The sequence below is a fragment of the Perca fluviatilis genome, chromosome 18 (assembly GCF_010015445.1).
Source record: "Perca fluviatilis chromosome 18, GENO_Pfluv_1.0, whole genome shotgun sequence".
NCBI classification, from domain to species: domain Eukaryota; kingdom Metazoa; phylum Chordata; class Actinopteri; order Perciformes; family Percidae; genus Perca; species Perca fluviatilis.
In genome coordinates, this window is record NC_053129.1 from 21,370,221 (window position 1) to 21,508,785 (window position 138,565).

General features: G+C 40.9%; 5 protein-coding genes across 7 annotated transcripts; 2 read left to right on the forward strand and 3 right to left on the reverse strand.

Annotated features, from left to right (window-relative positions):
• Window positions 1–286: 286 nt before the first annotated feature.
• foxo3b (forkhead box O3b) lies at window positions 287–53,330 on the reverse strand. The gene is made up of 4 exons (XM_039782668.1): window positions 53,031–53,330; window positions 51,962–52,680; window positions 4,678–6,153; window positions 287–3,706 (listed from the first exon to the last, which is right to left on the reverse strand). Exons 2-3 carry the CDS (start codon window positions 52,508–52,510, stop codon window positions 4,705–4,707), a joined length of 1,998 nt encoding a protein of 665 aa, XP_039638602.1. The 5' UTR covers window positions 52,511–52,680; window positions 53,031–53,330; the 3' UTR covers window positions 287–3,706; window positions 4,678–4,704.
• Window positions 53,331–57,178: 3,848 nt separating this feature from the next.
• On the reverse strand, window positions 57,179–87,022 carry afg1lb (AFG1 like ATPase b). Its single transcript, XM_039782669.1, has 13 exons — window positions 86,539–87,022; window positions 86,003–86,319; window positions 81,746–81,800; window positions 81,524–81,625; window positions 81,146–81,273; window positions 77,265–77,364; window positions 72,870–72,928; window positions 62,832–62,914; window positions 61,913–61,983; window positions 60,972–61,072; window positions 59,662–59,802; window positions 58,725–58,832; window positions 57,179–58,037 (listed from the first exon to the last, which is right to left on the reverse strand). The coding sequence occupies exons 1-13, from the start codon at window positions 86,651–86,653 to the stop codon at window positions 57,891–57,893; spliced, it is 1,527 nt and encodes a 508-aa protein (XP_039638603.1). The 5' UTR covers window positions 86,654–87,022; the 3' UTR covers window positions 57,179–57,890.
• A 318-nt stretch (window positions 87,023–87,340) lies between these two features.
• snx3 (sorting nexin 3) lies at window positions 87,341–103,802 on the forward strand. The gene is made up of 4 exons (XM_039782671.1): window positions 87,341–87,541; window positions 98,537–98,632; window positions 99,032–99,156; window positions 102,922–103,802. Exons 1-4 carry the CDS (start codon window positions 87,380–87,382, stop codon window positions 103,025–103,027), a joined length of 489 nt encoding a protein of 162 aa, XP_039638605.1. The 5' UTR covers window positions 87,341–87,379; the 3' UTR covers window positions 103,028–103,802.
• A 1,678-nt stretch (window positions 103,803–105,480) lies between these two features.
• On the reverse strand, window positions 105,481–113,702 carry nr2e1 (nuclear receptor subfamily 2, group E, member 1). Of its 2 annotated transcripts, none has more exons than XM_039780894.1 (9): window positions 113,095–113,702; window positions 110,191–110,336; window positions 109,306–109,393; window positions 108,704–108,939; window positions 108,041–108,187; window positions 107,606–107,702; window positions 107,329–107,478; window positions 107,001–107,106; window positions 105,481–106,516 (listed from the first exon to the last, which is right to left on the reverse strand). In XM_039780894.1, exons 1-9 carry the CDS (start codon window positions 113,153–113,155, stop codon window positions 106,354–106,356), a joined length of 1,194 nt encoding a protein of 397 aa, XP_039636828.1. In that variant the 5' UTR covers window positions 113,156–113,702; the 3' UTR covers window positions 105,481–106,353. The 2 variants fall into 2 exon arrangements, with proteins under 2 accessions (XP_039636828.1, XP_039636829.1); XM_039780895.1 differs by lacking the exon at window positions 113,095–113,702 and adding an exon at window positions 110,519–110,607.
• Window positions 113,703–131,530: 17,828 nt separating this feature from the next.
• Window positions 131,531–136,604, forward strand: ostm1 (osteoclastogenesis associated transmembrane protein 1). 2 transcript variants are annotated; one of them, XM_039782681.1, is made up of 7 exons: window positions 131,531–132,032; window positions 132,293–132,407; window positions 133,142–133,236; window positions 133,321–133,431; window positions 133,992–134,157; window positions 135,562–135,628; window positions 135,764–136,604. In XM_039782681.1, the coding sequence occupies exons 1-6, from the start codon at window positions 131,634–131,636 to the stop codon at window positions 135,615–135,617; spliced, it is 942 nt and encodes a 313-aa protein (XP_039638615.1). In that variant the 5' UTR covers window positions 131,531–131,633; the 3' UTR covers window positions 135,618–135,628; window positions 135,764–136,604. The 2 variants fall into 2 exon arrangements, with proteins under 2 accessions (XP_039638615.1, XP_039638614.1); XM_039782680.1 differs by having other exon boundaries at window positions 131,532–132,032; window positions 135,562–136,604.
• The last annotated feature ends 1,961 nt before the right edge of the window (window positions 136,605–138,565 follow it).

Below are 138,565 nucleotides of genomic sequence, written 5' to 3' on the forward strand. Positions count from 1 at the left end.
GACATGAGAAAGAGATTTATCCCCTGGAGGGAGTCCAAGGTTTAATTTGTTCATGCACAAGCACTCACACACACAGGGTTTTGGAAAACCTTGGCAGGATAACTTGTGAATTAACATCACATGTAAGGCACGCGAGAGCTGTAACATTTTCCCCGCTGGGCTAAAAATTCCTCTCATGGCTATATGAGCTGTTAACAGCAGCCCTGTGCTGCCACAGCACTCGTGAAATGTATGTACCTCTAATACTTTCATACTTTTACAGCAATAAAACCATTTAAGACAAGGACATGGAAAGGGTGTAGAGCCTCACCAAGCTTTATTTACATGCGCACCATTTCTTATACAAACTAGATTACAATTCAAAATGGAATACACAGGAAAATACCCACTAACATCAAGACGAGAAGAAGCAAGATTAATAAAGGGCAAAATTCAAAGGGCAAAGTTCAGAGGGAGTTTGGATGGGAGCTGGCCTGGGCCTCTAAACAAGGATGGAAAGGGTCCAAGAAAAGATAATGAAAAGGAAACGCCCAAGAGATGATTAAGGTATCTAGTGGTATGTTTCTTCTATTTTTTGCTTTTCTTAGCTTTAAAGTTGCACGTGTTGTGCTGCAGGTGTGTGTGTGTGTGTGTTGGGCACAAGAGGAGATAATCTGTGCCTGAAAGAAGCAGTAGCACTGAGTGGTTGTGTGGAAGGCCTGCTCCACTACGACAAAGTGTAAACTATCTCCCCAAAGAGCCAAAACATTTTACACTGAACAAAACTGTACAAAATGTAAGGAACACCTTCCTGCGATTGAGATTTGCAGTTGATCAAGGATCAATAACCCCTCTTTAAATAAAAAAGGATTACAGGGTTCCCTGGATTTACCTTGTCAGTCTTCTTCACAGGAGGAGTAAAGCGCTCCTAATACTTAGTACGGTCAGTGTAGATGAATTCAAATGCTTAGCAATTCAGGTGATGGCTCAGGATTCCCCCTGCCAAAAGACATGTGAAAATGCTCTGGACATTTTTAGACAAGTGTGTAGGAAATTCCAGCTTGTTGTCAGTTGACCAAAACAATGACTTTAACCACATCAAAGTTGTGACCAAACGCTCACTGAGAGCACCAGGACGTGAACCTGCTGTACTCCACATGGAATAAAACAAGTGTGAAGCTGAGAAACGTCCGTTAAAGAGGCTTTCCCTGTGTCTGCCACAATGTGTACACACACTCCTAATAATTAACCCATTAATGCGGGAGGATGGTGCAAGTTCTGCTCTGTAAAGCCCTGATTTTAAAAATAGAAAGTGTGTGTGTGTTTGAGTGCTGAAGACACAGGGTTTCTCTCTGTATTACAATTTCTGTCGCAGGACGGCACCATTGGAAGGGTCTAAGGGTACAGCTAGGTCATGCACTAAACCTTAGATAGCACAGTAGATCATTCTAGCCAACCATGCACATATTCCATATTCTTCTGCCTTGGCCTCAAAGTGATATACACACATCTGTACACTATTATACACAGCAGGGCATACACTTCATATCGCTACCCCAGACAGAGAAGAGATACCAGGGTGTCCAGATGCTACAACAATGGTGCTTTCCACCATTTTCCAAATCTGGTTCAACAATTAATTAGCTGGTAACAGTGTTCCCTCCCACCGGGCGTGTAACGTTGTTCATTATTTCTTCAACTTTACCTTCAGAGGTATCACAAAATCCAAGGGTCAAGGGTCAAGTACTACATGAGTATATAAGTACAAACAGTGAGTATATATGCATTTCACACAATTCATAATGCATAAATACAAACATGCATACAGTCTGCTGTGCTGTATGCACCATGATGGGTTAGTGAGGGATTACACGTTCCCGTGAGATTAATTCAACAGAAATAAACTCCACAGATAAGCACGCACGCACGCACACACACACACATTAACACGTACTCAGGAGATACAGGAAGTCACCTGCAGGAGCACGAGGCGTGTCCATGAGGGGATGTGTATGTGTTTCACAAGTCCGACAAGAGAAAGAAAACAACAAAACAATGACAGCAAAAAAAGAAAATAACAGACGTCTTAATCCTGAAATTCATCTTCCTTCTTCATCTTGACGGCCAAAAGTTCACAGGTTACAAGTTCACAAACACAAAGCATTACTGTTTTTTATCAAGAAATGTTAAAATACCATTAGAATGTGACTTGATGTTACTTAAAAGGGAAGCCTCCCTTTTCCCCCCTGAGTGATTCTATATATGCATAAGAAGCCCCACAAGCTCATGACAAGAAAACAGCAGAGCTTAACACAAATCCCTGGTATTATTTCTTCGATCTATGTGTGTGCATGTGTGTGTATGTGCTGTGATTTGGCTGCCAGCATATCCTACTATTTGTTTCAAGTAATTTGGCAATATACAGAGATAGCTTATTGTTTTTATTCGAGAAACAAATGGCTTCTAGAGGAATGAGCTTAAAACCCTGCTCCTCTCACCCCCCGCCGCCGCTGCCGTCTACAGGTTCAAACCCGCTGTGCTACAAGTGGCTGCAGCTTTGGGTTTCTGCAGGTCGTGGGTAAAAACGGAAACAATACGAACAAACAAAATGCACAGCTTGCTCTCAGGGCAGGATTCAACACTGTTTTCATAGCACCTGTAATGGTGTGGACATGTTCACAACCCTAGGACACAGGTATCCATTTTGGCTACATATATGCAGTGATAAACGACCTCAACAGAAGTCACCAGAAGTTAAGAAATCTAAGAAAAGACAGACAAGATCTTACCTCCTCCTCTGGAACTTTACACTGCCCTGCACTGTACAAATATCCGTAACAGAGATGTACTTCCTCTAGTCTTTTTTCATATTTTTGATTATAGTTAGATACACACACAAGATAGCAAATATTGTTGTAATATTCAGCTAATTGTAATATAACCCTTTTAATTGATTTCAAGCAATTCGTATGAATAAAACTGGAAGTGCATTGCGTTAAATTGAGAATATTTAATTTCTAAGGGTTCGGAGGTCTTGCAAACTGGGGCAAAGGATAGGTTTGTGTGTTTGCATGTACTGTATGCGTGGCCACTCAGCCAGTAAGATACTCCATTTCCATCTTTTCATTTCATCAATACAACAATTCTTTTTGTAAAGACATGTATGATGCAGAAATTATTGTGATAAAACAGGAAATCCAAAAAAACAAACACTGAACATTTAAAATCACTAAGTGAGAACAGAGGGAAATTCTTTTTTTAACATAACATCCCATGAAACCCCTGAATCAGATTTACAACACATCTTGATTTTTTCACTTTAGTCTTTTTCTTTTGTCGTCAATGGGAACAACTGCATCGTGCACTCCTTCAATCTTTGCGTGATATTTAGTCGTTGTATTCCACCTGAAACCCCTTCTGATAAACCAGTGTCTCTTTGATATCAACAGACTGGGTGTCAAAGGAAAATTGCATAATTCTAAGATTTGTGAGTTTGACATAGCTTTCTTTTTTGTTGTTGTTGATAGGATGCTTTGAGGGCTGATGTGCAGTATCTCTACAGTCTGTCAGATTGTTCATGGTTCACCAGTGTGGGAGCGAAGGTAAAGCTCTCGAGAGGAAGTCTTCTTCTGTAAACACAGGGTTCGTATTTTACGTTGTGCTGATGGCAGGTTTGGCAAAAAGGATGTTGTGTGTCTGATCTTCTCTTGCACTACACAGTTCAGACCTGGAGAGATAAAGGACAAGATGATTATGTCTCAGTGCTGTACTAAAAGCAAGGAAAAATCTCTTCTGTTCTGAAGTCAAATGCTTCTATTATGGATACACCGAGCAGATCGGGTATCATTTACCAATCCACCTTTTGTTGTTCCATGCTCATTTGCAGCAGTGGACTGCTTAAAGTTTACACTGGTACTTCCTGTATTTGCTTCACACTAAATGCATTTTAATGTGAAGGCAGAGGTAGACCTTTGCTGTGAAACCAGAAGTGTTGACAGTAACCTTTGCGGTTAGCTAACGTTCCAAAGATTTACTCCATAAACAGGGAAAATAAAGACGTTTTTGCACTTTTTGTGGGGACATCATTTTGAAACTTTGCATGGATATAATACATTTTAATACATGTTGAAAAATCTTGTTAAATAAGAACAGTCCAGAAAATGAGGACTGATATTTGATCAAAAACAAACTAAAAACTAGTGGAGAGCAGTTGTAGTGGGTCAGTGTAAAGATGCAGAGGCATGCAATTTCAGTGAGAGAACTTTTCCGTGGGATTTACGGGACAACGAGTGCAGCATGGACTCTAGTTATTATAACAGCTCAGTGCTTTTTCTTCATGTCTGTATCTGTTAACATCAGTCATTCTACAGCAAGATAAACCTTAAAAACAATATAGATAATAATGATGATATAGATGATTTTTACAAGCCTAGAAAGCATCTTGGTGTTTGAATGTTTACACTTATAGTACACTGTCATGTTAACTTACAGCGATCTTAATCGGTTCTGGACAGAGACCTTTACAGATTTTACATTTTGGAAAAAAAGAGCACTAGTATCGGATCTGTTCTTGGCAATTGGCTGTACCCTGAGTTCAGGTGTCGGAATCGGGAGAGAAAAGGCTGGATCAGTTCATCCTTATTTCCTTCATCTAAATATGAATTTACACCCATGTATAAAACACTCAAACATACACACCTGCTCTGCTCCTCTCTCCTGACCCTCTCATCCGGGTACCCAGCTCTGAGAGTTCTGCTTGGTGCTCTTGAAGTTGCCGACCCCGTTCATGTTGGCCAGAGAGTCAAAGTTAAAGTCCAGGCCATCTGCGTCCATCAGCTCATTCCTGATGATGGAGTCCATATCACACTCCAGGCTGCTGTTGAACATGTCCAGGTCCAGATCTGTAGGAAAACGGTCCTGGCAGATCCCTCCGTTGCCGCTAACTGTTCCGTTTAGGAAGATCGAGGTGTCAATCTGCATGGAAGAGGAACCATTTCCTCCCAAAGGTGAGAGTAGGAGCTGCTGCTTGGCATTAGCCAGAGCGTTAGCCTCGTTGGCTAGGTTCAGGCCTCCGTTTAAAGGCCTTAGGGAACTCTGGTTGTGGTTGTTACTTTGCAGTATCTCCCCTTGGCTGCCCTGAAGTCCTCCAGCGGTCCCAAAGGTCATTACGGGATCATTACGGAGCATGAGTCCACGGCGAGAGTTCTTGGAAATGACGGCTGCGGCGCTGGCCTGTGACATCAGTGGGTCAGACTGGGTCATCATGACATCACTGTGGCTGTGGCTGTCAGAGTTGAGCAGGTCTTGTAGTGTCTGACTGCCAAAGCGAGACAGACTGATAGTGGAGAAAGAGGTCTGCTTGTTCTCCTGGATAGTCTGCATGGGGGATGGACGCAGAGAGGAGACCGTCGTGTGGGGGCCAAAGATGGAGTTACTGTAACCATTAACTCCACCGTTAGAAGAAGAGTTAGTGGAGGGAGAGGAGGTGGAGGAAGGTGAGCATAGCCCGTTGGGTTTGGACCCAAAATTGAACCCTAAGGAACCATTTGGAGCGGCGGGTACTGAGACGGTTGGCACCAGGTTGATGTTATCCAGCAACTCATCCATCAGGTCATCTGTGAGTCCGTCATTCAGGTTCATTGTACCTGCCAGGTCTGCCAAGCGGGGCAGCTCAGGCGGCACAGCCTTCCCGTTGGTTGTTGCGTTGCTGGGAGATAGCGCTCTGCCAGGGCTGGAGTAGAGCATAGGCGAGAGAGGAGGCTCGTCATCGGGCACCTCGTCCAGCTCAGGGTTGGCCAGAATGGGTGAGAGGCGACCGCTCAGTGTGCTGGCGTTGGAATTAGTACGGGAGCGGAAGTCTGTCCAGGCGTCCAGCTCCTCGCTGCTGCGTGACGTTGGGCTTCCAGGCCACTTGGAAAGACCTGAAGGACTGTCTCCGCCGCCTTCTCCACCTGCAGCGGCTGCTGCCTGCAGAGCTGCCTTCTTCTTGGCAGCACGGCCACGGGCTGACTTAGTGTACTTGTTACTGTTGTCCATGGAGACTGCACGGCGGCGAGGAGCCTTGCCACCCTTCCCTCCCTCTGGGTTGATCATCCACCAGGAACTCTTCCCTGTTCCCTCGTTCTGGACACGGATAAAGCGGCTGTGGAGGGAAAGATTGTGCCGGATGGAGTTCTGTAACACAAAGGAAAGAAAGAGAAGAGACTGTGTTGAGTGATGTGTGTAAAATCCCTTTGAAATAATTACTCAAACAATGACTGGCATCAATATTGAGTTGTTGTATTCTTTCTTTGCTTTTACCAATACAACATTTAATGAATACCTCTCTTTAAGTCCAACAACACTGATCCATAAACCACCCACTACTACTGATTCTGCAGCAATGTAAACAGTTGCTCTGGTTACTAGACACACAACAAAGCAAAAATTATATTGTTTCAATTGTTCATCCACTAAATATAGACACGAATTAGCACATTACCGTGCAGCAGCACTTAGCGCTGATGTCTGCATTGTTCCCCTGTAGCTTTTGTGTTGTGGGTATAAAAGACAAAACAGAGACAGTGGTCTATAATCAAGCGTCTCCTCATTTATGAATGACACACACTGTGTTGCTGAAGGAGCTTATTTTATGTCAGATCATGTGTGTTTGTGCGTGCCTGTGTGTGAGTCTTGTCTGGGTTATATTGATCAACTTGAGCCCTAAAGGCTCATTGTGATGGAACTGGTGCACATGACGGCCCCTGCTAATGATCAAGAGTTTTATTCACAACAGAGATGTATGTACACATCAAAAGGCCCAAACTGCATTATACCACCCCTGTTGAATAAAATTTTGCTTCACTGCTGGCTTTGTTTACATTATCAGGAAGATATTCTTACATTTTATATAGTTATTTTACACTGATGTTGTAGCGGTTGAACACACATTTTTAGCCTCGCTAGAAGGCATGGCTCTAGAGATGACAATGTCTGTTGGTCCGTCAACCACTTAGAACTTAACATCTATTGGATGGATTTTATACAGACAGACATTCATTGTTCCCAGGGGATGAAGCCTACTGACTTGATGATTCCCTGACTTTTCCTCTATGCTGAATTTACCATTAAGCTCAAAGCACCGCTATGTCTTAGAACAGCCTCACAGAGCTCTCAAGTCTCTTAGGGTTGATTAGTTATGATGGGCAAAATAATTTCTAAAAGGACAAATTTCCATATACAATTCTTTTTAATGTAAATATGCGTACATTGTTTACAGTTGGATCCTTCTTTAACCTTCTAGAACCTTTTGTCACATTTCAGTCCAACTAATAATTGCATTGTTAGTCCTGGGTGAAAGCAGGTACTCTCAGCCATCTGGTTACTTAAAAAAGACATAATTTCATGGTTCTTGTATGACAGCATATAATTATACACAAATGTTTAAACAAAAGTGCTCATACGTTCAGTCACATTCTCAAATATCAACTCAGAGTATCAAGACATAACTATAAACCTTTTGCATTTTAAGGAATTAGTATTTATGATAATGACCTTTTGATTTGACTTTTGTCTCAAGCATTTATTACATTTCTTCTTCCCCTTGTTCCTCCTTGTTTTGTGACCCGCAACCTACTGAATTCATTATTTTGCCTCCGTCTCCTTCTCTGTCCATACCCCCTTCCTCTTCCGCAGTTTCTGTTGTTTCACAAACACACAGTTCTTATGGGCCCTGAGAGATTCTGGGGCTATGTTATATCCTCTCATATAAACAACCCAACCGCCATCCACAACATACACATACCTCTCTGTTTTCCTCCCGTGTATATTTTTACTCCCTAAAACAGAACAGATTTCTGGGTTCCAAAAGGCAAGGGCCAAAATCTTCAAGTTTTTGTGGGAATCACAATATTGTTTTCCATGAAGCAGTCCCGTCTTTCCTGGGCAACAGTTTACAGACAATTTGGTTTGGATTGTTATTCTGGTCAAAGGCAGTTCAATCAGAGAGGAGAAAGAGAAGCTTAAGTTACCGTTCTAAATGCTACGTTGGCAGGGTAAGTTTGATCTCTGGGACCTAAACTGAACCTACGACCCTATGCAAGTGTGTGTGTGTGTGTGTGTGTGTGTGTGTGTGTGTATTTGAGCATGTATGTGTGTGTTTGTGCTAGTTGCATGGAAATGCCCGGTTTTGCATTTGCAGGCCCTTGAATGTTTTGCAATTGGAAATGCAAAAGTTCTTTCTGCAGGACTGTATGCTTTTTGTGAAGACTGCTGTGCATTAGCAAACCCATAAAAAGTGTAATCATGAATGGTGTGTGTATGTGAATGTGAAGGCCCGTTTCCCAAATGTGTGTGTGTGTGTGTGTGTATACTGTGCAATGAGGTAAGATGAGAACAGATACCAAGGAGACCAGTGTTTATCCTCTGCCAGCATCTCTCGAGGCATGACGTAATGCTTCTTTTTTTACAAAACATTTCACACACACACACACACACACACACACACACACACACACACACACACACACACACACACACACACACACACACACACACACACACACACACACACACACACACACACACACACACACACACACACACACACACACACAAAATGTTTCCAGCTGCCGAGGAGATGTAATACTAGCAGAAGATAGACTTTGTAAAGGAAAAGGAGAACATTTGGAGGGATGAAAGACAGCAGAATGAATGGAATGTGAGTTTTCTTCTGCCGCTGCTGTAAACATTTACCTGCTAGCACCTTACACTTCATCAATCCTTCTTCCTACACCAGCTTTATCCCTGCACCTCCCCACTTCCTCCACCCAACAAAGCCACTTGTTTAATGTTTCTCTTTTCCGTGCAAATGCTCGTATCCTTAAAATGTCAGGGGAGATATTTCTAACTCTGTGTGATGGAGCAGCAATAAAAGGAAACAGGGCATCTTCAACAGAAGCACGGACAGTGATAAAAAGGAAAAAAGGTGTCAAGTAAAAAATGTATGAGTGATGGCGAGAAAGAGGGAAAGAGAGAATGATTGCAAGATGAAAGAGAGAAAACTGGGCCTGCTATGTATCAGTGCTACATGTGATGTATGCGTAGTACATAGTAGTAGTAGACCCTCCCACATACTCTCCTCACAGACCCTGTACTGATTATCCCTGTTATTCTGGATCATTTCCAAGATCTCCAATATATATTTTATGCAAAGACACATTTTTAAAATGTAATTTTCCATAGCTCAAAGCACCACAAACTAAATTGTGTTCACCTCAAAAGGTATTGGGATGGAGCAGAAGCAAATCATATTATTTAACCTCCCAGGAGTTCATTAAACTACTCTTAAATCAGACCTGAGTTTGATAACAGCCTTAAACGGCAATAAACGTTACTGAACACTGGGGGCGCAGATGTGAAAAAAAAAGAGTCTCCAAAGGCTCTGTGTGTACAAAATATTAGGAAATGTTTTATAATACACACAGGGCAGTTTCTTCTTTTGTGCAATCTAAATTGCATCCCCTCCCTAACATCTGCATCTTCATAACTAAAAAGATGCAATAGCTAAAATCAATACGGCATTATCTGTAGAAGTGCTTCAAGTGTGATTAAATAAACATGACTATTTCATGTGTTGTTATTTGCAGAATGTATGCACTCCATGTTTTCAGTGTATATGTCACATCGCAGTGTGAACGGGATACTGTATACTTACTACTGTAGCTCCTCTGGGGTATTCCCAAAGCCCATTAATAATAGAAACAGCTCACTGATACAGCAGCTCTGATTCATAACTCCTATGCAGCGACAAGAGCTAAATAACACACATGCACTAACACAGCTTGCAGCAACAACCTTCCAAGAGATAATGACGCTGTTAACGCTGCCCGGCTAATTTTAGGGAATTTTGTTGATTTGTTTTTTTCTTTCTCAACCTTATTTTTCCCTCTATTTTTCAGTTTTTTTACCATTGTCCTCATTCTCTCTCAATTGAGCATTTATCTAAATGTCATGATCATCTAAATGAACACATCTGGGGCCGTTTCACAAACTTGATCTTTGATGATTGATACCACTCATATCTTTAGGTAAAATATGAAGCTACAGCCAGTAGCCGGTTATCTTAGCTTAGCATACAGACTGGAAACAGGGTTAACTGGTTGTCTGGCAACCTCAAAGTAACATCTCCAGGAAGACACTGAGAACGGCCAAGAAATATTTTTTGTACAAAATAAAACATTAATATGTAATTATTATTGATGCTGGAAGTTTGATATTTAACCTTCAGAAAGAAACAAGTTATTTGTTTCCCTCAGTTTCAAAATGTTGTGCTTCTAGCTTTGATTCTCTGCCCGAACCCAACTGGATCCCGGTTTGCACAAATCTCTCATTGTTTTTTTCTCCATTGTTTTTTAATGGCAACCTCATAGTCTGTGTAATGTCATGATTAATGTATGCGATGTGTACCGCAATCTTATGGATATCTATTCAACCAACATGCATGGATCATTTTAATTCATTTACTTATTTAAAAAAAATAAAAATTACAGTGGGAATTTGGGTTTTTAAATTGGGCTTGGGCCAGATCGTGACTCTACTTGCTGCTAGCTGTAGTCTCATATCTATCTTTTCATCCAACTCGCAAATACATGTATATCCCAAAATTTCAAACTATTCCTTTAACCACAGTAGATTTGTTTTAGCTGGTCTAAACTGGTCTACGAAACACTGTGGCAACAGATTATTATATAATATTAGTACGGTTATCTAGATTCACCAGTGTTACATTTTTGAAACAAACTGACCCAAAGATAGCCTGATGAACCTGAACTTGCTTTGTGAGACAGGCCCCAGCTGTGTGTGTGTGTGTGTGTGTGTGTGTGCGTGCGTGCGCCAGCTGCAGCCAAAGCTTAGGAACACAGAGGCCTTTTTGTCTGTCAGCAACATGTGGGAACAATTAATCACTGTCAGCAACCACGCTAGGAATCTCGCTCTCCTTTCCCTCATTATTCTGATTTTTGAAGGTGCGTAGGTGGGAACTCAAATATTTGAAATTATGTCAATGTGAATGTAGAAGGTGTGTGTACGTTACATTTTTAAGTAGGCATTTTAAGGAGATTGTATGTCTACTGTGAGGGAATTAGATCATTTTAATATCATAGATGCATGTTGTAAATGTATAGAAATGAAAACCTCAGACCCCTGAGGTTACTTGGGAAGCAGGTTCCTCTGATTGGTGCAGATGATTCTAAGAGTGCTTTCTAGTTGGTTGTAGCCATCCTAGCTTCAGCATTGGTGATTGGTGGAGTGAAATTGGCTTGCGTAGCCAGGCAGTACAGAAAAGGGAGGGTCTGCATGGTGTTGCAAGTGTATTTCATCACCCAGCTACAGCACATATCTAAACTCAAATATATATGAACTGGGACACACACACACACACACACACACACACACACACACACACACACACACACACACACACACACACACACACACACACACACACACACACACACACACACACACACACACACACACACACACACACACACACAGCTCATGTGTTGTGCTACAGCAAAGCATTGGGTCACAGGGTTACAGTGTCACGGAGCCAGGAGACAACAATGTGTCAAAGGTCAAAGTGCTTTGAGGTTATAGCTTTCGCCTCACACATGTTAGCTCCGTCCCCTTGACCCTGCTACCACTGCTGTGATTGGACCAACTCTGTGACCTGAGCCTCACACCTCTAGTGTACTTTACCACCCTCTGACACAGTGTGTATGTGTGTATGAGTCCTCGCCAAACATAACCACACTTTATCAGCCATTATGTAAACCAGCACTAATCTGAGTCTAATGTCAACAGTGACCGCTGCTGGGTCAAGCGGACAAGTTCCGCAACATAAAGACGAGGGATTGACAATAGGCTGTGGTGAAAATAACGCTCGTCTTTTCCTGAAGTGTTCTTTCTTTAGAGAATCGAAACTAGATTAACTTTGTGCAAATGGGTGACAGGTAGCATCCTAGTAAAAGAACCACAAATGCATTACGAAAATAAAATAGACGGACAAGGATAAAGGAGCTCATGTTTTTTAGAAATGAGAAAAAGCTAAAGAAAGAAAGAGAGTCTGGCTAACTACCACATTTATGTTTAGGAATTTGCACTGTCCCCCTTAAATAAGCCAATTAAACAATCAATAAATCAATAAATAAATAAAGAGACAAACAAGAGCCTAGGCCTAACATTTTTTAGCCACAAATACATGTCATATTGTAAGTGTAAGTGTAACTTGTATTTGGAAAACAGTGAACAACAAAACTGTAAAAATTCAATGAGTTTAACCTTATGTTGTTTTTCTAATTGAAAAAGTAGCCCAATTATAATTGACAAAAGTTGTGGCAACAGGTGTACTGTATATATATCAAACATACACGCATGCATTTAGAGACTATATACTCCCAAGCGGACACTTAGTAGTTCTTCTGCTATACAGTCCTTCCAGAAAAACGCGATTATGCGATAGCATAATTCAATGCATAATCAGCCAAAGTCTGCATATTCATGCTGGGGCCGCATTTTTTCAAATATGCTGCACTTTCGCCGCATAAATTGCAGATTTCGGCGCAAAATATGCGGTGCCTACATGATTTCATGATTTCATAATCATAATTCATAATAATTGCAAAAAAGTCACATATCTTAGCAGAAAGTTGAAAAAATGTTGCGTTTACTTCACACAAGAGCAGCCATTTTCCCCTGTTGCCATGCGAACGTTATGAAGTGACGTAATTACGCAACGTGAACATCATCGAAAAGCAGGCTGTTGGAGGTTGAATTTGACATGTACTTTGAGTCTCTTAAGTTGGTATCCAATAAGAAACCTATCTTAATATCTGATTTCTGTGTTTAAGTGCTCCTGCTGTCTATATTATTAACGATTTTTGAAAGTCTGTCTCTTTTGTATCTTTTATTTCCCTCTGTTTAGACTATTACTTTTATTTTTACTTTAATATTATATTATTTGTATATATTTTTGTATCTTATTTGTTTACTTATTGCAATGACTGAATATCTGTAAACTATTTTTTGGAAATTAAGTTTAAAAAAGCAGGGTGTTGGGGGAATCACTTTTTCTTCTCTTTTTCATCAAACCGCAGTTTTTGCAAGTTCCCGCAATGTTTGCAAGTTCCCGCATTTTTTGTAAGTTCCCGCAATTTCATCGCATAAAATTGCATAAATATCCTGCATATTCCATCGCATTTTTTAAGGATTTTTGCCCGCAACAATCACTAAAAAACTCCGTGTTTTTCTGGAAGGACTGGCTATATACTTTAATACTATACTACTTTCTGTCCGCTTAGGGGAAGTGTTTCAGACACACTTTCTTCTTTTTCCAAACTCCGGCCAATTGCCCTCCACATTTGATTGCCTTTACATTGTTTTTCCAGTTTACTTTTCTAGCGCATGTGCATACGCAGTAGCCTGGCTCCACCCTCCTACATACAGTACAGGCCAAAAGTTTGGACACACCTTCTCATTCAATGCTATTGAATCAAGACTATTTACATTGTAGATTCTCAGTGAAGGCATCAAAACTATGAATGAACACATATGGAATTATGTACTTAACAAAAAAGTGTGAAATAACTGAAAACATGTCTTATATTTTAGATTCCTCAAAGTAGCCACCCTTTGCTTTTTTTGACAGCGCTGCAAACCCTTGGTGTTCTCTCAATGAGCTTCATGAGGTAGTTACCTGAAATGGTTTTCACTTCACAGGTGTGCCTTGTCAGGGTTAATTAGTGGATTTTTTCCCCTTATTAATAAAAAAGCAAAGGGTGGCTACTTTGAAGAATCTAAAATATAAGACATGTTTTCAGTTATTTCACACTTTTTTGTTAAGTACATAATTCCCCGTGTTCATTCATAGTTGTGATGCCTTCAGTGAGAATCTACAATGTAAATAGTCATGAAAATAAAAAGGAAATGCATTGAATGAGAAGGTGTGTCCAAACTTTTGGCCTGTACTGTACTTCCGCTCAATTTTCATTTTCCTTCAGTACACCGTCTGGGTTTGCGGTATATTCTTGGGTTTTCTCTGGCCAAATCTTTGGCGGACCAATCAGCGAACAGAGGGAGTGGCTGAAACGATGACGTTGAGGTTGTGCGATAGTTTGAGTTGTAGTTCCGTAATGGCGGTGGAGAAAGATGCAAGCGAAGCCATTCAGTCCGTTGTGGCAACGCTGCCAAATATCCAGAAGTTAAAGCCCGAGCTAGAACAATCTTTGCTGAGTTTTGTCGGTGGCCATGATGTTGTTGCCCTCCTCCCCACGGGGTTCGGGAAAAGTTAGATTTTCCAGCTCGCTCCGTTAGTGGTGAAGGAGTTGACTAAGGCGAACGCTAGCGATGCTAAGCTGATAGTTGTTGTTGACATACGTCACGACCAAACAATAGTGATTGGTTATGGCAGATCCAGAGTGGCTCTGGGCAGATCCAATAGTTTTAAACTTCAACAGAGTACCCGCCTTCAAGGAAGTTAACACTTGTCAATGGAGAGTGGCCAGACTCTCTGTTCAAATGAAATGTACGAGAGTCTGCTAGGACCAGGCTACATACGCAGAGGTTGTAATGCGGTCACAAATTGATCCCTTGCAGACACGTGGACACAGAAACCATGAAGTGGCCTCAGGTCGCAGAGGAGAGCAGTGAAAGTGTAGCGAGGTGGTGTGAGGTAAAGGCATCGATGACATGCAGGTCTTTGACACGTATAAGGCAGTTTATAAATAAACAGCATGGCTGGTCTGCGCTAACACTGCTGGGAGAGGACGGTTATTTATACTGTGACCCTACACTAACACAGAAATGCACACTCAGAAATGCACACACAGACATGCACGCACGCACACACAGACACAGACAGACAGACACACACAGACACACACACAGACACACACACACACACACACACACACACACACACACACACACACACACACACACACACACACACACACACACACACACACACAGGCTGCAGGTTCCAGCTGCCCTGAGCTCTGGACTGCAGACAGAACATTCCATTCTCTTCAATCATATGTGCGTTTCCCAGCCAGTGGCTGGGTGTCTCTCTCAGATTGTGTGTGTTTAAGCTGTATTGATGTGTGTGCGCACACTGGACGGGGATCTGGAGCTTCCTGTTACATCTCATTCTGCTTATATATTTCTACTTTTTAAGGACACACACACACACACACACACACACACACACACACACACACACACACACACACACACACACACACACACACACACACACACAGCTTTTCAAGAGTTGTGACCTTGTTAAAATAGGAAAAAGCCTGCTCTTGTCATCCCGACTTTACTACTGCAATGTCAACCTCTCTCTCTCTTTCTATCATTCTCATCTGTCTCCCTATCTTCTATCATTCTTTGCTTGCATGCAGTGTGTCTCGTGTTGTGTAAGGCCACATGCTCAAAGAACTCCTTGTTTACTCTTACGTTTCCTCCAATCAGGTGGGAGAGTTAGCCAACCCAGCCCACCTCAAACAGCCAATCAGTGCAGGCCGGTACAAAGGCATGGTTAGTCACGTTACCAGAGTAAGGCTTCATTGGGTCAGTATTAGGGCTGCACAATATATTATCATCCCAATATCAACTTGCGCAATAAACACATTGCAAAAGGCACTCAAATAGCTGTTGTGTTAGTTGACAGAAAATATCAGCAGAAAACTGCACTCATTCCTTGTTAGTGCTGCCTGTTTATATTCAATTAAATGTTCAATTTGTTCATTAACAGAAAGTTGGAAATGAGAACACTTTAATATCTGTTTATTTATCGCAAGTAATATCGTTATTGCGATATTCAACAACGTTATTGAATATCGCATATTTTCCTCATATCGTGCAGCCCAAGTCGGTATGTTTTGATCAGTGCTGGACAGTCATCTCAGTTATTGGCATACGTTCACAGTGGAAAGTTAAGCACACACAAACTGGAAGGAAAATCAAAGATATGAAGAGCAAAAAGCAGCAGGGTAATCTATCACAAAATATTTTCATGATTTGGATACTGAAAAAACAACAAACGAATCTAATTTCTGTCATCCATGGAAAAAAAACGTATGAGCTCACAATGCATTCGGTGGTTGTTCACAAACACACTGTTCATTACAGCTCAGTATGTACATGCATGTACACTTTGCTTTGGGACAACACAGGACATCCCTGCTGGGTTTTATCAACCCAAGTTCCAGGACACGCCGTCCTTAAGCTACGAAGCATCTGTGCCTGCCAAGAATGCACACACGCACACGCACACATCTCAGCAAAGACAAAGACCACTCAAACCGAGATACAGAAGGAGAAACCAGCTCGCAAGAGAGTAAAGCAGCAGTAAGTAAAGTAACTGAATGCGTCCACATTTTATTTTATAGCCTGCATAACCCATACTTACACTGTAATAAAGGAGCCTTCTCCCACATTGATGGTACAAAGGGATAGTTACTTTGGTCTCAATCTCGGAACCCATCTGCTATCGCTCTGACAACGATTAAGCCTCAGGGGGCAACGGCCAATATTTGTGGTGTTCCGGTGTAGCCAGAGGAAATCTGGGCCAAGACTTCCTCTTCCATGCGTCATTGTTTACAGTCCAATAAGCAACCAGATCCAGGTCCAGAGGACATATCGGCTAATCTCTATAAGTTACAAAATAACACATTTAAAAAAAAAAAAAAAGATAACCGTGGGTTCCGGGCTAGCATTTCGGCAAATGCATTTTGCCTCTTTTAGTCTCCACACGAACTGTGTACCTGCATGCGACCAAAGCCCGCTCAAAAGTGATTGGTCAATACTACTAGGGCTAAAAAACGGACTACAAATGAAAACCAGAACGCTTTTGATACCAAAGATCAATACCAATATTTTTATGACATTCTGTATTCATATGAAGTTATCTGTTTATAGAGATTACTTTGGTATATACATTAATGCAACATTTCTACTGAGTAGAGTTGGGTACCGAACTCTGTACTTTTTTGGGTACCGACCAATTCACTCTAAATCAAACAGTGCCAAATTTCGGTACCTGAGAGTGAGTAAGCACGAGCTTATCTGTCTTCTCTGCATGTTGACAGAGAGCGGAACTCCGACACACACGCACGCACGAATGCACGTGCACACAGAGGTGCGGACGGAGCAAACTCCAGCAAACTATGTCGGCTCTGCAGTTTTGTTTAAGTCAAAGTGAGTCCCGGCAATGCCAGTAAAGTGGTTGCAAGTTTGGTTACACTTTTCAAAACTTCACGCAGATGGCGTTAGCTGCAATATGATATTAATGGCCTGGTGACTGACTGACAGGCTGAGGTTGCAGTGCAAGGCAACTTTATTTCTATAGCACATTTCAGCAACAAGGCAATTCAAAGTGCTTTACATAAAACATAAGAGCAATTAAAAAACGGTCATGAAAATAATACAGGCTAAAATAGAATAATATACAAATACAAGAAAAAAGTTACAGTGCAGTGTAAGAAATTAATAATTATTTGATTTAAAAGGTTGTAGGGATGGGTTTGGGAGGAGAGAGGGAGGGTTTTTATTTTTATTTTTGTTTATTTTGTCTTGAGTGTAAAATGTTCTAAATAAATAACAAAATGTTGTAGGTAAATAGGTTTTGAATTATTTTTACAGAAATCTCAATCGCTTCATGGTATTGTATATATCATCATAATTTCCTACGCATATCCTACATGAATCATAACAGGAGCTCCTTTGAAAGAAAAATGTAAATTCCATCTGTCAAACTCTTTCGATCTGATATGAAAATGACAAATACACTCTAGGCATTACTGAAGGGAACTATAAGCCATCTGCCAGTCAATAAATACAACCAGAGGGAACATGCTCTTAATATTTTTGGTAATAAAGCAGCTGGTGGATTTAAAATATTGCATTTGCTGTGTGAAATGAATGTTGTTTGGGTTTGTCTGTGGGGTTTAGTTGGCAGATCCTCTGCCCCGGCTTTATGAGGATACCGCGGTGACTCGCAGCCTGCCCTTTTTAAGAACTTGAACTATTTCAACATCTGACGTCTAAAAATATAGAGGGACCAGAGGGCATGTCTGCAAGTGATGATTATCGTATTTATCCTGGCCTATGAGCGAGCTGATGACAAACACACTCTAATACACACACTGAGACTGAAAGCACAGTGTTGTGGTGGTGCATACTGTAAAGTACATAGAGACAAGGATACAAAGACAGGGGAGGCCAATCACCAAATGATCCCACTGGTATGCATTACAGAGCTTTTCTATGTGAGCAGGTGATTAATGAGACCTTCAAACTGTGTGTGTATGTGTGTGAGGGAGAATGAGAGGCATGAGGGAGACAGAGCTAGATAAAGAGTATAGGGGGAAGACAGAGAGATAGAGAAGAAGAGGGCACCCTTAATATTAAGACTATCACGGTGTCTACATGATTAATTACATCTCTGTGTGATGCGAGCAGACCTGAGGAGTGCAGGGATAGAGGGAGAAGGGGGGAAGGGCAGAATCATTCATAATTATCAGGAAGGGGAATGTTGCTATTCCTGTGGGAAGATATGGTGCGGGTGACAAGGAAAACGTTTGGGAAATGAGCATGCCATCTACACCTCAACACACAGACCTATTTCAAGGGCAATGGAGTACAGAAGTGGGAGGATTTCTTTTTGGCATTCAGGGTTTGAAAGTAAACTCCTGTTCATTTACAATGCCAAGTGACTGGCAGTTGGAGTACTTCCTAGACTTGAATGGGCATGGAAATCTCCTGGTTAAACCACGGCGCAACTGTGGTGAAAGAACTGGCTCAATGATAAAATATGCAAAAATATAAATCTATCTAATCCACACTTGTCACATTTTTTCACGAGTATAGCTAATGTAGTTGCCTGACATCTCCATTCTTACTCCTGCCTACAAGAATGTGATTGATTGATTCTTCCTTTAACCAGTAGAAATTGCCATTAATGAGCTCAACACCAGTATGATTTACCGGTTTAATTAATTTACTTTTGGATTCTGGATCAATTTTGGATCAACAGCGTAACTATTGGGTGGCGTTTTCTGACGTGCATGCTGGCATGTTCATAATAGCAATAGCCACTGAGGCTCATGGGTACTGTAGTCTAGTTGATGTGCCACAAGTAATGGCCAAAACATAACCTGATACCACTCTCTGATAGAGCACCATTTGTAAAAAGTTTAGAAGGGAGTATCTCACAGAGTTATTAATGGTAAATAAATAGTTTACTAGTGTGACACACACGTTCTTTGTTTCTATTTGGAGGAAATTTGACAATATCTTTAAAAAGAACTTTTAAAGGCAAATTTCCCATTTCTCTACTCTATTGATGGGAAGCAAAAATGAAAAATTATTCATGGGGAGTAAGACAATTTATTTCAATTGCGAAAGAAAAATTAGGAGAAGAAGAGATGTCCAGGTCAGAAGAAAGAAGTGGAGGGACAGAGGGAGGAAGTAAGGGAGGAGAGGATGGCATGCTGTTTTTATGTGCATAGTTTGGGTGAGGGGTTGACTGAGGTTTATTGCCTGCCTTAACACCACTCTGTCCATACTAGTATTTCCACTGAGGACCAGCTTGAGTTCTACACAGAACAAAATGGTAGATTTATGGATTGCACTGGGAATATGTAATAGACTTATGGAAGAGCTGTGCTACCTGGGATTTTTCTGCGGAGATTCAGGTATCAGCCTTTGTAACCGAGAATGGAGAGTTTTCTTAGTAACCCAAATTAATTTATGGTTTTATTCATAATTTATCAATTATATTTGTCTCTCTCTCACACACACACACAACACATGGTGATCATGGGGCTCTTTGCTCTAATGGTGCTAAAAACAGACAGACACACACACACACACACACACACACACACCCCTTTGGCACTTACTTTCCCTCTGTGCATTCCAATATGTCCACATGTAATTTATCATTACACTTGTCTTGATCTACCTTTGCTCTGGTATGTGTGTGTGACCCCGAGGTGTGCTGTCCCTTTTGACCCGGTGTTTCCACAACACAGCCTGCTTAATGCCTCGTGGCTGAATCATTTTCTTCTGTTCTTCTTCTACCGGTTGACATATGCGGTTTATTGACCTCTCAAACCTTCAATTAACTCTGCTGAAGGTGAGCTATGATCTCATTGAGACAGATTATAGCTATAATAGCATTACACATAATAATGTCGGCTAACTAAACAGTAGGCTGCAAATCTAGTTTGAGATTTGCGTGTTTGGAACCAATGACGTACCGGTTGTTGTTTTGAATGTGTGCATTTGTGCGTGTTATGTGTGTGTATGTTTTGGTTTTGGTGCAGTGGTGGAGTTCACATCTGGGCCGGATTAGTGTCGGGGCCCCGCTGGTGTTCATGGGGCTCTTCGCTCTAATGGTGCTAAAAACAGATACAGTACACACACACACAATTTCTGAGATGTCAGACATGGCAGGAAACAAAATTTTTTTTAACAAACCTCCAAGTTAACCAAACTTATTTTGACCACAAACTGTCCACTGTAAACATCATCACCATCTCCAGACAGAATTTGACACACCACACCCACTTTAGTTTGTGCGCACCCTTTCTGTACATCTAAATTAATGTAGTTTAGGTAATCTAGATTAGATAAGATTAAATTGCAATAAACCAGAAATGTTCCTTTTAGTTGTAAACTAAAACGGAAGTTGCTGGTCTTTAGTCTTTGAGTTTTATTTTCAAGATTTATACCAGTTTGACTGTTAAACCCACTGGTTTAATACTGAGCTATAAGAGCAAGTGAGAGCACTTATGAAGAAAATTGGACTTTGTTTTCTTTCAATCTATCTCTCAGGCTCAGAATCTTTAGGTCAGTTTCACTTGCCTGACCCCAACTACCCAGCACCTCTACACTAGAAAGTGTTTCTGTTTAATCGTGTGTATTTGTGTGTGTGTGTGTGTGTGTGTGTGTGTGTGTGTGTGTGTGCGTGCCTCATTCTCTGCTGATGTCAGCACTTCCAGGCCCGTCAGCCCTTTTCCTCCTACACACCAGCTGAGCAGCTGGAGAAAGAGAAGGGAGGTGGTGGCGGAGTTTTTTTGACACACATACACTCACAGTGCATCTGTGTCCTTGAGTGTGTATTTTGTGTATGTTTTAGCATGGGGCGAGATCCTAACCTTTGCAAGCCGCACACGCACGCGCGCACACACACACACACACACACACACACACACACACACACACACACACACACACACACACACACACACACACACACACACACACACACACACACACACACACACACACACACACACACACACACACACACACACCTTGGGAGAGTTTTCTCCCAGCCACAGCAAACCTCTTCCTGAGCCCCTCCAGGGTCCGCCCTCTAAGGACTCACTTCCTGCTTTGAGACAAAAAGGAAGGAGATTTTGCCTTCACTCTCTGCTCTTCTTCTCTTCTTCTGACTTGGGTCTGGGACAGGCATTTCATAGTTTGTCCCAGGACTGGTGTGATCTCCCTAGTCTTCTATTATTATTACATCAATTCCTGCAAAACTGATCTCAGAGGATTCTTGGAAATCCGGTTTCTAGAGCAAAGCTATTGTTTTATGACCGCATAACCTACTTCACCGGTTCTCAGTGCGTGCATATGCTTGTGTGTCCAATATGATTATGCTTGATTACATGTGTACATCATTGGAGCTTGTGTGTGCGTGAGCAAACGTGTGCGCCCCAGCTTTTGTTTCTACAGTTTGACTTGCGTGTGAGGAGCATGTTTCTGTTAAGCTTATTATTCATTGCCAAAGGAGATAATGACGACGCAGCTATGGTGCCTCCACTATGCAGTGTCAACTTAAATCTGCACGTCCTCCTTGCCTTAATTCAGCCATTGTTGTAAATGTCTGCATGCATCGTTGTCCGTTTACAAGGTCTCTGCTCACAATGTATGACTTTTCATCTGTGTCTTTCCACATTTACAATTAATTCACTCTCAATGTAAACTGAAGCTGCAGTTCAAAGGCTTGTTTTTGTTTTCATACCAAAAACTTTTACAGTATTAAATCAGGTATTAAATCTCAATCTCCTTTTATTGACTGAAAATGTGAGTGACTAAAAACTAAACCCTGATATCATGTGCGTGTGGTTGTTTGACACACAGGACTTGAACTCAAAACAAAGACATTAAACCACAGCCGTAGGAGGGTGCGCTGAGCAGAAGCCCACTTTCTTTTGTGCTTCTTAGCTGTTTTTGTACTTTACTTTCTCTCACATCTCCCTGTTAAATAATAGAAACTTCCAGATCTTTTGATTGTTTGAATGGATTATCTGCTCTTTTAGATTATTCACTGCAAACTGTATGTCCCTTATTTTTAAATCTATCTGCACCTGTCATTAGGACTTTTGTAGTGTGCAATAAATGTGTATCAGTTGTTGCCTGTTGACTTTATGACAAATCAAGAATGTGACAACTGTTCTGCCAGGATATTTCATTCTTCACAGCAATGCTACTCATTTATGGCCTTTTGTTGTTGTTTTTTTATCAAAAAAGTACTCAAAGGAGAATGACAGAAGTCTAAGAGAGGGAGAGAGAGAGAGAGAGAGAGAGAGAGAGAGAGAGAGAGAGAGAGAGAGAGAGATGACATCTTGGAAAAGTTAGGAGCCAGATTGCATGATTTTCAAATATGCATCTTTGTCCAAAGGGACCCACCAAAGCTAATTTCTTATTCGCCCACTCTTTAGCTTTCTTTCTTCCACTTTGCAGAATGTACAGCCAATTACATTCTTCACTTCCACTTGGAAGCCAAGCTGTTTCTTTCAGGAAACAGGCTTTAAAGCAAATTAAACTCCATATGGATGTTCATATACTGAAGGTTGTTATTAATTTTCACTGCCTGGCTAAATTCAAACTCCACACACTGCCTTTCTGTCCCAGCTGCTTGAAGTGAACTTCAATGCCATGGTGACTGTGCTGGAATGTCATTAGTCAAGCAGACTTATTGTTATCATGTCTCAGTATTTATTTTGGGCCCAAGGGCGGCATGAACTTAAATACCCCCAAACTGTAGGGGGTTATTTGGGGATACGAGTATTGGCATCTGGGCCCCTGTTTACCCGAAGCAGAGTGGGCTATGCAGGGACATGAGAGGCCCTCCTCTCCCTTCCTCCATCTTTTTCTTTGTCTCCGCTCTTTGAGGGCGCTCACAGCTTAGTGCTTTGCTTCATACATGTCAAACAAACAACAAACACCACACACACACACACACACACACACACACACACACACACACACACACACACACACACACACACACACACACACACACACACACACACACACACACACACACAGGTGAACAGTGGCCTCTTTTGAATCACAGTGTCCCCTCCCCTCACCACATCACCTCATCCTGCTTCCAGTAGAGCTCTTTTCCCATACGCAGCACTTTGTATTTATATGACCCTGCTATTAATAGACCACTTCGCCCGCACAGCTACCCCTTCTATCTCCTGTGTGTATTTTTTGCATGTGAGGCAACCACAATTATTGTTTCTTTTCAGCCCCTACTATGTTTTAGTTTTTTTCTGAAGGATCCTCATTTTGAGAAGTACCTGCATGCATTTGTGTCGGCATGAAAGGAAACAATGGTCCCACAGGTGAGATGCGGCTGGTGGAATTGCCCAGAATGACCAGTTTGTGACACAGTGACATCAGTGCACTTCCCCTGACCTCACCTGGGGAAATAACATAAACTGCAGAGTGTGATGCCTGCATGTAAATAGTTTCTTTGCGAGGCTAGACTGAGTTTGTGGGAGGGTAAAGAAGGATCAAGGCAGGGATAGAATGGTGTATCTGTGGCCTGATCTCTTTAATCTACAGTACATAGATACACATCTGTTTTAAACTCTCCTCCCATTCCTCATTTTTCTCCTTTCTCATTATCTGTCTGTCCTACAGCTGCCTTTTGTGATTATTTCTCCTCCTATTTTGCCCCTTCTCCTCTTGGTCTGATGTCCTCTCATTGCCCCATTTCAGTATTTTTCTGTCATCTACCACTCTTTTCTCTCCCTCTCTGAAAGGTCCTTTCTAAGTCAACTCTCTGCACAAAAGCTGTATGGTGGCACTAGCTGGCTGCAGGCCAAAACTCTGCTCTCTGGCTCTTTCTCCCTCTCTGTGTTGGTGAGCAGTAATCACTCAATCTGCCTCTCCTTTCCACCCCACTCTACTCTTTCCACCTTTCTTTTTGTTTTTCCTACTCCACTTTCTTTTCTCTAAGGAGGCAGAGTGGGTAGTAAGTGTGAGATTTTGAATGCTCAAATGTTCGCGCGCGCGCACACACACACACACACACACACACACACACACACACACACACACACACACACACACACACACACACACACACACACACACACACACACACACACACACACACACACAGGGGTGACTGAGGAGCAGTAGGGCTCAGTGCTTCTGAAAGGGGTGTGTCTGGTAAGCCTTTGCAGCTTGTGTGCGAAGGCCTTGTAAACCGAAGAGGGGAAAAAAGGGGAAGAAGAACGGAAGAGTGGAAGAAAAAAACGAGAGAAAAAGAAAGAGCTGATGGGCTTTTCAGGCGAGCGGGCCTCTTTCTTTTTTAAAGATTATTTTTTGGGGCATTTATTCCCTTTAGTGACAGTGGATAGACAGGAAAGGTGGGAGAGAGATGGGGGATGACACGCAGCAAAGGGCCGCAGGTCGGACTCAAACCCGGGCCGCTGCAAAGCCTACATGACCTCAGCACGCTCTTACTGGGTGAGCTAGAGGTCGCCCCAGTGGGCCTCTTTCTGATAGGAGTCTCAGAATCACAGCTTACACATGCTGATAAAAGCAAGCACACAAACGCTTCTGGTTAAACCTTACCTCAAAGCTGATTGACAGCACTTTGACCCAAACGCACGGCTTGTTCATGAATGCTTGTCACGCAACAAGTTTACATCGCTTCAGACAACATAAATGAAGTGCAACACAGAACATGCTGCAGCCTGTACAAGAAAAGTGGTTTCAGGTGTCCGATGTGCAATATCAGAGCAATATCAGAGCAAAATCCAACTTGACTTTTACCCCTCTGATTTCACGTGCTGACCTCGCCCCAGTCACTATGGTGCGGCACGAGCAGTCAGCAGCCGCCTGCCTCAAACTGACTGAAATAACCAGAGGAAAAGGGAAGTTGTGGTGTTACATTAGTTGGTCGGTCTGTTCACTGGTCACGAGATTGAGGTGAAAGAAAGAGCTAAACTGGCTGTAGCTCTGACCCTGTGTCGTAATATAAAAAACAGATGGTGTCTGTGCGTCTTGCTGTCTATGAAATTATGAAAATAAATATTCTGTGCTGTTGCGTGATGTATGACTGTGCTGCATTGTCCTCAGCATGTTGCATAACGATCAAATTGTGTGTTTAACTTTTAAGGTGTGGCCACAGTCTATATATTACATTGTGTGTGTGTGCGTGTGTGTGTGTGTGAGTGTGCGTTTCTATGACTGTTGCTACATACTGAACTATATCCTTTACACTTTTAGGGCTAAAGAAGTAGATAGAAATTAAACAAATAGTTTGACATTTTGAGAAATACTCTCAGTTACTTTCTTGCAGAGAATTAGATGAGAAGATTGATACCACCCTCATATCTGTCTGTTTAATATAGAGCTGAAACCAGCAGCTGGTTAGCTTAGCTTTGCATATACTGTAGACTGGAAACAGCTAGCCTGGCTCTGCACATAGTAATAACATCTGTCAACCAGCATCTCTAAAGCTCACCAATTAACATGTTATTTCATGTTTGTTTAATCCATACAAAAACAACAATTTTTGATTTTATGGAGGGGTTATGTGCCAGACTTTTTTTGCCAGGCAATGTCACGTTAATAACAAGACGGCAGGTAGTCACTGCCAAGAAATAGTCCGGTACACAACCTCCATCCAACCACAAACTGGCGTTTTTACAATTTGGTTAATGTACGGATTAAACAACAAGATATAGTTTTGAAGTAAAACTAAAAGATGCTGATAGGGCCTTGTTACTTCCGACATTTAGCGAGCAGGCTAGCATTCCCCCATTTCCAGTTTTTTATGCTGCTACGCCTGCAATGTAACAATGGCTTACAAAGATATTAGGGGTACGGTTCACAAAACCCCGCGCTTTTGTATCCCGGTTTTCGGTTCACGGTTGTTTTCGGTTTCCTGTACGGTTCTTGTTATTTTTTCTTTTAATCTTTAACACTCCAGAATATACTTCAGCATATGATATATAGCTAAAATTAGCATATTGAATGCATGTTGCACAAAACATGCACACAGTGGCAGTTCTATATATTGTTTTATTTCATCATAGGTACCATGAAATCCAAAATGTTCCCACACACCAGACTATAAACGACGCTGGCGCATCCTACAGCTCTGGGCAGCCTCTCTCCCACTTGACATTTCTGCAGGTGACGTGACCTGCAGCGGCACCCCACTCCACTTGAGGAGCGGTCGGCTCGGTGTCTCTCAAAATCTGACGAAAATCTTTTAAACTGACCTTTGTCGATCTGAAATAAAGACAGATTCAGCAACTGCATGGCCTATTTCTCGCTTAAAATGTTTTCAGAAACACGTTTCGGTGAACTATTTTAGTACAATATGAGATCGTATTCTGAACGAGCCGCCATGACAGTCTATTTTGAAATTAGGGACCAGCCAGACCCATGTGACGCGATCGTCCAATCAGCTGCCATGGGTTGCGTTTGTCACGCCCATCCCGCTCGTCATTTCCAGTAAGTGTTTTAACATAGGTGTATAAAGTGGGCACTACGGCAGTAAGAGGTTAGTGCAGCTTAACAGTGTACTGACGAACCGTGCGGTACACACATGCTCCGAACCGAGACTAGCGAACCGAGCGGTTCGGGTGTTTTTTCATGAACCGTACCACCCCTAAAAGATACATAACAGCTACAAGTGTATGCACTACAGGATTTACCCTATTATACTTTATCGACAGGAATAGATAGGTCAAACAGCAAACAGCCAGCCACAAATAGTCTATAAACAAAGCATCAGGCTGTCTTTGAGATTTCACATGAACAACGGTTAAAGTTACTCAGGCTACGGAAGAATGCCATAACTCCTCCGTTCAATTAGACCTTAGCAACGCACCCCAAGCTTCCATCCTTAACAAACAGCCATGTATATGGACTCTTCCAGTCTCTCCACTGCTGGCTGTTCCAATTTAACGGGAGAGAGGAGCAAGAGGGATCAGGATCATCTTCAGCCAGAGAGGACATTATTTTTTCAGCTTCTTCTTGCGTTGTCACCCCGGTGGGAGGTGTGCTAACAGGGCTAGCAGCAGGTGAATCGGTCATGCTATTAACATCATCGCTACACAATTTCTTAGTAAAACCAAAATTAATTAAATGTTTTCTTTTTGCCATGTCTATATGATGCTTACTGCAGAATGGATTTCAAGGACTTTGCACGCCGATTACTGGCCTCTATATTTTTCCTACGAATCTTTGAGTTAACATGTACTAAACATGAGTTGAATTTGCACCACAGCGCCGCCACGCCTTGATGCTCATAACAAGAATAGCATGTATAGTTATCTTTATTGAAGTGAATTAGGTTTAAATCGCCGTCATGCATGAATGAATGATATTTTCACAATTTTACACATAATAATCCACGATGATCACATTACACAAAACTGAAATTGCACGTCAAAATGACACAGTCAATATTTTTAGAGACCCCCCAAAATTTCACAAATCACGTTTTCAGGGGAGCCGAGCTCCCCATAGCTCCCCCGTAGTTCGCACCCTGTGTGTGTGTGTGTGTATTGGAGTGTGTATGCATCTTTTGGTGTTTTTAGCTTAGTTTTCCCAGAGTGCCCTGGAGTAAAAAGCCTGCCGTCTGTCTGGTGCTCTATTCCACAGTAAGTGGGTCAGTAGCTGGGTGAGTAAGAGGGTAAAGTCAGGTTAGGGTGTGTGTATGTGTATGTGTGTGTGTGTGTGTGTGTGTGTGTGTGTGTGTGTGTGTGTGTGTGTGTGTGTGTGTACGCGTGCGCATAATTGTGGGTGGGTGGGGGAAGAGTCGTCTACATCCACCATAATAAGTTCAAAGCTAGGGCAGAGTGAGAAGAAGAAAGAGACAAGAGAGACGAGATTTAAAAAAGGAAATTGAGAAAGCCAGACAGGCAGGAATTACTTTGTGTGGGCAGGGCTACATCTACGTCTAAAATGCAATGAGTGCTACTGTACGAAATGATGGGTTCCTAATAAAAGAAAATGTAGGCGGGTGTAAAAGGGCGTGATGTGTAGATAGCGATACAGACAGACAGGAAAGGGAGGGCTACAGAGAACACCAATTGCTGCTGGGTGCTTTTAATATGAAGTATGCAGACAGACACGGCTATAGAGGGAGTAGTAAAGTGAAGTGTACAAGACTTTATTTTGTCTGCTTTTCACAGTCTGCTTATCTGGGTTAGACTACTATAGGCAACGCCTAGGGACCACCACTTACATGGGGTGCTTGTATGTGTGTGTGTGTTTCTGTGCCTGCGTGGGAGCACTTAGGGGTAGAGTAAGCACTGTAGAAGAATTTGGGTTACCGTGAATTATTCACTGGTGTAGCCAAGCAAGTTTATCTTTGGACAGCGCCCACACTTTAAAAGCTAGAATAGGATGTGTAGGGTAGCTGTGGCAGGATTGCTGTGTACTGTGTATTAATGGATTTACAGTGTCCACAAAGTCACAACCTAGTAGATTAGATAACTAAACAATCCTCTATCTAAGCAATTTGTGGTCCACAAGTCTGTGAGAATGCCCTGTGATCAGTCTAGTCTGATCATCTGGGTGAGGAGCCAGCAGCGGTGAAACTCACAGGCTAAACTGGGTAGCATAAAAGGGTTTGAAATGGTAGAAAATCAAGCCAGCATCCTTATCTCTTTTCCTTCTTTCATGCCACCCTTTATTCATAATACTGTATTGTCCCTTTCCCTCTCTCCCTCATCTCTTCTCACATTCAAACAGAGAGAAAATAAATATAATGCGCTGCCATGTTCACCAGGAGTCGTCTGTTTGAATAGTGTGTGTGTGTGTGTGTTTGACTGACTAACACACTGTACTATTGCACTGTTGAGTGCAACAGTGCACCCCATGTTAAATCATTCCCTTCCCCCACCTACGCTCCTCTGCCCTCTTCCTTTTCCTCCCCGTCGCCTCTTCAACTTCCCTTCCTCTTTTAACCTCCCTGCTTTATTCCCCCTTTCCTCGCTTGCCTCAAGTCTCTCTGGGTTTGAAAGTTGGAACGTGGCCAATTAACACAGCCGGTTGAGGTGGTGGAGGAGGGGAACAGATAGAGAGTAAAGGCTCACATCGCTACACACTGACCTACATACACTTCCACCCAGCTGATTGAATCTTAAGTTAAGGCCTGCGGCCAATCAAGAGTGGGGGTGGAGTGCCAGTCAGCCAATGGCATTGGCCGCTCTCCGCAGAGCTCTTGCACTGTCTCCATACAGTTTTCAGTAATCCTACAGGGGCAGAGAGAATGAGAGAGACAGAGGAGAGAAAGGGTGAGCTTGACAGATGAGAGTTAGAGAAAATGAGCGAAAGAAAGAGACAGAAGGGAGTGAGGCTGAGAGACAAAAAATAGAAAGGCAATGCGTGGAGGCAAAATGTGGCTCTGACACACAAATAAACGTTTTTCCCTTCCTTGCTTGCTCTCGGCCTCAGTATCTTATGGCACTAAAACTACAGACGGATGAAGGCTAATACTGGCTAATGTTAAAGAGTGGATTAGTGCTCCATATTTGTCCTTGTCCTTTCCCAGCCCAAGACCCTGGCTAGCCTTTTCTGAGCATGAGAAGTCTGTGCCCCACCTTCTCACTCTCTATTTATCTCTTCCACAACAATGACCAGGGTCAGTCGAGGGTTATCTGACCCATGTTCAACTCTTCTTTTGTCAATTCAAACCAAGCTAGTTAACACGGGTTGATCCCTGGTCATGACCATGTTATGTCATACCAATTACTCACATGCTGGAAAGGGGTGGGGGGTTTACACTTAATATTCAGTAAACAGCTAATGTTGCATATTCCACTCCACCTGTACACCACCAGAACTATATTAAATTACTAATTTTTTTTATTTGTACTGCTGGACTGTGGTTGTAACATTTAGACAGCAGCATCAAAATTATACAGGAAAAAAATAAATCATGCAATTTTATGTAAAAGTTGTTATGACCTGAGATAGAGAGCTGGACCAGATTAGCAAGCACAGTGTGTTTGAAAATACTGTTGCACAGATTGTAGTACTGCCAGTCCACTTTCCCAACACACTCCATTTTTTGTTGTGATCATGAACTTTTGTGTACTGCTCTTTCAGTGCCTTCAATTTGTTTGTGACCCGTTTCTATGTATGGCGAATGCCTCTCTCATTCAGTAATGTTAGCCTTGTTATGCTTGCATACACTATGTTTTTCCTTACTGTCCCGGTCACCTGCCACTTATTTTTTACCTCACTACGGACAGCCATGAGCTCCCGAAGTCTTGCCACATATCCATGTTTTTCAAATCGTCAGTCTTTCATCTCCAATGTAGCTGAAAACATTCCTGTTGTCATTGCACCGTTTGTTTATGAGGTACGGCGACCTGTGACAATTGCATCCCTTTTTGCAACTGACAGATAATCATCAACATCAACATTTACATCTTAGAGGCCCTGTTCACACCTGGCATAAACATGTGTCTTGGGTGATTTGATCACAAGTGGACAGCTCTAAGTACAGGTGTCAATGCACCCAAGACACACTGAGGACTGGGTCACATTCTTTTAGCAGTCTGTACGTGAATGTGTCCTGGGCCACACTGAAGGACCGCCTACTCAAATGACATCATTGCAAAAGCGCAGCGTTCTCAAATTACAAAGCTGGCTTTTTGCCACGACGACGAAAAGCCCATAGAGATATATTACAAGTGCGTCAAACATGCCAAGGAATAGACACAGTCTGTACTGTTTTGATTTCTTCTTTTAATTTCTGGCAGACTATGCATGGGAAATGCATTGCTGCCTCCCACCAGTTAAAAACATCCGATCACTATCAAGTGGTCACTCAAGATGCATTCTAATGCCAGGTGTTAACTGACTTTTATGAAAGTCAGTCAAAAGCTGTAATTAAACTTTAAATATGCTGAATTCCCCAACGGTCAACTTTTTGAGGCTTTGTGGTTTTTATTCAGCACCATTGAAATTACTTGCTGTGCTGTCCATTTTTAGCAGTTATCCACCTTGTGACTAATCATACATTAGCTGCTAAACCTCATGATTCCATGATATATATAGGAGCTGTTACTGCATTAGATGTTTTCTTATTATCTCTACTTATTATTCTTGTAAAAGTACAGAGAAACCACACATGTAGGTGCCAAATAAAACTACCAATAAAACTTTACAAGATTTACTGTAGAAGTCTGTGATTGAGACTGAATCACTGAGCTCATCTAAACACAGCCTGAAGACAGAGATACTGAGATAACTCTTGTCCAAACACACACAGACACCAAACTACACACAATGTGAACATTCTACATGCGCAACTCTTATACACAGACACACACCTTTGACAGCATAATGCCACCACAGAGAGGATGAGGGCATCCCTGGCACCAAGCACAATGGAAAGTTCAACCCGCAGCCAACTAACTGCAGGCACTAAGAGAAAACCTTACATAAGCATTTTTATTTAAGTCTAATACAGATAATGCATTTCTATTCTTTTCTATGTGCCATCATATTGCTGTGGTGGCAAAAAACGGGAAGAAGGGAAAGAGTCTCAAAAGCGAGACAATAAAAAAACCCAAGAAAGGCAAACTGAAGGAAAAAGAGGGGGCAGCGGGGAGGTGCAGCGTGAGGCACACTAACCCATATTCAAAGAGATGGAGGCATGAACAGCTCCCACAACAGAGCCAACACTCTGGAAATGATGGATTATGGGAAGTAGAGGGAAGACAAAAAGCTAAAATATGGTGCCCAGGGTCAAGATGGGATTTGAATCATTGGGTGTGTAGAGACAAACACATTTAAACATGCACACTCATGCTTGCACTAAGTTGGAGCGTACATATATTCACATTCAAAAACACTCTCACACACCAGATCTGTATCTGGTACACACACACACACACACACACACACACACACACACACACACACACACACACACACACACACACACACACACACACACACACACACACACACACACACACACACACACACACACACACACACACACACACACACACAGTTCATTAATCAGACTAAAAGCCTTACAACCACACAGTGATGTCACTGCACAATGATAATCCATCCCTGAGGATACAGTGGTCAGCACAGGTCTGGCTTACACTCCCCCCCCCTCCTTTTCAGTGGACAGCTGAGCCTATCAGGGGTGATGGGTCTTCATGAATAATGCATGCATTGACTCAAGTGCTCATATGAAAATGGATTCCTGACCAATATTGACTCGTCTATTTGAAACAAAAAAAACGAACAGCACTTAACCCGCTAAGGTCTCTCCAGAGTGAGGTGTCCAGGATAATTAGACTGTACTGTGAAAGTGAGAGGGGTGGTGGGCTGCTATGACCCTCCAGTCTGAACACGGCACCATTACAGAGTGCTCTTACAGTGATACAAGGATGTGGAGCCTTACTGAAGCATGTTATAGTGTTCAGTGTCTCACTTCTTTATGTGGCAGACTTTTCACCCTGCCTTCACGTGTCACCATTTGAAACAGCTATAAACACTGGGTCGGACAACACTTCATACAAACTAGTCATTTTCAAGGATACACAGACCTTAACAGATGATCGGGGCAAAAATAATGCACTCTGCATATCAGAGTGGCAGCTGCTGACAATGCACTTGAGTAAGTCATGAAAGCCAATATAATGACCGATATCACTTTATTGCAGATATTGCTACTTCTGTTTGAGTTAGTTATTTCCTAGATTTCCCATGATGCATTTGAACAATCGAAAAAAAGAGTGTGTCTGAACTTGTCTCTTTCCGCTTCAGGTGTAGATAGTACTGGATTATTGATAGTGATAAAGCAAAAAGAGTTGAGAGAAGGTGACCTTTGCTCAAAATGCATGATGTCTTCTGCCTTTTGTTCCACTGAGCTGTCTACAATGATCTCCTTCTGTATGCTTATACTCAAGATTATGAAGCACTGATGCTTCAAAAAACACCACTAAATGACAAAATGCTCTCAGAGATACAGGTTTATCCATGACAGTTGTTTTTTTAAAACAGTGTTGAAGGGAAGATTTCTTTTATCCCTTTAATTATCCTAGGCTACAGTCGCCTGTATGTGTAGTTGTTTACATAGATAGTAACAGTGTAATGCTGTGTTCTATTTACCTCGGAACTCGGAATCCGCAGCTGGGAATGAGACCATACCCGAGTTGAATGCGTTCTATTTAAAAGTCGGATTTTCATTAGCTCTAGCCCGGTTAGCTATTGTTAGCAACCAGTTGATGACAACGCATTACGCCGTTTTTTGTGCATGCAAACAGCGTAACAACATGTCCACAGATAGAAGTTGGACATGCCTGTGTGAACGACTGATTTAGTGAGACACAAATAAGACAGAAGTGCTTATAACTTTATGTTACTGCAGCTTTCACAACTGTTGATACGGGGGCAGCCATGTTGGATTTTGAACTCTGGGTACTGCGAGGTTGTACGAGTTCTGAGCTCGTAAATACGAGGTCAGGGGGCGTGTTTCCGACTTTGACCTCGTAAAAAACGAGTTGTCGAGGTAAATAGAACGCGGCATAATATGGAGGGACTCCACATACAGTCTGCTTGCTTGACTTTCCAGCATGATCACATGAGCTCCAACACTGTATGTACCCATCCCCCACCACCAATATGTTGAGGGAATGACAGAAGAAATGGAGGTAGATAGAGAAGAACTCTGTTGCTTTGAGAGCGCACACGTCACAGTGACCTGAAGACTTCTTCCAGAAAGGAAAGCAGGAGAGAAAGTTGGCTGTGCAGGGAAAGTGAGGATCTCTCTGGGGGAAAATGTACAACAACAGCTGAAGCCAGGGCTTTCCCCTGCATTAGCCCAGCCCCCTCTGTGTATAGTACTACACGCACGCACGCGCCTATATACACAAAGCCTTCACTACTATCTACTAGGGCTGCACTATTAATTGCAATTGTATCGAAATCGCAATATAGACTAGTGTAAAATCCAAGTCGCAGGGGGGCACAGTATTTGTTAATGGCAAAATATGTGTCAAACCATTCTGAATTAAGTATTGTGGTGCTGCAGAGACATCCCGGACTACAAATCCTATCCTACAGACTAAAGAAAAAAATCTTTGTTTGGTACAGATCCTCGCAAAAATCAAACTATTATGATTTTAATTTCTTTCAATGTTAATAATTTTCAATGAAAGTGAGAATAATGATACAATCATTCCCTCCAATATCGTGAATTCTATCGCAATCGCAATATCAGTCAAAATAATCGCAATTAGATATTTTCCTCATATCGTGCAGCCCTACTATTTACACTCTACTACTACACTACTACTCTAACTACACACACTACTATCAGGGCCCCTCCATATTCAAATGCCTGGAGCAGAGGATGAAAATAAGAAACGTGCACTAGAAAATGTCTCCATGGCTGGGTGCTTGAATGTGTATTACTCCAGTTTATAAAGTTTGTAAATGCATGTTACATATGTATACTGGTGCATGCTTGCTTCCCTCCAAATGTGCATGTGTGTTTATGTGTGTATTCAGCATTCTGTTCTGGCCGTGGAGCCATTTTGAGACCTTCCAGGTCCTAAGGTCAGTGTATCTGGGTATCGGTTACTCTCCTCAGCAAAACAGAGGGACTAAGTGATTGATGGACAGATGGCTCGCTGGTTGGGATGAAGGTCGCTGTGGGAACAGAGGGATGAGCTACAAGTTGAGAGGAATCACACATGCTTGCACCCATAATGCCTACAAACACACCGCCACACAGGGTGAAGATGAAGGAAGGGCTAAGAGAGAGTGTCTAAAACAGAGAGGAAGGCTCTGTGTCTGGGTAGAGCGGTGCCCAATGTGCCATTTGGACTGATTTCATGCCCCCATAAGCAATAACACACACACACACACACACACACACACACACACACACACACACACACACACACACACACACACACACACACACACACACACACACACACACACACACACACACACACACACACACACACACACACACACACACACACACAGCATGGCACGTGGTGATAGATGGAGAGGGACAGAAGAACATTGAAAAGCAAAGAGAGAAATCTGCTTCAACATGCGTCCACTAATGGTTGCAGTAGAGTGCTCTAACTATTCATACAGCATTTTCCTTTCAGTGGGCCTTATTCACCAAACGTTCTTATCCCACTTGCGCAGTTTTCACGAAGATTCTGGCATTCACCAATGTTTTCTTATTTGGGAACAGAATCTACTCACACTCAAGAGCACTCTTATGCACAATTGAGAGCTGACATGTTTGCGCAAAATAAGTAGTTACACCATTTTTGTCCGTTCTAATTTAAAATTTAATATTTCTGTAACTAATTATTTTCATTATTTAACACATAATTATAGGTTTGTTTGTTTTAATAAATACACACTACACTTCTGCCATTGTGTATGAATTGTGCTAGGCCTATATACTTCATCAGTTCTGCGCCCTTCTCCGGATACAGCGTTCACTGCATGAGTAAATGCATTCCATGCATCGTTTTCATTTGCTGCTTTGTATCCACTTCTGACGCTACTAAATATGATGTCTTGTTTTTCACTAACTTCTTGCAGCAGTACCTCCACTTCAGAATTACTAAAAATTTTCTTTCTTTTGGAGTCGAGGCCTCCACCTTCTTTTCGACATTTCTCTAAGTGTGCACACTGCCCGGCAATCCCATGCCCTTGTATGGGAATTAACGGAGCGTTTACCTATGCTAAATAGAAGCAACGGGCACAAGCTTTTAAATTACGAAGACATTTGTTTGAGAACACGTCATGAATCAGACGTAGACTTTTCTTAGGAACTTTCTTAAGAACAAATTTAAGAAAAAAATTAAGATATTGGTGAATGAGGCCCAATGTTATTGGGTAAATAGTGCACATTCAGCTCAACATGAAAAGTCTTAAGTAATTACTTCTGAGAAAATGGTTTATGCCTTTTTAACCTCTGCATAGAAAAGCATGCACAAGTTCTCTAATTACACTGTGTCCCATTTGCAAATGCAAAATCACACTTTCATATCCAGAAAGCTGTCACGTTGAATTTCAACAGAGCAGAATATGTGGGAGAAGGTGAAAGAGGTTCATTGCTTCCAGCTCACCGGCTGCCCAAAGTCAAACTGGGACTATAGGTTTGTGGGTGAGAGGTCCCACAGAAACCATTCCCTCTCGGTTATTGGGCCAGCTTTCGTCAGCTTAAGGTAGATGTGCGGCTGCCCAAGACCCTGGAGTCAGATTTCACTAACTCCACAGTCTCAACCTCAGATTCATGTGCAAGATTCTTCTGTCAGCTCTTCATCTCTCAAGGTTTTTCCAATAAAACAAACTTGTCCAAAAAGGATTTGGCTAAAGGTCAAGTCAGTTTGTGCACTGTCAGCAAACACGTAGTGGCATGCTTATTAGATCGACCTGTATCTGCTACTGCTGCGCTCTGCAGGCATATCTGCTGACCCTTATCAACCCCCCATCATCTCTTATCAAACCCAGGTGTGCAAACATAAAGGTTTACCAAGGCCTCATAAACGATACAGATAAGAAGAGAGGAAGGGAGAAATGAAAAGGAAAGAGGCCCAGCTCCTCAGATCAACAGTGACCTCCTAATCTGGATTGTGACTTGGCCTAGCATTTTCATCCCAAAATGACAAGAGACAGAAAATCTGGAAGTTCTTCTACTGATACAAGGCCTCATCCTCTCATAAGTTGAGAACCAAATCTATTAAAAGAGGTGATTTACATCTAGTATCTATAGATCTGAGGGATGTCTCACACTTGGTTTTAAAATGCATCTTGGGTGATTGGATCATAAGTGGACAGTGCTAAAGTGTAAACAACCACCAAGACGCATTGTAATCTGATCATTTAAACCATTTTTGTTCTTGGACACATTTGACCACATATCTTCTGTAGTGTACATACTAATGCATCCCCAACAAGGATGTGACAGGAAAATATGTCATCAATACAGGACGTTGTGGTTGTTTTGGTGACAGCATGCCAACGCTCTATAACTTTCCCATTTTATGACGAGTTGGACAAAGTGTTGCGTCACCATCCATCGCTTTACCCTATGGAGGGATATGTGTTGGATTTTGCTGACAGCAATATCTCCAGCAGTACCAACACAACCGCTAACATGACTGGAGTGTGGACGTAATAACGGAAACTGACGTTGGCAGATGATAGACATAGATGTGTCTCGGCTGTCCACATGTGCTTGTGGCTCTGTGAGGCTGTTCTTACAGTTTTTCCTCAATCGCTTTGGCACAGTCGTCGAATGACTATTAATCTTTGTCAAACTATATGACTATTTATAGGAACATTAGGTCAGTAGTTCACATGACTGTAGTCATTTGTCATTGGGTGGCTGCGTCATGCGTTGCATTGCAAGGGAGGATATCAGGTGTGATTTTAGACCAGTGGCCCTCACTTCTCTCATTATGAAAACTTTTGAAAGAATTATAAAACAGGAGATTTTAGCAATAACACAGCCACAACTACGGGTAGCCTGCTCAACACAGTTTTTAACCATCTGGAAGGGGCAAAGCACTACTATTTATTGATTTTTCATCAGCTTTTAATTGTATCCAACCCCACATTTTAGCAGAAAGACTTTCAAATACACACAACATTAACCCAGGGCTAATAGCCTGGCTAGTTGACTTTTTATCCTCCAGATCCCAAAGAGTTAAAGTCAATGGTGTTTTATCGGGCAATCTTTTATCTTCTACTGGCTCCCCCCAATGATATGTCCTCTCCCCTCTCCTTTTTGTCTTATACACAAATGAATGTTGTTCACAATATGAGGGAAGACAGGTTTTTAAATTTGCAGATGACTCTGTCATTGTGTCTCTACTTAAAGAAAGTGTGATTGAACACGGGTTAATAGTGAAGGACTTTAACGATTGGTGTAAGCATTCTTTTTTAAACATAAATGTCTCTAAGACTAAAGAATTGATTATTGATTTTAGGAAACAGTGCCCCCCTCTTCCCCCCACTATCATTGATGGCCAACCTGTTGAGACAGTACAAGAATATAAGTACCTTGGCACAATAATTGATAGCAAGCTATGTTTTGAACCACACACTGATGCTGTCTGTGCCAAAGCCCATCAGCGTATGTACTTTTATCGAAAACTGAGGAATTTCAACATTGACCCCACGTTTATGAGAATGTTTTATTCCTGTTTTATAGAGTCTGAATAACCTTCTGTTTTATTTGCTGGTTTGGTTCTCTGTCCATGAAAAACCAAAAACGACTAGAGAGTATCGTTAGGACATGTGGCAAGATTGCAGACATCACCCTCCCCACTCTCTCCCACATCTACTCCAACAGAGTGGTAAAGAAGGCCCGATCCATCGCAGCTGACCCTAGCCACCCCTTGTCCTGCCAGTTTAAGTTACTTCCCTCAGGCCGTAGGTACTCCATGCCCAGATGCAGGTCCAAGAGACTCAGAAACTCTTTTATCCCGACTTCTATTTCCATTTTAAACAATTTGCCAGAACTGTTTTAAATGTATGTATTTTTATTTACTATTGTGGTTTAGATATTGTGGGTATTTTATGTTTTGCTGTATTGTCGTTTGTCTTGTCTTTATGTGTGTCTGCTGGCTGTACAAATAATTGCCCTTCGGGGACAATAAAGTTACCTTGACCTTGATACAATTTTGTGGCCAGACAGGAGATTTGATGACCCTTGAGGTTGATACATTAGCAGCATATTTTCCTTTTTTTGCACATCTTGCACAACAGTTCCTGATCATTTTTCTGTTGTATATCTTTTTTTCTGTACAAGCTCCCCGTCTGTATTCTTGGTTGGCTTATGTGTACATACATTGAGCAAGTATAGTGTGTGCCATGGCTGACATCAATACTATTCAGCTGCCGAAATATACAATGTTGGCAATTGGACAGTATTACAGAGTGGGTAACTATAACACTTTTAGAGTACAGTGTCATTTGACAAGATGTCTTTGGATTTTGACTGTCTTGATCTAAGCAATGATAAAGGAACCTTTTGTTTTGATGGCAATGAGTCACCAAAATCATTAGGATTCATGGTCTGGCACAAATGTCAGTACACAAAATTGTACCAATCTATCAAGTAGATGTTGAGATATTTTACATGACGTTGACTTTATGTGAAAAGTATAAAGTACGAAAAGTGTATCGCATGACCGAACCAAAAGATGAGATGATGAGTGCATGCAATCACTCTATCTCACGCTATCTCAGATCCTGTTTTCAACTTGCAGCACCCCAGAGCAGATGGTTGCCAGGTTTTAAAGAGTGATTTGAGAAAGAAAAATAGCCAAATTGAAATTCCACCCCTTGCGTGTTTTCACTGTACCCTCGCAGTTAGCCTCAGTGCAAGCAGTGACATTTTCACATTTGATACATGTGGAAATCATAAATCACACAAGATAAAAAAGGGATTTTTCCCATAAATGAACAGAAATGAACACATAAAGACACACATGCTCTTTGATGTAGCTTCTTCCATCAGCCTCGTCTTTCTGTTTTGGTGTTTAGTGGCTAAAGCAGGCTCAACAATGGCTTGCCTTCATCACACAGTAACACACACACACGCACACACACACACGCACACACACACACACACACACACACACACACACACACACACACACACACACACACACACACACACACACACACACACACACACACACACACACACACACACACACACACACAATCTTAGAAGTCCAGGGCCGAAGTTGTGGGCCATGAAGCGTGGGATTAGTGGTGTGTGTGTGGGACCTTGATGCTGACTAACACAATGGACTGCGAACTGCCAGCTACATGCAAACATCTGAGTAGGCCTTGAAAAGGCTAAAACACACACACACACACACACACACACACACACACACACACACACACACACACACACACACACACACACACACACACACACACACACACACACACACACACACACACACACACACACACACACACACACACACACACACACACACACAGTATTTTGTGCAGACAAATCGCCATAGGGAAATTATGGGAACTAAAAACAGAATTCCTTAGTTTTAATGATGCATGGAGGATGTGGAACATTGGAGCCCAGCATGTGTACAGCAACACATCTTGAGCTGTGTAATTCATACGAGAAACTGACATGCTTTGTATGTGTGACTCTGACCTATAGGATTTCACAGAGACAAAGAGAATCCTGTGTGTCCAGATAGAAAGCCTGTGGGTTGAACAGGTGGTTGACAGGCTGGCTGCTTGATGGCACTCTCAGTCTTTGCTTATCAAATATGGGAGTGTCATCTCTGTGGTCGAAGACCTTGCACCTGTAACTCTGGAGTCTAAAGAGTATCTAAAAACTCTTCAAGCTATGGAACTATTGAAATACAGAAATCAGGTTAAAACCATGAACATGAAATATTTGATAATCAATGAATGGTTTAAGTAATAAGTAAGTAATTTGCTGGTTCTAGCCTCTGAACTGTGTCTTGTGTGATAGCAAAAGTATATTTAGGTTTAACATTGTTGATTCCAGATTGTCAACTGTTAGGATGTGCGGCTTGTCTCTGCTTTCTTGTATCATCGTAAACTGAATGTTTTTGGATTTTGGATCATTGGTCGGACATTTGATGAGGTCCCCTTGGACTGTGAGAAACTGAGATGGACATTTTTCAGTATTTTACTTACTAACAAAACTATTAAGCATTTATTCAAACCAGGCCGCTGCGAAGGACTACGCATACATGGGGCGCCAGAGGTCGCCCCCTTTATCTCTACTTTGAATTAGCCCAAAAAGCAAAAATGCCAAAAAAAAAAGCCTTTATGATTTACATTTCCTCCATTATATGTCAGTAGCACATCACTTTCACCCCCGCCCCCCACCTCTCTTCTTCTTCTTCTGCCTCCCTCCTCTGACACAGAAAGCTTTATTGTAGTCAATTAAATGTTAATCAGGAACAATAGCTCAGGCTGTCCTTTGCAGAGTTGCCAGATAGGTGGAGTGGTGTAATTGAAAGAGACAGGCTCAGAAGAAAACAAATTAAAGTTTAAAAGCCAAGAGTCGCATTGGTGAGCCAAATTCAGAGACGATCTCTTCAAATTTGCCACGCACTGTTGACTGTTGACAGAGTTCAGATGATGACGGAGGACAGAGAGGGAGATGCTCAGATCTTCACCTGCTTCTACATCCCCCAAAATAAACAAAAGCATATTTATTTAATAACTCCTGCCTCAGAAAATATACACACTATTAATGACTTGTGAAGATATGGCTGAGAAACACACACAGCGGGTGTGTGTATGGTATGATGGTGTGTATGGTGGTGCAGAGTCGATTACAGAGGAGGAGGTTGTAGAGAGGCAAGGGGCCCACTTCAGCAATGTGGTTATCTGAGGAACTGAGAAGCAAGGCCAGAACGGTTATGTGCAGTCTGATTGTATGTGTGTGCTTAAGTGTGTGCGTGTGTATGTAAGGAAAGGGGGAGGAGAGATCTGTTCAGTGGGTCGCTCCGTTATCAGCTGTCACCCAAACTGTGAGTCCCCACACACACACACACACACACACACACAGCTTATCAGTTGCTATGGAGGCAAACGGGTAACAACCAAGGGGATAAGCGAGCATCCGGAAAGCGTACCTCCTATGGGGAGATGGCATTCCGTTGACTCCCATTCATTTTGGCATTACTTTGACAGCGAATAACTTTACATCTGAAGCATTTAAAGACTCTATTTGTCCATTATTTATTTCTAAAGTAACACAACAATGTATAAAAGGCTCCATTGCCTTGTATCTCACGTTATGGCCACGTAGCAGCTGTTTTTGTAAAAATAGGCTAACGATTGTGTCATAACCACGTGACTTTCTGTCGCACAGTAGAGAAATTATGTATAGTCAGGAGAAGCTCGCAGGCAATCGGGGGGACTTGGAGGCATACAGTCAAGGGAGAAGCCCATAGAGAGTCCATGAAAGCATCGGAACAAAATATTTCAGCAACGTTTTGCTCCTACTCCTACGCTCATGGACAGCTCCTACTCATGCTCTCCGTCTCTGCAAGATTCGGAATGATTCAGATTTCTCACGTCAAATCTACGTCATCAAGCTCAGTTTGAGGCTGCGCAGCAGCTGTGCAGTACGCTCAGCCATCACCGGAAAAGTGCTTCTAATCCATGTATTTCACTGTCTATGGTAACAACCCCCCTCCCTTGCCCTGTCGACACAAGTTTGCATGCCTCTATGCCATATGAACACACACACACACACACCACACACACACACACACACACACACACACACACACACACACACACACACACACACACACACACACACACACACACACACACACACACACACACACACACACACACTTCAGTCCCTTTACTGTTAAAGCTGCTCCTAACTCATAAAATTACTAACTAACTAGTGCTAGAGATCAGTAGATCAGTGACCTCAGTATAACTTTAACGTAAGATAGTTTGCCTCCAGTCGTTGGTAACCAACAACCCTGAAACCACAGAGCCTCCCACTTTGACCCCACTTTGTGTGCAATTGCAGGTTTCCTAGATGCTTTCTTTATTTTTCCAGTGGCAGACAGACAGTATGTCTAGGAGCGTCATGTCGACAACATGATTTTCCAGTCAGACTGGTATTTCTGTAGTCTCCCTATCACTTCAACTTTCTGCCTCTTGTAATTTATTGAACCTACTAGAAAAAATTGTTCTTTGCTTGATCTTTCTCCAGTGAGGTCAAAGGTCAGGGTCAACTACAGAGCAGCAAGCCTGGAGCCGGGAGGATTAGCCCTGGTGCTCCAGTTAAAGACTAGTTCTACCTACCAGACAAACCACCATAGTCCTCTGCTCTCCCATACTGAGCTGGTATGTTATGGGTTTGTCCTTGATGTTAAAAAGAGACTTCTACTTTCTGTACGTTTTCTTTTTTGTTTTGTGTTTCTAGGGAAATACAATACATTTCTTGCCTCCCTACCAGTATTTCCATCCACCAGCTCTTGATGAATTCTTGCAAATTCAGCAGTGTGCTTTGATGCGGTTATCTGGCTTGAACACTAGTTTCATGCAGCACCAGTTGGAAAAGATGAGTGTAATCTCATGTTGTGTAAACTACTAAGCAATTGTTTTGCAGTGTGAGGGTGCTTTGAGGATCAGAAATGTTGGTGATTCAACAGGCTCTGAAAAGATACTGAAACATGATCGTTCTGCTCTAGTTTTGTACAGTAATGAAGTTAATGTCCATCTTCTGGGAAAATTACAGCCTCAGCATAAGCAGTCAGGCTCACTATCACTGATAAACTGAATATTACAAAATGTGATATTATTCCTACAGAATTTTTGCTTACTGGATTTGAAATGAAACAGTGACAATTAAAGTAGCTAATATGCCTCTCCACTGCTGCCTCAAAATACAATATGAATTATGTTTAGTTAATAGTAAATATAAAGCAACTGCCTGCAGCCAGTTAGCATAATATATAATATTAGCATAATATTGCATTAAGACTGGACACAGAGGGAGACAACTATCCTAACTCTATCCAAATGTAACAAAATCAACATGTGGTTTTATGAGGGCACATACCTTTGAACAAACCTGCTTCCAGTCTTTGTGCTAATTAGCACTACAGGCTGTGTCAGAGGAGCCATATATTTTTTAAATTACCTGCTTCATGTAGTTCTACTCGAACATAGGGTCAGTTTCTGCAAATATGACAGAACGTTAGTTTCATAAGTCTTACCTACTGTACCTTTAAAAGATGGGGCATGTGCAGGCAGCTGGTTTCTCTTTTGCTGTGTGTGTGTGTGTGTGTGTGTGTCTCTGTCACATTGAGACACACACAAAACAACATATAAATCCTGTCACCTGTCTGGTCTTAACTATCATCATCATGTACAGTAGAGTAATTGTAAGTAATTTCTAAGATCTGCCTCGAACTCTGGGATTTCTGCAAACAGCTCAGCCCAGCTGGACCACATCAAGGTTTTAAGACCATTGATTTCTTTTACAGTCTGCATATTTTCACAACAACAACAACAACAACAACAACAACAACAACAGCTTGGCATAATGTCTCAATTCTGCAGTGTTGTCGGGATAGCCACAAAAAGACAAGGAGTCAAGGGAGTATGGAGTGTAACAAGAGCAGAGGCCCAAGATTTATCTCCATTAATTAGAGCCCACAACCGATTTCAAGAGTTGTGCTTCAGAGGAGCAGGAGCAAGCTACAGGGGGACGGCTTGTTTTTTGCTCACCACAGTGTTTTACATCTAGACAAATGAGGGAGCTGGCAGGAAAATAATGAGGGATGGTGTGAGTGAGAGAGAGAGGGAGAGATTGGAAGAGAGGAGAGTGAAAAAGAGAGACAGAAACCGTAAAAGAGGGTTAGCCTTTAGCCAAGAACTGGCTCTTTAAAATTAATACTGTGATCTGAATTCATCCCGAGCGCATTGAATAATTGAGAAGTGTCTTTGAGGAGAACAGATCGTGCGGAGGGAGTGTGACATGCTTAAGATGGTGAGGACGCAGGAAATGCTTGGAAAACTAACGAGAGAGACAAAAATCAGCTTTTCTTACTTGTAGATACAAATACACAAACACACAGGAGACTTCAAAACAGATTACTCATCTAGATCATTGTATGTCTGCACGTTCCAATGCTTGGACTAATTATGACAGAAAATTTGACAAATTATGTGTCCACTTCACACATAAACAGATGGAAAGACAGTAGGATAGTGAAAAAAAGAGAAAGGAGATAGAGGGGTATAAAGAAAAAAAAGAGAGAATGTGCTGACACTATGGCCAATGTAGTTATTACACTGTTATTGTGCAGATTACACAAACGAGATATGGTGTGTTCATTAGTGAGCTTTGGAGGTGCTGGCAGGCAGATGTTTTTGTCTTCAGACAGAGCAGGCTAGCTAGTTCCCCCTATTTCCAGTCTTGTGCTAAGCTAAGCTAACTGGCTGCTGGCTAGAGCTTCATAGTTACCATACAGACACGAGAGTTGTATTGATCTAATGCTAATCACTAATGCTCTTGTGGCTGAATGGGAGCAAATCTCTGCAGCCAGGTTCACAAAATCACGTGGAAAGCCTTCAAAGAAGAGTGGAGGCTGTTATAGCTGAACATTAATGTAAAATGTTTCAGAATGAAATGCTCAACAATCACATATAGGTGTAATGCTCAGGTGTCCACACACTTTTGGTCATATGAGGCAATTTTCAGATTTAAAATCTTGATACAGAGAAACTCCTCAGGCATCTAAATAAAAATGTGTTCATTGATTGGAAATGGAACTAGAACAGAGCCTGGGGGTTTGCCTCCACACAGAGGCTGACTGCTCAGGGTGACACTATTCAGACTTGGAGGGGTGTCTGGAGCTGGTGTGTTCCCATAACCCATCGCCCTTTAAGCCTCACACACCCACAAACCCCTCCAATGGGAATGACAGCCAGAGGGCAGTTGTAATACACCAATTTAGAGCAAAGCTTGTTAATTTACTCCCTCAGCTACCCTCCCTTCTCTTCCTTATACTGTCTTCACTCCCCTCCCCCCCACCTCCCCCACCCGCCCCGACCCGGACCCCCTCCACTCCCCTTTTTATTGCCTTTTTGCTTCAGTTCCTTCAGCTTGGCAAAGTCCCAGCTCCATCTGAGGGGCCTCCTGATTGTGTTCTGAGTACCTGAGTGCACACACAAATTCACACAAACAGCCCATTTTTTCCAGCTTATCTTTTTTTTTCTTTTTCTTTTTTCTTCAGTATTAAAAGAATTTCCTTTCTGGCCAGTCACCTCATGTAAACCTAAGGTAATTATTACAAGTTTAAATTCCAGCCACCAGTAGCCATGTCTTGCAGGGATATTCATAACTGACAGCAGGATCTTATCACACATAAAGCTCACCCCACTCTGCATTGATGTCCAGCCAATGAAAGGATGAATGTTTTTTGTTATCTTTCGCAGCCCCGTCCTGCTCTGATTGGAAGAATACATTATTTCAGCCTAAAAGAATCAACACTTTCAGAATGCTAGGCCATTAAAATGATAATCAACATGCCCAGCGGGGCTTATGGGGGCCTGCTTTCTATACGCCTCTAGACAAAGTAAGATGGTGGAATGTGCGTAGAGTAGCACAGTAGCCTCTGTGTATGTATCCGTGCGTGTGATGGTTGTGCCATGGATGAACCTCTGCCTCTGGTCTCTTTGTAAAGCGGTAGATCAAATGGAAAAGGTGTGTTTAACACTTGTGGTCATGACTCATTGGTTCATGGGATGAGCTGCAAATGAAGTATCTGCAAATAGCCATCATTTAAACATCATAATGACTAATGTACGTGTTAAACAACAACTTCCTGCTGACAATCACGACTTGTTGCAACCCGAAGTAATCTCATGAATGAATTCTAATGAGTTAAGCTAATTTCAGACCCACATATAAATTAAGACCTGCAGCAGAGGCTCACTGTCATGTACCCTGGTGATAAGCCTGAACATGACCAGGCGAATGCACTATATATGTCTAAGCATGTCTGTCTGTGTGGGAATGTGTACCAGGTTTAAAAACTTTAAGGATCGCCTTTAATAAAAAGGAGATAGAAAGAACGGTATGTACTGTGAATGTGAGTTAGGCTGTTAAAACATCATAACCTTAAATGAGAATATCAGTGTGTGTGTGTGTATGTGTTTGTTTATGTGGAGTGTCATTGTGACATAACCAGGTCTGGGCCTGTAAAGGGCAGCTGCTGGGAACAGGGAGCTGGTTACAGCAGGGTTAAGTAACACTAGAGCACAAGGTTCACTGCAGCCAGAAACACACACACACACACACACACACACACACACACACACACACACACACACACACACACACACACACACACACACACACACACACACACACACACACACACACACACACACACACACACACACACACACACACACACACACACACACACCTAATCTTTCGATTATGCAAAGACACACAGGTGAAAAGACACACACCCACTCACTCAGAGTGTTATAGGTGTGTTTACAGGTGCTATTTTGAGATGCCCGTCACTACCCCGCCATACCAAAGCTTCTCTTAGCACACATTTCAGCAGCTCTGACCCAGACCTGCCCATCTCGGACAGAAGTCCTGCTGGAAACTACACACATCCACAACACAGGCTGTGTTGTTAAGATGTGTGGTATTAAAAAAAGGCATATCACCAAAACACTTAAGTTGACATACTCTTAACAGATTATGAATCTGTGTAGAGCTGCAAAGATTAATCGATTAGTTGTAAACTATTCATTTAATCGCCAACTATTTTGATAATCAATTAATCGGTTTAAAAAATACTCTGATTCCAGCTTCTTAAATGTGAATATTTTCTGGTTTCTTCACTCCTCTGAGTTGTGAACAAAACAGGACATTTTAGGACGTCATGTTGGGCTTCAGAAAACGCCCTCAACATTTTTCACCAGTTTCTGACATTTTATAGACCAAACAACTAATCGATTAATCCAGAAAATAATCTACAGATTTCGACAAAGAAAATAATCATTAGTTGCAGCCCTAAATTTGAGCAGACATTGGATGATTGTTGACAGCATGTTCAATACTTAGCCCTTAAAAGGATTTTTAAGAAAGTAAAATCAAAAGGTTAAACCATTTCTGACATAGTGTACACTGAGGGCCTAATTTACTAACACTAGCGCAGTTTGCGCTGCGTCTGTTTATGCGAGTTCGGTAATAGCGCACGCTATGCTTCCACATTTTGCGTAGTATTTATCAACCCTGACACCCATCAGGCAATCAGCGTTTTTCTCCGCCCACTATACTGTAAATTGCGCTGTAGCAAAGCGGTACTTGTGCTATGATATGGCTGAGTGCAGACTGCGATATTCCCACTGCTGATGCTATGACTGTTTGAAATGATCCTGATGCCAATATTTGTAATGTAGCGAGGAGTTTAACAACTGCTGGAATGGGATGTGAACGCTGAGTGGGAGATTCAATTTCATCTTTGATTTCTTCCAGTAACTCTAATATTGCATGGCTGCTTGATCTGTACCGCTAAATGATGTTGTGTTCACTTACAAAGTGTGATTCTTGTGTTAAAAATATTTTCAGCCTCGACTATGTCTTCGTCTTGCTCAAATTACTGTTGCCATTTCACCAGCGGCATAAAGGTCTACGAGGAAACTCGATTGCGGCTGGTTTAGACCTGCTTTTAAGAGGCGGAGAATTTCCCCCGCAGAATAGAGGCGCGCTCTTACTGAGAGGCTTTGTAAATACCACGGAATATATAATTAGGTGCACTTTGCGCTTATCCCCCCAACTTTTTGCGTGGAACTCCCACTTTCCCCACGACCCTCCCACGAACGCATATTGAAAGCGCAACTTGTCTCTTCTCGCTCATGTGGCAGACAATCTGCGATTTTACCCAAGTGCGCCCTGTTTGTAAATAGCCCGCATCGGTTACGTCCGTCTTTGCGACCAATTAGCGCCTGGAAACAGGCGCAAACGGCTTGATAAATCTACCCCTGAGTTCTTTGTGTAAGAACAAGTAAATGACCAAACATTCTGTTACTATTAAAAGCTTGTGCAGTGGCTTCTCTTGGTTAAAGACAATCTCCGGGGATAAAAGATGTCCAAGTGATATGATTGGCTGTCTTAACCTACTTTTACCAGGGCTAATGGTTAACAGACAAATATATGAAATAGAATGACGTAAGTGGGAACCTGGGAGAGAAACCGAGGGGGATTACTAAGATTTGCTCAGCAAATCTCCTCAACACAGGTGCACTGGCTGCATGAAACTGTAGGTGTTCAAACCCGGCTCTGTGTGGAGGTGAAACCTAAGAGTCTCTGAGAGTGAAATGGAGAGTGAAGGGGCTCTGAAAAAGGGCCTGTACCGAGGTAGTCTTCTGAACACCTGGCCCTGCAGGTTGTCTTTGGTTTCAGTTTTTTACTAAAACCTAAGTGCAGTTTGTGACATGTTTAGGCCTTAAAGTGATGGTTCGGAGTAATTCACCCTAGGGTCCTTTGCACCATGACCTCGAGCCGAACACCCCCGCAGAAGCTTTTTTCACCTGGGTCGAACATTGGGAGAGTTAGCGTAGAGTAGCGTTATCAGCTGAATAGCTTAGCGCAGGGGCTAATGGACCCACGTTTGTATCTTGTAAGTTACCCCACTAATAATGCCCGAAATGATACCAAACGTCTACAAGTAGTACAAATAGGTTATGCGCTCATAAAACGATGGATTGGAAAGTTTGTAAGTACACCAGAAGTTTATGAACACTTGCCTGCTCTCAGCTCTCTGTTGCTGCTGCTGCTGCTCGCAGTTAGATGCTTAGTGGGCGGTGCTACAAATTGCATTACACCGAAAAGAGTTACAACAAAAATATTTATTAATTCAATGATTAAATAAGGTAATGTCTCCAAACTTACCTCAATTATGACTTGTCTCCTGCTAGTTATACTACAGCACTTACTTAAAAAAAAAAAGTTAAATTAATAAATATTTTTGTTGCATCTCTTTTCGGTGTTGTAATTTGTAGACGGCCCTAAGCACTCGTCTTAAAGCAGCAACAACAACAGCAGAGAGCAGAAGCCAGCAGGCAAGTGTTATTTACATAAACTTCTGGTGTACAAACGTGGGTCCATTAGCCCCTGCGCTAAGCTATTCAGCTGATAACGCTACTCTAGCTAACTCTCCCAATGTTCGACCCGAGGGTGAAAAAAGCTTCTGGGGTGTGTTTGGCTCGAGGTCATGGTGCAAAGGACCCTAGGGTGAATTACTCCGAACCATCACTTTAATGCTGAGGAACCTGCTTGTCAGTTCGGAGCTCCAGAGATCTATCATCCTAAAGAAAAGTCTCCATAAATGTGCTTTATCTAAACCGTACTTAGGGGCGACTGTGGCTCAGGTGGTAGAGCGGCCGCCTACCAATCGGAAGGTTGGTGGTTTGATCCCTGGCCCTACAGTCCTATGTCGAAGTGTCCTTGGGCAAGACACTGAACCCCCGAATTGCTCCCGTCGGAGTGTAAATGTGTGTGAATGTTCATCTGATGAACAGGTGGCACCCTGTATGGCCGCCTCGGCCACAGTGTGTGAATGGTCCCTGCACTATGTAAAGCGCTTCGAGTAGTCGTTAAGACTAGAAAAGCACTATATAAATACAGTCCATTTACTTATTTGTGATAAGTGTTGCCACAATTCTGTGTTTCAAGAAGAAACAAATAGAGTCCATAATGAAAAGAGTCTCTTGTAAGAAACTAAAAAAGGCATTGGCTGCGAGCTGCAGATTTACTGACAGGCCATGCGTAACACTAAACCACCGACAGCCTGGCCCTCATGTTCGAAATTCCAGGAGTAACAGCCCTGCATGTTGATGGTGAACCCGGCCTTGACTTGGTGGGGCTACACACACACACAACCTCCCTCTTTGCTCTTCACTGAAGCATATCACATAGCAAAACTTGAGAAGCCCTGACAAAATATGGCCTATAGGCTCCACGCCCCATGGGACTGGTCCCTCAGCCTCTAAAAGTTGATAATCTCTGCTCTCTGACCTTCTGCGCCTAACTCCTTCCCTGTCTCTTTTCGTGGGTCCCATATGTCTTATGGGTGACCAGATAGCTGCCTTTAACAAAAAGCTTTACCCTTAACAGCTCACCTAAACTCATGGCAACCCAGTAGTTATGTAATGCCCCCATGGCAGGATTAGCAACATTGGCAGTTGCCTACCTGACCCAAGAGATAGATCCCTGCCAAGGTTTACATAACAAATGGCAAACAGGGCAATGCCACTGTGGTTACAGTAGCATGATGCAAATTGTGCCTCTAAATATGAAAGCAAAAAACATTATGTGACTATAATCTCACTATTCACAACCACAAAAAGACTACTGTGAGTGTACCACATAGTTTTTTGTATGCCTTTAGGAGTTTCAGGATTCAAACTTTTCCACATGTCAGTATTGTTAAATCGTTTTGTTTACATCCAGCTCCTTGTTCTATTGACAGTTTAGCTGCTGTTCAGTAAACTGTTTATGTAATTTTATAAACGAGTTGCATCACTCAAAACTACAGTGTTTCTAGACAAACCTGTTATACGTTTCTGTTTGCATAGATTCCAGCCATGTGGAGGAATAGTATGCACATAACTCATCAGAAATGTCAAATAAAAAAGACAAAGGAAATGCATCTGATGCGATTTCAATGAAAACTCCGCAACCGTATTTGTCTATTAAATGTCTGGCAATAAGACGTTTTGGTCAATTTATGAGATAATTATGTGTAGGTCACCAAACCATACGCTGCTTAAAGAGATTAATGATCTAAAACCTCCCTGGTGTGATTTTTTTTTTCTTATTTTCTCTACGTTTTTTGGACTGAAATGTAATTTCCATTAGAATGATAATGAGAGGTATAATGAGAGCCAGACTTTCCAAATAGACGCTCGTAAAAACGCGACTGCTAAATGTGTGCTGTCTGTGTGGAAGTCAGTGGGTTTACAAGCCACATGCTTTTTGTTTTTGTTTTGATAGAGGAAGGAGGGGGGGTGGGTGGGTGAGTGGGGCGACTCTTACCTTCCATCCTGCAGAGCTGTTGCTGTCGCCTTTGTCTTTGAAGTAGGGGATGGATCTCACCATCCAGTCATAAATTTGAGACAGTGTCAGTCTCTTGTCCGGCGCGCTCTCAATGGCTTTGGTTATCAGGTCGGCGTAGGAGAGATTCCCCCAGGCGTTACGGCGAGATGATGCTTTCCTCGGGGTCTGCTGGGCAGCCAAGCTGCTGGTGGTCAGCGCGCCAGAGGTGGCCGTCGGGGAGTGTGCGGAGAACGGGGAGCCTCCGCTCTCCTGGCCGGGGGAGGAGAGCGCTCCATCGGCCACGGGGCTGTTGCTGCTCTGGTCCTCTGTCGCCAAGCCAGAGCCATTGACACCGATGGCCGTTTGGGTGGCATTATCGTCTTCTTCATCATCCTCTTCCTCAGGTATAATATCTGTGTCATTGCTCTCCGGTTTCACCGCGTTCGAGTCTGGTCGTGGCAGCGGCCAGGTGCAAGATCTGGGCCGCTTCTGGGGCTCGAAGTCCGGGTCGATGACCACGTCCAAGTCGGAAAGAGCAGCCTCAGCCATTACCTCCTACTCCAGTCACAAGCTCGCCCCCGCTGCCAAGTAATAAAGTTACAAGACAAGAAATGAAGAGCTGTCAAAGTCGCGTCCCATTAATGCGCGCTCACCTCCTTTGTTGCTATTCCACACCAGCGAAATCCTGACAGGGCCACGAGCAACTTAGTTATTAACGCCTGTTGAGGACATAAAGACAGAAAAAAATAAAGACAACACGTCGGTTAGAGCCAAGTTATAACAACCTAACACATAAAATACAGCGGCTGAGTGTGTAGGTTAACCCATTTCTGTTAATGAAGCAACAATAAACAAGCCTACTTCTTAGAAATAACAAAACTGATTTAAATGAAGCTTCTCTGAGCTTTCTTCATTATTAACACTTATCATTAAGAGCTCTGCACAAAATCCCGTCTTGGTGCAAGGCTTTGTCTGCATCCACCCACTGGAGATCAATGACTGAGGAGAAAGTGCTCAAACCTTATCTCTGTGGGAAATAAATCCGCTCTCAACACTTTAAATGAAATACCTTGCATGGATAGTCACTTGTGCTCTGTGGTACAAAAAAAAAAAAAAAACCCGAATAGACTAGATCCCGGATTGTCCACGGCCACTTTCAGATGCCATCTTGACTCTTTCCTCTTTCACTCCTCAAGTCCGCTCTGCGATATAGAGAAATATAGGTTGTATGCAGGGCAAGTCAGTGTCGATGTGGAATAAGACTGCCACCTCACTCTGGGTTACTACTGTATCTCGACTTGCTCTCCACACAGCGCTGCACGAACACACACACACGCTCACTTACACACATAGCCTACACTATACACAAACACGCGCATGCAAGTAGATCAAGGGCCAGCCCCCTGGATCCTGTGCATGGAATCGCCTTTTAAAGAGACACTACAGTCCAACAGCACGGAGCTGTCTGCGCAGGTGGAAGCTGGGACACGTCCTGGCATGTTAGTGACAGCCAGGCACAGAAACATAGAGAGACACACCAGAAAAAGAAAGGGAGAACCATTAAAGTCGAGTATACATTCATTTTAGAAATATTTTTTACTGTCACAGCCAAGTAAAATGGTTGTTTGCAGGACACATCTTGGTGTAACTGGTACTACAGGTGTGCCACAGGTTTCTACTTTGTTAGAATCCATCAATTGTGACTTCAAAAAAGAAGCTGCTGAAGGCTGTAACTAACATTTTCTTTCATTATAAGAAAATAATCCATCACAGTTTCCTAGAGCCAAAGTTGACATATTCAAATTGCTTGTTTTTTCCGACCAACAGTCCAAAATGAAAATATATTTAGTTTAATATCATAGAAAAAAAAGAAAACTAGCAAATACTCACATTTGAGACGCAACAACGACTTTGGGTTTGAGTTTTGGACATTTTTCTTACAAAATGATTAGCTGATTATCAAAATAGTGCAAATGAACTAGCCAATAGTAATTGTTTCACCTCTAAAGCAGATTTTTTAACAGTTAATGCAGTGTTGGGAAAATACATGTTGGCTTCAAAAAGACCTACGGTCATCATCCAAAACCTTTAAAGAAATAATGTGTGCAATAAGGTTTTTGCAGATCTAATCAAAAGTCATCTCAGTCATTCGAACCACTGTAGAAACCACTGTAGAAATATTATAAATAAGAGTTGAAACATAATATCAACATAAACTTACTGACAGATATTACAATACAATATTAATCTATGTTTCATAATGACATTTGGTCTATTTGTACGAAATGTTTACTTTGTATTGTAGTTTTAGGCCTATAGAAATTATATTTAGCATAATAAGCGTTACATGACATATAGGCAATGTTATTGACATGATGGTGCTTCACAATAAAACTATTTGAAACATAATATCATGTGCTCTGATTTTAGCTTTAACATCCATATATATTTTTAATTCACATCATCCTCTTGTTGCTTCATTGGAACGGCTGATTGTGCCTTTAATCAGCGGACCAGGTTGTCAATCACGTCTGTCACGGCGCTCAGGCCACGCCCCTTTCTGGAGTCCGTTCCACCTCATTCAGGATGACGTCATCCCGTTTATTAACCAGAGATAAGGGGAGAATTCCTAGATGGTTCTGCATCTTGTAAGTGATGCTCTGGACCTCCCTCCTCTTCCCCCACCGTCCTCCTCCGGATCAAAACAGCCTCGTCCACGTCTTCTTTGTTTCGAGGGCTGACTGCTGTGCAAGGTGCGCGTCCAGCTGCGCGTGCTCGCGATTTCTGTGCAGGAATGCGCGTTCACAGCTGACCATAACAAGATATCACTTCAATTTTACTGTATGGATTTATTGTGTGGATATAATGGTACTTAAATGCATATTTTATTTTTGATTTGACATCAAAATAATATAGTATTCTATATATAGGATATTGTTATTGTTTTGGGCAAGTCTTGTATTGTAGTTTATTCCCTGCTAAAACATAACTCTAAATATGTGTATATTATGCCTGTGTTTTGTTTTTTTTTTTGGGAGGATCTTCATCACAGTACTCACAGTCACCAAGCTGACACACATGCTCTCTAAAAAGGTCAGACATTATTGTTTAACTGTGTTTGTTCATTGACACACATTTAACCAGGCAGGTTGGTACAGCACACACACACTTTCATTTACAGCAGCAGTCTGGAGTCTATACTATAAAGGATTACAGTCAGATAGTCTGTACACGTACCACATATTGTGTGATGGTTTTTGTTCCCTTCACATCAAAGAGAATACCTGATGCAGCAGTTTTCCTCCTGCAGAGAACTATAGAGTTAACTGCTCACTAGATGTACAGAGGAAGGTTAGGGTGTCTGAGTGTGTGAAATACTGTATGAAGCCAACTGTATCAAGATCAGAGATATTTTTCTATCTTCAAATTACTTTATATAATGCTAAACCTTTAGAATATCTGAACTGAGTACATTCTTAGTACAATTAAAGATACATTTAAGTGTATTTGATATTTTGCTATTGGTCATCATTCAGTAAAGCACTGCATTTGATTTGGTTTAACCCATTATTAGATGACCTGAAAAAGGTTGAAACCGTTAATTTAATTGTCTCATGACCAAGCCATGTAACTCATAACAGCTTAAAAGAATCCACATGGCTTCTGTCTCATGCCTGAAGTAAATTGTTTTGGTTTTCTTTTTGAAAATGTCAACCCATTTTCCTCAAGAACACTAGCATTTGATCATTGAGTGCATCCCATTGAGCACACCATTATTTTTTCTGAACACTAGACTGTTTGGATGTTTTTAGGTTTGTTTGTATAGACCACAACATTGACTTTCATGACAAGGTTTAACATGTGTTTATCTATGTCATGTGGAACTAAATAAGTGTCCCCGCAATACCCTACTGCAGTATGTCTGACATTTGGTCAGTTTATTCTGCACCAAGATAAGCCTGCTTCACCCTAGATGTCCCTTTGAGGGTCACAATAGTGTTGCACAAGGTTACATTCATTCATGCACACAGTATTATTACTCTTTTTTTCTTTAAATAGGACAAATTTATCCCAACACTCTATGTGACTGTGATCCAGAGAGGGTAGAGACTGCGACCACCTCTCTAAGCCAGCAGGAATCATCCAATTAAGACAATCACAAAGCGGGGCGGCCATCTCTGTTTGTGCCTGATGTTTTCCCCCAAACAGCATAATGCTCTGATTGGATTAGGGGCCTTGGCATAGGGCGTGATTGATTTTTCTTTAATTGAGAGTTATGGTGGGATAGACTTTGGGTCTTGCTACCGACTTGAAATGCTTTTTAATGGCACGTCATGTGCATGCATATTCGCGCACACGCGCACACACACACACACACACACACACACACACACACACACTCTCACTCTAGATGTTATATTTACTCCGGTGTTTTTGTACTTTTGCTGCGTGGTACAAACACAGTATCTTATATAACACTCTTGGTTTGGATACTGTAGGTGGTGCTCACTGTTCTGACTGTAGTTGTCAGGGCGGGCTGGTCCAGGCTGGAGTGGTGCACTAGGATGACCTCATCCTTAGATGGACGCAATAACAAACCTTGTAGCAATTGGTTGCCCTCTGCTGCCACCTACAGGCACACAGGAATTAATTCCAAAACAACAGTAACAAATTATCTTCCCTTTAATTATAACTAAAATATAGATGAAAAAAATAGAAAGGTTTTTATACTTTGTCTAGCAAAAATGAGATTACCCTTTTACGTTATATTAAAGCTTTAATTTTTTCTTAATTTTAACTTTGGAAGACACAAGGTTAGTTTTTAATATCAATTAAGTGTGAGAATAATAAAAACTCAACTACAGAAATCGATATACCGTATCAAATTGTGCAATTTAAAATATTTTTGCATTCATTTATTATGGTCGCATGTCAGGACAAAAATGCTCGCATGTTAACAAAAAAGTTGCAAAAACAATTGAATGTGCAAAAACTGACAAAATGTTAAAAGAAGAAGAAGTGACAAAAAAAACATTTGTCATGTCCTTTCACATTTTGTTACCTTTTGAACATAAACTGCTACGTTTTGCATCTGAAGGGATGCTTTTGTGTCTTTCTTTTGTGCATTTTTTGTGTCAGTGTGCATTTTTTAAAATCAGATTTGACTGTTGACTTATGTACACACCTGGATTCAAGAGTGCAAAACCCCCTTCACAATAGTTTGTTGACAATTTTATTATATTGAAGTTTTACCACACTTTGCAGTTGTGCATGCTTTTTCCTGTAATTATGCAAGACACCCTCTCCCCAAAATCAAGACTAGTTCACTTGATATGATTAAGAATCCAGATCTGGAATACATCCATGCCAATGCAGCAGTTATTTAGCTTGATGGATAGAATACATGGATTAATATCATGCATAACATTTTTAATTCATACCAGGTTTTTACAGTATACGGTTGAGATTTACAGAGACTGATATTGTTATACAAAAACAGGAACAGCCTGAGACTATTGAACCCACTTCACCCACTAGAGGGCGGTTTACAACTACTCTGAGGGACACTTGGCCCTCTTCCTCTCTCTGAAGTAAACACCTGTTTCCCTTGTGGTTCACACATGTTGGAGAGGTTTCCATATTCTTTAAAATAAATAGTCCACAAGGGGGAGAGAGCACACCTCTCAACAGAGGACCAAACCGTAAAATGATATAACACACATGCATAAGATAAAGGTAAGTCAGATCCTAATCGAAAACCGGTATCTAGTTTTGTTCTATATTTACCGCGGGTATCAGGTCTTTCTTGGATATATTGGAATATTTTCCATTTCTGCTAAACAGGAACTTCTCTTGTGTAGTGTCAGTAGTTAGTGAGGTACTGTGTTGTCTGGAGGTATATATGATCATCAGGCAGCAGGGGTGGCTGTTAGGTGTTCACGTGTTTGTTGCTGTGACTGCGGTCTCTCTTCATCCAGTAGGACTCTGTTTGCATCTCCATCAGTCTGGAGACGGTCCTTTGGAAGGCAAAGATCTCCTCCTCGGCAGTGAACAGAGTCAGGCGCTCCGCTGCCTCCTGAAGAGAGGAACAAACCCCTAGGGTTAGCGACTGATACACTCAAATCCAATTTAAATTAGTTAAGTAACTGGGAACAAGAGAAGTTCCAAAAACAAGATTAAGACCAGATTTGATTCCTGGGAATGCAGGATCAATCTGTGTGAGAGCAAGACCCTCTTTTTAAGAAATGCCATGTTTACATGTTACATGTTTACAAAAAAATACTTCAAAAGCAGCAATTAAAAAATGTCCAACCTTCCCTTCCCTTTTCAACACATCAACAATTATTGGTATCAAGTCAAAATAAGCAAATTACAATAAATTAAGTGATATAGAGTCACATGAAATGTACATTAGTAATTGTAGTTGGGTTTATATTGAAATTATTAAACGTAATGTAATTGTTTACATCAAATAATAACCACCATCTGCTGCAGACCTGCGTCAATGTTATTGTAATTCTACAAAGCCCTTTTAATAAGTTTGTAATTCCAACACTAATAAAATAATAACTCATAAAAAACCCACTGATTTGTATCCTTAATGAAATGAAGCCTACTATGAGGTGAAATCAGTGATGTGATTTTTTTTTTTTTTTTAATTTGGGAGGATTTTGGGAACAGCATCCATTCACTGCTGATAGGAGATGGTGGTTTTCCTGCCGTTTTAACTTGTCATGTTCTGTTGTAGCAGATGGGATTTTACCCCGCTGAGGCCCAGGTCATCCAGCAGTTGTCTGTCCCTCTCACTGTCCCCTCCACTGTGGACAAACAGCCCGTCTAAAGGAGAAGCCGCCAGCAGCACCACTCTCACCTGGGACATGGAGGGAAGGAAAGAGACATGGGAATGTCCAGTTTATTTATAGAGGTTGGTTCCTATTTTATTAATGATTATGTGTCTGTTTCCTGTGATCAATATTAAATGAGAGAAGTTAACCATTCATTCATTACCTCCTTAAAATGCCAGTACTTACATTTCTGTCCATTTTAAGGTGTTTTATCGCATCCCTGAGAAGATTTAAGATCTTATTGACTTCTTTTTTTTACTAAATCCAATTTCATCTTCGACAGAATAAATAATTGATTGATAAAATTACAGTGCCTGGGAAGTGAGCCAATATGAGGTTGGCGCTCAACTTAAGACTGTATTGAATGCAGTGCAATGGGATAGTAATATAATACAGTAATATTACTTTTCGCAGTAGCAAAGTGTTGTGATTTACTATTTTAATTTTAGTGTTAACTTCTGTCATCAAGCACTTTACATTTGATGCATTTATTGTATAGTCAACAATAAAGAGGCGGCAGGAATTGAGGGGAGAGTGAAAGAGAGATGGGCAATGACCTGCAACAAAAATTAATGTCAGCGCTTTAAACCCTTAGCCAAAAAAATAAAAAATAATCATGACAGTTATCTAATTATTATATCCCAGTTTGAATTTGGACTAATTTGTAAAATGACCCATCTTCCTCTCAGTTGATGTGTATGTTTAACACATAATAATACAAAACAGAAAATTGCTGCTACACGGTTATCTTAAGCTTCAACTCTTAAAGCATTGTTGCACCTGTGATATGAATATGATGTATTTTTTGGGGTCTATTTTTTAGCCCAACTGTAGTCTATGAAATAGATGGCACACCTTGTTGTCATAGAAGTTGTCTATGAGGGTGGTGAAGCGTCTGGCCTGGTCCTTCAGGGTCAGTGTCAGCATGGGAACATGGCGAATGAATACGGTGTCAAAGAGCCGTGCCATTTCCAGGTAGTCACTGGCACCCAGAGGCTGGGAAAAAAAAGTGAGCAGGTTACATGAGCTTCTGATCTACAGCAGCACATCACAGTGCAGAGAGTAAATAGTTTCAGTGTAGCACATTGTAAAAACACACACACGCACATGCACACGGAATGTTGCTGTCTGTATGTTTGGCCTGAAAAAAAAAAAACTGTACGATGAGGGCACCTTGTGCTAAAGGCTCAGGCTGATGTTCAGTCCCTGTCCTTGGTTCTTTGCCACTCAGGGTGATTGCTCTCAAAATTAATGTGGACGTTTCAACATATGTCAGATGGAAAAAGAAGCCTTGAAGCTAAGATGCCTGAAAAAAACTCAACACTGTCCATCAGGCTCGAGACTTTACACACACTGCAGATTACTGTACCTCACGGCTTTATTAGAGGCACAACGGGCTCAACTATTCACTAAATCGTCAATAGACTTGCTTTTTGACATTGAGCAGAAAATAGGACTGAGATGGAGGGAAGAGAAGGGCTTTGAATTTAAGCAGTTTTAATTAGTATGTGAATGTGAGTGTGAGTGTGTGTGAGTGTGTGTGTGTGTGTTCTTGTTTAACTATATTCGTGGGGTCCAAAACCAGGAGTCCAGTATACTTGTGGGGTCCTGACAGCTTTGTGGGGCCAAAATGCTGGACCCCACAACTTTAAAGGGCTGTTTGAAGGTTAAGACTTGGGTTTAGGATTAGGGATATAATTAGGTTATGGTTAGGGTAAGGGTTAAGGTTAGGCATTTAGTTGTGATGGTTAGGGTAAGGGGCTAGGGAATGCATTATGTCAATGACAGGTCCCCACAAAGATAGTGCCACAAACCTTTGTTTATGTGTGTGTGTGTGTGTGTGTGTGTGTGTGTGTGTATGAGAGAGAGAGAGAGTCAGCTCCATACCTGTACTGTAACTATATTTTTGGAAGAAACGGCTGAGATGAATGTTATTTTGTTTATGCTTATTTCATTTCTTTTAATGTTCTTTGTAAACACTTTGAGAAAAAATATATACATAACTAAAGATGGTGATTATCTGCAGCAATAAGTATAATTGTTAAGAATATGCTTTATTGTGTAACTCTTGAAACCTTTGTTTTTCAATTACATACAGTAATGCTGGCAATGAAGCAAATTGAGATTTGTAGGGAAAAAGATGATGAGACAAAACAAACACTCACTCTGCCACACAGCTCATCAAAAGTGCAGTCAGCGATGGAGCCACAGGTCTTTTCCAGAGTCACGTCTCTGCCCAGCACTGTGAGCAACCGAGGGCCTGTAACTATGAAAACACACACACAACAATATACCTGATCCTCATATCATATAGTTTTTATCATCAGATTTACATTTGAATAATGATGTTAAAAGCAAATCTGTGAAGGACTGAAAGTTAATATTAGACCACAGAAATCAAAGCAGGAAGCAAGAAGTATATATACCTGAAGTGACATACATTATCCACAGTTTAGACACTTAGATTTCTATACAGTGTGTCTACAAATGTTAAATACACTGCTTTTAGATATATATTAATGCAAGAATAAATCAAAAAAACACAGCAAATGTCTAAACTAGAAGTACACTTGGAAAACTAAAATGTCAAATCCAACATTTTAAAACCTCTAAAACTGAATTTCAAATCAAATTTCCTTAACTTTTTGAGGCCTTAGCTTTAGTTTAGCTCTAAAGATAAAACGATGAGTGACCTAAAATAATACACAACCAAGCCTGTCAGTGGTGTGTAGCGCCCCATTTTTTTGGTAGATTTTTGCACAATATGACGCCATACTGTTAAACATATATCGTCAGCCTTATCCTTTAATGTGTGGAACAAAACAAATGTTATCACAGTGGATGAATATGCTGTTGCACAAATAAACCAATTAGATCATTGACCGGCTACTTAATGTTTCAAAACATTAAAAATGTATATGACTTTATTGGATTATGCCATTTATCTAATATCCCTCAACAAGGAGTATGAGTTATCGTGCTGCATCAGATTAAATTACTTACTGGGGTATAAAGTATGTATACTTTTTAATGTGTCTTAATACAATGGAGAAAGTTGACTGGTGGAAAAATCTCAAAAATTTGTGTTGTACTTGAACTTCCTTACCACTCTCTTGACTTAAGGCCAGCTCCTCAAACAGCGCATCCAAAAAGGCCTCTACACCGGGCTCCCCTGTGCTGAACAACACACACACACACACACACACACACACACACACACACACACACACACACACACACACACACACACACACACACACACACACACACACACACACACACACACACACACACAAAATAATAGGATATGAAATTAATAATGCTGAAGTGGCCACATCAAACGATGGCAGCAAGGAGTGCACAAGAGGGGGGTACTTAGCTTTTCACTTCATCAGTAAAAAACAGGATGTTAGGCTCTAAACACGAGCATTAGCCTGTGAATGCACATCAAAATGAGATTGCAAAGTGTGTGTGTTTGTGTCTGTGTGTGTGCTTGTGTTTTAACTCCAGGTAAAAGGGTGTGATGTGCTCTATTTACATACAGTGAAAAGACGAGAGCACTTGAAAGCTCCAATGCAGCGATGAGCAACAGCAGTGTCATTTATACCTTGTTTATCTGCGTGTGTTCCTAACAGCGTATATGTAATGAGGAAAATAGAAAACTAGCTCTACCATTTTCTCATGTTCTATTGATTCCTCTTTCACTCTTTTCATGGATCTCTCAAGGTAATGTAGGTCTTTATAAACCCAGTCTGCTTCTCCCCATTTATCCATTTTTGCCTTCTCTTTCTGTCCTTAAAAAAATAAAAAAGAAACTCGATGATGAACACAAACATTTCCTGTGTGTGTGTGTGTGTTTGCATGTTGTGGAGGCAGATTGATGTTGACTCTTTACCAGACCTGTGCACAGCCTCTGAGCAGATTGGACTGCAAACAGAGGAGCAAATGTGTCCAATATTGTTGTGTGTGTGTGTGTGTGTGTGTGTGTGTGTGTGTGTGTGTGTGTACACCGGTATATATCTCACAGGTAGTAGAGTTTCCCCGCTGCACCGTTGTCCAGCCTCCTGTAGTCAATCCCAGAGTCTAGGCAGATGGTGTGGCAGTACTCCTGCACACGCACAAACATAAACACAAACACAAAAAATATAGTAGAACGAAAAAACTATGCTGAAAGGAAAAAATATCTATAATATAGAAGAAAATCATAATATTTAGGTTAGAATTGTAGTAATCATAACATAATTATAAATGTCAGTATAAACATTGTTAACCATGGATGTATCTACTCTACAAACTGCAGTTTTTAATTTGCAATTAATTAATTAATTAATTAATTAATTAATTAATTAAGAGTGGGTTAAAGTTTATTTAAAGGATTCATCCTCTGTGAAGATTGCTTTTATTCCACGCATTTTCCAGCATTCATGGTAATACTTTTTTTCTTTTCTTATTGTCTACAAATCAAATAATAAGACCAAAATCAACAATGTGTTACTCTGTCTCTCATAACTTTTATGACTTCCCTACCTCGTCTGTGGTACTCAGCTTTAAACTCATTGGTTCCTACTGAAGATAGAAATCTTGACTAGCAGGTCACAAATATAAACTGTACTCTTATTTAAAAAAATGCTAAATCATTTCCTAAAACAGTTGGGCACTGTATATTTTACTGAACATTACTCAAACGTGTAACTAGTGCATCTGTTAGGGACTATTTTTCAGCTGTGGATGTATTTTGCCAGTGAGTATTCACAGCAGCAGGACAGTGTACGTGTGATTGACTCAGAAAAAGTACAGTGTGTGTTCCTAATGAAGGAACATGTCACCTAGTGCAACGGTGGGGCTCAGTAATGTGTTTTCATAGTTTTTGGTCAACAATGGAGCTCTATGGCACAGAGGAATAATATATATCAGGCTTTGGTAACAGAGACGATACTTGTAGGTCGGTTGATAATTGGAAAAATTACGCAATATCATTAACTTCTCGTTTAAGTAGTTATTTCACATTTACGGCTTGGTTCTACTCTAGAATATTTTTGTGTATTAATACATGTTTAAAAACATTGTAATCTAACTAAATAAAATGTGTAAACCTACTGCATAGAAATACACAGCTTCTAAACTGATGGATATGCAATACATATCACCAGACCTATCCTTTAAATCAGATTTAAAGGAAATATCTGGTGATATTTAATCTGTGGCACATCAAAGTTACCAGAGATGTATTGAAAATATGTAAAGGAAATACTGAAAATGTGCACCATATACATGGAATAAACCATAGGACGCTATTAAATTGGATGCTATCTTTTAGGTTCAGATTGATTGTCTTGTTGAAATCTTTAAGATAACAGAGTTTGTGCTGAGGAGTCTATTTTTGTTGTTGTTGTGAATTAAATTCTTGTGTTTCTACATGATAAATTATTTTGGATTCTTACCACAAAATGCTATAGTAAGTGCCAACATTATAAAACAGTTTATATTGCTTTCCTGCTCATCTGCCATGTATAAAGAGCAAATAAGGAACAAGAGAACAAATTCAACAACAGGGCAGCACAGAAGGCAGGAGACATCTTTGTCTTCTCTGACAGCGCTGGGATTTTGTGTCACTTCTTCATGGGTTATTGAGCCGATCTATTGTTCCTGCAGCTATTCAAGTGTGTTACAGCAGGAGTGAACTTGTGATGCAGAGTTCAAACTCTTCCAGATAGTGTAAAACGTCAACAGGATTCATGTCAGGGAGTGCACTACAAACTATATCAAATACTAAATCATCATCTCCACTATTCTATCAAAGAAAGAAAGGAATTGCATATCATCTCATCCAAGCCATCGCCGGCTGACTGAGTATTCAACGACAGCTCCGGTAAATTATGAAATCAGTGAATTTCTGCCACTGGCCTCCTTAAGCTGCATGATAATTAGTAATCATCACAAAGCAAAGGGGACGGAAATACTCTATTCTTCTCCGCTGTCAACTTTTTATCTCCATGTCCGCTCACACAAACGGGGTTCCCACTCTGAGCCAATTGGCTGAATCAGGCTTAATAACAACCTGACAAACTCGCCCTTCCCCATGCACAAAAGGGAGGTGTCATTTCATCAACCTACTGTGACCCCACCAACGGGTAAATAGTCCCTCCAAAATGGAAAAAAGAAAGAAAAAAACTTGTCACTATCGCCGCCACATTATTAGAGACTCAGTTTGTCTTTTCTCCTGCCATCTTCTACTCCCTCCCTTTATGAACTGTCGGCAAAGGCGGCTGATGGGTTTCTTGACGGAGAAGCGCGGTACAAATATGAGAGAGGGAAAAAGGAGGAATGGAAACACAATCAGTGATGATTCCATTGGTTATTTATAATCAGATAAGGCTGAGACCTTGCGGGTCATTACTTGATTATCCATCTTGAGGGGATTGTCAAGTTCTCACTCCTCCAAGATTTCATCCGCCTACACATTGTGGTCTCCCCCCTCCACCATCATGCTCCTCTCACAGACTCTAATCCTTGTCAGTCTACTTGGCAACTTAAGTCTCATCTCCAACGGTCCCTTTAGCTTATTCTGTACATTGTTCTGTACAGCTGGACAACAACAATCTGATATATACTGTATACTCTAATACACTAATAAATATCTACCAGCTGCACTGTTTTTGTCAGGTGTACTGTTAAAACTAGTAAGCGATTAATCCATGAGTTAATCAACAATTTAAATTTATGATAACTCGTCGTTTTGAGCAAAAATAACAAACATTCCCTAGGTGAGAATTTGCTATGTTTCTCTGTTTAATATTGTTATAAATTGATATTTTTTGGCTTTGGGTTTATCACTGTTTGTTGGACAAAAAAAACAATTGAAAGGCATCAACTTGGGCTCTGAGAAATAGTTTATTTTCAGATATTTTAGAGGCTAATAAATTGAATAATTAATCAAGAAATTAGGGAACAGATGAATCAATGATGAAAATAATCTTTAGTTCCAGGCCTAGCCTGGTGTAAAAGTCACTTACTATAGTTCTGTGTGTTTGGTCTACAATATATAACATCTAAGCAGCACACTTGCACTAAAATACATATATGCTTAATGAACAAAATATCAGGGCTACTAATAATACCCAAATACTGGGATTTGATTGAGGCAAGAATGACTTTGCATAAGGGATTTATTTTGATATCACAATGATCAAATTACCAATTCTTTTAATATATGACAGCATCTCTGTCCTTTCTTTGCACCTGTGTTCACTTTCGTTGTCGTACAAAGATTTTTCCATCTCACTAATTGCTCAAAAGAAATAATAAAAAGATATACTGAAGTCCAACTGAAGTCACATTGTGACTTAATTTGAAACAATTTATTGATGAGGATTAATTGATGAGTTGATCAACAGAACATTAATTGACAACAATTTAAGGAATTGACTAATTATCATTTATCATGTAAAAATGCCACACACACACAAAAAAAGGCCCTGGTCCCATGGGAAAAGTGCGGTGGAAACTGGCTAATTCACTGGTTTCAGCTTTTCAAAAGTGAGAATTTGCTGCTTTTCTGTATTTTATATTATTGCAAATTGAATATATTTGGATTTTGAAATGTTTAGATATCGGACAAATCAAGCAATCTGAAGATTGCCCCCACATTGGACTCTGGGAAATTGTGTGGGGCATTTTATTATTATTATTATTATGAAAAGAATTAAGAATTAAAAATAAAGAATTAACTCTTAATCATAGAAAGTTACAGATTCAAATTAATAAGGACAATAATCAGTGTTCCCTAACTTCATTATCTCCATGTGTTATGGCATAATTAACTTTTGTACTAATGGTGTGAAAAATAGTCCTGTGTGCAGCTGAATCACAGAAAAGCAGCATGGAAGCAGCATCACTGCAAATTAAGAGTTTCACTACTTGCACAGATGCATTCACGAACTCACAGACACAAGAGGGGATGACAGACATGAGAATCAGACTCCTTTTAGAAGAAAGTCATCCAAACACATGTAGCTCCAATCATGTCATTGTCCAAGCTGTCCACTGCTGTCTCTGGACAGCCGTTTAGCATAAAAACAGAGTGGCTTTTTTTTTTGGGGTCGCTGCTTCCCCTCTGCGCCTGCTCCCTCTACGCCATATCTTTCTCTATCCTTTACTCCTCAAAAAGTTGCTTTTGAGTTTTTCAAAGAGCGCGGTGCCATTGAGCTGCAACAAAAGCCAAGGATAGCTGACTATTGGGTCCTGATGAGGTCCACTCCCTCATTACCCAGCAGCAGAAAACATTTGATGCTTTTTTTTGTTTGGCCCGGAGAATTGACCAGGCCTCAAAGAAATGCGGGGTGGGAAGGCTGAAAAAGAGACGGAGGGGGAGAGAAAGGGAGAGGGGAGGAGGGGAAAGGTTGTCGTTCATTCAACCATGTGTGTCTTACAGCCTTGTGTAGAGGGACAGAAGAAAAGAGGGAGGGAGAGAAAGAGGGGTCGAGAGAGAGAGAGAGATGGGGGAGAAAAGAGAAAGCTTAAAACACTGCCTTTATGCTGGCAAGTTCTGGACGACTCTTCTGACATCAAAGTGTTTTCACTAACTGGGGAGCTGCTGTGTATGTGTATGTGTGTGTGTGTGTGCGCGTGTGCGTGTGTGGGGCGGGTGGGGGGGGGGGGGTGTATCTGGTGATTTTATTCATTCTTGGGCAGTTGGGGGGGTACGTGACAATGTGAACACCCTAATTACACCTAATGATCTATTCCCTTAAAGTGTGACTGCCGTGGGCCAGCGATGGTTTGTTCTGAGGGGTCGTTCTCATAACCTCCCCCTGCCTCGGCTGCTCCTCTTGGGGAAACATCTTTTGAGTTGGAGGCCCTACCTTTCGTGATCCAGGACCCCCACTGGACCCCCCACCCTCATCCCCTCTTAAGCTCTGATGAGGCCCAAAACCGGACCGCTCCAAAACTCGATGGAGTCTGTGCTACCTGCACCTGGCCAACAGAGGCTCCACATATTGGTAGCAACACAGACAGAAGAAATGCAGCTGAGCACATCGCTTCAGTACTAAAAGCTCTGCACTAGCTTCAAGACCATAAAAAAACAGATTCTAAAACTCTACTACTACTTCATAAATCACCAAATGGTTTAGGACTAAAATATCTCTCTGATCTTCTGGTTTATTATCAACTCAACACACCTTTAAAAGAATACCACAGAGATTTATATCATTGCACTCCTGTAACCAACTCCTGTTGGACTCATGGTGGACACAAATTGATGCAACGGAAACAGAGATATTGTCTTTTTTATTACACATGTTCTTCTTGATTGTTAAAACCGTCTGCCTACATTACCCACAATGCAACTCAACTGTCACCAGTTTGGTCAGAGATTCTGGTGTGTTACGCTAGTACCGGCTAATGTAGCCTCAAGCTGAGATGAGGAGCAGGCTACAGAGGTCTGGTAAACTTACTTCTTTGTAACTCCACACACCCAGATTTTTTTTTTTCCATTTTTAAAACTTGTAGTCTTCCAACCCAAATAATATTTACTCAAGTGACATTACTTGAGGCAATTTATCAGACTTTGCACAGCTTCCTCTGGAGCCACAAAAGGCTTCATACAACTGTTTTCACATATGCAGTAGTATTCCCCAAGATCTGTAAACAGACTTTGGTGTGTAAAATCAGTGGCGTTCCCCTTTAAGATTAGCCAGCACTGGTCTAAACTCTCATTTAATGTAATTTACTCTGGTTTTTAGTCTTGACCATATAATGTTATCTTGCCTCGTGTAAGCACTAATAGCACCAACAATGTATTACTGAGGTATAAAAACCTGTTTGTGTTCAGGTAAACAAATTAGTAGTCTCGCTTTGCCAGACCACTGCGGCGCTGCGGAGGAGAGTCTGGCTAGTCCACACAGTATTCCGGGATGGGAGAAAAACGTGCTCTGGTTTATTGGCATTTCTTTAAACCAATCACAATTGTCTTGGGCGGTGCTAGGCACCGGGAAAAGCTGTGGTGCCGCTGCAAAATAGCCTCGGGAAGGAACTTGTTTTGGTGGAACGTGTACGTTTAAAAGTTGTTTTAGTCGTGCAACAGAAAACTCAGATTGGACAGATAGTCTAGCTAGCTGTCTGGATTTACCTTGCAGAGATCTGAGAAAAGGTTAACCGTAGTCCACCAACACAAAGGAAGCCCAAGGCAACGGATATCCGGCCTAAATGAGGGAAATCCGGCGGAATTTCCGCCGGCAACAGAGCAATCCCGGAAGTGGAACGTCAAGGATATATTGTAGGCTAACAAATTAGTAACTCCCCATATTTTCATTAAAAGGCTGTCTAAGAATCTATTTCAATTCACAAGATCTAAAAACCGGCCGTCTTTTCAGCTTCATGATGTTACAAATGTGAAAAGATGGCAGAACATCAAGAGGCGAGCGGGTTGATCAAGAGTGCAACAGAGCAAGAGAGCATAATAAGTATAAAAACGTTTCATGTTTGTGAAGTTAGAATAAAGAGTGACATTTCTGAATTAAGTGTTGCCTTTGGTTGGCCTTCTTTACAAATGAACACACACAGTACAGAATAATGCACCTGTGGCCATGCATGCTTGATGAAATACATCTGACACGTGCACACACTTATAATAAAACACTGGGGCACATCAGTTAGGGAGCAGGGAATAATCCAAGGTAACTGAATCAATCAAAATTAGGCGATAAATACAGAGCCAGAAAAAAATTATCATGTTCAAATGGAGGAAAAATCGATTTGTCCTTTATTAATGGTCCACGCCATTAAATGCTCTGGAAGACATTGAGAGTCCCCAAATATCAACATCCATTTGATTTGAACTGGCAGGCTGCCGGCTCTTCACAGGCAGCCCTTCTCACCAAGGTCTTCACTGGAGGACCACATCCCTCTCATTCCTCAGTTTGTCTTTCTCTATAATCCTGTTTTTTATTTATATATTTCTTTTTTTATCATCACCAACACAGCACACAGCAATTATTAAGAATGAAACACAAAAAAGAGGAGGAGAGCGGATCAAAAGAAGGGTTAAAAACAGCAGGAAACCCAGGGATACTCAAAGTTGCCTCAGGGTTGTTGTCATGTTTCCCCACCTCAGCAGCATTGTAAGCGGAGGGAAAATAAAGTCACTATTCTGCTACCAAAATATAGAGAACTGACCTTGGGTGAGCAAAGGCAGCGAGCAGAGCAGGATAGTTGTAGAATAAAGAACGAGGATGACGGGTAGAGAGAGGATGGGAAATGAGGAGTGGAGTGGAGAGGAGAGGAAGGACAGTTTGTGAGAGAGAAAAAGTGTCTTAGTTACAATTCTGGCAGTGTCCATTAAAAAAAAAGCCCTTTAACCCTGTATTTTACAGAATGCTGAGCATTTCCATGGCTACAAAGAAAAAAAGGAGCCTTAAAAACTGAATAGGTTTCCTGATGGAGTCCACAGAGACATTAAAAAGGACAAGAAATTACAAAATTACTGAGTGGATGAAAAAAAACCTATAACAAACAAAGAAGTGAAAAGCAGCACCTAAGACACTTTTCGGTTTAGTGAAGCTCTATGCTTTTTTAATGTATGGCAAGTAGGTCTTTTTGAAAGTTTGTACTTGATCTAATGATTTCTTATTTTTAAGATTAGGAAACCGGACAATTTGGGGGGGATGGGGTGCTGAGGAAAAAGGGGGTCCCAACTAATCAGAAGTCAATAGTTAAATAAAGACGTCAACCCAGGCGGACAGAGGCGGTGGATTAACCTCTACCACTCCAGCTCAGGTGATAGGGAGGAGAGGTCAGAGGCTATTTTTACTTTTTAACACCCTCATTCACTCCCTCGCCCACTATAGAAACACACTCAGGCATGCACATACGAGAGTGAGCTGCATCAGGGAGGAGGACTCCGCACCACCGAGCCCTGCAAGCATTAATTCAATCTATCAAGGGTCAGCTAGTTAGCAGCATGACCCCGCTAAAACACGCTTTAACTTTACAGAACAGGATGCTATAGAGAACACTGTGCACCCCCCAAAAAAACCCGACCCCAAAAACCAGATGGCCTCACAAAGGAGAACATGGAACCCTGAAAGAGAGGAGGTAGTGTGGGGCAGAGAGGGACAACAGGCATTCAGGACCTTGATGAGGGTGGATTAGAGAGGGTAAGGGTGCTGCTAAGAGAGTGGGTGGGGAGCAGGGTGACTTCAAGGCCTCCCCAGTTGTAGTGCGTTTACATTTGTGTGTGTGTGTGTGTGTGTGTGTGTGTGTGTGTGTGTGTGTGTGTGTGTGTGTGTGTGTGTGTGTGTGTGTGTGTGTGTACCCTAACCCTAGTCTATATCCACGATCTTCCACTTCCGGGATTGCTGCCGTAAATTCCGCCTTATGTCGCTTCTTTTTGGCCGGATATCCGGTACCTTACGCTTTTTTGTGTTGGAATTTTAAACCCCGGTGGATTTATGAGGACTATGGTTAACTGCTCCTCAGATCTCTGCAAGGTAAATCCAGACAGCTAGCTAGACTTTCTGTCCAATCTGAGTTTTCAGTTGCACGACTAAAACAACCTTTGAACGTATACATGTTCCACCAAAACAAGTTCCTTGCCGAGGCTATTTTGCAGAGGAAACAGGGCTCTGTGTTGCGCTAAGCGCTGGCCATGACAATTGTGATTGGTTTAAAGGACTGTGTGGACTAGCCAGACCCTCCTCTGCAGCGCTGGAGGTAGGTCTGGCAAAGCGAGACTATCCTTAAACTGTTTGTAACCTGGGCACAGCAGATCAACCATGTTCTCTTGTTTAAGCAATTGTGTTGCGATTTCCTACTATTTTTTTTCTTATTTTGTGCACAACGGTACTCACATTGAGGTTTGTGATGTAACAGGTACTGGGATCATAATAATCTTCCAATAACATACTTATTATCATATTATTATAATTTAGGTCAATCAGACTAATAGTGATATTTGGGAAGATGGAAATTCATCATCCTATGAGCTCATGTTATACAGTATATAAACTCATATTTTACTATGGAGTCCTAAAATTTGACATATGTACTGGAGGTGTTTTTCTTTAAATAGCTGTATTCCTAACGTAATATTCTTACCAGATTTCTAAATTATGCTAATAACTTTCTAAACCAAAAGGTATAGTAAGGCTCTAATCATTGTGCTAATACAATTTTAATATGTTGATAAAAAAACTATAACATATAATGATAATTTTAAAACTTCCTTCATTAAGCCATACAATTCAAGTAGCACTGAGTGGCAATGTTCAGTACTTCAGTCACAAGAGAGCATTTACCCTAACCCTTATATCGGCTGTGAGTGCAACTTAGCCAAACTTTTGCTGAGAACTTACAGGTCTGTACGTAAATAAAAAGTATACATTTGTATGTCTGTTCATACTTTATACATTACATTTGTTTGCTCTGTCATTTTGTCATTTGGTGTCTGTCATTTTCTCTTATAAATAGTGAAAGAAATTACTATTTAGACTGAATACCAATAAAAGGTGCAAGAATGCTGCCCTTCTCTGTTGCAAAATGCATGACAACAAATTATTATGCAATTATTTATGATCATGATCACTCCAAAACACATCAATGATAATCTGAGATGCAGGCAGGATAATGGTGCTACCTGTTTAAATTGCAAAGTAGATTTTTTGCTGGAAATGCTAACCACTGCATCGCTCCTCTCCTCTTGCCCACCACTCGCCCTCCCCCCTTACTTTTGAAATGCAAGCAGTCTGAGTCAGTCACTCAGCTCGTCCGCCCATCTCTCATTCACATTACCTGTGTGCACTCACGCTCTTTCCATCTCTCCCTACCTTTCTCTCTGGGAGTCTTTCAACGTGCCATGGTATGATCAAAGACAGCTTTGTGACACTGTTCGAGGCATCCAGGAAGCAAAAAACATCAAACCACTAAAGAGCAACTTGTAAAAAAGAAAAAAAGACAGACAGAGGGACAGAAGCGCACATGCAAGTGTGTGTGTGTGTGTGTTTATGTGTGTCATAAACAAGTGAATTAATTAACAAGACAAGAGAGAGGGATGACTTTGTCTCTACCTTCAGCACGTCGATGAAAGGTAGAAAGGTGTTCCTCTGAAGTCCGTTTTTGTACAGATCTGAAAAAGGAGGGGAGGGCCTGTATTAGAGCTGCTGTTTAGCCTCCTAATAATGTCATTCCCTCACCGCAGATTGGCAGATAAAGTGGCTATTGATGAACTGAAGGATGGGTGGGGAGGTACGACAAAAGGACTGGGACCAGGAGAGAAAAATGGATTTCTCCACCGGCAGCGGCAGCAACATAAAATTCATTACATTCCCAAACAATGGTGGCGAGAGAAAGGACTGTCGCCTTTTCAGCGCGGACAATGTCCACAGCAGCTTGCTGAATAGATGTTTCAATTAGCTCGGCTGGAACAAATTACATCTGAAGTAGCATCCCTGATAGACAGATAAAACAGATAGGGATTCACACACAAACACGGACAAAGACACACAGACACACATCGGGGCTTAGCTTCCTCCAGCTGCGAACGCAAACAAGCGGTAGTTGTTGATGTTTGTGCTTAAGCTTACTACAGCAGGACCCAACACACACGCTTGACAACTTCTATACTGTAATGGACCGTGCTGTATAGGAGACATGACTAGTGCAAAAATTAAAGGAATAGTTCAATATTCGAGACAAACCCTTGTTCGCTTTCTTGCCGAGACTTTTTTCAGGAGATCGATACCACTGTGATGTCTGTGCAGTAAATATGACACTGGAAACAGGAGACAGTTAGCTTAGCACAAAGACTGGAAAAAGGAAATAATCCGGCTCTGTGCAAAGGTCACAAAGGCTACAGTACCTCTAAAGTTCAACAGTTATATATGGTGCGTTTAGATCATACACCAGTTGTGGTTTTACAGGGGGGTGTGTCCTGGACTGTTTCTTGGCTGGGAGCAGTGATCCTAAAAATAGTCCGCCATATAACCTCCCGTAAAACCACATTGTGTCATTTATTTGTACAGATACAAATAAATAAATAGATATAACGTGTTAATATGTGAGCTTTAGAGGCTAGCTGTCCACCCCCCCCGGTTTCCAGTGTTAACCTAAGCTAACTGACGGTAATAACGGTAGCTTTATATTCACTGTGCAATCATGTGAGTATCAATCTTCTCACCTAACTCTGAGTTAGAAAGCGAATAAGCCTATTTCCCAAAATGTCAAACTATTCATTTAAGGGTGTATGCTTTGAAAGCCACTAAAACAAGCTATTTTTAATTCCAGAAGACTATTTCCAATGATAATTGTACCATAGATGTAACCAAGGCCACTGACAAGGACATTTATTACAGGAACTTATTTAAATTAATTAAAATAAGCTCACACAGACTTAAGTCCTTTAATGTAAACTGCACTGAGGTTGTTCCACTCCAAAATACACCATTTATCCCCCTAACCCTCCTCAATCTCATTAAACTCTCGCAGTGTATAAAAACAATAAAACACTACTTTAGCCGTTGTAGCATAAACCTCTAAATTCCCCCTCCAAACACATCTAGGGCTGTTTGATACCAGCATCTCCACATCAATAAAGATGGAAAATGTATGCCTTTCATGTCCAGTTGTCTCTTATGGCTTTCAGTGTTCCATTAACCATGTAATTAATACCAAGTAGGCTCTCTATCAAGTTTGCATGGTTTGACGCTTTGTTCTTAATAGCTAGTAAATATCAGAGGCGGGCGTCTTTGTCTACGAGAGCTATCTTGCTGCCATCCACTTCCTACCCACTCGAGACTTTGAGGCATCAACGTCTTCCCTGAGAAAAAAAAGACGTCAGATAGCACATCATGCATTTATCTCCACCTTGATCATTCTTTCTCCAACCTTTCTTCGCTGGCAGTAAATGCAACATCAAAGACTGTTAAAGGTTGTGTCATGTCTCTAAAAGTGAGAACTGTTTCAAATGTTCCTCGCCTTTTTTTCTGGTTATTTGCTGTTTAAGTAGTCGGCATGGTCTTGTAAATTGATTCTTGCTGGAGCCAAGCACTTTTGGATAAACGTTTTAAGTGAATATTAAGTGAATAAACTAGATGCATGTAAAGTAACTGAGAAATGTGTTGGTTCAGGAGGAGGAGAAGCAAACATTGATGTTCCAGGAAAATCACTTGTTATTTCTGCTGCAGGCAGATGGTTCACTGCTGTAGTTTGGAGGAGCTTCAATGCTAAGGAATTGTTCGACAGTGTTTTACTGTCAGACTTTTGCCTTCCAAGTCCTTCTGAGAAGAGCTTCCTATAGAAGATAGACTACCTTTCATTCATGCATGCTCGCAGAAGTGGTAAAAGCCGATAATTAGCAACAACTAGCAGTTGCTCATCAACATTAAACATGTTGCAAAACTCTTCTCCAACGTACGATGTTATATTTCCCAGACACCCAAAAAAGGACTATGATTTATAAGTGACATAATCAACTGATGTACTGTAAATCAAGGAACTGGAAACAACTTAAAATGACACCCAGATAAAGTGTTAAGTGGTGTTTAATGTTGATGAACAGTTAATTAGAAGGACAACGTGCTTTTCAATTACTCATCAATGGTTTTTACTTCATTGCAGCCAGAGGTGTCAAGTAACGAAGTACAAATACTTCGTTACCTTACTTAAGTAGAAATTTTGGGTATCTATACTTTACTGGAGTAATTATTTTACAGCAGACTTTTTACTTCTACTCCTTACATTTTCACACAATTATCTCTACTTTCTACTCCTTAAATTTTAAACATAGCCTCGTTACTCCTATTTCAGTTCGGCTTGTCTTCATCCCGGCTTGTCATCGTTAAAAAAAATACCATATATACCATTCCGACACCCTATTGGTTTGTATGCGATCCATCGCACCTGCACAGACCCGGTGCTAATACGGCACCGGTGCCTTAACGACCGTTATCTACCGGACCGAATAGCAATTCGGATTTCGGTGCCTTATTTAGGTGCCACTTAAATGCCTGCCCTTCTCTCTGATGCTCCGAAAACGGACATTAGAGGGAACTGAAACATCGCCGCACGGGACGCTAGTCAACACTAGACTCGACAGCAGGTAACGTTAGCCTAGCGTTAGCTAGCAGCTAAACACAGTTAAAATGCGGACAGCTAAACGGTGTAAAAGTGTATTTCACTGGAGAGGATTGTAACACCAGACTGTAGCTGCCGTTGTCTGAAAAACACAGACTCAGCCTGAAATAAGTTATTGTTATTACATTTTTAATAAATCATTTAATTTTGACCCTGTGGCCTTAGCAATACACAAGCCTTTCATTAATGTCGCCTTGTGCTCCTTTTTTAAATTTAAACTTTTAATTGTTTTATATTTTTGAACATACAGAACAGACAAATACAATTGAACAAGGTGCTCCTTTTTTAAATATATATAATAGAGATAGAGAGAAGAAATGTGTCACCTTTTTCAGCCCTTCTGAGTTTGCAGGTATGATTTTAATATAACATTATAGTCATTATGTCTTTAGAAAAACATTTTTTTGTGGAGGTGGGGCGGGCTAAGCTTTTGTCCTTAATGGCATTTTTTTCCCCTTACATTACTTTTACTTGTATACTTTAAGTAGTTTTGATACCAGTACTTTTATACTTTTACTTGAGTAAAAAGCTTGAGTTGATACTTCAACTTCTACAGAAGTCTTTTCAAACCCTAGTATCTATACTTCTACTTGAGTAATGAATGTGAATACTTTTGACACCTCTGATTGCAGCACTGGAAAAATGTGCTGGAGCTACAATTTTTGTGGTTTAATTTTCTTGCAAAGTCCTGATAAAAAAAACCAACCTGAAACGGTAAAGTTTTCTTGTGCAAGGCGCTTAATTTTGTCACATTCAGTATGACTAAATATGGCTGTGGGTACGTGAGATATCTTCTAAGCAAAACTACTAAGCACTTTGGCTTAGCAGACTAAGCAAAAGGAAAAAACCAACTGCTGAAATAACACTTTTTGTTTCTCTTTCTTATCAATGATCAGTCAACTTACAAATGAGTTAAAGTGCAGCTTTTGCAATTTCAAGTGACATATTTGGAAGTTATTGTTTCACAAATGGGGATCATATGGCTTAAACTACCTTATTTCTTTGTTAGATCCACAGCAAGAAAAAACATTGTCAGATATACGTTGTGATGTAGCTACTTAAAATTCTGTACCATTATGTAAAATGATTATTTGTTCCTGCAATATTGGGAGAATGTAATATTTGTTGTGGTTTTGTTTCTGTTACTAAGATACTTGTTTACTTTTACTACTTAGTGCATAATGGCAAATTCTGAGAAAAGAGTGCTACTACAGTGTTACTCTGATGGCTGCATTTTTGCACTAAACCATCCTACCTATTTACTGCTCTGTGTGTTTAGTGACAAAAATATAATGAATAAACAATAGCTCCAGTAACACCAGTCATCGTACCATCAGGGGGTCTGTTGGAGGTGGTCACCACCACCACTCCGGTCTTGAACAGTGTCTCAAACAGCTGCTTCAGGATCATGGCATCAGCAATGTCGGTCACCTGAAAAGAACCAGAGAAGAAGAGAGACACATTCACATACTGTATAATTTAGCTTTTCTTGCAACAGTACGTGTGTGTGTGTGTGTGTCTGAGGTCAAACCATGCCATCAACACTCCATGTTGATTAGTGTCATTCAGGTGTGCTCATTCAATCCTTTGTGTCTAGTCATGACCACACACACACACACACACACACACACACACACACACACACACACACACACACACACACACACACACACACACACACACACACACACACACACACACACACACACACACACACACACACACACCCCTTGAACTGACTGCAAATGGTCACGAAGCGGCTTTCTGCTGAGGACAAGTAGCTGAGGCAATGCAGTGGTCCCGAGCTAATCAACTGAGCAGACGTGAGAATGACTGAACGCAAGCTAGAAAAAAAGAGGAAGAAAAGAATGATGAAAATGGAGCAGTGTGAATCCCGACTGGGGTCACGATGGCAGACAAAGCCTCTATCCAAGATGGATAGATTGAGGCTACACAAGGACTACAACACAATACTAAAACACTACAACCTAAACAAGGCTGTAATACATAAATCCAATTCAACTGTCCGCTGCCTTTTTCATCTACATCATTTCCACGAGCCCACAATAAACAAAGGTCAATGACAACGCTGAAGCAAGGACGTTAAATGAAGAGCTCTGACCTTTCTATTAGTAATCCAATGCTCTCACTTTTGTTCTCATCCCTCTCTTTTTCACCTCTGTTGTTCTTTTGCACAGTAGTCAAAGCAGCATGTAGATAACACACCTGATTAAACATGATGACTGACTAATACCAGATGGGCATATTGTAAAAGAAATTGAATTATTTCTCTTGTCGCTCAAAGTCGCCAGTCCCATGCTAATTGTCATTTATATTCATCACATAAATAAATTAACTTTTCTTCCAATATGACATACATTCAATGAAACAATTTCCCTTGCAAAATTATTGTTGCTGAAAGAATCCAATTTAGAGGAGAAACATTATTTTCCAGTATACCATCCACATTTTAAGTAAATTGAGAGATACATTTCAAGTTACTTTGCTATTATCTTAAAGGAAAGAACATGGATTTCTTGAATAAAAGGAAGACTTCTGCCCCGCCCTCTACTCTTACTCCCCTCTTACCTACTTCCCTGTGTATAACAGGCACTTCTGATGGCCATACCCACAGCATACGCCTCCTTTCATACTCTGGAGAGTCTTCTGCTTTTGCATATTAGCCCCACTGCCCTTGCCAATACTTGATTAACATTTGTGTTAAAGCCTTGATTTTAGCTAAGGAGAGGTGGCTAGGGGCATCAAATTAGTGTGTGTATGTGTGAGTGATTGTGTGTGCGCGTAATGAGAATCAACAGAAAGCCAAGGCTCTGTGTCTCTCTGAAGGGGCCCCCATTTTCTCCGACCGCAGGATTTTATTTTCATTTCAAAAGAATCATTTAAAAATGACCTTTTATACAACCTGGATTTGTTTATTCATGTGCCCTCAACATGGGGATAGTATGAGGGGCAATATTGATTGCTGAATGAGTATGGGGAGAGGGAAAGAGAATGGGTACCCACAGAATGAGAAAGGTGGAGGGGACTGATGTAGCACTTGTGGAACACAAAAATAATGGTGCAATCTCCGTCAGCCAATGCCGATATTCAAATGAGCATCCAATTACTCAAGCGGCTGTCCGTTTACAGCTAGACACACGGGTGCTAAATTAAACCTCTTTTGATGTTACACCTCTTTATGTACACAACCTATGAGCAGTTTCACAGAGGCTGCACAGTGACTGAGGCCCTGAGACAATGATGCTCAAGCGTTTTCTTCTCACTCTTCTTCTTCCCTCCTCGCTCTCTTCCCCATCTTTCCATCTTGGACCTCTCAATGGCGAGTATTCATTAGAGGAGCCGGGCGGGGGCCGTAAAAGGAGGGAGGGGGGGGCTACAAATTACTGATAATGGCACGGCGCTAATGAAGAGAATGGAGAAATGTCATTAGCATTTAAGAGGATAAGATCCATCTGACCCGCCGCAGCCAGTCGCTTTCTAGCTCCACTCACTTAAGGAAGCAGGAGAGTGCGACTGATACCCAGAGCCTCATTTGCATGGCTGAGTGGAGGAGGATGCTGATTGGTATAGACCCCCTACCCCCAACTCTCCCAACCTCTTGTTTATGCATCACAAACAACATGCACATGTCCGCTTGTTTCCCCTCCATTCACCGGTAGCAACAGTCGACAAGCGAAAACAGCAAAGCTGGCGACGGCAAACAAAACAAATCAATGAGAATGCACAAACAGCGCCGCAGTTTAAAATGTGAAAGACGGGCGGATGAAAGGAGCAGCTCTTGATCCTCGCAGATGCACAGAGAGTGATTAGAGAGAGCAAGCGCACCTTCTGTGACCTTTGACCTGCTGGCATTAACTGTAATGATATCAGTAAGAGGAACGACATTGTGCTGCAAACAGATGTGTGTGGCTGGCTAATGATAAAGACAGAAGCACACGTCTTTCTCTAATCAGTGAATGACTAACTACCTTACAGAGAATAGAGAGAGCTTCAGGCTTCAGTAGTGGCACTCTCCTTTGACACCAAAGGGTAAAATAATGAGAAGTTCTGCTGCACTAATGGTTGATGTTGCCTTTTAGTTGTGTAAAGCCAGAGTACAAAAACTTTGGGTGACTTGTTGTAATGGTTTGGGAGCAAACTAACTGTGTGAGTGCATAAACAAGTAAATAGACTGCTGCAGTTTCAATGTAATGACAACAAATTATTATGTGACATTACACATGTGTTTACTACTACTATACTAGTAAATTACTACTTTACCACATACTAAGGAGAGAGAATGTTCCATTGCTACTGGAAGTCATTTTAGAATTATGCCATATTCACAAAGGCCACTAGGTGTCCCCAGTCTTGTTTTTGTGAGAGAATCAAGATTAGAAGTATAATACTAATAGTGATCACAGATTGAACACTCAATACTCAGAATACACAGAGTGCAACATTTAACATGTTTTCTTTGCCCATTCATGATCTAGCAAGAGAGAATGGTACACCATAAAGCAGTTATTACTACCCAAAAAAAAATAATCTCATGTCCTCTGGCTTTTTACTGACTCTGGCTTTGTGTGTGTGGTTCTACTCTATAACATATCTGCTGTTGGTTCACCATTCCCCCTGAATATTGAATATGCCAGTAACTACACATATTAAAAAATTAAGCATAAACAAAATGTCGAAATAATGTACAAATTATTACTTCAGCATGACTGTAGGTCAGAATGACTGTTATGGCATCAAATTGTTTTATCTGGAACATTATCTGACATATTGTACAACACCCTGGTTGTTTGGGAGTTTGTTTCTCTTTGCAAACTTGTTTAAACCTTGCCTTAAGATATTATTTATACTAAATACCCAAATATGCCCTAAAAGACATACTTACTTTAAATCTTTGGAACATTTTAAGGACTATATGGGTATTTATTTAATCCTTCCAGCCAACGGGTATTTTTTTTTTTACCATAACATTCCTTTGCATTGGCACGCCATTATTATATAAAATTGAAGAAGCAGTATATTTACCAGTATCACCTATAACTTAATACTAGTGTCTACAGAGTAGATTTTTGTTTTTAGCAAATGTATGCAGTTGATACATGGTTTGCTATTTGTTACTAATGTTCAAACAGTTTTTTAAGAACAGACACACACACACACACACACACACACACACACACAAAAACTCGCTCACCTGAAACTCGTCAAAACACAAGAGGCAAGTTTCACTGCTGATCTCCATGGCAACTGGTGATATGGGGTCATAGGTGAACATTTTCCCTAGCCTTCGTTTTGGCAGGCTTTGTTTCCTCCGATGGATCCCTTTAAGCAGTACACAAACGTCAGGCATATCTTAAAGCACACCTGCATCGTCGGCAACCCAAACCCAGTGACAATACTGAATAAAGCGGTAATTTTATGCATAATGGTAGACAATTAGCAGGAGGGTTTCAGGACAAGCAGAGAGATAAATATAGGATCTCCAGCGCTTGAGGAGTCAGAAAACTTTCATAAAGTCAAGCAAGCAAACCTTTAGCAGTTAGCCCCGTGGGAGTGGGAGGATAATACTAACTTTTGTGGATGTCCAACATGAAGCTGTTGAAGTGGACTCTCTTTTTACGAGTGTTTTCCACACGGGAGTAAAACATATCCATGAGCATGGTCTTCCCTGTGCCTGAAGGGGATTAAAGAAAAAGCAATTATTCTTACTTCTGTCCTGATCTTAGACATTTTGTAGAGATTTAGCGCCACAGAAAATAAAATAGTAATATTTCTTTCTTTTTTGCGATCTTACCAACATCTCCATAGATATAGAAGCCTTTGGGGGGTGGTGGTGGAGCAGGTTCCTCCTTTGAGGGAAAAGAGGAAAAATTAGGAAATGACTGAAGCATGTTTGTTTTACACCAAATCTTATAACGGCTGCTTTTCATCATAAACAATAGTGCACAACAGTTTCCTTATTAAAAAAAAACACTAGCTGGTGACCTACATCAACTCTGTTATATTCATTACCATATAGGACTGAATCATCGTTTAATAAACAAAGTATGTTGAGGCATTAAGCCACCACTACAGTGTGAGGTTTCACATTCTCCAGACTAGCCCACCGCAGGGGAGGAAGACAAAGGGGATCTAATCAACAAGACAAGCCAGGGTTCCCACGAAAGAAAAGCATCATCAGAGGAACAATGGGGGGATTTGTCAGACAAAACGGAGAGGACTGGATGAGGCTCCATACGAGATGGAGTGGACTTGTCTGTGCAGCCTGTTTAGCGCTGCTAATTGTGATACGGTACTGTTGCATTGAGGTGCTGCTGGAAGTCATTGTGCTGCCTGCCTCCGATCATCAAAAGGTCCTTGCTTCAAAAAAACGTCTTCTGTGTGACCCAGCTGAGAATATTGAGTAAAGCCAAATATTGCTAAAGAGGGCCCAAGCCCTGTTAACGCATGTGTCATCAGTTTAATCACGGCATGTAATAAAAACCTGGAGCATATTTGTATATAGGAGGACAAATGATATATGTTTAATACAGGGTTTAACAACAGAGTGGTTGTCCATCCGTAACCAGGCAACACCAAATAGATTTGGAATTAACTAAGCACTAAATAGAAAGGTTTGTCTTCTTAAAATTTAATTTGCAGACAATGGCCAATTGAAAACTGAATGAAAAGGCAAACTCTCCCTCTCCCCACTCATCCCCTCTACCCCCTCCATCCCTCCATCCCTGCCTGTACTGTGCTGGAGGGAAACACTGGAAGAGCAACAAGCCTTTCCTGTCTGCTCTGGCATAACAGTGTGTGACTTCTCTCTGACTTCCCAAGCTGCCCTCTGGCATGGTGGGGTAATTGTCAGTGGTGGCTGGAACTCATTCTGCCACGGCAGAGTGGAGAAAGACAAGGCTGTCCCTCAGCCACTCTGTCTCGCTGAGCTCTGTGGCCTTGTCTCACCTCCTGTAGGAGGATATAGACTGGCACATGAGTGGAAAGTTCACATGCAGGACATAGCCACTTTGGCTTTGAAAGGACTTCAGGAAAATGGTATGTTTATCTACAGCCAGAGATGTCATGTCTCTCACTTAACCATTGTGTTGACTTTGGGTCAAATTGACCCGTTTTCAATTTTTGTTTTATACCAGAAAATATGGGACATAGAAATATGCGCTGAAAATGTGTAGAAGAAAAATTTTACAATTTAAAATGTTGGAAAAAGCAAAAAAAAAAAAAACTGAAAAAAAGGCGTAAAAAATGTCGGGAAAAAGAGCGTTTTGTTTAAGGTTGACGGGAAGACAACACAAGGGTTAAAAGGAGAATTCTGGTCGATTTCAACACGTAGCTCTGTTGTTTGTAAATTTGGAGTGCTGTCAGTAGCGAGAAAAACGGAAACAATCGGTGTTGCCTACGCCGTGTTATCCTCCTGCTACAGTTTGCCCCCAAGAGGCTGAAACAGGGCAAGTTTTAAACATGCTTTTAGCCTCTTAACATGTTCGAAATGTCATTACAAGTGCCTACCCATGTGAAGTGATTCCATCAGAGTTTAGTTCCTTTCGGTTTAGTTCCGGTGTTGAGATGGCAAGACGAGTGCTTCGGGACCGTCTAAAAAATACAACACCGAAAAGAGATACAAAAATATATTTTCAAAAATAGGCATATGCTTATTTTTTTTAAAGTAAGTGCTGTAGTACAACTAGCAGTAGACAAGTTATAATTGCGGTAAGTTTGGAGACACTACCTTATTTAATCATTAAATTTATAAATATTTTTGTTGCATCTCTTTTCGGTCCCCAAGTCTTGCCGTCTCAACACCGGAACTAAACGGAGCTGAAATTAGCACAACTTTTATGCATTTCTTTCACATCTACTGCAGTCAGATTCACTGTGTTCACTTGGAAGGAATCACTTCACATTTTGAACATGTTAAGAGGCTAAAAGCACTTTTAAAACTTTAAAACTTTTACAAACTGTAGCAGGAGGATAACACGGCGTAGGAAACACCGATTGGTTTCGTTTCTCACTACTGACAGCACTCCAAATTTACAAACAACAGAGCTACGTCTTGAAATCGACCGGAATTCTCCTTTTAAGAAGGTTAATGGAGTGAATACGGGAGTGTAAGTTAGGTTTGTGGTACAACTGTCCTGCTAGACCTACAGTGTACAGGAGGACTCTAGTGATGCAGGTCTGACTTGAAGAGGGTGGCTCTCTCTAAACAATGGCCCATTGTTAGCTGACCATCCGCAAAACCACGCCACATTGGGTCAATATTAAGTCAAGTGTACTCTCCTCATAGACTTGGTCAGTTAGTGAGGACAATGGCGGCACTTTCACAGAGAGAACAGAAAGGACAGTGGTATGACCTGATTCAAACCAGAATAATTGCATAAGTACTCCTGTCAGTGTGTATGTGTATGAGAGACAGAGCGAGAAATAAGGTGCAAAAGGAGATTGGGGCAGTGGTGTTGATAGCCTAACACCAAAGTATTTGTCAGAGTCCCGAATCAAAAGCAAAAAGGACAAGAATGGCCCAGACAATAGGGATCCCCTCATTACTGCATGGGGACAGTGAGAGAGTGAGAGGGGTGCCGGGACGGGCCCAGCGGGAGGTCTGCCCTGCTGCCTTCCAAAATCTCTGCCTAACCCTATGTGTCTGTGCCAGCCAACCAACAAAACAACTCCCACCACCAAATACTAGACAGTCAGCTCCCCTGACCTAAAAACAACAACAGCCCCCTACATTACGCCGTTCCAAAACTCACATGCATAAAACACTTCCCAGACCCCTACCCTTCCTTTGACCTGAGCACCATGGCCACCATCAGTGATACAACTGGAGTACAGCGCAGCGGACTCTGTAAAGTCCCTCCATGTCAATGAGGCTTTATGTAGCAGACTAAGAGTCCAGATACCACACTGTAAAAGGCTTTAAACAAATCCATGCTGCCGTGCAAATTGTAAACTGTGTCCAAAATCACTCACTATTTTCACCTTCCAACATTTTATTTGAGTGTCAGAATTCTATTAAATTTAGGCACATTTTTAGTCTTCAAAAATTCCCAGAAAGGAAATAATTGTCTCTGCAGCATGTACACTATTTTTTGTCCAAACAATGCAAAACCACAATGATTCAGTTTATATCATGTAGAGAATAGTGAATGAGTGAATGAGGGAGTGATTTCAGACATTGCACAAGTCTTGAGCATGATGATTGATTCTTGAAGTGGAAATAGAGTAGACTGACAAGTCAAAACCCAACTAAAAAAGGTCCACTTACTGGCTTTCCTTCCCCCGACCTTTTAAACATGGTCTTTATGAGTGGATGGAGTTTGCTCAGTTGTCACTGAGATGGATCTGTTGACATACAGGTCCAGTAGCTAGTTTTTTGTTATTAGAACAGCAACTGAACGTGTATGTCAACAGATTCATCTCCATGAAAACTGACCACACTCCACCCACTGATGAAGACCATATCATACGATATATGGGCCTGGTAGTCTTGTACATGCAAATACTCCCTCTCCTACAGGAACTCTTACTGAGCAGTGAACGTGGAGGGATTTTATTGAGTCAACTGAGTTTGTTTTGTGTTAGTAACCGATTTATTTTACAAGTCAGAGAGAAGTCATGCACCTGGTAGATAGGAAGAACGTGCTTGCTCTAGGAGAGTTGGAGAGAGTGTGTTAAATATGTTCTGTCTATGCGCATGTTTTATCCTGCTCCGAAGGAATTTTGGCTAAATCATAGTAACACATCAGAAAATTGGTTTCTTTTGCCATTGTGGTTAGGTCTGCGTGTGATTTTGATAAGTTGTCTTTCTTTTTTGGAGACCAGTTACATGTCAAAAATCTATCAATAAGGAATAATCTAAACCATGAGGAAAATCACAACGATTAATGTATGGGTTTCTTGACAACAAACATAAACTACCTTGACATTTCTTTTTTTAAAAAGACATTCATTGTATTTTGTGGGAGATAATTTGTCGGTATGAGTACATGGTATTCTGTTGAAGAGTGTTGATCAGACCATGCATCATTATGTATAATTATTTCTTTACCTTTGCAGCATATCCACCATCTTTCTTATCAGCTGTAGTAATGTGGTGCTCTTTATCTTTTGGAAGTTGACTGATGTCATCTTTAGAGTTTAGCCTCGGTGGAGGTGGGTTCAAGTAGATGCTGTTACTGTAGTTCTCCAGGGTGTGCTGCAGCTGAGCCAGCTGCTGGAGAACACTTCTCTGCTGAGCATCTTTTCTCAGGGAGCCACACTGAACTAGGCGATCATAGTGTCCACTGAAGGCACAGATAGCTGCTGCTGGAGACTCAGTGGAGCAGGATGATGCGGATGAACTGCACATCCTCCAACTAGTGTAACCTTGAAGCATTGCAGCAAAGGAATTCTGTGTTAATCGTTACACAAAGTTTACAAAAAATAGAGAAGATGCAATGAAACCATGATTGGAAAGAGGTGGCGCTACAGTCAAGTGTAATCCAGATATTGTAGGTGATATAGCAGCAAAGTTACCCAAGAAGACATGTTTTTATCTCTCACAACCTGAATACAATTGACTACAAGGTGACGAAAGCCACGTACCTTTTCCAGTGCAAATGGCTGCCAGTCGGCATATATTCTTTGAGGACAGAACAGTGTCTTTTAGTAAAACATTTATTGAGTATCTGAAAGCTGCAAGAACAGTGTACGCCGCCATGATGTTTCAAAACGCGAAAACTTTATTGACAATCATTTGGCATAACCACATGACACACTGCTGCATTTCAGGCCGATCCCTGTTGTTTATATGACTAAATTATATCATTGTTTATTAATAAGATTAAATATTCCGCTTATCGTTTTCTAAGTTAAGTTTTTTTAATAAGCAATATTATTTTGAGCATTAAATCCTGAGCACTTAAATCATGTTGAACGTTGCATAACCTGTGTTTTTACATTTTAGTAGCAATTACTTTACATTGCGAAGCGCGATTGTTCCGGATTATACAAATACAATGATTACAATTATGTATATCGTCCAAACGGACGAAGTGCCCGCTGTCAGGTTGTAAACAAACCAAGCAGCAGGTGGGCGAGAAGTGTCAGCTGAACCTCAGCTGATCGGAAGTGTAGCGCGCTGGCCTTTCAAGCTCGCGAAAGTGAGCAATACCGGAACTCGTGTGATTTGCCTTCAACATTAAAGTTACACCTACACTTTTTAGGTGTGTAAACGATTTAATCGTGTGTGAAAGTACATATATGACTATATACTATCATTAAATACAGACACTCTCCTAAAGTAGTGCACATTTTTACGATATTTGTTATTACGCGGACACAACAACCACTAAATATTTTATTTTGAAGGTTAACAACGGAATGTGAGCATTTGTATTCTGGCTAACTTAACACTATCCCTAGCTGCTGGAAGGACAGGGGAGAAATGGCTGATACCATAGCTGACACAAGAAGGCTCTTCTCAAAGCCTCAGAACTTAAATGACGCCTATGGACCTCCAAGTAACTTTCTAGAGATTGATGTGAGCAACCCTGAGACCATCGGGGTTGGCAGGACCAGATATACCACGTATGAAGTCAGACTGAAGGTGAGCCTGCAGTTACACTGCTAATGACGTTAGCTTTTAAGCTAGCTACCTAAGCTATCTAACGTCTTTCCTGTAGTCAAAGGAAGTTATGACTTATTGACATCAGGATCGCCATCGCCACTGTCAAAGAGACGCACATACAGCCACAGAGTCGATATTTAAATGTGGGAATGACTTTCTACGAATAGGTTATTTGCGAAAAGAGTTAGCTAACGCTAGCTAGCAGACTAGTGACACTCGTTAAACTTGCTAACACTAGTTAACGGTAGCTATCTGCCATTAAGATAACGAGCTGACGTTAGTTACTGATGTTAGCGTTGAATCGAAGTTATTTGGCTATACGTTTGTTCATACGTCATCGAGAGATTTTCACAATAATGTTCAGAAGTACAGTAAACCTTCTAATGTCTGCTTCAACGTTACTGGTACCAGACATGTTGCTATCTCTCTGCTAAATAAGGGAGTTTGTTTACATTTGCCTCAAGTGTTTTTCCAAAGTGGCGTGACAGTGTAGCTGTTTTACCAATTCACACAAGGCATATGTCTTCAAATAAGAGTTACATAACCCCTGCAGCAAGTTAAAAAAGAAAAGAAAACTTAAAGCCTTCCTGGAAAGTTCAGAGTTGAACTACAGCCACACCCCAATTTCTGACTGCAAAGAAGAGATAACAGAATTGGTTACACTTGACCAACTTAAAAGGCCTGTATGACCAAATGCTCAGCTCTCTTCTTCCATACACACATCATACTAATATTACAGTAGATAAAGATTCAAGATTATTTTTTATTGTCATTCCAAAAAACACTTCAGGAAGTGCAGTGTAGAATGAAATTATGTTGCATAGGACCACCATAAAAACAGACATAAAAAAACCAACAGCAGCTGGAAGAATGCAGTTATAAATAAATAAATGGTGTAGTAAAAATATGATATATAAATAAGATAGCTAGCAATTAAAAATATGAGAAATTTAGAAATACACATGTATACACATATCACACACATACCCATACATATACATATACTATATGCACACACACGCATGCATACACCCATACATATGTTCCACATTGTCTCAGTTTACAGTGTGGTGCTGTTCAACAGTCTGATTGCAGTCGGAAAAAAACTGTCGCGGAACCGCACAGACCTACTCCTTAGGCTGCGATACCACCTGCCTGGGGGCAGGAGAGAGAACAAACTGGCAGGGGTGTGTAGAGTGAGGATTGGTGATGGTTGTTTTAAGAATGCTTTAGTTTGACCTGACTTCATTGATTAGTCATCCAAAGTAGTATACTCCAGTACTGAGTCAAAGGGGAACATAACTCAGCAAGTCAGCTTCTCTGGAACTGTAGACAGGATGTAGCATGCTGCCTGATCCTTTCCAGTCTCTCCCACCCCCTCTCATCACATTTCCTTCCTCCTACTCTACTGAATAACTTGTAGAGGAGAACAAATGCGTTTCTTCTTAGAGAAGTCTTGCCATATCTTGGTAAAGTAGTTGGTCTAAATGCTTGTGTAAAGAAGTATGTAACAATTTTATTTAAATGCTTGTAGAATGTGAAATGTTATATTGGCTTACACTGTCCAGAAATCTGGCATTATTGAGCAATCAGTGACGAGGGTAACGGTTAGACAATCCTAGCTATTGCAAAACACAGATCCTGTCCTGTATCCTGTGTATTTTTCTTCAGTCAAGGCAGAGTCAGCTTTTACACAACGCTAGGACTGTACTTCAATGAATAAACACATATCAGACAATGATCATACTAAATTATTGACAAAAATGATCTCAAGGTCCACTTACCCACATGTCTTGGAGCTATAGACCATATCACAGTCTTTATCAGCAGATGGTGGTTTGCACAGTTGTCATCAAACTGTAGGTGTTCAAACGTAGCCAACACAAACAACAAATCCTAGAGGTGCGCAGGAAAATGAAAAGTTTGTACACCAACAGTTCATGACAACACAGCAAACTCCATGTGCTTATGAAGACATTGTGATATGGTTGAAAGCTCCAGAACAAGCGGCGACTGAGAGGACCTTGGACTGCAAGTTTTTTTTTTTTATCACCTGCTGTTTCTAAGGTCAAGAATGAATTGTCAAGCTTAAATTAGGCATTGTTTCAGTGCTCAATTACAAAATGACCATAAGAGTCTTTATCCTATATGTAGCCGACACAAACACAAGGGAAAGTCGTATGGTTTTCTTTAAAATGGCACCATTTTCAGGTTGTAACAAAAGTTTTTTTTTCAAAGACATTTGCGTGGTTTCATTTTTCATTTTTCATTTGCCTAAATTCAGCCATTCCAGGACTCCACCGTATGCACTTTTAATGTGCAGGCTGTATTGAGTCTGAAATTGTCAGGCAGTCACTAGTCTCATCTGATTGCTTCATCTCTTATCTTTATTAAATTGTAATTTCAGTTGACTGACACCCCTGTAGTTAGTGGCCTGGCGTATTTAGATTGGTGAGCGTCCTTAAAGTATTTATAGTTTCTCTTTACCTTAAAGAAATGGAATGAGGGAAGAGAAGCCGTCTCCAGGCATTAGTGTTGAATATAAGGCTACTGTACTTGATTAGCGTGTAATAATTAGCATATGCGTGTAATCAGCATTATTGTGCACCTCATAGCCCTGTGTGACCCTGCTTTGCATAAGACCACAGAAGATGCGGCGCATCCCTCACTTCTTAACAAACGTGGTGTCAACTTTGCTTTGCTTCTCTTCTTCTCCTTTCTTCAGCTTTCTTTAGAAGCATTTTACTCCATCTCCAGCATGTTAAGAGTGTTAGCCACAATGCCTTGGTCTGGAATGCATAGCCTGTGCTGTGCTTTTTTTGTTTCTTTCTTACTTATAATATTTCAAACTACTTTCATTCTATCATCTAATTATGCCAGACAGTTTCTGTTTATAACTCATTCCCTTGTCTCCAGTTCTCACCGCTGTCCTGCTATCCAACCCGAAATCGAGAGAGCCCTTGTGGCCGCACTGAGAGAGTCTGCCTAATCCCCTCATTGAGAGAAGAGAAGAATGAAATAGGCCAGGGTGTGGGGGAGCTGGAGTGTTTATTCCCCATCCTTACCCCCCACCCCCACCCAAGGGAGGGCAGAAAGCCACCCCCTCACCAGCCTTCATCCCATTGCCTACTTATCCCATTTCACTCCCAGCTGTGTGCAGTCAGTTGCCATAATGTGTTGCTGAAGCCCCTTTGATACCTATATGGTTTAATGTATAGTGTCCAGCACCAGTGCAAGGACTTATTCCTTCTATGAAAATGTAAAGCTTGCTTTGACTCTATTTAAATGAATGTCAGCTTATGCATTTGGCTTGCGACTCATTGGCAGTGTCTGAATGTTCATCAAGTTAGTGGTAAAACAAACTGTACAAAGATTGGGTTATCATGTGAGAAGCCAACTGGCTGCAGTAGGTGTGACGCAGGTTACACAGTCACTTGTTGACAACCAGGCCTGTATTTGGTGTTCATAATCAGTGGGATCAATCTACTTCTTTCAGTCAGGTTTTTAAAGAGGTGGAAGCGAAGTTCATAGTGAAAGGAGGCGGATATCTCATTTTGCCTGAGCAGACTTGTAATGTCCAGGGTCGTGTTGAAACAATGGATTTTTGTTCTCACCTAAATCCCTTCGTTTTAAGCGTATTCTTAAATGGCTTATAGACCACAGGAAGTTGGTAGGTTTGGTGTTCTTTCTTTTCTGCCTCTGCACATGTTTTTCATGTCCCTTATGGACATAGCTTTTCTACAGAATCCTATCATATCACCTTAATTTTTTTTTTGTGGTTGCTGCTTTGAGAGGACCCCCTTAAGCAGCATAGTGTATTTATTTGGACACTCAGCAAAGTGTGTTGTGTGTGTGTGTGTGTGTGTGTGTGTGTGTGTGTGTGTGTGTGTGTGTGCGTGTGCGTGTGTGAGGGTGTTGGGTATTATCAAAATTTCTTGTCTTTAGTTGGTTCCCATCTCATCCAGGGAGCACATTCAGGGGAACGAACTTTGGGATCTCACTTTGTTTATGGATAGGAGTACATAAAAGGCCTCTTAAAGCTCTGTCGCTCACTCTCACTCAGTCTTCTACCCCTCCTCTTCTTTACTCCCATGGCTTCTCCCTCTCTCTTTCTTTCTCTTTTCCATTTGGGCTATGGGGCGGGGGCCTTTGGTCATTAATAAAATGGGGAGAGATGGGGAGTGGGTGTGTGTGTGGGGGGGCGCTTGTCAGGCACAGTCAAGTGTAATCCAAAGTCTACAGCATCCTCTTCGACAACTATTTTAATGGAAATAGGGAACATATTGTATCAAGGCTACCATATCCTACTTGAAATGACAGTATCAAAAGTGGGAGTTGATACTATGGCAACAAAGCAGCTTTTTGCCAGCTAGGCGAGTCGGAGAGAGGGTAGGCTGTCAGGCCGCAGGGGCCGGCGAGCGAGTGAACGAGTGAGAGAGTACATGGAGAGGCGAGAGCGAAAGACCCCAACGCTTTTGTTCCCTGTCTTTTTTTTCCCATTTTGGAATATGATGCAATGAGATGGTATTATGTTGCCATTTTTTATGCTATTATTCTGAAAGGAGAGTATATGGGAGGGGTAAGAAGGGGACATGGGGGAGGTTTAGGATGCGCACTCTCAAACTTGACTTAATCCATCTTGCTAAAAGCTAATGCACGGTGGCCTTGAACTATTCTCTCAGCAGATGAGTGATCTTTGTCCCCTCTCTCTCTGCCTCGCTGTTTTTAAGGGTTCTGCCTCTTTTCAACCCATTTTCAATGAGCCTAAGGTATTGTGTCCCACACATTATGAATCCCATGCTCTTCCTATGGAGCATAGATTGCACCTTGTACACTCATAATGGAAAGTGAAGCTAGGAGGTTTACTTTGAAGGAGGTACATCTAGCTTTATGGTTCTTTTTTTTTTTTTTTTTTTTTTTAAAGATACAGCATTTTCTCTTTTAAAATTGTTTTTAATATAACCATTAATTCCTTATTTGTATGTTTATTTGTCTTTCTCTAAATTTTGGAGGTTTTTGGTCCCTTCTGCTAACTAATTTATTTCACTGTCTTTCATCTCTTATGTTTTATTCTGTCCCTTAGAAAGTGAGAGAGGCAAAGTGTGCCTTTATAGACAATTAATGAAATGCTAAGACCCGTCTGGGTGTGGGCTGGTCCCACCGCCAAATCACTGCAGGGGCCAGTAAGTTGAGACACCCTGGCCCTAACCTCTAACCAGCCGTGAAGAGAACAGAGGCCAGGGAAACCTTATATTTGACTTGTAGAGCTCTCATGCACTGTGTGTGTGTGTGTGTGTGTGTGTGTGTGTGTGTGTGTGTGTGTGTGTGTGTGTGTGTGTGTGTGTGTGTGTGTGTGTGTGTGTGTGTGTGTGTGTGTGTGTGTGTGTGTGTGTGTGTGTGTGCGTGCGTGCGTGCGGCGCGTGTAAAAGAGTGAGACCTCTCATTTTTCAGTTCTGTTGTTTTCGTTCCTCCCCTTGTCCTGCAAGGCCAATCTCTTAATCACAGGGTTTGAGAGGGCGAGAGGATTGAAAGGCCAGGTGACTTTCTTTCCTTACGTTCTAACTGCTAGCTTCATTGTGTGGAGACGAGTAGTCTGGGTTCGACTGTGTGTGCATAAACAGGTTTGAATGCCCCGGGCTATTATATTTTACAGTATTAACTGTGTGACTGGTCAAATCTTTATACTTAACACCTGTGCATGCATACCCCCTGTACGTCAGTGTGTACTTGCGCGTGGTTAAGTGTTTTCTGTGTGCACATGATGGGATTAGAGTCACGGCGGTGGCAGATTACCTGTAACTGTGATCTGTTGTGGTGGGGATTAACTTTGCGGCGCTCCATGCTGTGAGGTAACATGACTCAGCGGGGACAGAGAGGAGAGTGGAGTTAATGCTAGAGCACTGGGGTGATAAAGCAAAGATAATCCACTTCTCCTGTGACCTGAGAAAGAGGAGGAGTGAGGGGCTCATTTGACAACTTCACCTGGAGAGAACTTGAAATAAGTGGGAAAGTGAAGTTTTCAGGGCTGGTTAGTCACATAAAAACCTAGTGGGAAAGAGGGAGTGTGCATGCACCTGTGACAAAGGTCACAGAAAGATACGGAATACAGAATGGTTGGTTTGTTTAGAAAAATAGCTGCAAGGCTAGTTGTGATGGTTAAAAAACAAAACTCGTGGGCACCTGGGTAGCTCACCTGGTAGAGCAGACGCCCCTATATAGGCTTAGAGGTTTACTACTCAAAGCTGCAGGTTCGACTCCGACCTGCGGCCCTTTGCTGCATGTTTTCAGCTGTCCTCTATAAATAAGGGCTTAAAAATGCCCCCAAAAATTATCTAAAAAAAAATAACTTGGGTCAAGGGTGAGAGTGAAACAGCTTTTGTGTTACAGTAAACACTGAAAGGGGGCCTAATTAACTAAGATTTTGAAAACCTTAACAAGTTTTGAAATCAAGTAGTATCGCACACAAGGATAATGCAATTATCCGCTCTCAAATCACAAGCATACAAAGCACAAGAAAAGCAAAAAACTGTAAACCAGGAGTTCTTGAAGGTACAGGATAACAACTATCTTCAGTGCAAACTTAATTCATTTACAGTATTGCTGATTTTTCTCTGACACACTCATAAACCTCTCTCTCTCGTTCTCTGTGACAGACTCTCGTTAGACACCATGTTCAATATTATACATCAATATTGCCATTTGATGTACTGTACTGAGTTATCTTTAAAACATAAAACCAATGATGTGACAAGTAGGACATGACACACAATACAATCTTATCTGTAAACCGCTCACATTACTGGATATTCTGTGGCAAACGTTGGTATTGACCAAGGACAGAGATCAGACTTTCCCCTGATTTTCAGAAGGGAGGTCTGGGTAAATTGGCACCAATATCGTCGCATTATAGGGCTTGTGCTAAAATGTGCTTTAACCCTTGTGTTGACTTCGGGTCACATTGACCCGTTTTCAATTTTTGTTTTATATCAGAAAATATGGGACATAGAAATAAGCGCTGAAAATGTGTAGAATAAAAATTTAACAATTTAAAACGTTGGAAAAAGCAAAAACAAACTGTGAAAAAAAAAGCGTGTTTTTTTTTCAAGGTTGATGGGAAGACAACACAAGGGTTAAATTACTCACAATGTTAAAATTACCCCAAAAGTCGGGTTGTTTGGCTCGAGGTCATGGTGCAAAGGAACCTAGGGTGAAATTACTCCGAACCATCACTTTAAAGGAGCACGCCGACTTATTGGGACTTTATCTTATTCACCGTAACCCCCAGAGTTAGATAAGTCCATACATACCCTTCTCATCTCCGTGCGTGCTGTAAAGCTGTCTGACGTCTCCAGCGGCATCAGCTCCAGTTCCTATTTACATGTTGTGATTTCGGGAACTATATTCTCAGGCGGAAGAATATAGTACTTGGGTGGAGTGATATGCTCGCAGCAAGCCTGTCTGAGAATATAGTTCCCGGTTTGTTTACGGATAGAAGATGGCTGTGTCTCATGTTACGTTGTTTTTTGTACACGCTGTGACTCTACAAATCACAACATGTAAATAGGAACGTGTTGGCGTTATTTTGTCACAATTCGGAGCAGTAGGCTAGTTGGAACCAGTTACCTGCAGGATCTGTGCTGGGCTAAGCTAATGCTGGAGCCGTCAGACAGCGTTACAGCACGCACGGAGATTAGAAGGGTATGTATGGACTTGTCTTACTCTGGGGGTTACAATGAATAAGCTAAATTCCCAATAAGTCGGCGTGTTCCTTTTTAAGTAAAATTATTGTTGCCAGTTTATTGGGTACACCTAGCGAACAATAATGTGGTCTAATACAACAGTCCTGCAATAAATCCAACCTTCATGAAGGTTGTAATAATAGTAGTAGGATGTAGTTTGTGCTGCTGTTGAACTGCATTGCAACACAGGGGGTGTTTCTGTTATCTAGCCTACCCTCATTAATATACAGTTATGGGGTGGACAAAATAATAGAACACCTGTTACAACAATACAATTTAACAGCACCTCTACATTTTTATATATATATATTTATATATATTTTTGCAGGACTTGTATTACAATACCTTTAGTTTTATCTAGGTGTATCTCATTAACTGGCAACTGTGTGTATACTGTGCCATAAACCAGGAATCTCTTTCAATAATTTCCCTAGGTAACATTTGTTTTACAGTCAAACCTGAAATCAGTCGGTTGACAGGCAGCTCTTATTGTCATAATTAAAATTCTATCAAACGGGTTTGCTCTTTCTAACCAAATCTGGGTAGGATCTATATTTTTTGACTACATAGAGGACAGAGCAACGAGGGCAGAAAACGAATACCTGCGTTTTCCCCATTGAAACACCACAAGAGGAGTCTCAAGGGCAGAAAATCTGATTTATTATCGCAGAGCAAGGGAAATAAAGAGGAAAAAGACTGAACGCGAGAGACCATGAGAGGGAAAAGACCACTCCTGCTCTCCCTCCTCCTCAATTAGTCCTGCACAGACCAGATGAAGCTCCCAACCCCTCCAGTTTTTTCTCCTCTTCCTTTGTGACCAAGTACACCCCCTCCTTTCTCTTTTGTTCAGCCATTTACTCAGCCTTCTAGTTAACTCTCCATCCCCTATACTGCACACAGTCACAGTCGTCTGCTCATCGATCAGTCTACAACTCGCGCTGTATTCATGCTGCACCTACTTGCTCAATTGCTTTGCGCTCGTGATTACTTCTTCCATGAATTCTGACCTTCTGTGAATGTGGCCTGCCAATGAAATGCTCATTCACTCTCTCCTTGTTTGTACATTGTCACGGGATGGCCATGTGCTGTCAGGACAAGTGAAGAGGTTTGGCATTGTGCTGTAATGTGCTGTTTGCTCAATGTTCTCTGTCAATGTCGAAACATCTCCCCTTTTTAATATGAAACTCACTCAAGGGCTTGTCAACAGCAACTTAGAATAATGCACACATCTGCGCTTTGGTGTACAAGAACACACAAAAATGGCAAAACATTCTGAGTGCGATAGACCTTGGTGAGCAAAACATAAGTGAACTTTCAATTTTTTTTTATTCGGTTTGGTGTAATTTAAAGGAGTCTTTGTTTTTTGTTTTCTCCTTTTTTGTTGAGATAACACAAGGTTACGCCCCAAACCCAATGCAATAAAACCTTTCACTTTTGTCTTTTTTTTTCCTGAAGTTGGCACAATCTCTCCTTACTGATTTTTTTTTTTTTTTTTTTTAATGATCATTTTCTGCTATTTATACTCATTCCCCCAATAAGTACAACCCTTGTTGTAAAGGCTATATTAGGGCATCTTTAGAGTTAGGGCATCTTAAGGCGTTAGGGTTTCTTTTAACTTTTTAAGTACTATTTTAAGTAAGTATAAAGTATAAGTATTTGAAGTATTTCTTTGGTATTAATGTGATAATGCGTGCCAATGTGTTCCCTGAAATAATGGAGTCAATCCCATGATACAATAGGGAAGTAAGGCTGCAATATTTTCTCAATAAATCAATTGATCTTTTTTTGTATATAATGTCAGAAAATAGTGCCAATCACAATTTCGGGCCAAGCTTATATTAACCAGTTACAGTCCAACAGTCTAAAACCAAAACATATTCAGTTTACTAAACATCACACTTGAGAAGCTGGAAACAATTGATGTTTGGCATTTTTGCTGGAACACATGACTTAAATGACTATCAAAATAGTTACTAATTAGTTTTTTTTGTCGATCGTAGAATCCATTAATTGTTTCAGCTCTAAAGGGTTAGAATCAATTATATTATTAAATCGACACACCATGTTGTGCATTATTGTAAGGCGTGGGTATACTCAAGCACAACACCGTGCGCTGTCCGCTAGCCATCATGCCTCAAGAAAACATTACAATGAAGTGTGTCAAGAAAAACCTACACTATATTCATATAGTTAAACAGTTAGTTCATTAGTCAATAAACAAAATAATAATCAGCAGCAATTTTTATAATTGATTAAGTGTTTAGGTATTTTATCAAGCACAAAGTTTCTGGTTTCAGCTTTTTCAAATGTAAGGATTATCTGCTTTTCTCTTGGTTATACCATTGTGAATTAAATAAATTCGGGTTTTGGACTTTTTGTAAGACAAAATAAGCGATTTTAAAGACATCAACTTGGGCTCTTGGAAATTGGGACATGCAGGTTTCACTATTTTATGATGTTTCACAATGAAAGAGTTAATAGTTAAGCCCTAATAGTTTCAGCCATACATACGCAGTGTTTCCTTTTAGGATTTTTTTTTTAGCAGTGGGGGCAGGTCTGTCCGAACAACAACCCCAACCCTCCCCCATTTTTGGTGGAGCTGTTCGTTTAAAAGTCGACTCTGAAGAAAGCAAACGTTTTGACAATAAACTACATCAACGCAACAGTATGTGGAGTTAAACCGGACGGGCCCAATAACCTCTGAATAGTTCTACTTGTTGTTAAATTGCAATGTGAGCGGCAGCCAATGGGGGATGCATTATGTCGGCAGGATCATTTAAAAGGCAACTGCGACTACATTTTTTTGTACAGCCCTATTTCTGATACCGTGGTGGCAGAAATTTTACCATGGTGGGCCGCCACTACAAAATCAACATAGAGGAAACACTGCATACACTACAGTAAAACCCAAAAAAGCATGTGCACACTCGTTATGGAACTGACTGGAATTTAATGCATTGGCTTAATGTGGGTACACAGAAATTAAGACAATCTCATTTCTTAAAAAACTTATTCTTCCATCTGCAGGTTTAAGGAAAATTCCTCAGTAAATTAAGATAGCAGTGTGACAGAGTGACACATTTGTGTGTGTGTGTGTGTGTGTGTGTGTGTGTGTGTGTGTGTGTGTGTGTGTGTGTGTGTGTGTGTGTGTGTGTGTGTGTGTGTGTGTGTGTGTGTGTGTGTGTGTGTGTGTGTGTGTGTGTGTGTGTGTGTGTGTGTGTGTGTGTGTCCACAGACCAACCTACCCATCTTCAAGCTGAAGGAGTCTAGTGTACGGAGGCGGTACAGCGACTTTGAGTGGCTCAGAGCGGAGCTGGAGAGGGAGAGCAAGGTGAACTCAACACAAAGGCTTTTAAAAAAATTGGCTTATCCAATCAGCATACAACATTGATCGCATGTGCAATGTTTTTGTATGGGAGAGAAAGGTGTTAGATCTTTTGAACCTTTGCAGTTTGTTAAAGCAAATGTCACCTAAATGTGGTCTGTGTTCTTTGTCCTGCTATTAATGAAGACCATAAACTCTCAAGTCTTTAGCCCCAGAAATGCCATATAAAAATGTTCTCTCCAGATCATGCTGTACACGATCACTTCAGGATCATAGTTTAGTAAGCTGTCTTTTTTCAAAACGTTTTACTCTGTTAATTGTCAGCACTAAAATCCTCAATAATAAGTTATATCTGCCTGTTTTACTGCTGCTGTATGATTTTCTGCGGGTGCTCTTTTATCACAGGTGGTCGTCCCGCCTCTCCCAGGAAAAGCTCTTTTCCGGCAGCTTCCGTTTCGAGGGGATGATGGGATATTTGATGACTCTTTCATCGAGGAGCGGAGACAGGCTCTGGAGCAGTTTCTCAACAAGTAAGCCTTTCTGCATCTTCTCCGTCTTCCTCCGTTCTTCCACTGCTTTGCCATGAGGTTAAAACAATTTATTCTTTACAATTTTATCTTTGTAGGCACAGTGGTTTGCAGCTCCTGCCTTAGCGAGGTATTATTTTAACCCTCAGGAACAATAAAACACTTTGTGCAATAAGTAGATTCAACTTTTTCACTTCTCTTCTTATTGTTAACAAACTGAACCCGCAGAGACAGACAGGTCTTTTTCCTCACTATCCTCCTTAATTTCTTTTATAATTACCTCGCAAAGGACAAGAACAACCAAAAAGGACTCAAGTGTGCACCCCCACAATATAATCTTTCCCACATTTGTTTTATTGTTGATGTGTAATTTATGATAATTGCAGCTCAAATTACTGTGCGTGGTTCCATGGGATTGTGTGTGCACCTCTGCTTATTTTTGATCCAGCATGTCCTCTTTTTCAGCTGCGGAACAATAAAAGTTACAGTGTGATTGTAATGATTTGCTTTGATTGCAGACTTGGCCATTATCTTTGTTTCATGTGCAAATGCGTCAATGTTTCCTTTTGGAATATTAAGTGTTTAAAGACAGTTGAGAAACTTAAAAAAACCATAAATATGTTTTTTTTTTTTCCAAAGAAGATGAGAATGTTGGTAATTAAGATTTTTCCCCCTTGCTTCCTATGAATGAAACACCGCTGTTGATCATATCATTGTTCAGCCGATGTGCAGCATTGTTTAATCTGTGATTAAGAGCATTGTGAAGAAGAAATCTTTTGGAATGGTAAACATGATTGACGCCGTGAAACAAGTGAGAGGGAGGAGAGGAGAGTAGATAACATCAGTCTTTGATTAGGCTAGTCAAACATAATCCATGCTTCAGGTAAAGAAGAAGGGCTTACATCCCCACTTTAAAAAGCAAACAAGGCCTTGACATTTAACATGCTTCAGCTAAACCTTGTCCTCAATGTCAACGACTCAATTTAAAAAAATCCAACTATTTAACAGCATGGTCTCTCCAGTGATTAAGTGCTTAATTTGTCTAAAATATTTTCCTTTTGGAGGTTAAGATGCATGCGTATGTACAATGTCATCATGTTGATGTTTTGGGGGGAAATTTACCATTTGAAAAATGGGATGTTTTTAGGGTCTCAGGTGCACTGGCTCATTCTCATTAGGCTCCTTTTGCGTCATCCGAAGGGACATTCGGAGTCTGATGTCAAAGTGGCTTTAACAGAGGAAAACACAGTCCCAAGCATACAGTGTTTTAAAGATGTATTGATAACATACAGCTGTAATAAAGGTGATACAAAGTACAGATTAATTTAATTAAATCATTGGATAAAAAAAGATAAATGTCAGGAAAAACACATTCACCAAAGCCCCAAGAAAAACCTGAAGTACCTTAAGTTGTGTCCTTTTAACAAAACTTCCACACTTGCTCCCCCACACTGTGATTTCACATGGTGGAGTTTCATTTTGCATCATTTCCTGGTTGTTGAAGCTCTCATAGAATCATAGAAGGCTTTTGTGTATCTTTTACCCCAGGGTTGATGGGTCTTTCTCATCCACAACTTTTTCTTTCTTGCTATTTTATGGCTTTGAGATGAGAAAAAAAATCATTACTACTACTACAAAGTAATAAGAGTGTGTGACCACAACCACACATCCACACATCCACATCCATGAACCAATGTGCGTAAAAGTTATATACTTGCACGGTAGTTATGTAAACGGGTGATAGTCATCGTCATAGGCGGACTGGCAATCTGGCAGTTCTGACATATGCCAGACGGGCCGATGCACTCTTGGGCCGATTTGGGCAGCTGGAAAAAAGAAGAAAATGTGGGAACACTGGTCTTTCACACTAGTTTGACAAAAATATGTAAGACTGCACGGCTGCAGCCTGGAGCCTCCTGTCTGGTGCCATCGGGCTTCTACTTTTCAAAATAAACCCTTGCGTCTGATCCGCTATGTCTTTTTAGTTCGGTGTTTTGGATGTTTAAGTATGTACTAAATATGCAAGCATTTCCATTGTATTTTAAGATGGTGCCATGGTCAATGGTGCCATGAGTTGCTCCAGTTTGTCCATCCATCGTCAACCACTTATCCCGCGCACAGGGTCGTGGGGGGGCTGGAGCCAATCCCAGCATACGTCGGGCGAAAGGCGGGGTACACCCTGGACAGGTCGCCAGTCCATCGCAGGGCCACACATAGACGAACAACCACTCACTCACGCACACCTACGGACAATTTAGGGACACCAATAAACCTAGCCCGCATGTCCTTGGTCGGCGGGAGGAAGCCGGAGTACCCGGAGAGAACCCACACAGACACGGGGAGAACATGCAAACTCCACACAGAAAAGCCGGGCCAACCGGGGTACGAACCCACAACCTTCTTGCTGTGAGGCGACAGTGCTAACCACCACACCACCGTGTCCCCTTTGCTCCAGTTTGTGTATTATTTAATTATGAAAGCCTGTAAGTGCGCCTCATGCAGCTGGTGCCATAATCTCACGTGAGACTGTTTTTTGCAATTATAATGCAAATAATGTCCCCGTCTGAAATTGGGCCGGTAAGGGACGGAATTGCCATGGCCAAATTTTTGTCCAATGCCGCCCCTGGTCGTCGCTGTATGTCTTTGACCATTAGTGAAATTTACAGGTTGTCTCTGTACTCTGTCAGTATGTACAGTATGGTCAAAGTTTTAAAAATTTCAGCAACGCTCTTCATCTGGGAAACAATGACTCAGACCATCATGCATTTTTATCTTTATCACCATTAACTAGATGTATTAATGGCACATTGATTACTGATTATTGCAGAGATTGTTTTAAGCCTAAAGTTCCAGGGTTTCATTGCAGCCTATTGGTCAAGATGAATACCATGTTATCGCAACATCCCCTGTCCAACCAGAGACCCTGTGTCCCATATCCATACTACACACTATAACTTTCAGCAGGTTTTGAATTTGTTGTGTCCAACAGTTTGTGTCTTTTATTATGGAGGAGACAAAGATGGGGAATGACATGCGACAAAGGTCCCCAGCTGGACTTTCAACAGGGGACGTTGCCCCTCATGGTTGACTCTAAACCCCTAGGCTAACAGGATGCTGCAAACCCTTTTATTTTGGAGTGTGACACTATTCTCCCACAGTGCTTTGCAGGAAATGGAGAAAATTAAAAGTAATTATGGATTTTGGTAAAACAGCTCCAGAAACACCTCAGAAAATAAAAAATAACTATTACATTTTTGGAGAAACATTAATTGGCAGTATAATTTCCTTATATAAAGAAAGTTTATGTATTGTAAAATAATAACTGCAAAAACAGCATGTAAAAGATTGTTGTTTAATTGTGCAGCTTTTGATTAGCAAGTCAGTGATATGAAGCGTCAGACATTAAGGAAATGAATACCTAACCTTAAACCTTAAAATGCCATATCTTTTTTAACCTCTAGTATTTAAACAGAGAGGTGATGACTCTTACATGCTCACACTTAAACACTGACAATGTTATTTGATGTCTTGCCTCACAGCACATAACAAATGACTCTTAAACGTTTTACGAATTTGGTCATTCATGCTAAATCTTTTCCAGACTTTTTACCTTAAAGTTAATCCAATGCTCCCGTCAGTCTCTGCCCGTTCTGTCTGTCAATGTATGTCCTTGTGTCCAAAGGTACATTCATGTCTCCGTGTCCCCAAGGCTTGTCTTTAAACAGTCGCTCAGGTTTCAAACCTGCCTTTTGCTCTTGTGTGTTTCAGAGTGGCAGGTCACCCTCTAGCTCAGAACGAACGATGCCTGCACATGTTTCTACAGGACGAGTCTTTGGACAAGAACTACACCCCGTCCAAAATCAGACAAGCCTAAAAGAAAAGATGGTTCTGCTTGGCCTGGTCTGGCTTGGCTCTGGTCCGACACCCCAAAGCTCTCTTCACTGCTTCAGGTTTCTCTCAGACAATAAACATTTAAATGACAACTTCCCCTCCCCGCTCCACCCCAAAATAATATTGTTCACTTCCTCTTTTAGTTTACTTAGTGACCCTGATCTGTGTTTGTTTTCACTTTCTAATTGGCGTCAAGAATGTTCGACAAATAACTGTGGTTGAAAGTAATTTATATTATTTTCTCTTTACGTCTGGAAATGTCACTAACATGGATATATTATGTATTTATCATTTAGCTGCCATGAATATATTCATTTATATCGTAACATTGAATGAGCGTTCTATGTATGTAAAGCTCTTGTAAAGACCCACAGCGTTTCCCATCATATATATCCAATACTGGCATGTTGTGCACCATAACTAGCAACTACACACACACACACACACACACACACACACACACACACACACACACACACACACACACACACACACACACACACACACACACACACACACACACACACACATTTGATGGGCCTTGACTTTCAAATCACACTTAGTTGATCCACTCTTCAAAAGGATGCACGTGTGTGTCGACCAGCACCTGCCCAGTTATCACAATGATTTTCTAGTAAGAAATAATTTACACAGAGAAACTGCAGTATTTCTACTGGCTATATGCATTTTGAGATTTGTATACTGCTGTGCCATTTTTGTTTATTTTGAAGATTTTCCAATAAAATAGATGAAATGTCTCCAAGCATAATTACATTTGTTGATTTGGGCTATTGACCTGTCGAACACTCCACATAGGAAAGTAAGCTAGGTACTACAAGCTGCCACAACCAAGCCAGCTATCCTAAATGTATTATTACTCTTCTTATTCAATAGATACATAATCTGTCATTTTCAATACAAAAAGGTTTATGCCTATGTCTAATCTCAGTTTATTAAAACTGTCCTAAGCTTTTATTTAAAATGGAGTAGGCTACTTCTAAATGAAAATCGGTAAACCTTTAAAATAAGGGTTCAAAACACATGCTTAAGTAATCCATAACTAATGTTTGATCATTTAAAGGTCCCATGACCTGGTGCTCTTTGGATGCTTTTCTATAGACCTTAGTGGTCTCCTAATACTGTATCTGAAGTCTCTTTCCAGAAATTCAGTCTTGGTGCACTATTACAGCCACTATAGCCAGTCCCACAATGAGCTTTCCTTAGTATGTGCCATTTCTGTGTCTGTAGCTATTGAGGAGGAGAGAGGGGGGGCAAGGTGGAGGGTGGGGGTGTGGCCTTGACCAACTGCCACTTTGCTTGTTTGAAAGCCATGATGTCTCTCTTTCTCATGGGTTGGCCAAATTCTCTGGGCGGGCAAAGCAGAGAAAGGGGAGGTAACCTTGCTCCTTATGACCTCATAAGGAGCAAGATTCCAGATCGGCCCATCTGAGCTTTCATTTTCTCAAAGGCAGAGCAGGATACCCAGGGCTCGGTTTACACCTATCGCCATTTCTAGCCACTGGGGGACCATAGGCAGGCTGGGGGAACGCATATTAATGTTAAAAAACCTCATAAAGTGAAGTTTTCATGCCATGGGACCTTTTAAAGCAGGATGTATCGTGATGACCAAGTCAGACTTTATGCGATTAGTTAAGGTTTAATGGATAATCAATAAATGATTGTTAATGTTAAATGTTTCCCAATTCGCTTGAATCCAGTTACATAGAAAATGCCATTTCAGGCCTGAATAGCCTCTCTGAAAGCAGAACAGTATGCTTGTTCCATACTTTTTCAGAATTTAGTGAATTTTCATTAACTAAGCATTTGTAAATTAGTATCACAATATGACTTTACGTAAAGGGACAAGTCAACCAGGTAACTTGAAATAAATTCCAAAGTAATAATTAAGCAATGATAAAGACTTAATGTGTGCAACACCAAAGCTTGTAAATGTGACAAAGTGAAAAGTGAGGACTGTTGGGTCATGCATCAGCAACATGTAAATGTTTGCATCGGACTACCAGTCTGATTTAAAAAAAAATAAAATAAAAAAGTCTTCATGTTTCCATGTGAACAGGTGATGTCTGGCTTTCATTGAGGCTGATCTAATGCATGAATCTAAAATGCACATTTTTAAATGTAACTTGAATTTAGCTCATTTGTTGGAAGATAAATTGATTAATTTTAAATGGGCAATCTTTAATTGCAAACCCATAGTGACTCGATCATTTCTTATATTATATATCTGGCACTAAATCATCATGAGTCTTAGTTACGTATGCATGCTTTTTGTACCCTTATTATATAGTGTTACTGGGAAATCTTTTGAAATTGTACTTTTACATTGATAAGAAGATTTAGATCTTAGAAGAGCATCACCATTATTGACCATTACATTTCAGCTGGTAGTTTCATATCTACATTATTTGAAAGAAATTTAATTCAGTGTCTTTTATTCTCTCGGTTACAACTCTAAATAGTTATAACTCCAAATATTTACAACAGAATAAAAACATCACAGGCCACAAAAACATTTCCAAGTGCTGAATATTGTTTTATCCAGTGTTAGTGCCTAACTTCACAAAGTCGACCTAAAACAGCCTCAAACAGGACACAGCAACACAAACAGGACAGTAACCACTTAAATACAAACACCATCTTCAGATGAATGTAGTTTACAGTCAAGAAGCAATGCAAGCATATGCTTTAAAAGTCTTTCCCACCCCCTCTATTTCTTCATAGAGTTGGCACCTCTTCTTTGCCCCGTGCGTTTGGTTTCAGCACCGGATCGAGGGACAGCGATTCACATCCCCATTACGCATGCGTCATCTTTTTTTTTTCTTTTTTTGGTTTCCTCCATTGGGATTGATCACAGCAATAAAAGACTGAATTGGTCGTCAAGCTCATTGGTCTCACAGACACTCGAAAAACGTCTTAATATATAACATTTCTTTGTCAGACATACTTGGCAGGTGCTCTCCAGAGTGTTTAGGCGATATTTAAACACGGTGCCTACACCAGAGATTGCAGTGTTTCAGTAGGCTATCACACAGGTAAATCTATAATGAAAGTTACAGGCTAATTCTTAACTAGAGCAACTGTTTACAGGCTACTTGGTGAATTCCAGCTGTGTTGCAGTCTTTGTTTCAAAGGAGCCTAGGCCTAAATAGGCTATTTTAAGACAGCCTAAGAGATTTTGTGCTCAGCAATAATTCAACCCACGGTTACACCTGCTATGATTTGACATTCTGTCGACTGCTGGGTGGGTCTCTGGGCCTTCAGCTCAAGTCTTTTTCAGATGGCGAGGGTTCATATATCGCTGGACTTGTACATGTCGGAGAGGAGCCTGGTGATGGGCACGTTGCCGATGGTCTTCTTGAAGAACACCTCCTCTATGGTGGACGGGCCCACCGAACGGAGCGCTGGTAGGAGCAGGAGCAGCTTCCCGAAGCGACACGGCTGAGTCGGGTACCTGAAACACAACACTGGGGTCAAAAACAGCCTCTTCTCTTTCTCTCTCTCTCTTCTCTCTCTCTCTCTCTCTCTCTCTCTCTCTCTCTCTCTCGCTCTCTCTCTCTCGCTCTCTCGCTCTCCCCGGTTCTTTGTGCAGAGTGTCAGCCTACCCAATTACGCACACCTGTGATACAAATAGCTGCTAATTAAAAATGAGGTTCAGCTACGACACCTGCGTACAATTACAAGATACTACAGCGGCTCATTGCCTCATTAACTTTATAATGAATCTGGCTGTTAATAGTTACCTGCACAAGACAGTTCAACCTAGGCGTGAAACATGATTGATAGATAGATAGATAGATAGATAGATAGATCTGAAAGATAGATAGATCGATCTGAATGAAAGATAGATAGATAGATAGATAGATAGATAGATAGATAGATAGATAGATAGATAGATAGATAGATAGATCTGAGAGATTGATTCGATTGAATCTTACCTGGTGTGTATGTAACTGTTGAGAGTGAGCTGTGCCTCGTCTTGTAGTGCAGCGATGGCACTGGCGTTGCGGAAACTTCTTAACTCAGTGTTGCCATGCGTCGGAACTATATAAGACAGAGGCAGGGTTTTAATTGTTAATTAAAATGTGACGTATTACAATAATAATGAAAAATTTGTAATTGCTAAAATAACTTTTGCTTTTATTCCCGTTCCCTCTCCAGAGCTGGGCTTAGGCAGCAGAGAAACTTCACTTAAGTGGAAATAATGGCTTCCGGTAAATGACCTTCGTTCGGTTAAATGAGAACACTCTAGACAATAATACTCACCGGCTTTAAATGTCACAATACATTTCAAACAGGCGAACTCTGTTGCATCAAGACGCATCTGTCTGAATCTGGTGACCACCTCTTGAAGTGCTTGTATCTCAGACATGATCTTATTCATCCGCTGAGACTCTGTGTTTTCGGTGTTCATACCTACGAATAAATATGGAGAAATGTCATTATGATAACATGATATGCTTTCACTGATTATGCAAACACTTTTACTCTGCAGCTGTTGTGTTCTGTATGCAGATAAGCTCTCTCATGCCTTGTTACATACCAGAAACAGCAAGAAGAGTAGTCGAGTCCACAGGAATGGCCCACTGCGCGATGCCCAGAACAAATAATTCTCTCCAAGCGTCCTCCAACAGAATCAGCTGCAAAGAGAAATAGTTTCATTGTTCAACTGTACTCTGTACCCTATGAAGCATGCATTTATTGCATTTTCAGCCTTTTTGAATCGTATTAATTACCTGCAATAGTAACTCGTGCGTAAAACATGATGAATATTGTGCTATATTGCGTACAGGGGAGTTCGTTTAGTAAGGCTTGTGAAAGTCCCAGCTTTTAACATCATTTGACCTACATACTTTTAAACTGAAATTATATCAAATTCAAATAGCCTATCTTTGAACCGTTGGTTATGGACCAAATCGACTGACGGCCACTCACGTTAAAAGGCCCTGCAGGATAATATTTGGACTCCAAAGCGTACCTGATCAGATAAAGGGAGGGTGGAGAATGCGGGAACACTCTTTGCCCACTTGATGCTCATGAAAAGGAGGCGCGCCGCCGACTCGCACACAGACTCCGTCGCCACCTCGTACAGGTACATGGGGGTGCCGCTGACTTCATGGGGATACTGGAGGAAGTGGACGAGATTAGCATCACAATAATGTATCAGTTTATGTTAGAATGAAGTTCACAGAATAGTGAACAACAAAGGTCAAATTCCAAGCCCCAGCACCTGGTTTTATAGTTTTTAGTGTTGCTTGTGGTGGATTTACTGTGAGAAATCTAATAGGCGGATTTGTGGTTCATACAGGCTGAAAACAAGAATTTCAACTTCTAACCCTTACAGAGAAAATCTGTAATCCTATAATAACATTAGGGAAGCCTATAATATAAATATCCACGGAATATCATGAACTATTAAATGAACTGTTTATTCTGATCATTCTAGATTTAAAAAACGACATTAAATGCTATAGCCTTGATAAAAACTCCAAAGAAAGCACACTAGCCTGTACACTCATTGCTGTTTATTTGGAGGTGGACTAGCCATACTCATAAGCTAAGTATGTATATCTCATATTAAATCCTGGGCGATAAAAAAACAAAACAACAACATTAAAAATAATTGTTTCCCAAAATATACCTTTGGGGTGGGCTGTGCCAGACCCACGATGGCCTGTCTTTCCGGTGTGGTGGCTACTCCGCTCATCTCCAGGTTGTGAGGCTCCAGTTGCGTGACCGTGGTGAAGAAGGGAGGGCCGGGCAGAGAGGATCCCTGGAAATGGGTCGATGATCCGTGGACGTCTTTGTGGCCCCGGAAATATAGGGCGACCTGTTTGCGGATAGTTGACGTTCGGGGCCCCCTCTCGTGTTGAACGGCTGTGAAACGGGACATCAGGGACACAGAGTGAAGGAATGATCTCTACAGGAGTAAATGGCTTATTTATCTAATTTCTTTATTAGTTACTACTAGTGTATTTTATTGAACTAAACTATGTGTTCCTAAAATTAGGGAGTCAACGTGCAAATTTTGTTTGTGAGAAAGGAAAAATAATTGGCTATAATGAGCTGTAATCTCCATTAATGCTGTAAATAGCATCCTCTTTAAAATAAGTGAAGAGTAGGCAATTCAACCTGTTACTTCTTTTCAGCCTTCATTAACAGCCTTAATACACTTTCCATCCTGCTGCCCACCTCCCACCAAAACGCCACTGTAAAAGTGTTAATTAAATCATGCCCATTTACCGTCTTTATTCATGTTCACTTCTAGACACTTTTTCAAACGGCACGCTCGGCACTGGTTTCTGTGAGTTTTGTCTACGGGACAGCCACCCTGTACACACACAGAGAGAGAGAGAGAGAGAGGGAGAGAAAGGAAGAAAGAGAGTTACAGCCTTCAGTTTAATTTCTCTCAGCGTGCACAACCAAAGGCTTCTTGCTATTATCTTCCTGGGAGGCCAATCTCCAGGTGAAAGATCGTGCTATTATCGTGTAGTTATCAACCTGCTCCCCTGCGGCGCCAGTGCGGCCTCATCCCGTAGGATAAGTACTCTATCCCGCCCTCTGCTGCCTAAATCCTCTCCTTCGAGTCATTACATTAGATTGGATTACACCTGGTATATTATAGCAGCGCGGTGTTTAGCCCAATACTTAATCGTCCAGGCATGACACAATTAGGCTCATCAAGGGAGACTTAACACAGCGCCAGAAGGGTTAAAGCAAATAGAAAATCTGCGCGTAAAATGCGCATTCCGTGCGTAAAGCTGGTAATGGTTTTTGGATGAGGACCAGGGACGTCGTGTCACTTAACCCCTGCTTCTAATAACACTGAGAATACAAATCTCTCTTGGGAGAGATACAGAAACTAGATTACTGATAATATATTACTGATTGAACGTGATAGATGTTTAGGCGTACAACACTATTCATTGATAAACGTCTAGTTATGTTATTATGTTGCATCTCCAACTTGCTTGATTCTCTACAAAATCTGATGCAAAAATGACACGATCAAATATTGCTAACTTATAGAGATTGCAGCTGTGCAACAAGCCTGTGTAAAAAGGAGCCAATGAGGAATGTGAGGATGAGGAAAATGAGGAAATATAAGAAATAAAGAAGAGGCCTCACCTGAGAGCCAGATTTACAGACGTAGGTCCGGTTTCTGCGGATGCTTCTCTTGAAGAATCCCGAGCAGCCGTCACAGGCGTAAACACCGTAGTGTTTCCCCGAGCTGCGGTCGCCGCACACTTTGCATGGGATGTCCAGAATCCTACCTGAGAAAGGCCCAAATTTCAATTAAATGCCATTCACTCAATTATCAATTCAGCTCAATTTCAAATGGATAAAATGTCATGGCAAATTGTGACTATTGCTTATCGTCATTATTGAACATCTGGGTAAATTGCAAGAACAATTTCCAAAGTTGCCATAAAACTTGAGAAAATCGTTGCTTTACTCAGTTTTGAGTTCCGTAGAGCTGTCATGTTAGCTGCTTAAATTGGCACTGTCTGGACAGTGCGAATAAATGCGAAAAATGAAGTCGTTTTAGACATTTTACGCTGTGGAGCTATGGACAAATCGTCCTACAAATTATTTGTTTTTGTCAGACAACCGCACAAAACACACACACACACACGCGGGCGCGCGCGCGCGCGCACACACACACACACACACACACACACACACACACACACACACACACACACACACACACACACACACACACGCACACACTGGACAGCGCCTCGGTATGGGAATTCACGGCGCACATTTCAAGAATAAAGTCCGGTGGGAAGCGTCATATCTGAGCTCTCTAAGACAATGGCCCGAGGGCGCACAATGGAGACATTAGGGGAAAGTGTTAACTTAATGATTTTCCCCCATTGAACCTCGTCTGACTGCCTGGATCTCGACAAGCTGCCAACTCCCCTTCATAATGGGACTCGACAGCTGCTTTATCCCGCAGGTCTATAGGCCCCAGGATTAGGGAGTGACACTGCACCATGAGAATAATGCGCACCAACTCGTTTCACCAACTCAAATGAAGTGTATGTAAATCGACCCCGGTGTAGATGAAAAAATGTGATTTTTTTGGTGCGAAGATTTTGTATTCAGATCTATTAAAAAGAAGTATATTTGTATGCATATGAGGGAGTCTTTTTTTATTCTGGAGGGAAAAGCCGTCTATGTAATTACACTGACGTTTTGCCACCTGCTCATTGATTCACCAGTGACCCGTCAAAAAGGGTAGCATGGGAATAACTACTGAGCAGCAAAAACAATGACTTCAGGAGGAGAGTTATATGGTTTCAATTGCCAGATTATTAAGAATCAAAAGGCCATGTAGGTTATTTAACTGTTGGCCACAGCCGTGTAATTGCCATAAGATAGAGAGAACTAACGTTTTATGTAGCATTTAGTCTGGAAAGAGTTTCTGCAGAGTTGGCCTTTCATCGCGAGAGTAGTTTAAACAATTAAACCTGCTGTGCAATAACTTACATCCCCATGTGCAGTTGTCTAATGGCCAATTAGAATCTAGATTTTTTTTTAAACTAATAATACAAATGTTAACTGTACTCATTGGAGTGAATTACTGATGAACAGACATTTATTAAACCAACGCTAAGCAAGTCAAGTTCATTTGCTCACTCCCAAAATAAAAGTTTTCACTGTTCTGATGAACGAACGTGCGTAAAATTTGAACCAGATAAACTCAAAGAAATATAAAACTGTAGATTGCTGAAAGTCAATTAAATAAAATGACGCACAATTTTGTTGTGAAGGGTGGAAATGTATTTAACTTCCCGCTGTGGGGGTCCAATTCGTTTCCATTGTGTGCAGTAATTGCTTGAAGATATATGGCATATTCTATTAACGTAATCACCATCAAGGCTAAAACCTGCTAAAAAGAACTAGAAATTAAGTTTTACTGAGTGCAGGAAATGTTTATACTGACCACCCATAATGTGAGTATGAACTTGAGTGGCAGTAGTTGTAATGTTGTAGTCTCCTTTTCTTTATTCTAAATTAAAACCTTTTGGTTATTAACAGCAATTTTGATTCATTTGAGCACCTGAAGATAAAACAACAGAAGCAACAGTTTGACTTGAGCAACACGTTTGGAACGATGCTGAAAGAAACCCAGTACAATGAATAGAAATGTCTTATATTTTGACACAATAATCTACATTTGGCCTATATTATAATCGAAGTGTGATTACAATAATATAATACAATAATTTGGATTTATTATGAGGCCTAACAGAGGGATAACTGCAAAGGTTAAGAAAAACAATCCAATTTGATCTCAAGCATTAAACCACAAGTAAGTCTTCAATGCCGCCAGAAAAATACTCAACAATTGAATTTAAAACCACTGAACACATTCATGATTAATTATATAAACTACATTTTTTACAGTAGTATAGAAACGCGCGCACACAGACACATAAAGACAGATACGTGCTGTTTTATTAATTTGTCTAAAAGAGGCACCCAGCAGTGCAGTAAGAGAATGATATCTTATACAATCTTTAAAATCATATATTATCAGTGATTAAATATCTCGCTCTGTATCGCTACTCTTTCATAGAAGTTGCTGAAAATGAAATTACAGGCAACAAGTGGCATCAAGTGGGACGCGAGAGGAATATTCGGAGCATGGTTATATATCTTTTCCTCCTAAAAAAGTAGTTCAACATAACAAAAACTATATTCAATTTCTTAAAAGATATCAGAATTAAGGCGCTTTAATTATCGCTCATGGACACAAGTTTACGCAGCCAACTGTGTGTTTAGTCTACTCGGAAAAAGAACACAGCTATTTCCCACGGATCACTACTCGCATAAGACCATAAGGAATGAACTGACTTAACTAATTGTAGTGAAGCTCGGATGACATGAGAAACATAGGCGTGCAGCAGGTTTATGTTCATGTTTACACTCCATGTCAGAGAAAGGCCCATAGAGCATTTATTCTAACACACCGGGCTACTTGTATTATCCACAAGCATCAGTAAAGGGAACACTTACTTGATTTGACATTCAGAATATCCAGACAGCCACTTGTTGATCCGGCGGGTTTGCTCATCATGGATTCTCGGCTTAATAACAAAGTTGAGAATGGAAAATGTCCTCTTTTTCTTCTTATTCTCGCTGGCAAAAACGATCAAACTCGTTACCCGTTGGACTTTCCTTCAAGTCTTTAGCGGCGATGAGATCGGCAAGTCAATGTCCCGAGTCGTCCAACTTGACAGAGTAGATCTCCGATAGACAAACCCAAATTAAGACACACGATTGTACATTGTATGAGACAATGCTCGTCTCCGATATGCAGGGTCCCTGCGGAAGGAGAACCGGACTGCAGCGGACCGGTTAACGGCGACAGCAGCCCTCCAACTCAGGGAGCAACAGCCGGTGCATAAAGTTGGAGTTGGAAATACGCTGCCTGGAGCGCATCTGACGGTGCCAAAGCGGTGTGAAAACAGAAAAATCTAATTTCGGATATTCTGACAGGTGAAAGCTTGTTAAAACCAGGACACGATGTGACTTTGTGGTGCGAGTTCCTCAAATACGCCTTGGTAATATTTATGAGAAGTGTCAGGGGGAGGCTGGAGGGTGGAGATCTCCACTTCCTTCATCCACTTGGCTTTCTACTCCAAACTCCAGCATGACGTCACTGGCGTGTGAGGGAGTGTGTATGTGAGTGATCGTGTGAACGTGTGTGCAAGTGATGTGAAGTGCCTTGCTCATGGATCAAGAAGCACTGCAAGAAAAAAACAAAACACGTGTGGCACGCATGTTTTCTGCAACATTTAGATTTGTTTTAGCTCCGAATTCATTTATTTAGGCTGCATGTCTTACAGTAACCAACTAAAAAGACCTATAATGAATACTCCCATTACAAACATTATCTAAGAATGCAATTCAAAATATTACATAAAATATTCGAACTTAAAAAAAAATGCAACAAATTGAGCTGAATTGAACACGGTGCTGCAGAAAACTTGCAATCATGACCACTATGCTGAGCTGAGGTATGCTGTTAGACCATTAAGAGGTTATGAAGAGGGGGGTTATGGGGCTCGACATAAAACAGTGTCATGCTCCTCATTTCCTACATACACTATTGTGTCTGGTTACACATGAATTCCTTAAGATTCAAGGATAAGTGCTTGGGGCCCACTATAGACACTGGTCAGTCAGAACAATTGTCAATTATACCGATTTTATTATAGCTGTTAATGATGTATTGGATTGAATTGTTTCATAAATTATCACAGGTTAGAAATGCCCAAGAAAGATTCAGATTTATTTAATATTGAAGAAATATAGCTTTTGTTTCTGTTGCATGTCTTTCCTTTGTTAATGGCTTTTTTTGAAGTCATTTTGAGCTTCACTGATCTCAGTGTTTTTCAACCTGTGTTTTTACTAAGCTCTTATTTTGGCTTATTTACAAGTTCCCATTCAAAGAATGATCAATCTGAAGTTAGAGCTCGTTAGTTGGACAGTGACATGCAAACACACATACAGCCAGCACTGTGAGGCAAAAATGTGATACAATTACAAATAAAAAGTGTTTTTGCATGAAAGACTAATTTTAACCGATGTAGTTAATAAAAACAATCTACATACAAACAGAAAATGTGGAAATTGAATGTGACGACTTGCACTCTCGCCCGTTTTGCATTTTAAACATCATGGCTTATATCATTAGATAAATAAAATATATAAATAGACCAATCAAAATGTTTTGAATACGCCTCTAAAAGTGGCGATAACAACAATAGTAATAACTTTTTACTTAGCTCCTAGTGCAGTTTTGTCGTTGTTTACTTTTTGTATGCACAGATTCATACAAACTTAGTTGTGGCTTTTTTAATTTATTTAAAAGTAATGTTTTTTTATTTTCTTTTCTTTATTATAGTTATTCCACTATCACACTCTTCATTATTGTTCTTCCATTTGACTTCTCTTTAGACCTACACTGTTGTTTTTCCTCACACTTTTTCCACTTTGACACCAAACAGATAATAGAATTGTACAAAAACATCACTTATTGTGCAGAAAATTCACTTTAATAATAAACAATAACATGATAATACAATTTGATACGATATTTCTTTTATTCTCTTTTGCCTCAATGCATTGAAATTATTAATGAATTAATTTACTAACTGTCTTTTGCTAGTGGGTAAACTGGTTTAATGTAAAACCAGTTTAATTAAACTGGTTTAATGTGGGTAAACTGGTTTAATATGTTTAACGCCCACTCTGATGTTGCACACCTCACATCACCCGTTGCCGGCTGTCCGGAGGCTCGGGGCCGGGCTGCAGGGCTGCAGGGCCCCGCTCACTGACACCCTGACCTTGACAGCTTGCTGCGCTTTCGCCGGGTAACTCCAGAAATCCATATTCTGTTTTTAATTGTGTTCATTCCCACGGTACACTAAAGGCCATATGGACTCACAAAGTGTCGATTTAAGCGGACAGGGGCGAGGCGGAGAGGCGTAGTTAATTGCAATCAGCCATTGTTGTGTCTTTCAACCTGCCCTTTAGCTGAACAGCCGAGGCTGAAGACTAACAAGACTGAGGAAAAAAACACTATAATATTGCTTTGATTTTCCTGCAGAGACACACAGAAAGCCTCTGGTCCTAAAAAATAAGTTTAGTTACTTCCTATAAATAGTCCAGACAATGCAATAGACCTTTTATTAAGGAGTATTGTCTAAAGAATAAGTAACGACCACTTGTTTTGTTGGTGATTAATTCATGAAAAAAACAAAACAAACATTTTTCCATTCTCACAGATCAATAACATGTTCAGTTATTTTTAAGTGTGTGCGGTGTGTGCGCATGTGTGTGGGTGGCTGCCGGGGTTGGGTGAATGGTGAATGTGTGACATAATCTCCTTAACTCGTCCTAATCCTTCTCATTCACTGATAGCCTTTACACAAATATAACCAACATCATGGTTGCCGGGGTTGCCTTCTTTCACTTTTTTGTATTAGTGACTCTCTTCTCCTCCAACAGTCAATGAAATGACGTTAACAAAGAGGCCAGTGGATCGTGTATCTGTTTTTTGGGAGCTCAGCATCAGTATGCGAATACTTGACATACTATAGGATAGACTTAGACAACGAGAAACGAATAAGAGTCCAACAGAAGTCACTAAACAATACGTTTGACATCCTTTATGATTTTTGAACAATGAGAAAACACCTGTAGAATAATATAGGTGTAAATAGGATGTTGTTTCAGGTATGTTCGGTTTACACACCTGCTGACGTTTGTTGTTCAGGCTGACATTTTAATGATGAGCAAATTATCATAACAACACCATTCGTTCAATACAATATATAAAGATATGACAAATGACAGTTTTTGCTATTTACAGTATATATATATTCTTACTGATAGACAATCACCGACTGGAGGCCAGAGTTTAACCATATCTTATATGCACTGCTATCACTACCAAGGCCCTGATCCGACCAGGCGTGAACCAATCAGCTTTAGGGAGAAGTCACAAAGCTCCAGAGTGCAAATAATGGGGAGAATTCAAGCCAACCAAAGACCCACGCAGCCATGCATCCTTTAAATCTGACCGGGGAGATCATAGTCAGTCACCTTATAGCCCACAGACACTGTTGCTGTTTAGCTGATTGTCTTAACAGTGAGGAATCATTCCATCAGCTGTTTTGATGACAGATAGTCAGAAAATGTGAGTGGGCACAGACTTGTTCAACAAAGCTACAAAACAACCCTCTCCTACATAATATTAATACTCAATGGTCTTAAATATTATTAAAATGTCCAAATAAGTGAAACATATGTAGCCTGATTTCAGCACCATGGATAGTTCTACAACAGGAGTCACTAAATAGATGCAGGTTACCTGTCTGCGTGCTCATTCAGAATTTAAAGGAGCCTTACTTCTTAATTTATAGGTAATCAAAGATATTTCATAAAGATACTGTTCATATTTTACTGAGTTAAAATGTCATTGTATTTTAATTAATCCATTGCTTCATGCATTCAGTGTTTCTGAACTGGGTGTGATCTTGACTTGAGTCCCCTAATCCAGTAATTGCTCTGATCCTGACAATCAGACAGACCATTCAGTCAGTCAGGATCTCCCATGCTCTCCCATGAGGCCTACTAAGCCTTTAACTTTATGTAGAACAATCTAAATATTCAAAACATGGAAAGGGGAACAAACAAATTGACAGGCTCTTAAATGGAAACTGAAATTTCCATTTACATGATGTACTGACTTTTGTCTTTTGTTTTAATTGTTTGTTTTATTATATGTACCCGGTAGGACTCTATGGACAGCAGTGGTGGATTATCCGTGTGGAAAAAGTCAATTGACTGAACCCAATAGGACGGAGAAAAATGTATCAATATATGTTTTTTTTCATATACATATATGCTACTGAGTTGGTTTTGTCTTGTGTAAACATTCTCCTATTAGATAAGGACAAGTTGACATTTGTGGTGACAGACATTTCATGGTTCGAGCTTCTCAAATTTAAGGATCTGCTGCACTTTTTTTTATTTGAATCCTGATTTATGTGGTTGGACAAAACAAGCATTCTTAAGGTGTGGCTTTGGGCTCTGGGCTCTGGGCACTTGTCAATATTTTCTGAATTCTTACAAAGCAAATCATTTATAAATTAATGAAGAAGACATAATCAGTAGATGGATATGAAAATAATAGATACAAACAATTAGGTCCACCTCAACCAGCTACAGCAGCAAAATGCTGCTTACACATGAATGCATAATAATAATAATACTCTAAATACATACAGTAACAGTATACCTCTCACAAGGGATATTTTCTGCATTGACCAGGCCAACCTTTACTTTTACACTCTCCTGATTATACTTACTCACTTCACTTTTGATTTTGAATGCAGGGCTTTTACTTGTAATTGAGTAGTTTTTATTTTATTTTTATTTTTTTTTACAGTGTATTAGTACTTTTACTTAAATACAGAAACTGAATACTTCTCCCGCCACTGCTGGTGGCCCCAGTGTTGAATGTGTCCCTCTGGCAGTGTTGATACCATACAGGAATTTACTCATCAAGAAGCACAAGTGTCAGATCACAGTAACACTGAGGAGAGATTCCTGATCCCAGCCCCTTGGGACCACCACATCAGTGACTTTACCGCAGTCCCACCATCTCCTCCACTGGTGCGTGATCTACATCCAGACACACCTCTGCACGCACACATTGCAAACTAGTGCGCACTTACATATTTACACACATACGCCAAGGCCTCACCGTAGAAGAGTTCCCCCCCCCCCCCCCAAAAAAAAAAAAAAAAAAAACAGACCCAGAACCCAAATCCAGAAACCCACAAGTCGGTGCAGTGCAGTTGGACGCTTTGACAAATCTATTTGGGGCAAATTGTCAGTGAGAAACTTCCGCTCGAACTGCCGTGGACAAAACTGGCTGTTGGGGAGAGCAAATCCCGCTGCATGAGGGTGGGGGACAATGGGGGGCGAATGTGTTGATGTGCGGCCGGTGGCTGGGGAGGGACAATGGACGGATTAGTCAGTCCTCTGGCTGACTGATTTGAGATGGCTCCTCTCAGCCTCTCACCGTGGGGAGTCCCATTGTCCCGCTTCTGATTCCCACTTCTCACAAACTCCAAACAAAAGTCAATCTCTTTCTCAAGGGGTGGGGGGAAATATCGACCCATGTTTCAGCTGGGGAAAGTGACTCAAAAACGTATTTGCAAGAGATGGCTGACTCTCTAACTCCCTGTCCACTTTTTATGTCTTTCCCCCCCTCCTCTCTGCCTTCATCCTCCTCATTTGCAGTCTTTATTGCCCGGTGGTGGTGCTGCTGTGGATAGTGCGATGTTGAATGATCCCGGTTTTTCAGACTCGAGTGGGGCTGGGGCACCTGTTGGAGGCTTAGAGGCGGCTTTGCGGCCAGGGTCATTAATATTAAAATATACAGAGATGCCATCACGGGCTGGTCTGAAATCGGTCTGATGTCGCCCCTGGGTTCCCTCTCTGGATGGACCTCTGCTTTCAGTCACTCGTGAAGAGCCTTCTTTTCTTTTTTTCTGTCTTCTCTTTTTCTTTTTTCCCTCTCTGAAAAGACTCGTTAACAAATTATGACAGCTGAGTAGAGGGGCTTAGTCTGTTCACACTGCAAAGACAAACATGTGAGAGCCAAGGAGCCCGCCATGTGATCAATGTATCTACAGTTAATTTAATATGCTGCCTGCATGTGCTGTGTGAAAATGCCAGGAGTTGAAAAAACAGGTTTCAGTCATGCAGAGGTGACTAGATTTGTGGGTGTAATGTAGCCTGTGTAATTTAGCCTATGTAATGTAACCGAAAGCTTGATTATGAAGATGACAAAAACAAGATTTACTCTCAGGAGTCAGGTTAGAGCTTATTTATGGAGTAAGGTGACAGGTTTTTAATGAAATTCTTTACTTGAGCTGTTTATATTTTGATTTGCACTGGTGAAGTTTGAGTTTTTTAATGTTACATGTTTTATGTCTGTCTTTCCACATCTTTGGGTCCATGCTGGGAATAAGTGTTCTTCCTTTAACATGTTATCCATTGGTTTGGCGTGTTTGTGTAGATCCATGAATCAAAATGTCAAACTCTACACAGTGAAGGCTAAACATCCAAGTGGAGAAACAATAAGCAAAATAAATTGTTGAGTGAAGGGGGACGTTAATAGTTTGCTGCCCATCAGTGGCATATTACATGCACGCACGCACGCACGCACACACACACACACACACACACACACACACACACACACACACACACACACACACACACACACACACACACACACACACACACACACACACACACACACAGAATGTCTTTAAAAAGCATCAGCAGTGTGAACAGTGGTCTCGGCCGTCACACAGATTAAACACAGAATGGCTGTCATCAGCAGTGCTTCACCTGGAGTCACTCTGACAGTCATTCTGCTGTTCATCCTGCTCTGTTCAGCAGTCAGTCTTGCTTCTGCCCTGCTTCTCCAGATGTAATCCAGCCGGCTCCACAGGTCAGGTTCAATGGTCACGGTCTGAGGTCATGGTTTCCACTCGTCATTAACCCTTGGGGACCCTGCAGCACAGGAGCTGTCATCAGGAGCCTCACACTCACCTCACGGGTCTTAATACACACCCAGACACCCAGGGGACTGGAGATTCATTGATAGAATCAGGGCATGCAACCTTGCCTGTATTCAGACTGGGGCGTAATGTGTGTGATGAGGCTCTTTGGAGAGCAGATCTAGGTCAGCGTATGAGTGTGTGTCAGGTGACATGATGAGAATAGTGATGAGCATGTGGCATTTGTGGGTTAGTGACGGCTATCCTTTGTGTATATAGCTAGTTTAGTCTTTAGTTTTCATATAATGTGAGAGTGACTGTGTATACATGCAAATTACCTCTAAAGCAGAATGAAAAACAATGGAAGTTGGTTATGATTAATGAAACGCAATGCAGGTGCTTCTGATGTCTGATAGGCTACAGTCCACAAAAACGGGGTAGACTGCTTCAAAATGTCATGAAATCATGTGAAGGAAATAATTGAATTCCTGCACACTGTCAGTGCTGAGTTCCCTCAAGACACAACAGTTTGGTCATGGACCTTCATCAGGCCAGTACAAAGGTTTAAAAGCCTGTATTATAATGGCTACATGATTACCAATGCCTACTCACGGCACACTGGTCTTCCTCAGTGTCAACCACACACAAGTAACAAGTGAAAAAGTGAAAGCTTTACTCACACACATTTATGATGCATTTTTTGGCTCCCTCATTACACCTGTAACCACTTTTACTTGTCATATATTGCTTAAAAAATCCATATGTTATATTTCATTTTTTCAATTTTGTTTTATTTTTAGGGCCAAGACTATAGCACAGACCAAAGCCACATACCGCAGCATTTATAGTCTGAGCTAGTTTGCAATGCCCGACAAACAAAAAAAAATCGATCAGAGAATAAAGATATGGTACGCATAAATTTCTTTCCTTGAAAAATGACTCTCTGTCACTTTAAATGTTTTGTTTGCACCAGAAAAATCATAGGACTATGTTTAAAACATCACTTGTAAGTAACAAATAAAGCACTCAATTTATAATAAAACATATTTATAATAAAATATGACAATACAAGGATGAGGTCTATCTGTGTCCAGTTTGAAGTAATGAAATGGCAACAGAATGCATGTTATGTTTCATATGTAGGATGTTTTTTTTTACTTTGAAAGATAAAGATGATGAGTGATAAAAGCAGCTGGGAGACATAGGGTCCTTTAGAAACACCCAAACAATGATAAGGGCATAGAGGCACTAGTTTTTTTCTCATGTTCACCACATTTTCTCACCCACCACCCAGCAGCTCAGTGCTTTCCCATCCTCAAATTCCCTCAAAGTTTCAGATGCTCACAATTCCACAATGCCCAGATGCTGTCCTTTGGCCCTTTACCCCCCTCAACCCAGAGCTATCATTCATAACCTTTCTGTGGAACTGGGAGTGAAAGAGGTGGGATAAAGAAGGAAGAGGGGGAGCGGAGAGCAACATGGCAGCTTATTTAGAAGACTTCCTTTATTGGAACATGTGCAAGCAGTTCACTCACAAAGGACTTAAATAGGATATTTTCTGTTCCCTATAGTTGCTTTCCCCTTTTAAGTGCCGAGGCAAAAAAAGTAAGTTTACAACTCCCTCCTCAATGGGGGCTCTTCACTCTCAGGTTGCGGGGACCTGAGTGACCTAGGAAAGTTAATTAGGAGGCGAACAAAGAGCGAGCTAGAGCAGAATGCCTAGCCTCTCCTCCAGCCAAAGATGTCATCCATTAATTAGGAAAATCTTTAAGGTGGCCTTATTGAATTTACAGAAAGCCCTGTGGTTGGCGGGCAACAGTTTTTTGATCAAGCCCTGACTCAAACAATGCCTTTCTGGGGGTTAAAAAAGAAGAAGAAGGAGATTGGTGGTAGAAGAAGAGATGGAAACGGGGAGAAACGTATGGGTTTGTGGCGCAGTACAGTTTAATGGGGGTGGCTGCCGATTGTGACAGCTCAGATTCACATGGGTATGGGGGGCATAGTTTGGGGATGATGTCATGCAAAGGCAACCTGGGGGCTTGGGAAGTAAGAAGGAGGGGGTACTGAGCTTGAGCCACAGGGGCCACTCAAAGTTAACATCGCTGCGTGCATCTGGGCCAAATCCTTTTCTTCTTGCCCAGGAGAGGCTTTCCTGAACGCCAAACCCTCCACCACTCCTCCCACTCCCTCTTTCACAAATCAGGGCTTGCTTTAAAGCTAACCCCTTGCTAACTGACTAGCTAACTGCCTTTTCTTTCCAGTCTAACTACCTATTTATCCCTGGCCCGCGATGAATAATAAAGCTGGATAACATGGAGCTGTAATGCGGCTGCTCTCCTTTTACAGACTTTGTCAGCTTTCACTTTGTGCCAACAATATTCTGTATTTAATCCTTGATCAACATAATACCTTATTTTTGAAAATACTAAATGATTTCCACTTCAGTTCCAAATCAGTCTGCCTAGTTCCACTTCAGGGTTTGTTGTTGTTGTTTACCTTGTACTTTCCTTCTACATTTAATGATACTTATAGGAGCAAAAGGTTTAGGCAACTTTATAACTAAAGGTGTCAAAGAGACCTAATTTTGGCAGAACACTTTCACTTTTCTGTGCGCGTGACCACAGCAATTCATTTCTGTGCTGCCTCAGGTGCTCCATTTCTGCATTTAGGGTTTTCCCCCAACTGCTCTTACAAATAAATTGTAATTTAAAGAAGGTATACTGTATATACCTATATTTTAATCTTGATTTCAATCATTTAAAGGAACCCTGTAGAGATTTTGTCCATGAGTGGTGCTGTAGAGCAATGTTTTATTGTATTGTTCATTTCTCCATGCACGTGTAAACACAGTGGTGACATCATGCAAGTTTGTTGAAGAACGTCAAATGTAAGCAAAACTCAATTAAAACTCCAAAGTGTACCTTTAAATTTATGTAATAAGTTTTCTAGAATAACTTTTCAAAATATAAAAGTAAATATTATGGCCAGTGTTAAACCTAATGCTTTAAAGTGGAAATGTCTTCTTGGAAGCCTTGATATTGTATTGGTGGTTCAACAAAACAAAAAGCACAAATGATTCTCAACAAGTAATTTAATCTTGCCTCAAAAATACAGTTTTTACTTTCAGTAAAATTTTAAATTGGAAAGAATTTGAAAAAAGTCAGAATAGGTTGCTAAATCTACTCAAAATAATGTTACTTAACACAGATATATTTTCTAGCAGTGTGCTGAATATAGCATATTACTGTATAGTTTAAGTTTAGGGAAGGATTCGTTTTGTTTACCCCACTTTTCCAGCAGGTAAACAAACGTTATTCTATTAATTCATACCACATTCTGTATGTAACATCAACATAGCATAAGGGAGCCATTTAAGGTGATCATAATCAACTAGGCTTTGTTTTCAGTGGTCACAGTAACCTCTTTTTATATAGGACTAAATCACTGGAACCAGCAAAGAGCAAAGAAAAAACACCAGTACGGCTCTAGGTTAGATGCTAAAAGGCACATGCATGCTCATGCTATATGCTGGCATGCTGTCCCGTCCATGTGTCTCCTGGGACATGAACCCCTCACCCCGCTCCCTCCTGGGGGACTAATTTGAGGGGAGGGACGATGTGTTTTGTTGCTTGTCAGAAACAATCACTCCCGGCCCATTACATTTACAGCACGTCATGCTTTCATTGCTGTAACATGCTGAGCTCTGAGAGGGGGAAGATAGCTCTGAGAGCACCATGGAGAGAAATCATAAATTTAGACATGAAAAGTTGACAAATATCTGTGAAAGAGATCCAAAACAGTTTGAAATGCAAATGTTGCAGTTGATTCTTTGGAACTGGATAAATTAGTTTTAAATTAAAGTTGCTTTGTTTTCCCGTCAAGATGTAAGATTAAAGTGAATAACAACTTTATTTAGTGTGCCCTGTGCCGCCCCCACCCCTCTCTTGTCCTCTGTCCTGGCCCACCCGGCCTCTCCCTGTTCTGTTTGGGCACTGGAGGTTGTCAGTCGGGGTTTATGTCCAGTTCACTGGAGCTGAAAGAAGTCAGTTTCATGTCTTGTTATGGAACAAGATGTCTCTGCCTCTCAGGAGTGATGAGAAGTGGTCTGGGTGAGCAGGGTGAGCAGGGAGCGGGACCATCCCCTGGAGGCGACCAGCAGTGAGGAAGTCAAAGCGGCTTTTGTGTCGCTGCTGTCGGCTGCGTGTTTGGTAATTATCCCCCTCTATATGAGCACAGACCAGGCTTTCCAGGAGAGGTCCCAACCCAACCAGCCCACGGAAGAGCGCACAACACACCGTCAACAAAGATTAACTTCTCACAGTGCTGCAGAGATGCCTGATTGGGGGAGACACAGCAAATAATGAAACCCTCTCTTGTGTGACATGCTAGTGATGAGCAGATCTGCACAGTCAGACTGTTTCAAACTGTTGCAGTGATTAGATAGTGACACTTATAGAGCTGATAGACTACAGTCACAGTTAGTACCTCCATCCTTCTCCTCTTCTTCAATGCTTTTATCCAGTGGTAAGGTAATAAACAGGTCCTTACATGTAAAAGATACCACAATATAAAAATACTACAAGTAAAAGTGTTTCATTTAAAAATCATACTTAAGTACAGAGGAATCAGATAAATCTATTGAAGTAAAAGTACTCATTCTGCAAAAATGGCTCTTATGTGGGATGTATATACAGTGCCTTGCGAAAGTATTCGGCCCCCTTGAACGTTTCGACCTTTTGCCACATTTCAGGCCTCAAACATAAAGATATAAAACTGTAATTTTTTGTGAAGAATCAACAACAAGTGGGTCCCAATTATGAAGTGGAACAAAATTCATTGGCTATTTCAAACTTTTTTAACAAATAAAAAACTGAAAAAGTGGGCGTGCAAAATTATTCAGCCCCTTTACTTTCAGTGCAGCAAACTCTCTCCAGAAGTTCAGTGAGGATCTCTGAATGATCCAATGTTGACCTAAATGACTAATGATGATAAATAGAATCCAGCTGTGTGTAATCAAGTCTCCGTATAAATGCACCTGCTCTGTGATAGTCTCAGAGGTCCGTGTAAAGCGCAGAGAGCATCATGAAGAACAAGGAACACACCAGGCAGGTCCGAGATACTGTTGTGGAGAAGTGTAAAGCCGGATTTGGATACAAAAAGATTTCCCAAGCTTTAAACATCCCAAGGAGCACTGTGCAAGCGATAATATTGAAATGGAAGGAGTATCAGACCACTACAAATCTACGAAGTCCCTCTAAACTTTCAGCTCATACAATGAGAAGACTGATCAGAGATGCAGCCAAGAGGCCCATGATCACTCTGGATGAACTGCAGAGATCTACAGCTGAGGTGGGAGACTCTGTCCATAGGACAACAATCAGTCGTATACTGCACAAATCTGGCCTTTATGGAAGAGTGGCAAGAAGAAAGCCATTTCTTAAAGATTTCCATAAAAAGTGTCGTTTAAAGTTTGCCAAAAGCCACCTGGGAGACACACCAAACATGTGGAAGAAGGTGCTGTGGTCAGATGAAACCAAAATCGAACTTTTTGGCAACAATGCAAAACGTTATGTTTGGCGTAAAAGCAACACAGCTCATCACCCTGAACACACCATCCCCACTGTCAAACATGGTGGTGGCAGCATCATGGTTTGGGCCTGCTTTTCTTCAGCAGGGACAGGGAAGATGGTTAAAATTGATGGGAAGATGGATGGAGCCAAATACAGGACCATTCTGGAAGAAAACCTGATGGAGTCTGCAAAAGACCTGAGACTGGGACGGAGATTTGTCTTCCAACAAGACAATGATCCAAAACATAAAGCAAAATCTACAATGGAATGGTTCACAAATAAACATATCCAGGTGTTAGAATGACCAAGTCAAAGTTCCAGACCTGAATCCAATCGAGAATCTGTGGAAAGAACTGAAAACTGCTGTTCACAAACGCTTTCCATCCAACCTCACTGAGCTCGAGCTGTTTTGCAAGGAGGAATGGGCAAAAACTGTCGTCTCGATGTGCAAAACTGATAGAGACATACCCCAAGCGACTTACAGCTGTAATCGCACAAAAGGTGGCGCTACAAAGTATTAACTTAAGGGGGCTGAATAATTTTGCACGCCCAATATTTCAGTTTTTTATTTGTTTAAAAGGTTTGAAATATCCGATAAATTTCGTTCCACTTCATGATTGTGTCCCACTTGTTGTTGATTCTTCACAAAAAATTACAGTTTTATATCTTTATGTTTGAGGCCTGAAATGTGGCAAAAGGTCGAAAAGTTCAAGGGGGCCGAATACTTTCGCAAGGCACTGTATATATATATAACATTATTAGATTGTTAATATGATGCACCCATGAGTGAGCAGCATTTTTCTGTTGTAGCTGGTAGCACCTCCACCAGCTGTGTTTATGACTTTATGTTAGCAGTTAGTTAGTCCAGTGGTTCTCAACTTCAGGTTCTGCCCCCTCTAAAGGGACACAAAGTAAATCTGAAGGGTTGGGAGAGGAAAGAAGAAAGTTCCACAACACTAATGTTTGTACATTTTTCAGACTCCTCTCTAATCTTTGCTATTTTGTGAAATATTATGTAGTTTTGGAGGTTGGAACACTTATTTAACGGAAACCATTTGAGAATTTTAGAGGAGAAATCCCTCTTTGGTGGAACTGCTAACAACTCATCTGAAACATGACGAGGGGAACACAACCAGATAATGCTATTTTTGTAAGGGGCTACAGGCCAAACAAATTGAGAATCACCTGATTTTTAGCTTATTATATATCTTAAACTGCATTTGTCCAAGAAATGCAACATAATATTTCTCTCTGAAATATGGCAGACAAGTATAAAGTTATTGTAAATAAAACACATACTGTATGTACAGTATATAGTCTCACATTGCCAGCCCTTCCTCCACAGCACTGCCTAGGAGGGTCTGGCTAGTCCATACAGCATTCTAGGATGGGAGGAAAACATGCTCTGGTTTATTGACATTTCTTTAAAGCGGAACTCTCGCCAAAATACAACCTAGGGTCTTTTTGTGAATATACCTGAGTCAAACTTTCGTTTAAAAGCATATTTAGGATGGAATTGCCACTTTTAAGATTTACCGTATTTTCGTTTTTCAGTCAAATGGCCTTTTGAGGGGGAGTGCTAGGGGCACTTTTATGCTAGCCTCAAAATAGTTATTTTTTTAAGAGAAGGCTCGACACAACATGAAACTTTGCTCGAAGTATCACCAGGGGCTCTACACCTTAACGAAAGCATTGACAACATTGTTTGTGTACCCAGAGTTTACTAAAGAAGAAGAAAGGTTTTGAACAACTCACCGTAGCGCTTGTTGTTTCCGGCCGCAGCCATTTTATCAGTCAAAAACAGTCGATTTCCGAATGCAACGTAACAGGGAGGAGAGTAAAGATGGAAAGCTCCTAAAGCTTAGTTCCATATAAATGCATGGATTATTTCTTGTTTTGTTGTTATAGAAACACAATATTGACCTTGTAGTTGAAAAAGGGGCCTCATATGGAAATTTGGATATCGACTCATTTTGACTACCGAGGTGGTAGCGGCCGGAAATAACAAGAGCTATGGTGAGTTGTTCAAAACCTTTCTTTTTAGTAAACTCTGGGTACACAAACAATGTTGTCAATGCTTTCGTTAAGGTGTAGAGCCTCTGGTGATACTTCGAGCAAAGTTTCATATTGTGTTGAGCCTTCTTAGTGTTTTAAAAATAGCTATTTTGAGGCTAGCATAAAAGTGCCCCTAGCACTACCATTTAAAAGGCCATTTGACTGAAAAAATGAAAATACGGTAAATCTTAAAAGTGTCGATTCAGTCCTAAATATGCTTTTAAACAAAAGTTTGACTTGTGTACAAAAAGACCCTAGGTTGCATTTTGGCGAGAGTTACACTTTAAACCAATCACAATCGTCTTGGGACGCTAAGTGCCGGACGGAGCCACGGTGCCGCTGCAAAATAACCTTGGGAAGGAACTTGTTTTGGTGGAACATGTGTACGTTCAAAAGTTGTTTTAGTCGTGCAACAGAAAACTCAGATTGGACAGATAGTCTAGCTAGCTGTCTGGATTTACCCTGCAGAGATCTGAGGATCAGTTAACCATAGTCCTCATAAATCGACCGGAGTTTGTCAACACAAAGAAAGCGGAAGGTAACATTGTATGTATGTGTGAACATACTTGGCCAATAAAGCTGATTCGAATTCTGATCATATCTTCAGCATCACCCTCCTCATCTTCCTTTAATGATCATCATGACTATTATTATCAGCATTTTTTGCCTTATGACTCAAGTTTATAATCTTCTTCATCCTCATCAGCAGCAGCCGCTTCCATCACTATACATCATTGTCATCATCTTCATCAGCATTTCTGTACTTTACTCCAATCATTCTAATCATGACCTGATCATAGCCCTCTTCTTTATCATCACCAGTGCCATGATCCTAAATAACATACTTACCATTACTGTCCATTTATCATCCATTACTTTACCATCATCAACAGCTTCGCTTCTCTAACCTCACTCCAACCATCGTCATCATGCAGTCGCCTATAGTGGCCTATAAGATAAGAATTAACAGTCTAGCCATTATTATATTAATTTTTTTTAAATATCATCCCACAAAAACTCTAGCAAATAAATTTGTGGGAAGCAAACTGAGAAGCATCCGTTTCCTCAATTAAAACTCCCTCATTTTAACGCTGCTCAGCTCGGTCCTCTTTAAAGGCGCAGAATAGGCCTGCCTTGATCTGCATCAATTGTCATCCCGGGGCTCAGGGGCACTTCGGCGGCCAGTAGCGGGCGAAGTCAGGGCTAATCCCTGGAAAAGGGGAGAATCACGGGAGAGGAGAAAAGCAACAATAACCAAGTCAAGCGTATAAAATGAAAGCGAAATCTCTATTATCACTCCCCGCAATTCCCAGCAAAGTGGTGAAAATCAGGGTTAGTTTGTGATTCGAGTCAGACGCGGAGGGAAGAATATAGGGGTCCCTGTGGGTTGGGAGACTCACACGACGAAAAGGGCAATATTCTGTAGAAAAGGGGAAGAAGAAAGCCCCTCTCCCATCCCGACATAACCATTAAATGCAGTCTGACTTTATGTTGTATAGAGAGGGGGGAACAAGAAAGGAGGCACAGTTCTCCGATGAAAGAATGAGGTTTTTGGCGGATTAGGGACGGCCCGAAGGATGAAGAATAACTTCTGCATAACTTTACAGCTATTTTCTCTCCCCACGCCAAGAGCCAAGTTTAAGGCTAAACCGGTTTGAGTTAACCCCTTTGTGATTGTCCAGTTAGAGACTTTCACGAGGACGAAAAGGATTCAAATCACAATCTCAGATCCCCAAATTGAGCGAACAATCTTTACCTTATCTTATTACAAGTGGAGGGCTAATAAAATCATGTTTTAAGGATTTGAAAATACTCTTGGGCATACATGTAGCTTCACATCTTGGCATTCACAAAATACCAATGTTATAATATTAGTCACAGGGACTGTTTTTCTGCAGAACTTTTACTTTGATACTTTATTTTGCTTGAATCATAAGCTATTTCTGTACATTTAGCCTACTTAAATATGATTTTTAATGAACTTTACTTGTATTGGACTATTTTTTACATTGTTTTATCTACTTCTGCTTAAGATAGGGGGCCTACAGTGTTGCTCTGTGGTGTTTTTCTCTCCAAATTATCAAAAGATATAGGCTACATTCTTTTGACCAGTTTCTGCACGGTTATCGTGCGCAAAATTATGAGGAGCTTTTTGGACTGAGTCTTGCCATCGCTCCTGAAGGGCTCTCATCACCACCATCATCTAATTTATGGGCCTAATTAGTGATTTTTGTCCTCTTGGTTTCTCTATCTATCACACTAATTAAGGCATTTTCTGCCATCTGACAATAACGGTCATCTCAAATAGTAATGATATGCCGATTTTACTTGGTGCTCTGCTGATTAGCCCGCAGAGGAAAGACATCCAAAACTTAGTGAATAATGTAACGAAGTGAGACTTACTTTTTAGTCTATATGTTTAATTCATGCATGCATTAATAATAATAACAATAATATTAAAGACTTGGGCTTTTTGTGTCTATTTGTGATTTTATTTTTCAAAGTTAAGGTGTAACAAAGTGGACATCCATAACTTCACAAAAAAAATAAAAAAGAGGAAAAAAACAGGGGTTTAGGTTATAATCATTTCCTCTTCCTGAAAGCCACACTAAAAATAACAGCCTAAAGAAATTGGGAACATCTGAACAATTAGGTGAACTCTGGTCAAGAGAAGAAGAGTTAAAAGTGCCATGTGCAGTTAGAGGCCAGAATCCATATTTACCACTGGAGATGTGCGCAGGCATCAGAATAGGCCGCTAATACCGTGCACACTCTCTCCCCCCTTATTTTCATTAGGCTCTGATGACTGTGGAATTGATGCGGCCTGCAAGTTATCAAGAGCCACTAATTTCACATTAACGACCATTGACTGCGGTTGCTTGATTCGAGGGGGTTCTTGACAATTATCACAATCAGGATTGGAGCCCAAATCGTTTACCTTGACTCCGTGATTATTTGCTCCGAGCCGAGCGCACATTGCAAATTGTATGGTGTCAAAAACCCGTAAATAATGAGGAGACCAGGAGGAACGGCTATCACTTTTCAACACGCACTTGCATGCACACTCACACCTCCCCCTTACACAAACTGAAGTGACCTACACTGCAGTGCAAACTCTTCCGTCTTTTGTGATTAACTTGTGTGATAGATAGATAGATAGATAGATAGATAGATAGATAGATAGATAGATAGATAGATAGATAGATACTGTAGTTCAACAATCAATTTCTCAAATATGACGTCAATATTAGAATTAATATAGGCTAGTTTGTATCATTATTATAAATAGTAATTTTATTATTGATGTTATTATTATTATTATTATTATTATTATTATTATTAGTAGTAGTATTGTATATTTTATATCATTTATATATCATTTTTTTCTGAACAAGATGGTATAGTCTTTTCCCAGTAATAGTGGCAACAGTACTATAAATAGTAGGCTTTGTGAGGGAGAACCCTGTATAGGCACATAGGCTTATGGTGAAAGCATCCAAACAAATCAAATTAATGTAGTTATAATTGTAGTTAATTAATGTAAAGTTATACTTTGATATACTACTTAAGTACACTCTATATTAGTATAAACTTTAAAAGTTACGTTGTATAATTCAAATATGCCCTCAAAAGATTACATTGTAGGCTATACTGTTTATATGTAATTTATTCACATGGAGGATTTATGATGACAAGTTGGTACTGATCTGATAACGGTGAGGTACTCTCGCGAGATTCCAGGCCGTCACATGATCACGTTGGGAGAAAACCAGGAAATCGTGGAGTGTTGTGTAGAGTGAAAGAAGAGGAACATATGCTTTAATCATCGTTTTCGATCATGTCTCTTCATAAAAACAGTCCGTTTTTGGTTTTGTTAGTATTAAGTACTTACGCCCTCGCGTCTAGCGTCGGAGGAAACCTTACCGCTTCAGATTCAGCGGACAAACTGAAACAAAGCCTGTCTTTGAGCCCTGCTGCTCCTGTTGTTGTTGGGGTTGACTCGACTGTGTTTAAGCCCGGTGTGGACTCCCTCTTCTCCCTCAATCTGCTGTCTTCCTTCCCAGAAGACCTGGAGATCAGCGACTACTGCAGCGATCTGCTTCACATATTCGGACAGCGGTATGTCGCCTATGTCAACTGCTTGGTGACTGCTGCCCGACCTGTTAAAGTTTGCCAGAACTGTTTCTCCAGTTATGGCAGCCTCATGAACATCTATACGAACATATCATCAGACCAGGTACGTGCCCAAATACAAAGTCATTGTCCGTGTTTTAGTTTAGACTACTAAACTGTCTGCCTGCATAAAGAGGACAGCAGGCCTTGTTTGTCTGAAGTTGTCTCACGAGTCACGAGTCTTGTGATGTGACTAACTGGTGGTGACAAATTCGAGGAAACGCGAATTCATCTGCTTGACTTGCAATCAATAGCCAGTTTAGGAACAATTTTTTTTGTCAAAGTGGAATATATGCATGATAAAGCGTGCCTGTGTGTCCTCAGATGGGTCCTGGTAATGTGAGCTGCAGGGACAGCCTTCTGCGCAGTGATCATCTGATGCTGGTTTATCTGCTGTACAGCAACATGGAAGACATTTGGACGAAATCAGCCTGTGACAGTAAGTCCTCTGCAGGAATTTTAACATCTGAATTATTGTGATTCTATGTGTGTAATTATGAATCTGTGCCTTTGCACAAATATGGGTATGGATTTGACCACTGAGGTCAAAGTGCAGGGTCAAGCACAGGCAGTATTCTGTTAGCTTCAGTGTTTTTCTTTAGGGTGCTTTAGTTAGAGCGAATGTGGGGGCATGATTTTCACATGCAAGGTTTATAGTATTATTTTCATCATCGATTCATTCATTATTCATTTTAGTCTATATGTTTCTAAAATGGCAATTCCAAAAGCCCAAGGTGATGTCATCAAATAGCATGTTTTGTATGACCAACAATGCAAAACACAAATATATTCAGTTTACTATCACATAAGACAAATAAATGCAGCAAACCCTTACAAATAAGAAGGTAGAATCTTTTAAACATATATTTAATTAAACATTAATGGTGATGACAATGATAGGAGTAAAGAACATAATAAACAAACTATTTAATTTACTATTTGTTTTAGCTGTAGTTGGTTTCTGCATACACCTTTTTTGCTGACATTGTCATTGTTTGTATTGTTAAACCAAAATAACTGAAACCTGGTTCAAATTTGAATAAAATAGGGGAGTGATTTATGTTACGAAGGTCAAACCATCACAAACTACCACTGTACATCTGATTTTCATTTGTCCACTTTTATTAAATAAATAGACCTTACTGATGGTTGTTTTTACTTCCTGTTGTGCAGACTGCATCAAGGGATTCCAGAGTCTGACCAATGACACGCTGTACTTCATAAGCACTCTCAACCAAACTCTCACCTGCTTTGAGAAGTATCAACAGGTACGCCATAAATCCGGTGATGATGTCTGTCTGTCTTTGATGACTTGATGTTCAGAAGTTAACAAGGATGTCTCTTCCTTACAGGGGAACCATACAGAGCTGTGCAAAGACTGTAAGAATGCATACAGAGACCTGAATGAGCTGTACAGCAGAATGGAGACAAATCTGACTATGTGTATTGACATAGAGGATTCGGTATGTAGGTCAGGGAATCCAATAACTCTTTAAGATGGGTAGAGAGTAAGCTGCGCCCCCTAGAGGAATCTGTAGACACTATAGGGCAATCATAAGGGTCTACACCAATTTTTAGCTAGTGACAAGATAATGTGTTTTGGAAATGTTTGTGTCATGCCCAAACTGTGTCAAAACATTGCTATTTAACAAGTTGATGTTTTAGCCTCGATTAGTTAATTAGATGTTCTTTTCCATGGTTTAGTTTGGTCTTACAATATATCAATGGTTGCTGATTTCATATAAGAGGGTAGAGTAACATTGTGTGACAAAAATGGAAAATTGGGCATGGATCTTTGATTCCGGAATGTGATCAGAAACTGAAAAAGAATGAAATGTGTTTGTGGTTGCAGGACCATGCTCCTGAATCCTCTCCCAGACTTGTCAATAAGAAATGCGAGATGTAGAATCCCTGAATACAGTACACATTTGAGGACAGAAACCTAACATGGTTGAATTAATAATGTCCTATAATTGTGCTGAGCTGAAGTTTATGTTGCGTTTGGCACTTTGCCTCGTTTCAGATGAATATGACTCGCAGACTGTGGAGTAAGAACTTCAATTGTTCCTTCCCCCGTGAGGAGACGGTGCCTGTCATTGCTGTGTCCAGCTTCATGCTCTTTCTGCCCATCATCTTCTACTTGAGCAGCTTCCTTCACTCCGAACAAAAGAAACGCAAGCTCATACACCGTGAGTAACCAGCTTAATTCACCCATTGTCACACAGGGAGATTTTTTTTGACGGGGTTTGGGGTCTTTTGAAGAGGGAGGAGGGGTTGACTGACTGTGATATTGGGGTTTGGCTGGGATGGGGGAAGTGTGTGTGTCGGGGGGGGGTTGTTCTAAAGCATGGTGGGGTTGCCTCCTGCAAACCTCTGGATCGTAGACAAGTAGGATTTATTTTAGTGTGTGTTGGTGGAAGACGGTTGCCTTGAAGGATCAGAGGGCGTTTGTCAAGACTGAGAAGGATGAGAACTTTTTTATTATACATCAAATGGCCTGTGATGGTCAAGGACACATTTGGTCTCATACAAGAACCACTTGTATGAACAGATGTGTTCTTAAGTAGCACATACAAGTGATTTAGAAGAACTTCTCACATTCTTGTAATTACAATTTTCTCCTGTTGTACGAGTCATGTGCAGATAATCTGCCTTTCTCTTGCAGCGGGAAATACACTTATTTGGCTTGAGCATTATTATTTCCTAATATTAATTTCAGCTGTTTCTTTCGTTTCTGTTTTTTACCATTCAAACACAGGTTTTAATTCAGAGTTAGTCCAGGGGTAAGGTAGCTTAAATTGTAGGCTTTTTTTGTGTGAAACTGTCTTACTTGCATTAGACTAATCTAAGAGCAAATTAAGACTGTACAGACCAGCCAACATATCTTTGTGTTGCCTGCTCTAGGGGAACATTCTCCTTTGCATCTGACAGTATAACATTACCTACTGTATAGGCTCATATTTTCTTATCTAGTATCTCCATGACTGTCACATCCCATCCACTGCCTCCCATTTTTATCATCTCACTTCACGTCAGACCATACCTCTTTATTATGTCACAGTACGGCCCTGCTTTGAATACACGTCATTGGATATTGTACTGTTGATATTTTCTTGTTTTCGGGTCCCCTAATACGACTACTGAAGCATCTAAATATGTTATGTTTTCGTCTTATAATTTTCAACAGCAGGACTTGAAGCCCTGATGTTTGAAATTCTTCTTTTTACTCTTTGGCAACATTTTTGTAAATGAAATTTGTTGGAAAATAGAGCTAAACAGGTGGTTTCATATTGCAATTTATAGGCGATGTTTATGTTAATAGATGTAGAATAGAATGTTCTTGCATGAGGCCCATTGATTTGTCTGCGGTCCTTCAGAGATCATATCAACTTCATTATTTCCATCAAGAGTGTGCATCTATAACAGCCATCTTGGTTTGTCTCTGAGATTTATTAATGCACTTTTTATTTAACAAACATCTTGTACTTTAATTACTAGAATAACTCAAACTAAGACAGCAAAAGTAATTTAACTACTCAAATGGTACTTTTGGTCATTTCTTGTTGGGTAATGTAAATTCTGTGTCTTTACAGCCAAACGGGCAAAGTCATACACCACTCTGATGAACATTCAGGACAAACTGAGCTGAAGAGGAGACAGGTGAAGACTGAAATCAAGGACAGCACTCTTTTAGTGGAAGTCACAACCTGGGAGAAGATTTGACTCCTCATCGTGTTGTGTCTGAGGTTCAAATGTAAAGGACTCAACAACAGCATTCTATGTTTTGTTTTTCAGGAGGCTGCGATACCGATCAGTATTCAGAGGACTTCAATGATCTAGATAAACGAAAGTGAAATGATTTGGGCACATTAAACATTTGCTTTCATATCCTTCAAATATTCTTCTCTTTTAGAAAACAAACAAATTGTACACAATGTGTTTGAATCTGCCTCTTAGTGCAATAATTTAAGTGACATTTTGGATATTTATTAAGCGGGCTATGTTTGAATCAAAGTATATCTGACTTTATAAACTACTAATCAGATGGTTGTTAATTGTTGCTGCACAGATCCTGGCCTCTCCTTCCTTTCAACTCGTTAACAAACTTCATGTTGTACAGCTCATCCTGCAGCCTGCGACACACATCTGTCACAGCTAACGTGTGTATGTGCCCTATTTATGGCTTGAGAAATGGGTTTTCTGTCTCTAATGTATGTCCAGAAGAGAACTGCAAAAAAGGAAGCACTTGATGTCCATTAGTGGTGACGTGTATCTGCTGTAAGAAGAGGGGGTGCACATCAGTAGGGGGCAGGAGGAGAGTAAATAAAGACATAACACACATAATGTAAGAGCACTCTAGAGTACCACACTGTGATGTTACCTGTTTTCCAGTTAGTGTTTATGTGGTTGCATAAAGCTTTTAATGTGCTTTGTTGTTGTTTCCCACTGATATTTAACCTAATTTGTTAAGGGGTTTCTGGCTACTCATGACAGTGAAGTCCTTTATGAGTTACGAGGGTTGAATTGATGAATTAGAAATTAATTTGCTGTGAAGTAATGTAAACCTTAATTTTGAATGCATAATCTCAAATAAATACTTTTATGTCAGGAACAACCTGCAGCACTTATACCTCAACCAATTTTGTGCTGATGATAATTTTATCAAAGTGGTGGAAAGTAACTAAGTATATTTACTTAAGGACTGTACTTAGGTACAATATTACTTAAATGGATTGTATTTATATAGTACTTTTCTAGTCTTAACGACTACTCAAAGGACTTTTACATTGTACAGGACCATTCACCATTACCACACATTCATAAACTGGTGGTGCAGCATTGAGGGGAACTCGGGGTTCAGTGTCTTGCCCAAGGACACTTCGACATGGGACTGCAGGGCCAGGGATTGAACCACAGAAACTTCCCATTGGTAGACGACCACTCTACCAACTGATCCACAGCCACCCTTTAAGTAGGCTATTTACATTTTTATGTTACATTATACGTCTTCCTCTTACTACATTTCAGATGGAAATATTGTACTTTCACTCCATTACTATTATTTGATAACTAGTTACATTTCAGAATAACATTTGCATCCAAAATCTATGATGATCTCTTAAAGTATGATGGCTATATCGAAATTCAGTTAAAATTAGTCCCACATCAACCAGCTACAACTCTAAAATGTTGCTTACATGTTAATGTATCTGCAATAATAATGTAATATTTTATCTAAAATAATACTGCCAAGGTGCCAATCTGCACAATTTGTATTTCTACTTTTAATTAGGGCCTACCTTACCTCTCAACTTTGAATCTGCATTCAACTTTTACTTTTATTTTATATTGTCGTGTTGTATAGCCTACTTAAATGGTCTAACTACTCCGTAACAGTGACTGCAGTTGCATTATGTCTAATGAGCCCATATTGTATTGTGGTTAAAGCTTGTTTCTTCACACAGTAATGGCCCTTGTTCTCAGGTTACATGGCCTTGTGTTTCTTGCAACAAGGCGTTTCCTCCGTCATTAGCAGCTAATCTAGATGCGGGATAAAGATACTTGGCCGAATAATCGCAGCAACACATCCGTTAAACTCCTTTGGCTTTTTGGTCTTGTGGAGCGCAGCCACTGCTGGCCATCAGCGGGTCTAAGAGCATTACAGATATGCCGAGTCATATGATCCGGTTGCGGCCAGCAGAGCGGCTAAAAACACAGGCTTTTGCCATTTGCACTCCCGCACAGTGAAGTGTGCGGCGCGGCCCGGAGCTCAAGAATGACAGCAGTGATTCCCCTTAAGCCTCGTTGCTTTTCTGAGGCACACCGGGTCCTTAAGCGAGGCTAAAAGTCATGAAAAACTCCCAGCAAAATTGACCGGAAGCCATACGTGAATCAGAAAACCGATGGAAAAGCGATAGTCCCCCGTGAGTCAGTGATTTACAGTCAGTATACGGAGTATCGCAATATAAAAAATACTCAAATACAAGCAGCTAAAATGTCCTGCATTCAGACTGCCCAAGTATTGGCAAAAGTAGAAGTAGCCTACTCATTATAGAGAATTAAAGGTTTAATAATGTAGATGTAGGCTAACACACACACACACACACACACACACACACACACACACACACACACACACACACACACACACACACACACACACACACACACACACACACACACACACACACGCACACACATTTTGTTTGCTCATTACTTCATTTGGATGTTTGCATGTTGGTTTGGATGGCAATCATTGATCAATTGTATGTCTGACTGACCTGGAACCTTTATTGTCACTGCATATAAGCTAAAAGATTTTTTCATTTTAACTTTTACGCGCTTAAGTAGCCACAAAACTGCATTTATTGCTTTATATAGGCTACATTGTATGTGTTTTCTTGCCAACAGTACATATACTCTGGGCAGTACATACTGTCTACTGTGGACAGTACAAATACTGTGGGTAAGAAAACACACAATCAGCACAATCGTGTAATGATAAAGACAGCTGATTTATATTCTCACTGAACTGACTGCAGTGAAGCAGAAAACACAATCCACCAGTAATCATGGCCTAATGCCACGCATAATTAT

Excerpts from the sequence above, each read along its gene's own strand:
- afg1lb (XM_039782669.1), bottom strand. The coding sequence starts at position 86,653 with ATGGCGGCGTACACTGTTCTTGCAGCTTTCAGATACTCAATAAATGTT. Across the intron at positions 81,801-86,002 it reads ATGGTGGATATGCTGCAAAG|GAGGAACCTGCTCCACCACC; the intron begins GTAAAGAAATAA and ends TTTCCCTCAAAG. Across the intron at positions 81,274-81,523 it reads CATGTTGGACATCCACAAAA|GGATCCATCGGAGGAAACAA; the intron begins GTTAGTATTATC and ends TACTGCTTAAAG.
- nr2e1 (XM_039780894.1), bottom strand. The coding sequence starts at position 113,155 with ATGATGAGCAAACCCGCCGGATCAACAAGTGGCTGTCTGGATATTCTG. Across the intron at positions 109,394-110,190 it reads TCTGTAAATCTGGCTCTCAG|GGTGGCTGTCCCGTAGACAA; the intron begins GTGAGGCCTCTT and ends GTGTGTGTACAG. Across the intron at positions 108,188-108,703 it reads TGGCACAGCCCACCCCAAAG|TATCCCCATGAAGTCAGCGG; the intron begins GTATATTTTGGG and ends CACTTCCTCCAG.
- ostm1 (XM_039782681.1), top strand. The coding sequence starts at position 131,634 with ATGTCTCTTCATAAAAACAGTCCGTTTTTGGTTTTGTTAGTATTAAGT. Across the intron at positions 132,033-132,292 it reads CGAACATATCATCAGACCAG|ATGGGTCCTGGTAATGTGAG; the intron begins GTACGTGCCCAA and ends GTGTGTCCTCAG. Across the intron at positions 133,237-133,320 it reads GCTTTGAGAAGTATCAACAG|GGGAACCATACAGAGCTGTG; the intron begins GTACGCCATAAA and ends TCTTCCTTACAG.
- snx3 (XM_039782671.1), top strand. The coding sequence starts at position 87,380 with ATGGCTGATACCATAGCTGACACAAGAAGGCTCTTCTCAAAGCCTCAG. Across the intron at positions 87,542-98,536 it reads CGTATGAAGTCAGACTGAAG|ACCAACCTACCCATCTTCAA; the intron begins GTGAGCCTGCAG and ends GTGTGTCCACAG. Across the intron at positions 99,157-102,921 it reads CTGGAGCAGTTTCTCAACAA|AGTGGCAGGTCACCCTCTAG; the intron begins GTAAGCCTTTCT and ends TGTGTGTTTCAG.
- foxo3b (XM_039782668.1), bottom strand. The coding sequence starts at position 52,510 with ATGGCTGAGGCTGCTCTTTCCGACTTGGACGTGGTCATCGACCCGGAC. Across the intron at positions 6,154-51,961 it reads ACAGCTCTGCAGGATGGAAG|AACTCCATCCGGCACAATCT; the intron begins GTAAGAGTCGCC and ends TTTGTGTTACAG.